This window comes from Cuculus canorus, chromosome Z (genome assembly GCF_017976375.1).
Source record: "Cuculus canorus isolate bCucCan1 chromosome Z, bCucCan1.pri, whole genome shotgun sequence".
NCBI classification, from domain to species: domain Eukaryota; kingdom Metazoa; phylum Chordata; class Aves; order Cuculiformes; family Cuculidae; genus Cuculus; species Cuculus canorus.
In genome coordinates, this window is record NC_071441.1 from 54,762,934 (window position 1) to 54,898,609 (window position 135,676).

General features: G+C 39.1%; 1 long non-coding RNA gene across 7 annotated transcripts; it reads right to left on the reverse strand.

Moving 5' to 3' along the window:
• Positions 1-22,319: 22,319 nt before the first annotated feature.
• LOC128850557 (uncharacterized) lies at positions 22,320-102,506 on the reverse strand. Of its 7 annotated transcripts, none has more exons than XR_008447999.1 (7): positions 102,372-102,506; positions 41,404-41,463; positions 32,660-32,794; positions 31,383-31,516; positions 30,712-30,840; positions 30,033-30,303; positions 22,320-25,768 (listed from the first exon to the last, which is right to left on the reverse strand). It is a non-coding gene; the product is annotated as an uncharacterized LOC128850557 (long non-coding RNA). The 7 variants fall into 7 exon arrangements; XR_008447997.1 differs by having other exon boundaries at positions 32,660-32,797; XR_008447998.1 differs by lacking the exon at positions 102,372-102,506 and adding an exon at positions 80,323-80,395 and having other exon boundaries at positions 32,660-32,797.
• Between the last annotated feature and the right edge of the window lie 33,170 nt (positions 102,507-135,676).

Consider the following 135,676-nt stretch of genomic DNA (forward strand, 5'->3'; position numbering starts at 1 on the left):
GAAGGAGAAGCATGGGATAAGGAATTGCCATAAAACAAGACTGGCACTGGTGCGTTTCAATGGATCTCTGCCACAAATTTGTCTGATTTTCTTCTTGTTTCTTTCAACTTCTTTTTGCATAGCCACGATTTTTGTCCTTTCTCATATTCTTTTTCACTCTCAGTGAAAGTGGATTCTGAACTCAGAAATGTTGGCATATAGGACATGCACACATTCACTTGATTTATGCATTAGGATAGTAACAGAACTAATAAAGTTTCCTTCATGCTAACACTAGCACAGAAATCAGACTTAGGTCAACCCATGATTGATTTCTATCATTCTCAATATTACTGTTCAAGACTACTACTCGTTTGTTGTGATTTTTGCAGGATCATATTTCTCTAACCAGGAAGTCTTGCTGAAAGAGGAAAGCTCTGACCAAACTGCTTTGTCCTGTTGATATCTCCATCAAACACTTGCCCATTCGCTTCTCTCTGGTCTCACATAGCAAACAGCAGACATTGCTTCCCGTTCAGCTTATGCTCAGCAGACAGCCAGATCTTAACCAGACCCGTGCAAAAGCCTCAGTGTGCAAAAATTAGGAGAACAAGACGATGCTGAACCTGAATCATCTTGCACCACTTTGGTGTGTGTGCTGACAGGCAGTAGCTGAGAGGGAAGCTGCAGTTATTGCTGTGTTAACAGGTCTCTCTGTAAATCCATCGTATTAGAGGAGTCCTTATGTGACACATGGGAATTAAGATAGGTGGAAAACAGGAAATACACATTAACAATAAAACTGGGTTTTAATCAAAAACACACCTGGTGAAAGAATGGAATTATTTCAGTTTGAAGAACTGCATCCAACCCCAAGCCAGGCTTATCCGAATGAGCTACAGTAAACTTTAAAGATCAGGTCAAGAAATTATCTCACTATGTGAAGAAATAAAGAGTGAACTATGGCAAATTAGAATCAAATTCTTATTTTTCCAAATAAAGATTGCAACCTAAGTCTTTTATGCACAAAAGGAAAAACACAACTATGTTAGTAGTAGTAATACACTTCTTTTGTACAAGGCATTTAAAAAGTTTCATAGTCAAGAATGGATTTGGGGAATTAAATATTAGCTCTGAAATGTAATGACAACTATTTGTTGAGCTGATTTCACAGCTGTCATTAGCAAGATAATTCAACTAAAACATGATTTATACAAATAATCATAATGGAGCCATATTAAAAAATGCCATACTCAAATAGGCATCTTCATGAACTGCAGTTAAACACAGCTCCAGGACCACACATATCTCTGTTAACATAAAAATATGTCCTCCACAAACCTGAGGCTCTTTCTATACCTTCTGAGCCATTTGCAGATATTCTTATGGTGCATAGCTCAGCACTCTGCTGAGCAGGTATGCTACCCTGCTCTCAGAAATTTACCACCAAATGTCCAGAGTAGCTTTTTCCATCATAGCCTTTCAACACATTTCTCTTCTCTCTTCTGACTGCTGACTTCATCTTTCTTGAGGAGACCACACAGACCTATCCAATCAGGCTATTTTTAAAAGCTCAAGCAGACAGGGAATATTTTTCCACAAAAGAGACTCGGTTCTTTCCACACATTTGTTCTAAAAATTTTGGGGCAGGTTAACAACTGACAGACATGCCTTGCTATAAAAAGTTTATTCTCATACTCAATACTATAATATGACAAAAAAAAAAAAAGTAAAAGCAAAGAGGAAGGAAGAGACAGACACAGATAAAGGAACAAGAGTGATGCTTTAAAGTAAAATGAGTTTATTCAGGCAGGAGAAGGTACTGGAAGGTTAATCCACACAGGACTTCTCTGACCATAAGTTTCCTAAAGTAGCTGCTATGGAAAGAGTATTTTTCCCAATACTTGAGATAATCACTAATTAAAAATAAACTATTGTTATGTTTCAGTAAGGCTGTTTTAACAACTATTATGTTAATGAATCACACCAAAGGCATCAGACTTTACATCACTTAGTCAGCAAAAAGATGTCTTATTGTTTTCATCATCTCTTTATCAGTCAGCGTCTTGAGCTAGTTGGTGTTCTTCAAAGCATTGGTAAATACAATGGATATAGATCTTCTTCTGTCACACCATATATTCAAACACACAGAGAGATTAGGCTAGTCTTCAGGAAAAAACATTAAAAATGTTGTTCTGTCAAAAAATGAAAAACATGCACACACATTGGCATATTTCTTGTCCTGAGCCATTTGCGCACAGACACCTTTGAATCCGTAAACTTATCTGAGTGGCTTTGCTTGAGACTCCAATGGTAAAGCACTGGAGAAACTAAAGCTGAAACTTTAAAGGTACAAACTAGCTGTTGCTCTGACTATTCCTACTGTGCACTAAAATTCCTGAAGATTTATTTTTTAGGCTCATTCCAGTGAATTCCTGAGAAATGCAGAGACACTGCTGACATGGCATGTCCTACTTTTAAAGGACAAGTCAGGCCTGCATTTAACTTCAGACACTAAGCTGCATTAGGTAGTCATTAAGCAACTGGTTTAAGAGCTGATAGTTGTTCCAATGTCCACAGTAACAGTTATAGGTTCAAAAAAAATTCATCTCCCAAAAGACTGAGCATTCAATGACTTCTCTCTGATTATTAATGGCCATTTCTGCAAATTATTATCTTTGAAATATGTGTTTGTCTTCTGAATTACTAACTCCCACCCATAAGGGCTGGTATGTTCTAGCGGTCGTTATGCAAGGTCAGCTAGATTACTTCTGTGCTTAAAGTGAACTAAACTCTTACATCTTGCACTGATAACCTATACTAAGATGTTGTTTCATATTGAAACTTGTGCACAATATAGAGTGCAAACACTGATATTGGTTAAGATTAATGATTTTAATCATTAATTTTTTTTTTTTTTAATTCCCCATTGGGGCAATGTGTAACTGAAGATAACACTAATAGAGAACATTATCGTGAAAACTACAGATAAATTATCCAAGCAGTTATCCATGCAGCATAACTAGTAAAAATAGTTCTGTGTGGTTCTTTAATATTTAAAAATCCTTCTAACTCGTGTTTTACTGTCCACATTATCCTCAGAGACTTTTTGAATCTTGGACAGTCTAATTATCTCTTCTGAATCTGAAAACAGAAGAGATTAATTCTTTTAAGGAAAAAGAATCAACCTATTTGGTAGAATTAGTTTATAAGCATTTTGTATCTACATTTGGTATTTCCTCATGTTTCTTCATAGCTTTAATGTGCTCAAAGTAAGTGGGATTGGAAGAGCTGCAAGGAGAGGTGGCAGCGGTATATTTTTTGTTCTGAATTTACTTTTACTGCTAAAATCTAGTGGTAGGAGGGGATGTACGTTACTGGGAGTTCCATCTTTCACACGGTACGTAAATCTGTGGTATTAACCACATATGGTTATCAAATAACTCAAGTAATTTTCCACAAAAACTGCATTATTAAACTGTCCTGGACCTATTATTCTCAGGCAAAATAAATAAAAGTGCTTTATGTTCAACTTCTCAACTACTTCTAATAGAGACTACCTGAGTAATTTATATCCCAGTCCCCAGCACACACCCTGAGCTTATGGCAGCACTGTGAGATATTCTTCGAGCTAAGCATAATGTCCAAACCCATGCCTACTCATAGTCCATTACAGCTATGGCATACCTGGGCTTTAACATTTTCCACTGTGATTTCAGGGTCTTTTTTTCATGTTTTAAGAGACCCAAGGGTTCTTATGTGCCCCATCAACCACAGCTCAGCTGAGATGTGGGACCTCACTCAATCACAGAAAGTGAAGCAGGTTTCTGTGTGAGACTGGACATAAAATCTCTTCTTTGTTGTACACCAAGAAGAGTGGCACATTTGGCAGAACTTGATAACCTCCAGAGAGAAGGGCTGCTGGGCCTTGCTACGTAGACACTGAAATCTCCTTCCTACTTAATAATAGTTTGGAATTCTCTATATGTAGGATGTTGGGTTTGAAGTCTTTTACGAACATAGTTAGAGGACAATGAAGAAGGACAATAGAAGTAAACTTTGAAAACAAGTGGAAAGTCTGCATGGGGCCACCTAAAACCTTAGGTACATGAAAAAGTGTTCATGCAATGCACATGATTCCCTCTGCAGTGATGATGTCCATGGCGGACAGCATCTGCATCTGCTACATATTTGCTCTCAGTTTGTAATTTTTTCTCATGCAAGTGCAGAAGGGGAGATGGCTCTTTCCTTGGGGATCTTCTGAGAACAGGTGGTAGAAACAGGCTTCTCCAAGCAACAACAGCAGGCAAGCAAGCAAGTGACAGCAAGGAGGAGAGGGAAGAGACCTGCAGAGCCTTGATGAGGTGGACGGGATGCCCAGGGGGCCAAAGGCAAGCTACAGCGCTTACTACTGCCAAGAAAGTCAAGGAGCTGGCTCAGAGCCATGGTTTACCAGAAGACTGAGAGGGTGATGGCAGCCTTGTTTACAAAGCTTTTTACTTCTGCACAGTCTTCCCTAGATGCTCAGAGTTTGCAATGTTTTAAAATATTATTTTGCTTTCTTTTTTTTTTCTTTTTAAATTCAAATAAACCCTGCCTTTCTTAAAAGCCTTTTTTAGGGAACTTAGAACAAACAAATGCTCCAAGCAGATCCTTTTCAAGCTGCAGATACAATTGTCATACGACTGAATGCAAGAAACGCAGAGTTCAACAGCCAATTCAAAGTGCATTCTAATTAGCAAAAGCAATTTTTATTTTTTCTCAATAAAACTGTAGCTTAAATAAATTAAAAGCAGAAATCTGTCCATCAAGTATTATAAATAAGGTGTGCATGTATCTTTAAACTCAGAACATGAATATGGTAGCTAGAATACCGAGGGAAAACAATGGCAACATGAATCCAGCCTTTTCCTTTCACAGTCCCTCACTGATCAATCCTTTCTTATATCATTTCACTCTTTTGTCATCCCTTTGTTATGTTAATAGCTATATCCTTCAGCTGCATCTCATTTCTGAAAATCTCCTTCAACTGAAAACTCTGTAGATCTTTTCCTATTTGAAGAGTTTATCTCTACCAGGGAAAGAAATCAAAACATGGTACATTTGGCTGGTTTAAAATAAAAATTGTGTCCTCCTGCACATTTCCATCTTGTCCTTTGTATAAAGCTTCATTTCAGTTGTTCTGGGCTGCAATGTTCAAATAGCTATGAGCATGCTCTTATCACACTAAAGAGTCAACAAAACAAATATTTCCACCAGGAAATGGATACTAAAACATTAAGGTTTCTCGGACATTTTCAATGATGAGTTGACCCAGGCTATGTTCACTGTTTGTTCTGTGGAATCTAAGCAACACACACATAGATGTCTCCCAAGATATGAAATGGTCCTTCAGGTGTGCTTTGCACAATTCTCAGATCAGCCGCAGGCAGTACGTTCACATCTCTGAATGATGCCCTTCAGGAATGCTATGATTTATATCTAAGTTCTGAAAAAAAAAAAAATTGAAGAGAAGGTGCTGCTTGTTCTAGAGCATGTAATGCTTTCACAGAAGAAGATTAGCAATGGTCACTGCTACTATACCTGAGTTTTGGGAAAATGAAAGAACTCCTGAGGTGTATTAGTAAACTAAAACAAGTTCCAGGCTTCTGTTTCCTCACATGCCACATCACCACTTATGCTGGTAGAGTATAGACATGTTCAAACATCTTTCACCTGGATTTTTATAGGCGTTCTTGGAATTAGCTGTACACCATGCACTAACGGTCAGCAGGGCAATAAATACACACGTTACTACTGTTTTCATCAGAAGCTGACCCACAGTGAGTGTTATTCCCTACAAAGCTAAAAATCTACCTTTCATGTTATGATTATGCATAAAGGAAAACTACTGTTTACATTTTTTTAAAAAATAAATGGTGCAAAGCACAACAGGAAGTAGCACTATTATGTGAAAAAGCACAGGGCATGAGGGATTCTTTAGCTCTGTATCAGTTTGTACATTTTCACTGGTGATTGTAAAATGAGACAGGTGCCGACCTTTCTCAGGTGAGGGCCCTAATGTCTGGCTTACATGTCATCCCTTCCCTTTTTTCTTTCAACTGTAAACCAGTGTCACCAATCTGCTCCAGCCCCACTCTCCAGGTCCACATTCTAAACACTTGCCTTTGTGTTTCCTGGTCTCTGCCCAAAGAATGCAAAACGCAGGAAGTTCTGCCAAGGATTCACCTTCAGTATCATTCATAAATTATATCAATGCAGAATTAATATTCAGATGTTTATATTGATTTACTTTCAGGAGGTAGAGATTGTTTCCTCATCCATCCATTCTTACCTTCTATTTGGGTGAAGAAAGAAGGCCTCAATGTTACATTGTCTTGGGGCTCTTGGCACAGCATACGCTAATTGCGTAGCACATAGTGCTGCCAATAAGTTGGCTCATGAAAACATGAGTTTTCAGAAGGTCCAGTTGTTTTACCCCAAGATATAAATCAAGACAACAATAATAATGAAAGCACAACAGAAAACACTTAAACCAAATTTTAGTCCCTACGCTGATAGTGTGAAAGGGGACATGCTCCTAAATAGGGTGTTAATTAGAGAGCAAGAGAGATAACAGATTGGCTAAGGGCAGAATCACAGTCAGGAAAAAAATAAACAGATGCTATAGGTTGTAATACAGCAAAATTGCCCCATGGTCTACCTGATTCTGTCAACGAGGGACATGGAATGGCAAAGCAAACTGCCAGAAACACTCAAAAGTATTTTGCAGCCCTTTGAAGGTCCACGTTTAATAGCTTCCCATCCATATAGGCTGAATGTCAGAAAAGAGAAGATAAGTATAAGCATGTTTGATCTGACTCACAAGATGACCCACTCTGAAGAGAGCCTTTATGCTATGACTATGCACAGAGGTCATGCTGCTATTTAAGAAGACATAAAAACCTAATACCAAGGAAGAGTTGCGGATGCCCTGGAGAAAATACGATGCAAAAATATATGTTCAGCATGGGACAGACCTCTCAACTTCATTTAGACCATTTACTACTCATGTACTTGAAGGATATTATTGGGAGCAAAGGCAGCAGCAATTAGTTTTTCCCAATCAGCTGTGCCTTACACACAACCTGTACTAATGCATTGGCACACAAATACGGCTCCACCAGGTTTTTGTTTGCTTCCAAGAAAAAACAATGAGGAGCAATAAAGCAAATGGAAGACAAGACATCATTGCTGAAGTCACAGAATCTGTTAGAATGTGCGACAGCCTTGTAGTCATTGACAAATTGTTGAAGATGAATGTTTACATAGACCTATGCACTCTAACTGCATTAATTCCAGTACCTCTAACTAAGAAAATATTATCTGGATAGGAAAATGGCAAAATGTTTTCAATATCTCATGCCAGAGGTAAATATTGCACAGCAAATATAAGCATTCCATAAGAAAGGCAGATATATCAAGACACTTTGGCAACCAGCTGGCAGACCAGGTTGAATAAGGATGTATTTTAGAACTAAAATCACAATAGGATCATACCAGTACCACTAGAGGAGACCTAAGACTTGTGACAGTTCATGGTGTCCTGTGACTGAGATGGGGCCATGGTGTAACTGACCTTGCATGGACCAAAACCTCACCCTAATCTATCTGAGGGAAAGAGGGGTGCAAGTAGGAAATGAAATAAAAACAAATCGGTGTCACAAAACATTGACAATGTAAGGACAATCCAGCGTTGGCGTTCTGAGGATGCTCACTCAGCTTTAGATATTGCTTACAGCTTTAGAAAACCAGAATAATAATGAATACAAGAAAAATTAAACTGACAAATGCTAGCAGCTATTGAGAAAAGTGCTCTCCTGACTCTTAGGAAAGGAGAAAGAAGGCTTTCTCTAGCTCTGAGATCTTTCCTTAATTTCTGCTTCCTCCCATAGAGCAGGAATCTACTACATTTTTTTTTGAGAGTTGCTTCACCTCATTGAAACAGGAAGTCTTCAGTGATGTCCTATGGCACATATGGGTACGTCCTTGTCTTCACACATACAGCACACAATGAGCACCTAAAGTAAAAGGAGGTGGTGAATAGAAAAACTAGAATGCAGAGCAAATTATTTTTAAGCAAAAGTTTTCATTTATCCCAGAGAGATTGGCAGTTGTCTTATTCTTGGTAAAGGGAGCAAAAACCCTGCTAAGACAAAGTCCAAGACCAATTCAAATGATGAGGCTTAAGTCCCAAAGCAGAAAACTCAAACAAAATGATTAACTAGAAAAATATAAATGAATAGAGGTTTGATTTTATTTTTTTCCACTGGAAAAACGGTCCAATAATGTCTCCTAATGAAAAACTGATGGGTTTCCTCCTATTTATTTATTGTGGTTTCTTGAGATTCTAGGGTATTTTGATTGTAGACGAATCTTCATTTCAGAGGATAAAATATATATCAAGGCTGTAATCAAAACACACCTACAGTCAGTCTGTACTCTAGTTTTTTATGAAGAGCGTGCATATGCAGAACAGGAAAATGGTGTTCCCAAAGAACCATTACAGAGAACCACCAGACCCGCCACAGAGCAAACTGCCAACTTTAAATTTATTCTTACAGTGATGTGAACTGCTGAGACACAGCTGATTCCCTTATTTTTGACAAATGCATGTTTTTGCAATGATGCAGTAGGAAGGCTTTCCTAAGGAGTCTTCAGGGCAGGATGGGTCTACTTTGAGAACTAGTCCAGTGGTGAGTTGTGGTCCCTGCTCTCTCTTCTCTGTCTGATGCTCTTGGCCTTATGCTTGGCATTGTTAGAGTGCTTTGCACATGGGAGGCAGGTTTGGACCTATGCCACCCACCCCAGACCACATGTTACACATCAACAAGAATGGCATATGTGGCGCAGTCAGAGTCACACCAGTACTCCTGCTTTAGCAACAGCAGTAAATCATCTTGCCAAAAAACCCTAGCTCAAAGCAAGTGTCAATCCCTGCCACTGTTATGATTTCAATTTTTCTGATGAAATGAGGGGATTTTTCCTCTGAGACATATGATTGAAACAAAGCAACACAAAGCAGGGAAATGCAGTATTAATTGTGTCACAACCACTGGAAAAAAAAGTAGAAAAATTTTGAGAGCAGTGTGGTTTCAGAGTACTTTGCCTTGGTCAGTGACTTCAACTGTGCTGCCACACAGCTAGTCCGACTTCTTGGACATGGTCTCTGCTCAATCCAGGGGAGATTGCTCACAAGTAAGTCATTTAAGGTTGTCTTACTGAGCAAACACATCCTAGAACAAGGTGTTATATTGTTTAAACATCTCAGGCAAGACAGCAGAGTAAATTTTGTGCCCTGTGACAGCCAGAGCTGGCAATGTAGCAACTGGTAATGAATTTGCTTCTTCCTACCTCTTAACTATGTCTCAGGGGACCTGAGTTGGCACACACCACCCTTGAAACTAAATGCCTATGAAGGCTTGGCTGTCCTCACACTGAAGGATATGAGATATGTCAAGACTGGCATGTCAGTCTTGTCACACAAAATCTAATTACTCTAAGAGCATGATACCCATTCCTCAAGCGAGATAAAAGATAGCCTCTGGGTAAGCTTCAGGAAAAAAAAATTACATTTAAGTGAAAACATAAAGCAAAAGAGAGTGAATATACCAAATGCTAGTCCAAGCCTGCAACCTGCAAGAGTTTCCTTTACAAAGTTTCAGTAACAAAGTTTCCTCCCCACCTCGGTTCTTCAGAAGGCAGAGAAGGTGCTTTGCATCTCGCAGCTAACCTGTTGCTGTTGAGCTGTCCCAGAGCACAGCTCTGCTGACTGATACCTGTTCATCAATTCAAGACAGGCATAACTCAGAAGGGGAAGAGATCTCCCCACACTGACTCAGCAATGGAAGCAGAGGCACCATGAGACAATCCAGTCTTTAAGTACTCCACTGTGACTGCCAGCTCTGGCAAAGTGTTTTATTATATGGATCGCTCTTCATTAAAAACTGGACTGGAACCAAACAGATACAGATGGAAATGCCTTTTTCCCCTCGTGGACTTGTTCCAAACCCAAGCTCTAGGTCCCAATATATGTCTTCTTACCAGCAGATTCCCAAAGAAGAATGGCTTACAACAGTTTTATAAAACCCAGCTGTTTCGAAAACTCAGATAACTCATTCTACCCTCAAATTGAGGGATAACAGCCTAAACAACATATTTTTCTTTCACTAGTGGCAATGCAGGATATTCAGGAATACATCGTATAGTTTACAAGTGAACTTTTAAACCCAGTTCTCCGTTTTGTCACACAAGCTAAACACTTCTATTACACTACATCACCTGATATCGAGTTATCATAAAGAAAATTGGCATAGAACAGTAGATAAACAGATTCTTTTTCATATGAAAGGTCTTACATGAAGCAACAGTAAATCTTTACTCTCTGAATGTTGAAGCTGTTTTATCAGCCATAGCAAACAGGGAAAACGCCAGCAGCAAACAGAAGCCAGGAGCAAAGTTTTAATTTTATTTTTCATTTTTCATTTTTATTTTGGAGAACTTACCTACCACTTTGTCAGTCTCAAACACAGTTTAGAATTCCTACTTCCTGCAGGATAATATTGAAGGCAACAAATAAAAAAAAAAAAAAAAAAAAAAAAGAGAACCTTATGCACATTTCATAAGGGAACTTAACAGTTAATTAAGGTTTTTCTGTGTCACAAGAAATCAGGATTGAGACTAACACACCAGCAAGTAATGCTCAGATTGAAGAAAGACAGCAAGAAAATTACGGCAATCACTGGAACAGTCAGACATGAAGCTGAAAGGATCATTAAACACATTTCTCCAGAGAAAGGTGCAAATACTTTACAAGCACCAGGGTTTCAAGATAATTAGAGTGTCTTTTTTGAGGAAAATCTCAGTGCAATATTTAATTCACAATGCAAGTACACTCCAGCATGCTTCCCTGACTCCTCATGCAGGAACTCGAGAGCACCAACCATTACCCAGCTGTGTCTGTTCACTTGTGTGCTGTGAAAAGGTTTAATGAGCCACAAAGTGTATTTTGCTCTCTTCATGGATCACAGAAGAAAAAGTCCTGGGGGTAAGATGGTTTGTGTTGTTTTCGCTGCTGTGAATTGGGCCCTCAGGGGAACATTTTCACAGCAATGCATGTGGACTTGGTTGCTGGATTCACATTGATGCTGGTGGGACTCACAGCTGAAGCCCCACAAAGTGCTTGAAAATGTGTCCCTTGATGTTTGTGAAGCGTTGTCGTCCTTTCGAATAAAATTGTGTGAACCTGTCTGATAGTAGTGCTCCTTCTTAGTAAGGACTGCAGTACTTGTGGAGATTTGCAAGTAAGAATTCACAGGAATGGATGGAAATTCATAAAGCATCTCAGCTGTGTAAGTCCATCTTGTGTTTTACATGAATTTAAACTTCTCAGACAGTGCTAAGATCCTAGAGTGGTTGGAAACATGTAAGGTTTAAAACCAATCACATTTGAGGGAATACTGAGGAGGACTGAGAAGGAAGAAGAGAGAATGATGTTAATATTTGGGTTGGGTTTGTGTTTTTTTTTTAATTTGCCTATTTATGAAAGTAATATGCATAGAAATATCCACGTGGGACACACACAGTATGGAAATACCTGCTTAAGCCTGTAGTAAAATTACTTATTAGTACAGCACTATTGTCTGTTAGAGTTATAAGGATTTGTGTTCACACTCATTGAAGTAATATAATTCAATATGAAAGCTAGAAGGGATCATTGTTGGAACAGCAAAGGCAAGGTCTTTTTAAAGGAAAAAGAGGGAACCTGAAAGGGAAATGTCTTAGGCCAATCACAAGGTAGTGATCAGAGGAGGCGGATTCCAGTTCCCTACCGCCTTGGAGAAAAAGGGGCAGAAGGTAACATGGTGGAGGAGGGAGGCAGAGGGACTGGAAAACTCATCAAGGTCTCGGTTCAGCTGCACAAACTATACGCGGGATGTCAAGGGGGTTTCTATCAGTGCTCCACTTCCTATATTGCTGTCTTTCTGTTTTAGCTTACTTTGACTTCCCACATAACACAAGCCACAAAAGAGGAGTCAGGAGCTGAAGCCATAATTTCCTGTTGAGACAACCTCAGAGCACGTGTGTAAGTCATTCAGGCTGAGCTTAAGCATGTGGAGTGAGGGATAACCCACTTCTTTCTTAGGCAGAAAGGCAAGCTTAGTTTCAGGAGGCATTTCTCTAACTACAGCTCTCAGCTAGTGAATCCTGGTGCACTGGGCTCTGCTGCATTAAATTCACCTCACCAGGATACTGCCAATAATGGTACAATAACATGTTACCTCACAGAGACACAGGAGCAATTCTTCATAGCACTATGTCACTTTAGAACATCAGAAGTGCCTTTAAAGGGGTGCATGACTAAATTCTGCCAATTTAAATGGACATTTGTACTGGAAAATTTAGTGCAGTGTAAATAAGAGCTGAATCTAAATTTATGTAGTAATTTGAAAATCTAATTTATTGCAGTCTGGTTTATAACTGGAGAGATATTTCAATCTGTAAATTACCTTAACTTTGCAAAGAAATGTGTCATTATGCAAGTTTTTTACTGTGTTAAATATTGTTGCCATCTCAGATTTACAAAAAAAAGCTGTCTGGTTCATATTTTGTCAAACAGTTGCTATTGTAATCTTTCTCAATTTGTGGCTACACAAACAGTGGCGTATGTGGAGCAGCTACAGTTATCTATTTCAACTGAGGATCTGCCCTTGTAACATCATTTCAGTAGAAGCAAAAATTACATCTACTTAACTGAAAGGACTCTATTTTATATACACAAAGCTGGATAAGTACTGCATAGAGGAGAGGAGAGGAGAGGAGAGGAGAGGAGAGGAGAGGAGAGGAGAGGAGAGGAGAGGAGAGGAGAGGAGAGGAGAGGAGAGGAGAGGAGAGGAGAGGAGAGGAGAGGAGAGGAGAGGAGAGGAGAGGAGAGGAGAGGAGAGGAGAGGAGAGGAGAGGAGAGGAGAGGAGAGGAGAGGAGAGGAGAGGAGAGGAGAGGAGAGGAGAGGAGAGGAGAGGAGAGGAGAGGAGAGGAGAGGAGAGGAGAGGAGAGGAGAGGAGAGGAGAGGAGAGGAGAGGAGAGGAGAGGAGAGGAGAGGAGAGGAGAGGAGAGGAGAGGAGAGGAGAGGAGAGGAGAGGAGAGGAGAGGAGAGGAGAGGAGAGGAGAGGAGAGGAGAGGAGAGGAGAGGAGAATCGGGTAGCTCCTTAAATGAAAATGTCCTAATTATGGAAATCTGATTCCCACAAACATTTTTACATTTTAAAATGAGATTTTAAAGACATCATTGTTTGTTCACTTGGAGTTTTGATTGGTTTTTTTCAATTTGTTCTTTGAAAACAGATACCCAGTCTCTTAACTTCTTTATAAGCATAGCAAATATAGTGGAACTGGAGATGTACTTCTAAGCCTCAGGCATAGCTCACAGGGAATTTTCAAATTATTTCTCTGATAGATGCTTCATTCATACGGTGTAAATTAATCTCTGTCCTTCAAAGTCAGTATTTTTTTTATTTGACAGTGGCTATAGTAATTGTTTAGACAGTCACTGAATTAAATCTGTCACTGTGACTATTGTTACAAACCTAATGCTCAGAACAGCAGAGCCAAAGGCTGGCTACAGGTCAGAAACCTTTAGAGTACACTTGAGATTAATGATTAGAGTACCTGGGGTCAGCAGCAGAGTTGCAGAAAACTCATACAATATTTACATTTTGCTATGGTGTCAGCAAAAACTATACCAAACTGAGGAATGCCAAAAAAGTCTTTGCTTCGCATTTGCTTGCATCCAGACTGAAAGCTGTACTTGGGATGAAACTCAAGCAGAATAACTTATAGAAAGACTTGATAAGTGAAACTATTTAGTGTGGGTTTTATGACATAACTTTGGAATATATCCCTGCGTGCAATTACCCCTCCTCCCCGCACCCCCTGGAAAAATATGCAGAGACTGTTATTTGTGAAGGGTTTGTTTGTTTGTTTAAATCAGTAGGTGAAAATGCAGAATTTAATTAAGGTTGTTTTTTCAAAAATACAATGCAAAACCAATTGTTTTTCAAAAAGCCAGGCTAAGAGGATGCAATGGGGCAGGAAGTACTAGTTCTGCTGCAGGCAAGATCATGTCAACTGGGTGGGTAAACACCCCTCCCGTGCAAGTGAGAAAAGCTGTACCAGCAACACATTTCCAAAATTCAAGGATATTTCCCCTGTGAAGATAACATAAATTTTCCTCCCCTCTGAAGAGCAACCTGGATGAGGATCATGATCCAGAGGAGGACCAGGAGGCAACATGTCTTCATGTCCTTCCCAGAACAATATAGTCTTATCTTCTTGAGACTCCCTTCACACGCCCCAGTCTAGGTCCAAATGGAGATTGCAGCTACAAGCAGTGTGGTGTGGCATGTGCTTTGTAAATAGAGCATTTATTTGTGGTTGTATCCACCTACCAGTGTGGACAAAACAGTTTCATCAAGTTGGCACTTCCTGTTTTTTCCTCTAGTTCTTCCAAAACTTTGCAAGATTTTACAGAATGACTAAAGCACTTGGAAACTTTGTGGGAGTCTTTTGGAAGACGTATAAGAACACTATTATTTTTGGGCTGGCACAATAGTCCTGGAGTTTGTTCTTCTCCATCCAAAGTGAGCAAATTATTTTCGCATCCCAAAAACTTATTTACTTTTCCAGCCCAGTCTGAGAACTCTGTAGATGAGACTTCTTCAGTCATTACAGCTGCTGTAGAAATCTCACACTCAATACTTTCAGCCAAAAAGGACAGAGGTTGGTTCTCCCAATTTAGATAATATATCAACTGTTGTGTAATAATTACTGAAGTTAGAGAGGCAAGAAAGACAACCTTCAGAAACTCGATGTCCATATTTAAGACAAGATTTTTGCCTTTGTTTTTAACTGGTTGTGACTTTTATGCAGTCAGTTGCTGCTCTGTCTCCTGGTTTGGGATGCATTCACGCTTTCTCACAACTCTTCAGGATACTCAGGGATGATAAGCAGAATGAAATTCAGATACTCATTTACAGAAAATGTGGCTGAAGTAGCCTATTGAATCAAAAGACATGAGTGCTTTTACCATAGTCTCATCTCACATGTAAAAAGAGATAGCAAAACACACACCTCCAATTAAAATACAATCGACTTATGGGAATTATTGCCTTATGCTAGTAGGGTTTTATTCACTATTACTTTTTCATAAAACTTATCCATATTTGTTGATCAACATTTTCAAAAATACTTAATGCTGATGAATAAATTATGAATTTTCTCATTGTCAGTTGTTCACTCAGCTCTAGGATGGTGATGAAGGTTCTTTCTGGCCTTTAATACCTGCCAGTCTGCTCTCTGTTCAGTCCAGATTTGTCAGAAAGACTGAGAATTTCAAAAAGCCTGGCTCTGCTCTGCATGTCTAATGAAAGCCATAAAGAGGCATGACCTACCCTGCGATGGGTTTGATTAAACCTTCCTCATCTCCTGTCAAAAATGGCTGTTCAAAGATGGGTGTCTAGGTTCTTCTAAGACTCTGACTTCACATTATCCCAGTATTACTGCTACAAAGGAGCCTCACTGAGCCAGCAACAGTTTGTGATTATATGGTTAATTCCTCCTTTTAAAAATAGCAAAAAGAAGTCTAGAAGGAGAAGGTATGTAGAAGGCCACAGTAAAAAAAAAAAGGGTAATTTGTGAAGATTTTCTGATTGAATGCCTTAGACAAATTCTAGAATGCAAAAATGTAAAGAAGGAGGGAGAGAGAGAAGAAGGTCTATACAGACTTTGAGTGTATGCTTGAGGTGTATGGCTGTCATTAAACTACTTCTTGTAATTTTGTCATGCAACAGAGTGGGTACCTTCAGGAAAACTAAAGCTCTGGAAATAAATATGAAGACATAAGAAGGGTTGCTCTGAATTTACCACTGGTCTTGAAGAAAAATCTCCCACTTAGACTGCAGGCAAACACTCTAGATCCTGCCCTGGAAGCAGATATCCACCCCAAAATGCCCCACAAACTCAGCATGGCTGTCCCATTTTTAAATTTGCTGACATGCAGTCTGATGCTACAACTGCAGGCTCCTGATTTGTTTTGGCCTATGTCAACTCATTTCGCTTAATCGTTAGAAATAGCCAGGTTACCAAGATGTATTTACATTACTTACCCCATCTGACCAGTGTTTTCTAATATGATTTCAGGAACAATCTTCCCATTGGCAGTTCCAGATGTGATGAATCATTTCATCTCAAAGCTGTGTTGGACAGGAGATGATGGCACATGGGTGCACAAGGGTGAGTAACATCTGCCTGCATAACTGTTTTCTCTGCTGATTTCCAGTCATATCTCTTCTTCTTAATAATAACATGAAGGTGAATATGCACTGCCACATTCCTTTCCTGTCCCACACTCCCCCACAGGTGCTCTTGAAACTATTTTAGGATAGAGAAATGAATCTTCTTGTCTTTCTTTCTCTCTTTCAAACTAGACAGCAACATTTCCTATGAGTCTCTATGCAACAAACAACTAAGGTGGGTAGCCCCTGGAAGATGAGCAGTTATGCCAACAAAAATTAATACCATCTGGTTTTGAGTAACTCAGATGGAAGAAATAGAAGAATTTTTTCATTATTTTTCAACATTTTTCATTATTTTTTTTCCAGCTCAGATAAAAATCCGGAATAGTCAAAAGTGGAAATAAATATAGGCACAAAAAAATTCAACAGGTGGAAATAAATGTGTTACTTCCTGATTAGTGATACTGAAATTTGTGCTGAATATGCACTGTAATAAAATGCTAAAACTTGTCCTAAAATTTCACAATAGAACACTTTCGACAGACTTCCCTGAACCTTTTTCCATGAATAATAATTAAGAAAAATAAATTGCTTTTTCTTGAAAAATGTACGGAGAAAGAGAACTAGTGACAAAATTATAATCTCAGAAGATTCCTCCAGATATCTCACTGGAAATGTTAGATTCTGGGTTGGATTCTTTTCTTTTCTAATTAACCAGAACCCTCATGCCTATCTGTATATTTTCAGTAACTGACACATAAAACATCCAAAAAAACAGACCTTGAATCTGCATCCTGCTCACCTCTCGTATTTCCACACATGGTTTATCCTGAGCACTGATGATGCTGTGCATAGATCGGAAGAAAAATTGGACATGGTGCAGCAATAGAAATCTCCAGTGCTCAGTCTTTAGCTGTGTCTCTACTTTGTTCTAATAAACCCATTGTCATTCAGCTCAAAGGAGTTAGGCATGCAGCTTTCCAACGCATTGAGTGTGGTTTTATCTACACAACTCCCATTTGTTTCAAACGTGATGGGAAAAAATAATCTTAGCAGACTTTGTGGGGAAATGCATCAGGACCCACCAAAAAGCTTAATCAGGAATAGTAAAGAAGAGATGAGGAAGGACTTTTCCTTATCATAGGAGGCTTTTTTTTTCCGTTGGTAATTGTTTCAAATCCACGAAGAAAGCAAGCTGAAACATGGCTAGATCCCATTGGATTCACTAACATCATCAGGAGCTCCTCAACTGATGCATATCAAATGCCTACATTGATACAGGTGTATCTGTCAGGAAATACAGATGGTTGCACATTAATACCTATTAGACAGCAGTGGCTTCAGTTCCCTTCTGGTCTGAGATAGAAGTTCTCGAGGACTTACGTGGGTCATTTAAAACAATACATCAAATTTTAAGATAATCTTCATCTGAAACCCAAAACTTTGTTGTTTTCTTCAGTGCGGACAGCTCTGGAGAGCCTGTGCACTGAGATAGGTCTTTCTCATTTCCTGTGTCCCCTCACCGGAGAAAAAACAACATACTACTTCTGAGTAACTTTTTGGATTGCACAATTCAGTCGTCCAGCTGGAGTGGAAGGGCTCGTATTCAGTCTTCAGGAGACTCCAGTGATGGTCCTGCTCCAGCAATTAGGCTGTCCAGGAGTGACAGCATCCTGCATCTTCACGTCTGAAACTGGGCTGCTGCACTAGCAAGGAACTCAGCGTTCCTGGGGCAAGAAAGGATGCAAAACCAAGTCCTCTGTCAGTCACCACCTCGGTAGAGGAGTCTGCTTTTTGAACTTCCATCCCTAGAGCAAGTCTATCCAGCAGGGTGACATTGAAATGCACAGTCCCTCTTGGGACTTGAAACTTACAATTTCACACTAGACGCCAGAGTCCTTAGGCCTGCATGCAAACCCTTTTTTGAAGATAAATCTTGACCTCCCTGGGGGCTTGAGTACTGGTTTCATTGCCTTCGTGCAAAAATGTTCACCTCATATCCTTTTTTGCGCTTTTCAACGATATATGTAAGGAAAAAGAAAATCTCAGTTGGATTCACTCAGTCATTTCTTGGCATTTTTGTTCTATCAATTTAAATTGTCTTGAACAATGCCTCCTGTGAATGATTATTTTCAGCCTGTCCTACCCATTAGGAAGCTTTTTCTTGATACACGTTCCAAAACATCCATTTCTTAATTCCATCCCACTATTTCTTCATATCCCCTTACATAAGCAACTTTCTGTTCCCTATCTGCCTCTCAAGTCCATGTGCACAATTACCAGTTCCATGCAGCATAGCACATATTCAATTAGGTTCTTTTTCTTTCTTCTGAAGAAATCTTTTGGCCCACAGATTGCTTCTGGTAGTTTTACTGGGAAAAAGGAATATGGAAATGGCCTAAAGTTACTAGACCTCAGCTCTGACAAACCTAAGGTTCTACATCAGTAACTTCAAACAGGTTCAAGCTGAAAATAAGAATGTCAGGAGTCCGTAATCACATTAAAAACCCTCACTGATTTACTTGGAAATTATTTGCAAATCTGTTTAATTCAGTGACTGCTTTATTCAAGTAAGTAGCATTTTCTGAGGGTTGCATCATTACTGACCTGCCAAATTTCTAGCATAAGTACAGCTACCCATGCAGAAAAATAGGTTTTCCCACCTCTGCTACATTTCTTGCTATAGTTGGTACAGACTGTACCAAAAAAAAATTTCACTTCATAAACCATCCCTTAAGTAGGGACTTTTCACCAGCTGATCTGTCCATACAGCTTTCAAACGTGGATGAAACTGTCCCTTAAATACTTTTTATATATGTCTCAGCCTCTCACTCACCTATGACCCAACTTTGACAGAAGATATCACTAAAACTTCTCAGAATGACACTGTAATTTGAGAGCCTGGTGGGTGTGAAAATAAAATATAAATGGAATATATTTGCAAACCAAATGCTAAGACTGATTAATTATGATCTGAACACACATTGTCAAATAGATGATCCCCAGTGTTTTACAAACCTAATTTCTAAAGCTGAACCCTTTTACCCAGCACTACCTTTTTAAAATTAACTGTTTTATGAAAAACCCAATACATATATGGATAAAAAAAACTCCAGAAAAATTCTCATACACTTTCTTTCACCTTAAGATAAATTATATACATAAAAAATCCACTTTTCATCTGTTATTGTATGGAACCAGAGATAAAGATTCTACATTTCTTTAGCACATTCGTTTATCACAAATGTTTTCATAAACATTAAGCAAGATTATTCTTCATTTCTCGAAAACATTTAACCTGAACCTTAGAAACCAGTGAGCTTTTTTTGGTGTTTTTTTTTTCAGAAATAATGAATGCATTTCAAACTGTCGGTTTTACCTTGCTTCATTTAAAGATTTACTACAAGACAATTTCACATTGTTTTTTTTCTCTTCTCTGGTCAGGCCAAATTTATACTGACATCACCTGGAGCAGATCACCAGTAGGCTTAAGACATGATGTCCTAATACTTGTAAATATTTTCAACCATGTCAGACAAGCAACTGTTAAAGCAAGTGGAAAACACCCGTTGCAATACCCATCACTAAGGTCTTTTCAGTCTAACACTCAGCCAGGGGGGAAAAAAAGACCTAATACCATGCCCTTTTGATTTAGTAGAGTGAGAGAGCTCAATATACTTCATCTTCAAAACATCATCTGTCTCCCTCCAGCTTTCCTTGCCTTTGAAAACCCTTTATCTGCCAACTCCCTGTTCAGCTAAGTTAACAGGACACTTCAGGAATTTAAGTAAAGCTGATGTCATGCTTTTTGCAGTGGCCATTTCTCTTCTGGTTGGAAGTGCCTTAAGGATAGCTCTGGATGCTGGATGCACCCTGCTTGGACATATTTATCACAGAAAGAACAGTTGTACTTGAAGCTGAACACTGTAGAAGACATACATTCAGATACTCCTCCCACCCTCCTTGTTTTACTCTCATCTGTAAATCAATCAAGAAATAAAAAAGATTCCTCCCATCCTTCACTATCAGTACTGTAGATAATACCACTTTGGTAAAAATCTGCATGGATAATAATCAATCAAAGGGAACAGTTTAATGGTAGTAAGAAAACTCACTGTGACAAAAGACTCCCTTGCACCCTGGCTCCTGGTGAGAAAATTGTCAGGACAAGCACTTCTCAAGCTAATTTCTGACAAATATAAAATAAGCAGCCTCCTTTTATCCAGTTATCACAGCTACCTCCCCTCACTTTTAAGAGGGAGCATGCAATTAAAACCTTAAGTATTGCACAGAATGTGACATCCATTTACCATTCTAGTTTCACACAAATGGAGATTTCTCTTATTTCATACAAGCAGGATGGTATTACAAAAGACTCACATTTGGGAAAGAGGAAGGCCTGGGAACTTTCTAGGCGAAGTTATAAAAAATCTACAGGAACAGAAATGTCTCATTTTATTTGTAAAATGGAAGATGTAGGGCACAGCCTGGTTGTGAGAAGAGGCAAAGCTGCTAGAGCAGAGCTCAAAGATACCAACGAATACCTCCCCTAAGCCAGGAGAATTTCCACACACACACTGTTAGAAGAGTTGTGCTCAGCTGGAAAGAAGAATAAGAAGAGAGGAAACACCACACTAAGTGCAACCAAATGTCCACTCAGGCCCTTGTCCTCCCTCCACTGCTACTCACAGAAAATACTTGTGGCAAAAATGAGAGATGCAGCACAGCAGCAAGGCACTTATCTGTGTCATTTATAAACTTCTGTTATACCTCCACTATCTTTTCCAAGCTGAAAAGAACAGTTCCAGCAAGCATAAATCATTTTACACTTCTTCTGAATCTTTCTCCTAGACGTCCTTTGAAATGGAGTGCCAGCAGAATTTAAACTACAGAGTGCAAGGAGGCCATATCTGCTTGTACTCTACCTAATCTGATTGTTCCACAGTAATACTTGCCATCCTTATTGCTGTGTTAGCTCAGCTCACTGTACTGAAATCATATTTTTAATGAACTATTCACTGTCTTCCCAAATTCCATTTCCTGTGCAGCAGAAGGCAAAGGCAGCCTATACATTTGTATGTTTACTGAAAGGTAAACATACAGTCAGAGGTCATTTTCTTCAGTAGGCATTAGCCTCTAATAAAGAGAGGGATTCTGTTAACGAGGAAGGAGGAATTGAAGGGCTAATTCCTGATGTTAATTGAGTAAAAATCTGGAATATCTTCACTGCAAACCAATAGAGAGATAATCAGGTGTTCATACCTGCTCAACCTCCATTGCCTGCCCCAATGTGTTTACATTCAAGAACACAGATCCTGAGAAGAGATCATCGGCTTGATGAAATCCTCTAGCGAAATGTGGCTGGTAGCTCCCTGAGTTGCCAGTGCTGGTGCTTTCAGGACATTGCAAATTAAATGGATGCTTTAGCAGCTAGGCCACATTAGTGATGTCTAGCACTTTGTTAGCTGCTCCAAACAGGTCTTGGGTTGTGCAGTAATTCCTCCGACACCAGAACATCAGACAAATGAATAAGAATTCATACATGTGTATACACGTCTCCTGTGAAGAGACCATTAAGCTAATATGAATAGTCAAGAATACTGGAAAGTGCATTTACCATTTCCTAACTTTGTTAATAACTTTTAAAGCAAGCAGTCTGTCCTTATGCCTCTACATAAACTCATCAGAAATTTACCCTTATTTTCCATAGCAACACTCATTATTGCTGTTAATTTCATGTTTCTCTGAATAGGACATTCAGAAATGATATCTTCAGTTTTCTTCTGCTTCCACAATTTTCACTTTTTTGACAAATTCAGTAAGGAGAAATGTGATTAACTACTATTGAACAGACCTGAGAGAAAGGAAATAACATTATCATTTTAATGTCATTTGCAAACTTCACATTCTTCCTACTGTTTTTTTTTCTTCATCTCCTCCCCTTGTGGAAGAGCCTTGGGCAAATCAAAGGGGATAGGGCTCATCCATCCGGCAACATATTACCTTCTACTTCAATGTCTAAAAACAGTGGATCTATTAAACATATGACAGAATATATTTTCTACATATGCAGTTAATGTGCTTATACTGTACCGAAAAAATACTACCTTATTCCTGCACCTTACACCTACCTAAGCTATCACTGATTCAAAACTTAATTTTGAAACAGATGAGCATGACTATATATAATATAATCTTCATGTGATTTAATATTGGGAAAAAAACTCTATTTTACAGCCAATTATGAAAGATTTTTGGAGTGAAATGTTACAATTTAGGTCCTTGTCAGTAACTACGTGATCTTGTGTCACAGGGTAGCATTCTTCAATAGACTTTATTGAGGAAGAACTAAGGAATTAAGTCTGTATTTGTTGGACTTCTGCAAGATTGCATTAAATCTAGATACATGGAAAAGATACATTTGTTTAATAAGAAAAAAAGATGAGGCAAGTGCATCACTTGAAAGTATACTCACATACAGAAATCTGTAACACCTAGGAAGGTGTGTAATTGTATCTCACAGCAGTTTTACCAGGGGATAAAGACTAGGCTCAATAAATGTGAAATCATGGTTGCTGCATGTCTGGGTGAGACAGTGGGAACTGGGTGGTGTTAACACACAAATAACAAAACTCAGAAAAAAGAAGTATGATGGATCCCAGAGCAAATGACTGAAAGCATCCTCTAAGATGATCATTAGCAAATAAGAGATGTTCCAAAGAAATGTTGTTGAGTAAAGTCCTGAAACTGTGTCATCCATCGTGAATGTAATCATGATATGGAGCTAAGATGTCATGTAAGGATAGCTGTCTCACGCGGCTCCTGGGGAAAAGGGTGTTCATGTGTTTTCATTGAACGATCTCAAAACTATAGAGGGAAATCAATGGGGTCTGTGGGAAGGACCTTCCTGCCTGTTGTAGTCAGAAGGCTCACCATGAATAAATTAGATCTTGTTAATACTTTTTCTCAGAATGATACTTGCAGAGGGGAGCACATAGCTGATGGGAAAACAAATGATTAGAGATTACTAAGTACGTCTTCACTGAGATAGAAGATTGTTATAAATATGTTTCTTGTAGCTATTGTAGTTACTGCACTGATCCCAGGAAGTGGTGGTTGGACAAAAGCATGCCTAGTAACGGACGGTAAAGCACTCGTTTAAGCACTCAAAGTGAAAGCAAATCCACCATCACTTGGTAAGGTATTTTGGTGGTCACTGGTGGACTAGGTCGTTTTATTTCTTTTGACAGGCAAAGAAATTCTCATTCTCTGTTTTAGGACTCTACGCAGTAGAAGTTTACATAGCAAAATATTTATAGTTGCATACAGAATTCAGTTTTTGAGACATTACATAAAACTTCACATCTCAGAGCGCCAGTCATTGGAGTTAACAAGGGATTATGATGCATGATGAAATTTTCATTACCAGTATGAACAACCATGGAGTCATCATGGGATCTGATATTGCTCTTGTGTGCTGGGCTCCTTTGCAGACATATACCTCCTACAAAACAAAAGTTTTCCTTCCTGTTGTACAGTAAAGCAGATTTAGGGACTTAAATTATATGATGTGTAGTAGGCTGTGGTGTCCAGCTCTTGAAAGCAATGCACATCTGTACCAGAACATTCCTCAATCACCACAGCAGCGTTGGCAGATGCAGATTAAACTTGCAGCAAAATGCTGTGACATTTCTAAATGTAAATGTTTTTAAAACATTTATTTCTTGAGAATATTTCCCTCCTAATTACCCCTTTGGGATGAAGGAGTCTATTCACTTCTGCGTTCTTGTTCTGCCATGAGATAATATTTGCCCTATTAAAAAAAATCAGATTCTCCCATATCAGTGATTTTTCATGAGTGTTTGGATCAGGGATTTCTGTATCTACTCATGAATCATCTGGTCCTGCTGACACCAGAGAGGAGTTACTAAACTGGAAGAGCAATAGCAATAGCTCACTCATAAATATCTACTTTCCTATAAACGTAGCCAACAACAATGGTGCATCCCGCTTCTTGCCCATTCAGCAGGTAGGCTACCTCTTCTGAAGGCTGATTGCCCAGCAGAGCTGTTGTCTGCCATGGTAAGAATTTTCTCTTTCACTGGTGGAACAAGGTCACTTCCACTGCACCCTTGTTCAAGGCCCTCATGAATGGTAATCTTGTGTTCAAATATATTTGCGCCTCTGTGCACTCAGGGCAAGAATCAGCCACTTGCTGCTATCTCTAGCCTGAGTCCTAAAATTAAATCCTATCATGGCAAAAATTTTATTTTACAGCTACATGATTTAACACTGCAAATGCCTTGGATATTGCTGTTTCCAATTTAATGTAAGAATTTCTTCCAGCTTTCATTTATTTATTTTTAACAAAGACAATAGCCCTCTTTGCATCTCCTGCTGTCAGCATGTAGTTCCATCCTGTCCCAAACTAACCTGCTTTCTCCTGTACCATGCTCTTTAAAAATTGTACACAGATGTCCCTGTGTACATACTTCTATTTTTTTTTTATTTTAAAAGGCTTTTTTGCCTCTTAAGGGGCAAAGGCTTTGAAAACAAAATAAACTGAATGAAGTTTTAGAACATTATTAAAAAAATATAACAAACAAACAATCAAGCAATGCTGCAAGGCTTGCTGCAGATGGCTGGGAGCAGCACCTCATTTTTCATTATAGAGGGTGGCTGGTAACTTTATTTTTCTTGGCCCTGAGAAAGATCAAGCATTCCTTAAGCCGTGTAAATATCCAGCTATGTCTCACTTAGTGCAAGATGAGCATATACATTAGTGGCTTTTCATCGGACGCATGCTAGCTGCCTTAAGACTAAGGTTTCGGGGGAGGGAGGGGGAGAAGGGGTAAAAAAGTTCATGGGAATGTATCCAATCCCATCCCTTCCCAAAGTGGTTCATGTAAAATTTTGTTAACAAGGTATTTGTGCTGTCTTCAGAGCAAAACATCAGGGATCATTATAAATGTAGAAACTGCTGTTTCATCTAATACCTCGTCACCAACTGTGGCTGTATGATGAACTTCAAAGACAGACGTGGCTGACCCAGGCCACCCACAGAGAAAGTTTATCCCTAACTCTTACTAGTTAAGGATGCATATGGGATCTAAAGCACTGGGAATTTTTCCTTGGAGTCCACAAGCCTATTCACCTTGCTCCTGAGAGTTGTCTTGTCAGAGGCACAGAAACTACAAGCAGATAGAGCACTCAGGAAGTGAGCTTAAATCATTGTTTCAGAAAACAGTTGCAAATAAGGCATTGAAAACACATGCTGCACTGACAAACCATAGAGCTGTCATTGTTAAATGATATCACAGCTGGTGAAGAGGAATTCTTCTCTGGTGGGCAGAAATACTCCTCCTGACTAATTCTGTGGATACATTCCTCCTCACTGTTGTTCATTGTCTTGACTTGAGCTGTCTTTCCAGTTTGTGGTGCAAGCTTCAGATTTCTGTTCCTTGTAAAAAACACAGAAAACAAATTAAGAAAATAAAAAATTACCAACACCAGATTTTTCCACAATACTTTGTAAAAAGATCTTTTTGAAAGGGATTGAAAACATGTTGACTTGCAATTTCAAGTTAATATCTATTCTTCTGGAAAAGAAGTGTCTGAATCTCCTAGGCATCTCTGCAAATCTCACCTTCTCACTAAATGTAATTGTAAAAATCAAATCTGACTGCTTGGCACTTCTTACTTCTTAGTATTCCAAGAAAAATATTATCTGAATAAAAGGACAGGAATCAGAAAGCACTTCAGAACATCTGGTTGAATATTAACATCCATATTTTGCAAAGCAAGGAAATTTCAATGTTCTTGACCAGTTTCAGGATACAGGGAAAATATAACTTTTTCTTACATTTTTTCTAAGCATTTGATAATTTAGTCCAACAAAGTAGTTATTTGTTTGGCATAGATTCCCTTTGTAATCTTTTGGCTTTGTGTTCAGCAAAACTTAAGATACAGACAGCTTTTAGTGTAAATAACAGTATAAGGGTCCTGGAGGGACCATTCTTGCCTTTCAAGCAACATTTTTTTAGAATGAGGATAAAACATGCTCAAGTGTAAAACACAGATCTTTAGGTTTTATTATTCTTTTAAAGAAGACTCTGAAAATATTATAACTTGAGAAAAGACACCTCTTTCATTTAACTCATGAGCTCTTTTTATTTTCTGAACTTAGTCAATTTGAAAAATAAAACAAAACCCAAAGTTTTTTTTAAAAAGGACAAAATGTTTTGACAGTTCAAAAAATCCTTTATTATATTTCAATATTTCAAAATTCATTCCTTCTTTCAGCTAAAAGTATTCACCTAAATTGCCTACAAATGCATTTTGTGGCCTACAAATCCAGTCATTGAAAACCAACTCTTGGCACATGTATAATTACGTGATTATTTTCCCATAGTAGAAAGACCATATATTCCCTGATACACCTCTAATCTAAATCTGTTGATTAATAAATACCATTCACATTATTTGATCTAGAACCTTCTTGCAGCAGTTTAGGAGAAGTGCAAAGAGGTAAAACATAGCCTTTCCACTTTTTGTTTTTATTCCATCTACCTACCGGCAGCTGAATGCCTACTTTCATCTTGGATGGTACAAGGAATCATAGAATGGTTTGGATTGGAAGGGACCATAAAGATAATGCAGTTCAAACCCTCCTGCCTTGGGAAGACACAGCTTCCAGTGGACCAGGTTGCTCAAAGCCTTATCCAAGCTGGCTCCAGGTTTGGGGCATCCACAACATCTCTGGGCAACATGTGCCAGTGCCTCAGCATCCTTAAGGTGAAAAATTTCTTCCTTGTATCTAATGTAAATCTACCATCTTTCAGTTTAAAGCCATTATCTCTTGTCCTATCACTACACGCCTTTGTAAAAATCCCCTCTTCCCTTTCTTGTAGGCCTCCTGTAGGTACTGGAATGCTGCTTCAAGGTGTCCCTAAAGCCTTCCCTCCTCCAGTCTGAAAAATCCCAACTGCCACAGCCTTTTTTCATAGGAGACATGTTTCAGCCCTCTGTGTCTTCGTGGCCCTCGTCTGGACCTGCTCCAACAGTTCCTTATCCTTATGCTAGGGATCCCAGAGCTGACTGCAGTTGCACACATTTTCCTGAAGGTGCATGATTGCCAAAGCCAGGGAGACAGGTTCACCTGAACAAAAATTGTGTACACAAACCCAATGTTGGCAGCGGTCAGTAAAAGCAGATAAGGCACAGGTCCAATCACGGACCCACCGTTACCCGCATGGAATGAATCTTAGCTCATGCCTCAGCTCAGTCATACATTGTGCAGACCAGCTCTCCCTTGGCTATCGCCTGGGCGTGGTTTGTAGGTGGCATGCACTGAGGGTATTTCTCAATGCCAGGTGGACAAGTTCATTCCCCTGGCAGGGCAGGGAGGAGGATGTAGGTCTGTGGACTCAAACACAACTTTCCATTTGGTCATGAGGAGAGGCAATGGATATTTTAGTTACTGTGGGTGCACCCACCATGCCAAGTCCTTTCCTCAAAAATAATTAATAGTCTTTGTTTCTGTAACTACCGTATGAATCTAGGAGTAACTAATTCCCACAAGTAGCTGCAGTGAGTTTTTAACACCATGACCTGGTTTTTACCATTACAGCCTTTTTCAGTAAGGACCTACATTTAAACTGAGAAGTCCCAACTCAGGTAGTACAAACTGTTGTTTTCCTTTAATTCAGGAGAAATAAAAAAATCCCACAATGCAACAGACAGGAAGGGAAAATAATATATATCTCCTGCTTTAGGATCTTAAGGATCACAATTGTATTGGACTGAGGGTTTTGCAGTCTTGCATCAGAAGTTTCATTACTAATCATTATATTTCAGGTTGCCTTGCCCTGGATTCAGACTCCTGGGTCCTACGTCTTGCAAGAAAAGATGGCATAAATAAGACAAGCCATAGTCCACAAACATTTGTTATTAACATCTTCTTTGTCCTTTCCCTATGGTAACTACACACGTGTGCAAGGAGCCATACTGACAGAGTTGTAAATAAGCTGAGTGGGAAGCTGACAGGAGGATAATTTCACACAAGGGACGTAGAAAAGGACACAGATCATAACCAGGAGCAGGAAGCAAAGGGGGAGGACCCATGACTGAAATAGCAACACCAACAACAGGAGGCGTTTAACAGCCCTGACAACATAACATCAATAGTGATAAAATAAATATTCATACTGCATCTCTGTTTCCATTTCCATACTATATAACTCTTCTTGCTTAGTATTTGAAAGCTGAAGTGTTTTGTTAGTAATCAGTAGAATGAGGAGAACTAAAGTAAACCTGTTTGGCAAGAAAACTCACTTGAAAAAAAAAAAAAAAAGTGAAAACAAAGCAACTTCCCAAGCAGAGAGAGAAAGAGACAGAGAGAATAATTGAAGTCAACTGAGAAGTCTCCAAGGGGGAAAGAAAAAAAGGGAAGACTTAATTATGCACTAGTTTCTTTCCTAGCATGTTTCTTGACTTGGCACAGCTGGAAAATCGAAAGCTTACTGCCAAAATATCTAATTTGCCTCACATGGTCCTAGTCCTCACAAAGTTTTGTGCATGTGTTTTTTTCTCTCACTTTGTGTGATTACACACTAAGATAAAATAATGAACTCACAAGATAAATACTGGTACTGGTAGCTGTCTGGATTTTCAGCCTAGCAGGCAAGGTATCTGCAAGGAACCACAGGGGACTTTTTGAACATAAGCTGGACCTCTCAGCCAACTGTAAGCAGCAATTTTTGAAACTGTCTCTTGGTTGAGGACACTCCTGTCAGTTCCCAGGTCCACTTACTGTATTGCAGTGACAAACTGTTCTGAGAACAGGCTTCTACTGAAGGAGGTGCAATAGAGTTAAAAACAGTTTTGTTTCATGAACTAGTAAGATTCTCTTTGTGACCTGCAAATAATGAGCTTTCTATATTGTCAGTTCTATGATAGGACTGTAAAAGGATAGTTTAGGATAGAAACAGGTCGATTCACCCATGAAAATACTGACCACATTAATTCAATATTTAAATAGAAATTATATATTTAAATCAGGAATGGACAACAGCTTTGAAAGAAGCTGGAAAACTATATGTGATAAAGCTGACAGATTTCTAGTCACTGCGACTAGGACAATATTTGCTGCCCAACTAGTTTGCACATGTTTAATGAGATTTTTCTCAGATTCAGTTCCATTTTACATATAACTTTCTGTGACTTCACTTCCTTTTTTTCCTAAATTCTGTTTAGTTCTGACGAAGAATATTTTAGGCTGTTACAGTTAAAATAAAAATGTCCTCATACATATATATTTAGACTTGTAAAGACAGTCATCTGTCATTCTGCCGCTATGACATAAATAAAAATACAGTTTCCAGCTAGTAAAAACTAACATAGCCCTTATCATATCAACACAGATCTTAACATGATGGAACACTTCAGGGATTTGCAAACCAGCCCTTGGCCCCACATAAATAGTTCTGGCACTTTGTCAGATTTCCTATCGAAGAGTCATGGCACTGCCCTTGCATATGACCAAAGGTTTTGTGGTTTGCAGACCAGTCTGAATATGGTTACCCTACTGTATCTTTAAAAGACTCCCTCCACAGTAACAGATAGATAGTTTTTATACGTAAGAGTCATGACAGTTTAGCGTTCAGCCAGTAAAGGGTTCCTTTCCTTGGGGAATGAGGATTTTGGTGGCATGCCAAAGTACTTACCATGCAAGTGTGTTGTGCTTAACTTGGCCGCTTAGTCTGCTATCTATTTTCCAAGCTGGTTCTCTACATGAGGTGATAGCCTCCGCCTTGTTGTGGTTTCTTATGCCAGCTAGAAGAGCTGTGGAACACAGCTCCAACATTCACAAAGTGATTTGGTGCAAAAATGCTGAAAGAAAGGACTGAACTTTATCTTGAGAGGACTGCTCATAGATAATGATCCTGGGAACATGTAGGACACAACAACTGGGGCCATGGCACCGTAGACAGGTATCTTTAAGACAAAGGAAAGCATGTTAGAAGCCCTGCAGGCAGTGCAGGCTGGCAAGAATACATCAAACATTGTTCTGGGCACAAGTACAAATCATGCTTATGAGAATTAGGAAGATTGTTCAGTGCTACCAAAATGCTCTTTGAGGCACAACACACAGGCTTCTCCCTCCCTCTACTAATGTTTTAAGAGTCTTTTCTTTTTACTGGCTTGCTGAATGGTATCTGCACCATTGACAAACATTTTAAAACACAGGAAAGGCTAGTCAAAGTTCTTTTTCCAACAATTACTAATGCCTTTGGTAATCATATTTGGTTTTGAAGTTCTTTAGAGAAGACTTTCCCACCATTATTTGTGACTTTTCTTTATCCTCTATCATGTGATTGTTTTATTGCAGGAACATGGGATTACCGTATTATGCATAGCACCTCCCACCAACACTTGGCTTAAGATGGTTATTTTGTTCATATTTTCCTTTTATGTTTCTCAGTCTTCTCTGGCTTTTTTCCCTTCAGCTCTGGGAACAATGATGGAACTAAACTGTGGAGAAGCGTAATGAAATATGAAATTTGGTGACAGAATAAAATGTGATAAAAAACAGTTTTAAGATTTTCAATAATCCATTCTTTTAGAAGTTCACAGTCCCACAGGAGTGGTACAACATAGATTGGTCAAAATATATCAGTCAAAAGAGCATCAGGATTGCTTTTGGTACCCTGTAAATGGTAGTAGATTAGAGCTTTACCTGTTTACATTTTGCAGCACAATGATCAAACACTATAAAAAGCTGAGTTTATCAGCTCCTCATAGCCTCAAAAAGACATTCATGAGAATGTTTTTGCACATGGGCACATAAGACACAATAAAAACACTTTTACCTGGTAGGAGTGATCTTTTTAGGCTATAAATGAGACAACCTCTGTAGAGCAGAGTAGTATCATTTCTTAAAATATTTAACACAGACAGATAATTGAGATATCCAAAAGCTTGGCCCCTTTTTTCCCCTAACTTGAATGGTAATATTACCTCTTCACACAACATTACTGCAGATTTAATTCATCTCAGCCAGCAAAAGAACTTACCAGAATAACAGAGGGGCAGGCTACATTAGCAACATGATTTACTTGTTTCTTATGTCTTGACAACTTCATTCAGATTGTATGTCATCCCATACCAATCATTGCAGTAAAGTCAGTTTGCTTCTCCTGAAATGTATCTGGTAAGGAGAAGCAAGAGGTGCTTTGAAGGGTAAAGAGACAAATATTCCATTTTTTTGTTGAAGCCTTGAATCATTTTTCCTCCTCTTTCAGAAGCCCTGTCCCCCAACAGAAGGAAGAATGTGAAGGTGATACAAGACATACCCATCTGTGACTTCTCTCACTCCATGGAATTAGCCAGGTTTAAAATATAAGACAAGTTTAAAAACTTACAGTTTGAGAACACCACAGAGACTATGAACTTGGAAGTGTCTAATGATGAAGGTACTTCCAAAATAGGAGCTAAAAGATGCAAGGAGTTCTAGTCTGAGTCTATTTCAAATAAAACAAGAAACAAAACCCACAACCAAACAAACAATAAACTCCAAGAAGAATAGTTCTTCAACACTAAATGAAGTCTGCGTCTATCTGTCTAACTGTGTGCTTCAGATACCAAGCAGTGACATATAACAGTCTTTGACTTTGCCTAAAAGCATAATGGAGAGACAATAATGAAATTGGCATTTTGCAGATTTCAGTTAGAAATCGAGGGGCCTACGAAGAGTTCCAGAAAATAGACAAAGGGACTTGGGCTGTTGCATGGACCACATCCTTGGGTTTTGTTTGTTTGTGTTTGAGTCCTATTGATAGGAACCTCTTGGATCATTCACCCTGTGTATGGGTGGCTGGAGAGGTTTCCTGACTCATTTGCCAAAACACAAGAGTGGTGAAGTCTACAGTTTCTAGAGAACGATCATCTCTTACTGTGTATGAAACCTGACTCTTGGCTCCATCAAAGTGAATGGGATTTCTGCCACTGGCTCTGATGGGCTAGGACTTAGCCCTAATTATTTTCATAGTTCCCAGCACACTGGTGTTCCGCAGGTAAGTCCTTCAGACAGTAATTCAATGAAAAGTAGTGTATTTTACCAGAAGTGCCTGCAGTCTTGTGTTCAAAACTTAAGTGCTTAAAATAAAAACTTGAATCACTTGAATCACAAAAATAGCAAAACATGAAACAACTTAAATAGGATTTCTTCTGAGAACCTTCTGGTAAAGAGTTTCTTTGTATATCATTCTGACAATTAGAGTTATTTCCAAGCACACTCCTAGGATGCTCCAAAAATAACTAAGAGATTTAAAAGATTGTACAGTTTACTTACCATAATGATGTTAATTGTGTATTTTTCTACTCAGGGATGTCCATGCATTAAGGAGCTGACCCTAGAAATACTAGCACACAGGGCAGGACTTTGTATTCGCTGTTTTCTCAGGCAAAAGAAAATGCATTTCCATTCCTTCTGTAACAAAACAATATGCAAAAAAAGGTGTTATTTCCAGTAAAACTTACATTATGAAACATGATTGTATATTAAAAATTACACGCATGATTCCTCAAAATTTTTGCAGGCTTTTTGGTTAAAAATTATGTCAACAAAATGTTAAACTTTCCTTTCAGGACAACATTATTAATGCAGCTTTACTTGATGTTTTTTAAATGGTTGTTGACAATGAAAATAATATTTTTAAAGAAAGATCATTTTTGATGAAACAATACAAGCAGGTCTGTTCAGCACTCTAAGATATTTTTATCATCATTAACTTCTTTTTAACAGTGAAAGTGAGTCTCAAAACAATTAGGACTGAATTATCTTCAAGTTAATTGCATTTCTGATCCTCTATGATGTCATCTTGGAACTGTCTTAGGCTTTGTTATATTCTTAGACAGAAAGTGTGCGACTTGCCTTGCCTAGTCTATGCTTGAAACTCAATATTCACCAAGTTATGGATAACAAAGGTTCCATTTAATTGCAGTTCTTGTTAGTTAAAACACTCTTTTCCTAGTTTTTCAGGTGGCACTACAGCGTTTGTCCCTCCTGGAATGCAGCAGTATCCCCAGGTAGGAATCGGGGATGGTGACTTCAGGGCAGGCTTCAATTTATTAAACTAAAGGCTTTATCAAGAGGTCCTCCCTCCTGGCTGACAAGGCCTGACTCACTAAGAATGAGGATAAACAGCAAAAATCTATCATAAAACCACCAAACTTACTTTCTTCATCAGCAATCACTCATCTTATGTGTGACGTCTCTGTTGGGACTAGACCTTACTGTGGAGTTCCCTTTTCTGTGCAGTTTGCTGAGGGGGAGTAATTATGTTTATTTTAACATCAACACCATCACTTTCCAGACTAGCTCCTGAATCAATCAGTGTTTCAGCAGTCCGGGGAATATGAAAAGTCAGCTGCTCTACTTTATAAATACAGAAAACATTTTAAATATTTATTCAAGATTATATTCTACTTACACAACATGCTTCAAATTGTTCAGTAACATAGCTCATACTTGTTTCTGAGAACAAGGATCAAACCTACAATTCAATAGCAAGAATATTATCTGGTTTTCCTGTATTGAAATGTACACAGAACAGAGCATATCTAACAGTGATGGACTATGATATAAATGCCATATAAATATGTTTTTTAAGGAAAGGGATTAAAAGGCCACCAGTTTGACTTCAAGAGTAATTTTTACTTCAAAATATGATTTCTATCCCGTTAATAGAGAATTCAGGCTCTAGATAGCACAATAAAGTGCTATGTGCATAGTTCACACGTAACAGGTATATTATTCTAAATTTCCTGGATGAGACATGTTTCTTCATCCAAAATGTTTGTATTCAGATGGAAAAAAAAAAGAAATTTATTAAATCTGACATAACTGAAGTCCACAAAATCTATTCCCCACTGCTCTATTCACACATTCATTCCCATATTACAATGTTTCGCCCTCCTCTGGAGAGGGGGAGAATATTCACTCGAAGTTCTAAACATGTGAAAAGTGTATACTAGTGAAATTTTTATGTACATTTAATTGGAGAACAGTTGAAAAACTAATCTGAATGTACAATATTTGGAACTTCGAATGCAGTGGGTTAACCACAAATAACATGTAATTCATACTGCGCGAAACCTGTCAAATACACTCTAAAATGCTTTGTTGAAATTTGGCTTTTAAAAGTAATATTACCTTTAAACTTGAATGTAGGGTTCTGCTAAGGATTTTCAGAATAACCAGACAGACAACGTAATGTAACATAACATAACGTAGCATTAACCAGATTCTCCAGTTTGGGTCCTTCTTATTTGAAGAGACAGCCTATAACTATGTGGGAGTATGCACTGGGTTTGAGAAAGGCTAAAATTCCAAGTAAGAGGATAAAATTCAACTGACGATAAAAATGACACTGCTGTTTTTTTCCTTCAGCCTTTCAACTGTAGGTTTTCCCATTGCTAGGACCCTCAAATGTCTAAACTAAGTACTCCTTAAGTCCTATTCAGTGCTATGGAAGCCCTCAAATGTGAACTCGAGAACCCTGCTCATAAATCCGGCCCATTCTTTTGCAGTGGTATACAATGACAGTGACAGCGGCACCCCTGTTGACTGAAACAAAGAAGTGCATACCATTCTGTACACAAAGGAAATCATAAAGATTAGCTGTGTTTGTACAAAATTTCAAGATGCTATCACAAGCCCACTATAAAATACAGGAGGCTGGCTTACAAAAAACTTCTCTTTCTGGTACTCCATGGAGCTATGTAAAATAGAAAACAAATGTATTCTGATCATGTTTGATTCTTTAATTCAAACTTTAGCTGTGTGACTGAGTAGGTCTGGGCAGATGCAACTCATGAGTGAATGAGTGATCCTGCTCTTGCACCTTTGAAGTTAAACTCAAAAGCAGTGGCAATCTGTCCATTTTCTCCAACAGACTTCCTTAAGTGATCTTTTCTCATCTACTTTTGTAGCCTAACTTTTACAACCAGCACTTTGTGGACCAGGCACAGCAGGTCACTGCTGATGATAGGTAAATTTTACAGGAAAAGTGGAACTTTTTGACAGAGTCTCGATCTCTCCTTAATCAAGGAAAGATACTTCCCTGCGCTCTATCTCCTAGAACGCACACCTCAGCTTAGCCACGATCTCAGGATGTCATATTATAGAGCCATGTGATGGCATACAGAGAGGCGACACCAGAGCAATTCACCTCCTCGAAAATCTCTTTCAGTTCCCATGACACGAGGTCAGACGAAGGCAGAAAGCTTCAGAAAACACCCATTAGGGTGTTCATTCAGACAGGGCACAATCCTAAGGTGTTAAGGGAGTTTTTATTTGGCTAGTACTCAGTCAAATTTCTGTTTATCCTGAGAACTCAGGATTTTTTGTACCCTGAAAGAAAAATCTTAAGAACTAAAATAGGAACAGAGACTGATAATTACTTTCACCTCATTCATTCCGTCACTAGTGTGTCAGAAAAAACAATGCAGACCAATGCACTTCTCAAAATATGTCTCCTTCATGCAAGTTTGTTAATTTTATTATTCATCCAGGTAAATTATTGCAGTTTTAGATTAGAAAGGTGAAAGGAGAAATGATAGCCCAGTTAGGCTGAGCCACAGTGGGAAATTCTGTGAAGAACTCTGTAAGAAATCAGGGAATATATCTTGAAACTAATAATTATTTTACTGCAGAGCACTTCTGTTCCGACCAAGGATCAGACAGTTTCAACAATCTATGTTGTACTAGGGATAAACCTAGCCTCAAAAATCCTGTAAGAAATGTGCAAATGAAAGACAATTTTAAACTGGACAAGATGGTAAGAAACACACTGTAAAAAACGCTCTATCTTGACTGATGAATGGTCAAAGTTATCTAAGATGTCTCCTTCACAGCTACTTTAAGTTGTTTTTACAGTACATTTAAAACGTACCATTAATACATTTAAAGTTTCATTGGCAGCTTGTGTTGGATGATAATATGGATAGGGACTGAAGATAAAATGTAAGCAAGAGACCAAAAAATACATATACCCACTAAAACCGAAACTCTGTGCCTCTTGTGGGAGTTGCTGCAGGGCTAATTTATTTACACCAGTATTTTATTTCAAACAATAGTTCACACTAGTCATCTCAGAACGTTCCCATAACTGAATGCCGTGGCAGGGAAAGTAGAGACATCACAACATCAGGAGCAACATGAGGCTGAGTCAGTGCAATCTGGGTTCTGAACCATCACCCATCTCATTCTGCCTGAATGCACGGATGAGCCAGAAGAAAATGCAATTCTGCAAATAGGAAAGCTTGCAGAACTGGGCCATTAATATCACAAAAGTCAGTTAATTGCTGCATAGGCCAACAAAGAGGCAAGATGGTAATTCAGCCAGCCACTGGAGCAGGGCCAAGGTGCAGGGAGGATGCAGAGTGCTGCCTCCTCTGAAGAAGCTGAGATGCACAGCTGTCAGCATCAGGTCTGTTGGAAAGGGGAAAGCGGATACCTCACAGGAACTGTGGGGTCAGCACTTCAGGGCTGAACCTAACCATGATTGATTTTTGCTTTCTTGCAGAACCGTTGTTGCTTGTGCTCAGAAATAAAACCTCCCAATAAGAGCAGAAAAAAATTCCTTGTGAGGCAGCCTAATTACTGTTAAAGGCTTTAGGTGTGTTGTGAGACTGTCTTTCTAGTTTGAAGTTGTATTTCTGAGTAGAATTGTGGACTTAAATTTCTTTTATTTCTCAGTTAGGGGGGAACTCTAGTCTAGCCTGCCCTCTAGTGCTGTCTGGAGCCAAGGATCTGGCTCCTAATGTGAACACAAAAAGAAATCTTGGCATGCCATTGGGTATGTGGCACTATAACCAGAATGTTTTGAATGTTGTACAAGCAGTAGTCTGTCATATATGCCCTAATAAATGCTTTGTAATGTCAATTTACTATTGAAAGGGAAGAAAAATACCAAGTTTTTTTCTATCTGGAATCATTGAAACATTGCATATAAATATAACAAGGTCACGATTTAAGAGGAACAGGGGTCTCCTTTTTCACTAAGATATAGTTTTGAAAGCCAACTCCCTGCATATATCCCATATGTGGCCCCACTGGTTTGACAGAAACAGAAATACATAATTTTTCCCCTGCTCTTATGTCAAGGATGACAAAATATTTGTGCACATCTAACCCAAAAATGATAGCACAAAAATCTTTATATAATTCAGCTGGAATACACATCAGTGAAAGGGGGATCTTGATTAACAATAACTTGAGGTTTCAGTGCTAAGACTGTGGGTGTTCGTAGCAGCATATAGATCTGGTACTATGGCAATGAGAAGAGTGACAACGAAACCAGCTAACTGGATGAGGAAATTTTTAAAACCTGGGGGTACGAATGCACACATTAATACACTAATCTGTCAAATTTTCAAAGGGCAGCTGGGATGAAAAATGCTTTTCCCAAAAAGAAGTCCTTTACTTCTGTTTTGTAAAAGCATTTTCACTGAGTTATAAATATTTTTCTTTTTCTATTTCCTTATCAGTATTTATAGAAATTATTTGAATGAAAAGATTAGTTTTGATTTTTGATTGTAGGTCTTTTAGTATAATGAAAACGTACTTGAAACCAACAAATGAACGCTGATCAATTCAGCTGTAGTTTTACTAGTGGTTTATTATATTTATATAATTCTTAATACAAAGTCATATGTATACATATATAGGTATCAAATGCTTCTGAAAATATAAACTGGACCCGCTTTAAATAATTTGAACTAAAATCAGCTTCAAAGTCTGTCCTTTTAAGAAGTTTTTTGGACCATCTGAAGAAAGACAGACAGTTTTCAGTTTCTGCAAGGGAAACAAACTAGCACACACAGTCACTCATTCAGGGGACGCTGCCTATCCTGGTTCTTCTGCTCATATTTCAAGATCCAGAATAATTACTTTGCCTTTTTACTAGCCAGACTAGTGAAATTCACACAAAAATCCTCTGTTTAACCTCATTTTCATACAAGAAATGAAAATACCTTAAAATACGTAGAACTGATCATCCTCAGTCTGTGCGCTGTGTTTGGCAGATGGTGGTCCATGGGTAGGACCTGAGCCAGGGACTGTCGGGATCCCAGGCACAGATCCTTTCCCAGCAGGGTCCATTACAACTCACGACCACCCACAGCTTCCCAGTACTGTCCACTTTTGAGGGTCTCAGCCTGTTCCCACACTTCATAATGCAAGTCAGCTCGTACACCCCCTAAAATGCCTTTCAGGCAAGCAAAGTTGTGTTAGAATTTCTTCTGCTAACTCATTTTGACCGAAAGGTGCTTAGGAGTGTTCACAAAAACAAATGTCAGGAGGAGGAGATGAGAGCAGCTCCTGCAGAGGAGCAGCACAGCCTTCGGTCAACACAACTGCAAGAGGAGAAGAAGGCATGCCCACAGCAGGGAATGGGGCCAACAGCTCCAGGACCTCAATGTCTTTCTTCTAACGTGGGGCCCAAAACTGAACACAGTATTTGAGGTGTGGCCTCACTAGTGCTGAGCACAGGGGCAGAATCATGTCCCAGGTCCTGCTGGCCACGCCATTTCTAATACAAGCCAAGATGCTGTTGGCCTTCTTGGCCACCTGGGCACACTGCTGGCTGATATTCAGTTGGCTGTTGACTGATACCCCAAGGTCCTTCTCTGCCAGACAACTTCCCAGTCACTTTTCCCCAAGACTGTAAAGCTGAACCGGGTTTTTGTGTCCCAAGTGCAGGGCTCTACACTCGGCCTTGTTAAACGTCCCATTGGCCTCAGCCCATCAATCCATCCTGTTCAGATCCCTTTGGAGAGCCTCCCTACCCTCCAGCAGATCGACACTTCCTCCCAGTTTAGTGTCATCTGCAAACTTACTTAGGGTACATTAGGTACCTTCTTCCAGGTCATTTATAAAGGTATTGAACAGGACTGGATCCGGCACTGAGGCCCTGGGAGACATCACTTGTGACTGGCCTCCAGCTGGAATTAACTCCATTTACTACCACTCTTCAGGTCTGGCCATCCAGCCAGTTTTTAACCCAGCAGAGGGTGTGCCTCTCCAGGCCAGTGGTAGGCAGTTTCTCAACTAGGAAACTGAGAGATACTGTGTCAGAGGCTTTACTAAAGTCCAGGCACACTGTATCCACAGCCTTTCCCTCATCCATCAAGTGGGTAACCTTGTCATAGAAGGCGATCAGGTTAGTTTGGCAGGACCTGCCTGTCATGAACCCCTTTTGACTGGGCCTGATCACCCATTTATCTTGTATGTGCTGGGTGATAGCACTCGAGATCATCTGTTGCATGACCTTCCCCCACACTGAAGTCAGACTGACAGGCCTGGAGTTTACTGGATCCTCTCTCTGACCCTTCTTGTAAATGGGTGTAACCTCTGCCAGTCTCCAGTCCAATGGCTCTTCTCTAGGCAGCCAGAACTGCTGGTAGATGATGGGAACAGGTTTGACAAGCATCTCCAGGGGAGATGGCCAGGGGAATGCCCTTCTTCTGCCATGACAAGTGGAGAGAATAATACCAGAAGGTGGAAGCTCTGTCTAACCCTGTGTTTAACAGTTTTCTTGTGGAGATGGATCTGTCATATTTTTTAGTAAGGACAGTAAGCCAGATAAACAAGCCTTCAGTAGATAAGATATAGGTTTTCTGAGTATTTAAGTTGTTGCAGCTTTTCCACAGGAAACATTAATTTTCCCCAGTCACTTGTCTGCTTACAGTGGCCAAGCTACAGTGTTTGAGACATAGCATGTACTAGGCGTAATATGTAGTTTGGCGTTCCCATTGTGTCTGAGCAGCAAAACAATAAGGTTTTTCATCCTTCCTGTAAAACATCTCCTTGAGTGTAAGCAAAAGTCAGAGCTCAGTCCCTCTGGAGGAAGGATTATACATATGTGGAAAATATATGGAACAGCTCCTCTCCCCTTCCATATACACACATGGCCAATGGCTTGTGCCATTGATCCTCCTGGAGAAGTACAAAAGTCCCTGCTAGTCACTAACATGGCTGTGCAAAATACTACAGAGAGCTGGCAAACCTGAAAATGGCCAAATCCATCATCTGCAAATTTCCTCCTCCCAGAACTAACACTGACAGCACACCAACTTTTACTATTTCTTTCCCTAAGGCATTTCTGCAGCCTATGGGATTTTTTTTCCCCATATAAACTACTACCCACTCTCTTTTAAAAGCAATATACATGTATCATTGAGTGCTTCTGAACTCTGGGTATCTGAAGGAGGGAAGAAGAAAATACCAATTAGTTGAAAAAACAATCGCCTAGTGATGTAAGTTGATTCCAGCTATCACTTTTCACTAATTCTGACAAAAATAACTTAAAAATAATAATTTCCTCAGTACTAACCCCAGGAATTTAAAAATCATAACTTCGGAACTCAGAACACTGGCTAAAGCTCCATGAGACTTTTAAAAATACCGGGTTTTTTTTGTCATAGCTGTGGACATACAGACTTTCACTGTTTTTTCTGCAGCTAAGTGGTCCAGGAATGTACCCTTGCTTTAACATAAGCCTACATTCTGACCACAGCATATAATTTAGGGGCCAAGTCTTTAATCATCAAACTGATAATAATTTTGAAAACATTAACAAAACTGTCTTTTTCTGCCTTTCTGTATTTCACACATCCCACAGAGACCATTAAAGCTGCTGACTTGAGAGGTACTTGGGAAAATTCTCAGAGCATATTGCTAACTGGTTCTCTATTCCAGCAAGTTTCTGTAAGGCACATCTCTGTGATTCTTTGTCGCTATCCTTTTACTCCTCCTTTCCAGAAGACATTTTCAAAGCAGACTTTTCTACTTCTCTATTTGTTTTCTTGAATCTTAGATCATTATTTGCATTCTCCTGCTTTCCTTGGGCAATAGGCAGATCTGAAGCCAGATTTTAAATAATGGAGCATAACATCAAGATCAAATTTCCATGTCTATGTGGCATGTTGTATTGAAAAAAAATAGGGCTAATAGGAGTCTTATAATTTAAGTAATGAAAATCAGCCAAAAGACAGAAGAATTAGGGGAGGAAATGGGTCTATCAGTGTTACCTTGAAATTTAATCTTGAATGTTGGCTGCCCTTCTGTCACAGTAATATAATCAGATAAGGCTGTGAAAATAGAGATAGCAATTAGCATTTTTAACTTGGAATACATGAACAAGTAATTCAATAATAGAAATATATTCAGGCTTGTATCTATTTGTGCAGAATATGACAGGAGATTAACTATGTCGTAGGTTTCTTTGTTGTAACTGAGAGGTATTCATAATAATGGAAAGACTGTGCTATTTTATCTGACAGAAAATGTTCATCTGATTTCTCCTGTGCCTAGGTAACAGCAGTATTTTATGTATAAAGATCACCTCTTTGACCCTGAAGTAAAACAGATACATGGTATCATTTGCTCACTTATTCAAAAGCAGACATGCTCATAGGGGTAGTTCAGCAGAGCCGAGTACAAAATTCCTTTACACATTGAATAAATCTCCATCAATGTCACAGCAATTATTTTTACGTGCTTTGGCAAAAAAAAAAAGAGGAGCTTTGCAGTGAGAACATTATAAAATTTATATGTATAGGAGTATATAAGTATTTTATATTTCTATATTACATATAGAAATATATCTATATAAAAATAATATTTTCTGCATTAAAACTCCTCCCTTGCAGCTCAGACACCTCTGTACCTGAATAGCATTCACATAAATTCAACTGCCATCTCTTGTAGATATTCTCTGCTCTGATTTGTCTCCTTTGCCGAATTGGACAAATCTAAAATATTTTGTCTCATCTCAAGATACTTCTTTGATACCTCCTTGTAGAATGCCACTTACCAGTTTCAACATAGCAAGAAAACTGTATCTGCCTATTCAGCGCACCTCAGCTGTTCAGTGCCCTGTCATCCTGGCCTACCTTTCAGGCTCTTGGCTTGAATCTTCAAGTTAGACATCCTTTTGCATCCTCTGTTGCTGAGGTGCTTGTTATGCCTGGAAAAGCATTCCTTTATTTACCTAAACCTTTTTCTTCTCAGTTGTGGGTATTGCAACGCAATGTTCTCCGAGAATGTAAGACTTCTGCATTCTTGCTTCCCCATCAGTGTATGCCGACCTGTGGGAAACTTTCCAGCACCCCACTGCCTTCACATCCTTTACAAGATGCTGCCTTCCTTCTCTTCCACTTGTGATCCTTTGTCACAGAATTCATTGTTCTAAGCCAATGTCAGGCACTGACTTTCTTCTCCTTCTGTGGCTGTATGGCTCCTAGCACAATGGACTTGGGTCTTTGGTCAAACCTTCCCAGCATCATGGTGGCACCAACTAGAAATTGCAATGGCAACAAACCCATAAGAGGATGGCTTTCAAATTTCTCATCTGCCAGAACAACTGATGTGGGAAGATCCCTAAAGACATGCAGAGTTTCAACTGGCATGGACTGGCACCTGCTGGCACAGCCATATGGCTGCCAGTCCCTTAGAGGTGCTTCCTGACCCCACACCACCCTAGGACATGGGAAGCCAAACTCAAGGGAGAAGCCAACATGAAAGCTGCAGTGATGGTGCAGAATAAGCGATGCTGGAAGAACATGCAGGGCTGGACTCCTTTCCCGTTTGTGGTTTGATTACATGTAGTATCTTTACACGACACTAAAATCCTTTAAAGCCTTTGCTGAGGCTCTATTTAACATCCACATTTAATTAACTCAACTGTGCACTGAGACAGAATAGAAAAGGAGACCTTTCCAGCTGTCAGTGAGAAATAGACTGACTTCTCTATTTGTGAAGCAGTTGTTCTCATCTTGTCCTCAAACCCTCTTCCTGAATTTAAACATTAAAAGAAAACATTTCTTAAAGCAATTCAAATGGAGTTTTCCTGTTTTTTCAGCAAACACAGCTTCAAAGTCACAATTTATCATTGACGAGCCCTATATCAGGTTTGGCTTTGCTCCACTGTGCTTGCCTGACAAGCAGTCAAAGAGCTGGGGGAAGGAAGGGGATTGATTTTTATTTTAATTTTTGAAGTTCATGCTTAATTTTGGGTAAACCTTTGGCTCAGCAGAAAGCATGGGAATAGAAAGCATACATCAAAACATCTGAAGAACTATACCTCTTCTTCTGCTTAATTCTTCTCTACCCTTAAAATTACTTACAGCATTTGTGTCTTAAAGAGAAGCATCGCATATGTGGAAGTGAAACCCACAGATAAATCATTGCAATATTATGATGTGCTAAAATCAAGCTTCAAACCTAGAAAGTCCAGGTATGATAACCATGGCCTTACTGTCAGGGTCTTAAAAGTGCAGCATAACCTCGTTAACAAGATTCTTTGCTCCGCAGTTCTTGGCAGAAGCCACACCTCATTTATCTATCCAGTTCCTGGCAGATCAAATAGATGTTAGAAATAAGAGATGATGCAGAATAACAGAGAGTGGACACAAAGCTGACAGATCTCTGAGGAGGCAAGCTGGCAGGCAAAAAAATGCAATGCACAATAAAGCAGTTCAAGCAAAACCTGCCCTGGCGTCTCTGAGCATCTTGCCCATCATACATCTCAGGAGTCTGAGTATCCTTGGAAAAGATGAAGTTTGAAGGTCCAGCTGTAGTGATGCCACACAGGTTACTGCACTCCATCAGTCCCCTGTCACCACCTGCCTTTACACATGAACAATGCCACTCTGCCAAAGCCTGCTTTGAACATTCTTTGAACATTGTAACACTCCAAGCAAGCACATATTTGGTCACGAGTATCACTTATTTGAGCTGTTCAGCCCATGGACTTCTCTTTATGCCACTAAAGTATATGTCAGATGCAATGTCCTGTATGCTAGCTCCCACATTCTGTACTGGCAGTCCCTGTGAGCGGCTCCCTCTGAGTAGGATTGGTGCAGAACCATAGAGCTGATCAAGAAGGTTGCATGGAAATAAATTATTCTCATGAAAGGAAGAACAGCGATAACTATGATGACAGATCTATCAGGGAAGAAATACTTGTTTTCTTAGAGTATTTTTCCCCTGAATGGAGGTCATTTGCTTCAACTTCACATATCTACATTCACACCACCTCTCTCTTAAGCAATTAAAGCACTTTAAAGAAGAATGACAAAGTGAAAAGAAAACACACAGCATACAGCCCTATGGTTTCAAGGCAGCTACCTGCTAAAATCAAAATTTAAGTCAAAACATCAAGGGCAGCTGTTTAGCCACTGTAAGTAAATGCTGGCATAAGTAGCTAGTATAGGTAGACTTACACTGACCGTGTCATCTCAGGAGCTGAGTAAGCAAAGACAGCAAGTGGGATGCAACTGATTCACAAGAATGAGACATTTGTGAATACAAGAAGAAAGTTTGCTGTGTCCTTACCTCCACCTGGAGATAAGGAACTCTCTTCCAAAAGGCATCAGTCTACTTCAAAACACATTCTTGCTCTCAAAAGCAAAACTCAAGAAGTAATTCCCTGAAAGCTTCAGGAGCTTGCAAAAGAAAGTTCTTTGAATGTATTCACAAATCCTTCTTGTAACAAAAGAAATAGAAAGTTGGTCAATCCAAAACACAGAGAGCAGTTTCTCATAACCCTTTTTTAAACAGTAACACAGCTGAAATACATAAGTAGATTAACAGCTGTGCATTGCTTTCCAGTAGGGAGCAGTTATGTGAAGGTGACATTAAAACCAGTGAAGGTTCAGCATTGCATTCAAATTTCCAGAAGTGATCGCTAGAAGACAGGAAACAATAATGTTTTAAGAGATCTATGAAAGAATCATTGTTCTAGTGTTTCTCCACATTAAATCATGCATTTCTCAGGGCATTTGTAGACTCCAAACTATCCCAAACTTCTAAGAATTTCAGCCCGCAGTCAGTATGGTAAAATTTCAGTTCCCCAAGAGGCCATGTCACAGGGTACTTTTTGTTAAAACAAATATACTATTACATACTTTTCCTTCACAAAACAAAAGCAATTGTTGTTCCAAAAAGATCCACAACATTTGTCTCAGGCACTAAAAGGTACATGACAGTAGCTCAGTTGTAATAGCCCTTCACTATAGTGAAACTTGCACCCACACAGTTAATAGAGTTCAGGGTTTTTTTCAGCCTGTGTCTGTCAATGGGTCACAGTCAATGTTGCTTGAAAACTTGTGCAAAACTTAGCGTATGAAAGTGTTATTTTTACAGAGGAAGCTGAGTGCTGAAAAACTAGCCTGCTTAAAATAATGAAATGGAAATACAAGTAGTCATTTAAAGGTCAAGCTTTTCAATGTATTAATGTGCCGTACAGTGGACCAGTGTAAAAAGTTTCATTATTTATTTATCTCAATGTTCAGAGGCAAGAAAAAGAATCATCTCTTCTCAGCTCCAGGGACTCAGCACTCAAATTACGAGAATAAAATAAAGCACAAGTAGTTGAATACTCTCGAAGGTCATCACAATTTCCGCCTCCATGCTTTAAATACAGATGGCAAAAATCCTATGCAGACGTAACACCTTTCTGTCTGCTCCCCTTAAAACACCTTCTGGCTTACAGACCCTATTTAGACCCTTCGCCAGTCTATTAAAAGTGCTACGTGATCTTAGTTGCACTAAAACCAGTAAGAGTGTTACTCTACTTCACACTTAGAGTGAAAAAAACCTCATTTCCTATGGAGGGATTTTCAAAGGTGCCCAAGGGCTGGATCTACAAAGTGATTTTAAGATCATAAGTCAAATTTCCCAACACAGCTCACGTCCACAAAGGGACTGAATTCACAGAGTGTTTAAACTCAGCTTTGCAGAGCTCTCTTCCACAGAATCCATAGATTTGGATCTGATGCTCTCAGGTAACACAGGAGGAGAGTTGTCAAAGTGGGAATAGGTCTCAGCAAAGTCAACATGTTGAAAAGAGCCTCCAGAGTAGGAAAATACTGGGGACAGAACAGTTTAAGCTCTGACACCTTCAGGACATAGGACCAGGCCTGCATAGGAATGTGACCAGAATGGCTAACCACTGCCGTAGTTGTGAGTCCAAAAACCAAGTTCAACTCCTATGGACACAACAGTGCTGAGTAGGCAGGGACTTCTCCAATGCTATACCATTTCTGACAGTGCTTTTCCATCCTGCTCACTCTTGAGGCTTAGTCCAACAAACATGTTGTGAGAAAGATGGAAACCTGCAGTCTGTTCTGCTGACGATTCCACTGCATGTAGATAAACTTTTTTGGTCCAGACAAAACCCAAAATTTAAACGTCCTTTTTACTTTTTATATTCTAGGTCTAGCTCGTGACCATCACACACAATGAGTGAAAACTTGAGAATTAACTTGAGAAGAGTTCAAAGATTATACTTCTGCAATGCTAGGATGGAAATTTGGAAGGATGGTGAAAGTATCCATATTATTCTCTTTGTGCCTTGACCACCTGCAGCTGTTGACAAATGAGCAACAGAGACCAGTATCACGTGGCTAGGCCTGAGTTGTTTTCTCTCACTGACCTTAAAGGCTACATGGACAATTCCCCCACTATAAAAATGGAAGGGAAAAACACGTCAATATTTTAATCTTTGTTTTTCATTAGAGATGACAACAGCAGAATTCTATGCTCTTTCAAATGTAAAATACTCTTCAGAGGTAGTGTCACTACCTCCGAAATAAGATTTGAAATAAGATTTCAAACTTAAAAATGATGCAGCCCTCCCAGTGCAGATTACGTTTATTAATGCCTCCAAATTCATCAGTTTCATAGTCAGCTGATAATCTTTCCAAACCTTATCAACTAGTTTAAAAACACCCATTATAAAAATAACCATACTGTGCAGAAAGAAAATATTTCTTTCATCAGACTGATGAAAAGAAAATAAAAGATTAAAATATACATAGTATAATAACAATAACAGTTACAATAACAGTTACAATAACAATTATTTAGCACAATTCAACAATCCAGTGTAAATGACCTGAAACACTAGTCTCAACATCCATCAAGAATTATCTGTTTTTAAGAGACTCATCATTCCTTAAAGGAGTTAATTCTCCCACAGAGGAACAATTTTAAACAATTTTAAAACCCAGATTCCATTTGCCTAGGTTCATCCTAAGAATCTATCAGATTTTTATTGAAGGTTCTCAAGGTTAAAATGCAGTCATGACAGGATGAGATTCCTTGACACAGGAGGAACCTCAAGTATCACCAGATGCTGTGGTTCACCTCAGATCCATATCACCCTGCATCCCACTGTCCCCAGGGAACAGAAGAGAAAGGGATTTAACTCGTTAACTTAGGTCATAAGATGAATTACAACATTAAAGTAACTTTTTTTCTCTTCCATAACTCTGGAGGATATGTAAAGCGATTACATATTACAGAATTCCATGCCACACTCATGAAAAGTTAGATAAAGTATCCTGAAGTGTTCCAGGATAATTAACTCTACATGTAGATAGTGATAAAGATTTTTGACAGGTTGAATAACCCTCTTCATATAATTTCCTTTATACATTTTCTGAAGCGGGGAGTGTAAGGCAAGAGGCAAAGCTCTAGTAGAAGCCCTTGGTTAAGGTCAGACTAAATTGTGTAAAGACCTGTAGAAGGGAGCTAAAATAAATGGGAGAAGGGAGGCAACAAGGACCCTAAAGGCAGGAGGAGAACCCTCAGGGCTCGGCAGACCTTGATTAGCCTGGGCGTGTTTGGCACTTTGGGCAGGCATAGGATAGATGTTTTTTTGAAACATGAACAATATTTCAGTGCCGAGTTCTGACAAAGCAGTGCCAGCTGAAAATTCACAACAGGCAATCAAAAAGGGTCAAGTCTGATATGAAACAGCATTGTGGAGACGCAGAGATTTTAGTCAGAATTACTACATTTCATGTTTTAATCCACAGACACTGTAAAAAACAAGAGATTGAATTTTATACAAATTTGCTGAGTAAGTTCTATTTCAAGGCCTTTTCAAGAGCCACTGAGCGGTATCTAATGGAACTGTTATTACTCTTATGTGGCTTAAAACCATGAAGAGTGGAACAGTTTGGAAGTGTGAGAGCTTCCCAGATAGGCTTCTTTTCCCTTAGGGGATGACTAATCAGCATTCACATGACACCAGATTTAAAGGGTCATGAATCAAGGTGCACTATTACAATTGCACTGAATACTCGGCCATTTTCACCCAAAAGGTAGCTCATGTTCTTTCCCTATTTTCCCAGACCTGCCATTGAATGGAATTGTGTCTCAAGCAATAGTGTTGCTATGAGGCATGCTCACTACGTAGCAAACATAATTCCTCTGTCTGATCATCTGAAGGTTTTTTTATCTGTCTGCCAGGAAGATGTCAGTCCTGCAGAGGATAAAACCTGTGCATTAATTTCATTTATGCTTTGCCCGTTGCAATACAAGGAAATTAACGGGTGGATGAAGTGCTTAGGGACATGGTTTAAGGGAGTGTTACGAATGGTTGGACTTGATCCAGTGGATCCTTTCCAGCCTGGTGATTCTATGATTCTATGAAGCAGCAATCGAGTGTTCGTTGGTGGACGGGGAATTCAGCTCATGTAGCATCTTGCAGTTATCAAAAGTCTAATAGGTTGAACCCTGACCCGTCTTCTGACTGGGAAACTCCAGAACTGTCAGACACACGAAGCTTTCCTGCACAGGTGTAAAGTTTAAAAAAATTTTCTAAAAAGTCACTTCAGATAGTAATCACAGCAACTATACAAAATTAATTCAAAGAAAGAAAATTCACATAGAGTAATCCTTGTTGTTCCACCTTGTGTATCAGTCAACAATAAATACGAGACAAAGACACAACAAGCAAGAAGGTTGCATGCAATTACTGGAGTGCACATCAAGTTCTAAAAATACCCCCTAGTTCACCTTTAATGTATCGAATTCCTAACTGGCCTTAGTTTGATTCTCAGCTGCAGATTTCTTTGACCCCTCAGTCACTTTGTCTCAGGCACCTTGTTTCCATTTGATGATTATGGAATTAATTTGGCCTGTTTGCTAGGACTCTTACCTACTGTCTGGAACTCAAATGGATTGAGAAAAATTCAACCACTATACACAGCCTTGAACTCAAAGCCTGTTTTCATAGGACACAAAACAGAAGAACTAACAAAAATGTATGTAAAATGGAGAAAATAAAGTGAAGTGACAATTGCACATCTGCACAAGAAAGGAAAGGTTTTAAGGCACCCAAAGCTCTGCCCATTATTTGTTTATGGCGTGCATGTCATCATAATATGATCCCAAATGAAGAGATTTATTGATTTCTATGAAAGGCTGTGGTTCAGCTTCAAAGTTTTTTTCTACCACAGCGACTTCAGAACCACTTTGAAGTCCAGCTCTTTCCATTTAAATTGTGTTCCTTTGACAGGTTGACTAGTTCAACCTTGCCAAAGACTCATCATGTTTGGTCCTTTTAATTTGAGAAGCAGGGATAGCAGGAGATTTTGGTCCTTATTTAGGATATTCAAACCTGTTGTGCTTGGATTTGTTTCCTATTTACCTTTCACGGTTGTCTTCAGACACTGAACCGCAAAGTCTATGGACCACAGAAAACCAGTGTTCTAAGTAGCAGTCATGAAGCATGAATACACTACCTGACATTTAGAGGAATTTCTGCTTTGCTGTCCCAGCAATAAGGGATGCTCAATACACTAAATGTAGACTGATTCCGAGATCTATGAAGTAATTTGTCCCAGCTTTTGCTAGAGAAAAATAAAAGAGCAAGCAATATGTCGTAGACAATGGAGAAATGCAAATAAGTGTTTGAAGTGTTTTCAGTGTACAAGCAGCTCTTCAGGAGCATGGGAAAAGAGATACAGTGGCAGACTTTGGAAGTGTTTTGATGTAATTGTTGTTTGGACAAGTGCTTTGCTGTAAGAAAGTGGCACTGAAGAAAAGTTAACACTAAAGCAAGACAAAACTTGTATTTACAATAGCTAAGGTCAGGTAAAGTGTTTCTATCTCATTGAGCATGCCTGATCATCATCAACAGACAGAGTGGTATCGAGCTCTGCTGTTCCCTGCTGCAACAAGGACTTAATGCATACGTATCCTATTGTCTGCCTCATGTTTTGTCTTTAAATAAATTTAAAAAAAACCAAACTGCAACTGGATTGAAACTACTGCATTTCACAGGGCTTCTTAAGAAAGTTCTGGTGGATTATGGCTTCCTTACTATTTTGACACAAAATCATACTTCAGAGCAGCTTCTTTAACAAGTAGTCTAAAGTTTGCTCAAAAAGTAATAAATGTTTTGATTAAACCAGTCTGAGCTTAAAAGCAGTATAAACTACAGAAATATATGTAGTTTCAGATCTCCTATAAACATTTCTAAAGGATTTTTAATTAAGCTCTCTTTGTTTCTTCTTACTTACATGAAAAACAGGTTATTTCATATTCTAGAAAGAAAACTCTAAAAAAATAGCCATTTGGGGTACTCACAGCCACTCTTCCAAACCTTAGTATTACAAATGCGTGTTTGTGTTCACATGTATACACATGATTTACATGCCTATAGCAAGGATATGCATAAGTAAAAGTGTAAATTATGTGTATGTGCTGTGACTTTCCTCTTCGTGAAAGTGGTAATGCATTTCACAGCTGATAGGGTTTTTTTGGCCCTGAGACAAAGAATAACATGAAAATTATTACTTCCCCACCGCTACCTTCTGCAAAAAATGGAATTTTATTTCAGTGCTTCATACATAAGGGTCTTGGATAGTTCTGCTGTGATAGTGTGTGAGCAGAGTTTACTTGGTTGTATGTTATTCCTGTTTGATATTTACATGCTGCGGTACTGTGGGAGAAGTTAATCACACAGCATTTATCAGAGATAAGCTAATCCAAAAAAGTCAATGGTTTAGCAGGCACAGAGTTTCAGAGGACAGCAGTAAATTATAACTCGATTTGATTAAGAGGTAATTAGCTAAACCTGTTTACCTTAACCTTTGCTGCAACTTTTGTTTTCACTAGAAGAAGAGTGTCATTAGATTGTGTCTGGGATAAAAGTTATGGAGCATACACCACTTTTCACTGTCCAATTTTCATCTGTTATTCGAGGAAGAGGTAAAAAGGTCAGGATCAAATTGCTATTGTACAAGTCTCCTGAGATGAGAACAGAATGGTTCCTTGACAGAGACAAAATAAGCCACGGAGAACAGTAGTTTATTTTTCAGTAGGATGGAGAGGGATTCGAAAGAACACATGTCTACAGCCCTAGACAGATTTTTGCAATAATTCAGCTGTCTCAGTAGATTTGAGAGTTATTTGAACTCATTGAGCATTTCACAGAAACAGGGAAGAGTAATACCAGTTTCCTGCAGACTGCAAAACAGTGCAGTTCAGAAAAGAACTTGGTGAATATTTTTTCAACTGTACTTATTTTCATAAATTATTTTTAAAATTATTCATTCGAGGGAATTAAAAGAACCTTAGCAATCCTACTCTTATATTGCTTTATAGTCATTTAATTGACCAATTTAGATAACTTAGGTACAATAAGAATTCAGATCAGTGTATTGATAACATTCAGCCAAATTGTATGTACATTTGAGAACAATGTAGATTTCTGTTTCTTGCTTGAGTAAAATTCAGCTTCATAATAAAAGATGGACAATTAGTTGCCCAAGTAAACATGATTGCTGCAGGACAAGAGCTAAGTTTATTTTATGGTTTTATGGCTAAATGCTCATAGATTTCATTCCCTAGTTTTGATTACTAGAACAGTTTGAAAACAGTACCTACTTAGACACACGTTTACATAGCTTGAAATACAGGGATGGCAATTTCAGACGGCTCATTGCTCATGCCTGCATCCCCAGCTACAATTTTCTCCCATGAGTTCCCATTACATCATAGAAAAAACAAAGAAGCTTTCAAACAAGCCCACAAGGTCTTACTTCAGTCAAGCTGTTTCTGGGTGAGGAGAGAGTTTCAAAGCTTTAAAGTGGTAGCCAACCACCAATTCTTGTTTTTTTGCTTACACCAACAGGCCTTAACTTCAAAGATTCACAGCCTGTACTGTAAGAAAGGCGATTTCGCACACAGTTCAGACATCTACAGCAGTAAATAGATGTATCAGTTATACACATGCCCTTGTAGGCTCAATAATACAGCTGATAATTTAACTACTTTTTTCCACATAAGAACAAAGTTTATTGCTTGTATTGGTTTTAGCCAGTTTGACTAAGAAGAAATACTTGGACAATGTAGCCTGATTCATACTTATAGGAAGATTACACATTTTGTCAGATGAAAAGTGATATGAGAATACTTTCTCCCAGCTGGTGTCCTGAAATCTTGTTGTTACTGAAAAGAAGAACTAGTTGAAATATGGTAGGTTATCGCAAAACAAGGGTTTGACTCACTGCTCCAAAAGTTACCCATGTTGCTCAGTGTTTATGTGGGCTGTAGAAAGCACTCCAGAGCTCACTTCTGACACTTAATACAGTTACTCATTACCCCATTGCACTGAATGAGCAAAGGTTTATATCCCTTGGCGATATAGACAGACTAGTTTATGTCTCCACTGGGTAAACCTCTAAGTGGCTAAAGCTGATCTTCTGGGTAGGTGTAGGAATGTCAATATTTCAGGCCATGGGAAGAGGTTTGTAGGCTAAAAATGGCCTTTGAAGTCTGGAGTGGTCAAGCATTACAACAGGCTGCCAAGAGAAGTAGTGAAGCCTCCTTCCCTGGAGCTGTTCAAAAAGCCTGTAGACGTGGCACTTCAGGACATGGTTCAGTAACCATGGTGGTGTTGGTCTGGCAGTTGGACTTGGTGAACTTCAAGGCCTTTTCCAGTTATAATGATTCTATGATTCTGTCATTAATGGAATGCTGATAAATTTCTTTGGAACAGGTTAATTAGTGCTCTGTGTTTTTCAGTCTGCAGGGCGTTTGTCATATCATTAAGTCAGATTTTCTCTTCAACATAGCTTTTAGATAGACAGAATGAAAACCACTTCCTTTCCACTAGTGATTACATCTTTAATGATTTTCAGTGGGTGGAATTGTTTATAACTTAAAAATTCAAAATATCTTATTCTGAGCTTTCAAAAAGAACTAGAATTTTGCATGACTCTCACAGGAGTCAGGTAAATTGCTAATAGTTCACAAGCATTCTGTTCTCCTAAGGAAATGACATAAAAGGCTTTTATTGTGAGTGCAGTTGCTGAGATACTGTGATTATAGCGATTCCTGCCAAATAATACAGGTTTATTGTTTCCTTTGTGAAAGCTTTTAGAGGGAGTGATCATTTTTTCATGCTTGAGTTGGAAAGCACCCGTCTCAAAAGTGGTTTTGCTTAGGGAGAGGATATCTGGCCACTACAGTTGCACAAATAAAAACAATGAAATAGTTATCATTATATTGAAACTGACTAATAAAAATACACAGTGACCGTCTCTTTGGTGTTTCATTTTGTTGACCAGACACAAATAAATAGAAGAGATAGGTGCAAAAATAATACTACTCCCTTCCAATGCAAGAGATTAAACAAAATTCTAGGTCCAGAACTTTCCTTTATCATGAAGAAAAGCAATTAGTTATGACATCATTTGTGTTTGGTTAAAATTCTCTTTTTATAAAGGCTTTCTCAAATCCTGGCTCCTCCAGTAGAACGGGATAGAAAAGTGTCTTAGTATGACAATGTCAATGAACTCCAGTAAAGATGGTCAAAATTTGACACCTCTCTCCCATAAATGAATGTTTAGAAGCAGGAGGGTAGATATTCTTAGATAGAAAAAAAGTTTAGTTGTTTTTTAAAATAAAATTTAATCATTTATGTTAAGAATTTACAATTAGTTTGTTCACATTATGATTTTTATTGGTGGCTCCTGAGTTTTAGGCTATGTGAACAAAAAAGAAGCTTAGCGTTAGGGGCGAAAAGTCCTGTCAGTTTCTATAGGATAATTGTAACAAAATTCCTGTAGTAACAACAGAAGATAGAAATAGAATAGTAGATTCAAGCCTGACAGTGTTTCTTCTCTTCATCCCCTACCCAGGCAACTGAGGATTCAGAGCACAAAAAAATTCCTATTGATTCAGCAAAGTATTATGAGATGACATGTCTTTGCTGATGATGGATAAGGTTTGATTGAAGGCAGGAAGATATTTCATGCTTGTGTCTAGTTTTTAAGTATGTCCAGCTTCCATTTTTCATTTAAGATTGTTAATTATTCCTCACATTGGGTGTGTAAACTGCATTTGCTCCTCTTCAGGTTCTTTGAATGTATGTTTTTACAGACTGAAGCTGAAATTTTTCAGATTTTCCTTTACATCAGAAATTTTTAGCTGGGTTTCAAAATCCTTGGATACATCTATTAAAGCTTTTTTCTTTGTAACTCAGTCTTAGATCCTTTAAATAAGACTAGTCAAGGCTGAGTCTGTGCCACTGTCTTTTATTACCAGTCCATGGGTATGTCTGGTTGCAGATTTGGTTTTAATTTACATTTTCACTGCTGTTTTCAACTCAGTATTAGGAATTCATGAGCCTTATATCTTCTCTCATGTCTCCAGTTTGTATATATTGCATGTTAATGACAAGACTCAGTTTATAATTGCCACTGAATTATGATTGGGAGCAGCATGATAAGTGGTTGGTACTGTTTATGGGACACTTTTAGAAAACTTCTTATTATAGAATTATAGAATAATAGTATCATTTACACTGGAAAAGGCCTTTAAGATCATCAGGTCCTGCCACTAACCTAGCAGTAAGCTTACCATTAAATCACACCCCTAAGCACCACATCTACATGTCTCTTAAATACTTCTAGGGATGGAGACTCAAACCCTTCCCTGGGCAGGTTGTTTCAATGCTTGACAAATGTTTAAGTGAAGGAATGTTTCCTAATATCCAATATAAACATTCCCTGGTACAGCTTGAGGCCATTTCCTCTTTCCCTACTGTGTGTTACCTGGGAGAAGAGGCCACCACCCACTATGACTCCTTTCAGGGAAACATAGAGAGTGACCTCTGTAGGGAGACAGGTCTCCCGTCAATCTTCTTTCCTCCATGATGAACAGCCCCAGTTCCCTCATAACCATTGTGCTCCAGACTCTTCATCAGTCTCATAGCCCTTCTCTTGATATGTTCCAGCAGCTCAATGTCTTTCTTGTGATGAGGGACACAAATTGAACCCAGGATTCAAGGTGCGACCTCACTAGTACCAAGTACGGGGAACTATCACTCCCTTACTCCTGCTAGCCACACCACTGTTGATACAAGCCAGGATGCCACTGGCCTTCTTGGTCACCTGGGCACATTGCTGTCTCTTATTCAGCCAACTGTTGACTGACACACCTGAATCCTTTTACAACAGGCAGCTTTCTGGTCACTCTTTCCCAGGCCTGTAGTGTTGCATGGGGTTGTTGTGACCAGCACTCTGCCTTGTTCTAAACCTCATACAGCTGGCCTCAGCGCACCAATCCAGCCTGTCCAGTTCTCTTTGTAGAGCCTTCCTTCTCTCAAGCAGATCAAATTCATGTCCAACTTGACGTCGTCTGCCAACTCACTGGGGGAGCGCTCCATCCCCTTGTCCAGATCATTGATAAAGATATTAAATAAGACTGGCCACAAAACTGGGCCCTGGGGGAACACCACTTGTGACCAGTTCCCAATTGAATTTAACTCCATTCACCACAACTCTTTGGGCCTGGCCATCTATCCAGCTTTTTATCTGGCTAAAAGTATGCTCATCCAGGCAATGGGCAGCCAGTTTCTCCATGAAAATGCTGTGGGGAAACAATGACAAATGCTTTACTAAAGTCTAGGTACACAACATACATTATCAAGATACATCACCTAATACATTATTTCTCTCAATATTTCTCAACCAGTGATTTCCAAATTTTAAAGAACTTTAAGCTCTTAAAAATAAACACACTGGGCAATCAACCGTCAGAATAAGATGATTTAGTTTTAAAGCATTTGTATTAGGTCTGAGTAAAAGGGTCGTGATATTTTACACACAAAACTTCAGGCACGTAAATGTTCAGCAAAGTGTCATGTTAATCTGGCAAGGCAAAACCTGTCTTCTTCAGATGTCCATCATGCAAGGACCCTTAAATAAAGGAAAATCACTGCTTTCATTTCAGAAAAATAAAAAAAGGTGGCATTGAGCAAAGAAAAGTCATACTGTGTTGTAGATTTCCACACAGGCACACCTGAAGTTCTCACATGTCGTGATTATGGCAGTCAAGGTAGATTATCAGCTACACTTTTTGTTCAGTTTGACAGATTTAGTGTACTCCCTACTCGAAGTCCTGGTGACCTGCTACTACAACTGATTTTTAGTGGTGACTCCAGGGGTGCGATGATGTTGGTCCTGAGACACTGTAGGAGCATGTCCATTGAATATGGGCAAAGACTTTAAACTCTTTTTGAGTCTGTGACAGCTCTACCCTCAAAGAACTGTTGCAGTGAGTCACACAAACATTACAGGAGAACAAGATGAGTTGCAAGTGGAATTACTTCCCGAAACAATAACTGCTTCAGACATTATTAAGTTTATCAAGAGAAATTCCGATTACCCTTGTGGTTTTCTGCCTTCACGCTCAGTCTGACACTACTGTCCATTTCCTATTTGCTATGGCATTTTCATGCTAAGCTGCAGGCCTCCACGTATTTTGTTTCTCAGGGCAAGCATCATCCTGCCCAATTCAAGCCACTGGAAATTCACAGGCTTATCACACAGCCTCCTCTCCCTCTATGGTAACAGCAAAGTGACATCCACTTCTCACAACTGATTCATTTGTCCTAAGCCAGGGCTCTAGGATGAATGATAAATCACTTCCTAGAAGTCCCTGTTTCTCTTCTCAGAGTGTTAAAGGAACTTAGAGGAGCATGGAGGCAAGACAATGTCTCAGCTCCTGCAGCCTGGCTACCTAACCTCCCCTTGCATGCTAGCAAGGCCATATGGAAAACATAAGGAGAAGGAAGGAACCAATGCATGTGCCTGACAACTCAGGAAGGAGTATTTTCTCTCATGACCCTTCTTATCCCCAGAAATGGCCTTGCAAGTGCAGTAGGGATGAAGTTACCTGTCCTGGGTTCCAGCTGCACACAAGGAAAGAGCACGTTGAATTTTTATGGTAAGATCCTATTTAAACACCCTCTCTTAGCAAGTCCTGGTTATCCCCTTCATATCCTTCTCTGACTGCCATTGCCCACCATGTAGCATGTGTTAGCTGCTAACTGGCCTCACCTCACAGCTGGGGAATTTATGCCAGCAGACTGGGTACAGCCAGTCCTGGCCAATGCCCATTATTCCTTCCTGCTGCCCAAATGTGCATGATCACTTACTCCATTTTACAGCGGTTTGCTCTTGAGACTCACTATATTCTGCAGCAGCTCACTATGCAGAATTCAGAAAATCACTCAGCAAGCAGAAAAGGATGTTTAAAAACTTCTCATTTGCCATCAAAGGGTGAGTTATTAATTCAATTAATCCAAAGACTTGTCAGAGTTCAGACTAGTTTTAGACTTGGTTTGAAGACACTTTGTCCACTGTGCTTACTGGACTACTTTGAATATGTTTTGCAATATTTCCCACTATCTTTCCTAGATGAAGAATACAGAAAGAGTAATAATTTTAAAAGATATTTTTAATTATTTTGACACATAGTGATTGGACGCAGGCTACAACATTTCTCATATAAGACACATTTTGTGAAAATGCAGTGAAGTTCAGACTAGGTATTTACATCCCTGAATTTCAGGGGTGTTATTCAGACCTCTTCTCTGATTTTAGTTAAATTACCATTAAAATTTCATGGAGTAGGTTGGGAGCCACTCTTTAAAGAGCTGTTTTGATCTGTGTTTCCAAGATATTCTCTATCTTTGCCTGGCCTCATGCTGAGGTAAAACCAATGAATTGCTAAATACCAATATTTGTGGGCTTTCAAGATTCTTTGCTTTTTATCCCAAACCTAACAGGAGGGAAAGCTAAGCAATGAGTTTGCAAGATTTTTGTTTTTCTTTTGATACTAAAAAAATGTAAAGACTAATAAGTAATCAATCAGCTAATGTTTCTGCAAACCAGATCTGAATGAGTCATGCAGAAAAATTGCTCCTAATGACAAAATTAGGTAGCTGAGTTCCACATCACTCAGGCCCCCTAACCCAAATTTATTTTCCTCCAGCCCATTTTCTACCATGTGCCTCCACATTCTCTTGATTCACCAAAGTCTTTACTGAAGCTCTATGAGAACACCCTTTTCTACGGGAAAAATTTATGTATGTAGGAATCGCCATCACAGGTCTCATGTCTCCCTCACCCTGTCCTAACATAATGAGAAGAAAGAAAAACAATCATTCACAGTTCATTGTTGCCCACAGTCATTCTTGCTCTTCATTAAACCCCCAGTGGTCAGCAAACAGCTGGATGTAAGTGAGAACAGCTATGCGGAGCTTTGACTTCCACCCAAGACTGAGTTTGTCCCTGCCTTGCCAAAGGGAAAACGTAGGCGTGGTTTAAAACACAAATCATCTGATCTCAAGAATTGGCCAAAGGCTCTATTAGAGTTGCCCGAGGGGAGCAAAGAGTCTAACCCAGGGTGATTGCACGCTCCTTTGCTCCAAAGCTCCTCCAGTATAGCTGGAGCAAGAGCAAAGAGCAGTTGTCACAGTGCCAGTTAGCAGTGACCTCCTTGCAGTAATGTACACAGCCTTCTTGCTGCATGGAAAGACAGTTCCTTACTTGCTTGCAGGGCCTGTTAAATTTATCCATTCTCATGAAGTTTTTCTGCTTTTTACAGAAATGAGCTTCCAGACAGTAGAACAAAGAGCATTTAAAATCTTCCCTACACTGCTAGTTGGCTCTGCTAGCAATGTCACTTGATCATGCACTGACTCTAAAGTTTGGGCCACAGTCAGTTTTCTTGTGGTATTTGCTAACAATGATTTAGTGACACCATGTGGCACCATGGGAGCCTGGCATCAGGAAAAGGGTACACGGAGAACCTACTGGCCCATTGAATCTCTGTACACACCCACTGCATAGGAAAAGGCACATATGTAAAAATAATTTCATGATCATAAAATACATGTAAATCCAGCAGGTTTCTACAGTGCCATCCTTTGGCTTTTGTTCCCACCTCCTCTCTCTCACAACAGCTCCCTGCTATTTGTTCTGAGAAGGTTCATAAGTTCATCTTTGACAACATCACACCCACTTAAAAAAATCCTGTTCCCCATTGCCTGTCACAGCTTTCTTACCTTCCTAACTGCATGTCTCAATGCAGATTCAGCTAACAACTTTAACTCTGGAAAAATGAGCTTTTCCTCTCCAACCTTCCCATCAGCTCAATTTCTGCTATCATCATGAGTGACTCCTTCACCTTCCCATCAAATGCTCAAGCCCATAACCTGAGCACAATTACCAGTCTACATTCTGCAGGTCACGTTTCAGAACATTTGAAGATTTAATCCTTCCTGCCTAGGTCTTATTTAAGAATGATTCATCTTGATAAATATAGTATTAGGCAAGCACTTATTAGGTAGAGGGGTAGTATTAGGCAAGCATTGATTCTAGAAGGCAGATGGGCTCAAGCTAGCTGCAGCCTGAAAAAAAGTGTAACGGCTTTAAAGGGGTGCTGTGCCGAAGATAACATGGCCTCCTGAGAAACCCATATTCACTCCTGCCCAGACCCCTGTTACAGCATTTCTTCAGCTGCTGACACCAGTTGCGTTGCTGTAACTCACAGTGCTCAACTCCACTCAAAATATCGCTTCTGGTGATCCTGTTGTGGTCCTCCAGCTGGAGTGCTGTCCTTTACATTCTCCTCCTCCTCTTCACCAGGCACAAACACCTTTTCACAATTATCATGCTGCTGCCTTCTCACACAGAACACAGGAAGGAGTTGTTGAAATTATGTCAGTCCCACTGTGCTCAGAATATATGGGAACAACTTTGAAATTATGAAAATAATCATCAGTTTTATAGCTGCCCTCTCACTGCTTTGGCCCTCTCATCCATGGAGAATTCAGGCTCATTCAGTAAGGTGCACCAGACAGAAGAGTTTACAGCAAATTGCTCCTTCCACGGTTTGCTACGTAAAACTAGCTGTTGATTTTTCTAATATAATTAACCACGGCACAAAAGTGTGCACATAATGCACAAGCAGCTATTGTGGCCGACTAAAAACTTGTTAAAATGCAGTTCCTGAATCTTCTTATGTTAAACAGTTCACTAGACTATCTCAGTAACCAGCGTGGAAATTAAAAGCAGAGGAGTGAGAAGTGCCAGTAGCCCCTTCATTTTCCCTTTGAAGCTTTAATTGCTTTATTTCCTTATGAAGAGCTCCCACAACACTCAAAACTTTGAAGAGCAGACTTTCCTTTCTTACTGCTGTCTTCCTTCCTTTTCTAGCAAGCATGCGTATACATTCGACTAAGCAAGAGGCTATAGCTGGATCCGTGTTGTAGTATCAAACTACAGTGAGTTTGCAGCTTGGCTGCAAGTTCAAGCTGGAAGCAGATGACTTATTTCACTAGTTTCTCATGACATCTTGGCAATTATGTCCCAGATCTCCCTCCATCCTCTCTGAGGAGAGCAGCTCTTATTTAACTGCCTCATAATGTATACTCAGAATGACTACTTGCCTAATTGTCCCTAGACAGAGGGTTGGATGAAAGCCTGTGAGAAAGCATAATGGCTGTAACACTGAATAAACCTCTCCCCATCTCCCCGCCCCCCCAAAGCACAACAAAGCAAAATCTTATAACTCTTTGTTACTCTCTAATCCCATCTAAACAAAAAAACTTATTAAGATACTCAAGTACCAACTTAAGAATAAAATTTTGCTGTATGTTGAATAAGAGCTTGAGGAAGATTTCTTTAATGCAACAGATTAAACAGGAAGGGATAGATTTTCAAGGCACGGTGTGATGCTTGAGCCATGCTACTGTGATCTGTGGGATGACATTGTCATTGAAATGTTTTGATAAGGAAGCTAAAGAGTAAAAACCCTAAGTGAGATGCAGCAACAGCGGTATTTTATCAATACCCTGCAGCCATTTAGCCACTAGCGTGGCCACAAAGTGCAAGTAAAAAATGTAACTGTGGAAATTACACTGTAAATGAAAACCTTGTGAACGCTAAAAGTTACATTCAATTATTCAGTATTCGGAAAGATACATAATTATTCACAAGTGCAATTGACATTACTGGTTCTAAACATTACCCTCGTTCAGATATTGAAGACTGTCTTCTTCCTCCAATCATTGGGTGCATTAGGGTTGTAACATCATTTATTTCTGGATGTCTTCATTTGTTCAAACTGGTAATATCATTTCCGTCCTTTCTGTCCTACAAAGTGCCCTTCTGGAGTGACTTCTCTCTCTACCTTTAACACAGGATCTTCTATCTAGTGTAGTCAAAACACAGACCCAAGTCCGTCCCTGCTTCCTACTGCGTCATTTTTGCAGCTGTGAGCAGAAACTTGAGATAGGACTCCCAATTCAGAATTAAGGGCAAGGCTAAAGACCATGATTAAAGGTTAACTAATCTTTTTAGCTAATTAGGAGAAACAAAAATTCACATTTTTGCCTCAGTTCTCTGAATACTTCTTTCCTAACAGAACAGTTAGATTTTTCACTTGCTTTCTTGCTTCTTACTTTCTGGGGGGAGGCGGGTTACATTAAATGTCAACAAAACTGCTCTTTAAGATAGAACAAATTCAGGTTTTTTTCTTTTTTCTTGAAATAATTCAAATATATCCAGGCCAAAACAGCCCGCACACACACACACAAAAGTTCCTGCATCTTCTCAGCCCATCTGCAGAGATGAAAGTCAACCATTCTTACAGTTCTTCCCAGCAAAATCTAAACTGAATTGTAGTTCCACCTCACAGCCATGTCATACTGAGGCTTCGGGACATGACACAGAACTATAAGATTGTCCTAGATCCCTCCAAATTACTAGCTGGATTATGTAGCTCAGCACAGCAGACACAGAATCATAGAAATGGACAGAGTTTGATTGTACTGTTCCAAGTCTAAGACTACAGACAAGCACAGACAACAAGAAAACCAGACTCAGCCCAAAGCTTGATATGTGGTTCAGATTCTGATTTTGACTGTTTACACACTTGTGGAATCTGCTGAAGACATGACACAACATGGCCAAGTTGCCACAGGGCAACAGTTTCGGGTGTTGCTACAGTGCAGAAATCTCTCTTAAACTGAATTCATCACAAAGGTTTCATAATACTCTATGTTCTTACAGTTTTGTTGTTCTTCTTCTGTTTAACCTGCATGAAAATCCTACACATTCCCATATCATAAAATTGAAATAAATCTGCTAAAAGGTAAGGTTTTTCTAATATGTTCTTGGTAATTTTTCAAGGAATAAACTCCATGAACAATATTTAACAAGAAAACAAAACTACTTGGCCAAACACTCTTTTAAAAATGTAGTTAAACTCATAAATTAAAAGATTTGTTGCTAATTCAGATGGCTGAAATATTATCCTGGCTGCAGTCTGTTATGAGATATTACGTATGTTGTCCTGGGAGTCAAACAGATTTAAAGAACAAAGTGTGTAACTTCAGTTACTTCAAAATGCAGTTCATGTAGAGTACACATGTAATATGCACTTACTGTGAAGTTAAATGCTAGAAATGAGCTGCTGCTGTGGCTTGGAGAAGTGTGAGGCGTTTCTGCCCCAAAAAAGATTTTTGCCTGGCATCTCTGTTGTAGTTGTTTCTACATGTGCTGGGAGCTCACAAGAGAACCCCAACCATTCCCTCAATGAGTAATTCAAAACAATTTGTGAATACCTAAATTTTACTTCCTAAATATTAACATCCTGCTGTCAGCATTTGGTGGCAACTCCACAATGTCGGTTTGTCGCTATGCTACATTTAACCCAGTATCATATCACTGTTTCATCAAAAAATTGCTATTGAAAGGGGTTTTTCCTTTAAAGAAAATAACATAACATAAACATGGGAGATTCCCTTCCAGATCAAATCAGTCTAAACACTTTTACTTTTGTCTCTGGAACAATATAGTTTAGAGCTTTTTCTGAAAAGTCAATTCCCTATAGGAATTTCCTAGAGTAAAAAATATTTTGTGTTGTAAAGCACTAGAACAATGTGGCGTGAGGAAACCTCAGATTCCTATATCGAGAGTTTGTCAATGAAGATGTTGCAAGCAATCACCACAGGGAAAAAAATAAAATTAATATTTGGAAGTAGTGATGAAATCTTGGCTCTGATGAAATGAGTGGGAAGTTTTACTTGGTGTGCCAGAATGCTACCTTAGGTCACCATAAAGACACATTAAATTTTAATGTTCCTTTCTTGAACAGCAATTATGGTTTCAGGGTTTATTTCACTGAAATCTAGTATGATTATTTCAATTATTTAAGAAAAAAAAAAAAGGTGGGGAGATTTTTTTTCTAAGTGAGCTGTCAATTTTTTACAAAACAAAGAAAACTGACTTTTTAGTCTTTTAACAGGTAGGAGCAATTGCAGAGTTATGTACATGGGGAAAATAATGTTGAATGCTAAGCTGCTACAACAATGCTGACCTTGTAAATTCGGAAACAAAGTTGTCTTGTGGGACAAAGGGGAGATTTTTTGAAAGGTGCCACCTTTTGATCTCCATCAGAGCTAAGCTTCTTGGTCTTCTATGGCACTATGCATGGGTTATAATAGAGGGGGGGGGGTGGAGAAGTTTGTTGTTTTTTCAATTATTTGCCTGGAAGCAGATTATTTAGATAATATAAATTATCTGAACTCTGATTTAGACTTTAATGCAGATTTATGCATTCTGAAGTTATCTGAAGAACTTAGACAATTACATTAAATTGTTTTAATTGAAGAGACAGCTTAGACATGCTGGGCATTTTCTGTCTGTCTCTTTCCTAAAGCACATAGGTTCTGCCAGATTTCTCCTCCAATCAAGAGCTCCTTCTCCGTTCTATTTGACATGTGCTGCTGAAACTGATTGGCTGTTTGGGATGCAGCTGAGGAGTTCTGCATTCAGACTCTCAAATAAATTAAGAGAATTCCACCACCACTAATTAAGGTGCACCTCCAATAGAAAAACAGCAAGGCAATCCAAGAGTTGAGGGCCTTCTGTAATATATAATGAAGTAAAATAAATGCAACTGGATCCTGAAGCAGATTCAGCTCTCTGAAGAAAGTGAAGCCAGAGACGTTACAGTTGCAGTTGTTCTGGCACTGTTTCTCTGCTTAACTAAACTATTTACAGTGCACAGAAGTAAGCCGCAGGCGTTACAGATCCCGCAAGATCTTTTTAAAAGTAAAATTACAAAGCAAACGCAAACAATTTGTTTCACAACACATGTGCTCCAACACAGCTTAATGTGGACTATTCTACAACTTTTTTTCATATTCCACTCTAAAACAATCAGTTTGGAAACTCTTGCAGTCTGTCCCTTTTATCTGACCCATTCAACTGCAATTTTTTGCCAGTAATCCATACACTGTCAAAAGCAAATGCCTTGCAGAGATGTATCCAGCCTTTCCATGGGTCACTGTGATCAAACAGGCTTTCAATGAGCAATCACCATACTGCAAAAACCACACACTTATTCCCTTTCAGACATGATGGGTTTTCATCATTACACAGCTTTGAATTAAGTCTATTTAAAATAATGCTACCTGTCTTCACGCTACATAGAAATTTAATATTTCATTTGGAAAGTACCCTGTCCTCTTCTGTCTTTGAAGATGCTTATGATGTTGCATATACCGCAGTTTTCTGATAGACCCAGTATTGATGGCATAAAACAAAGAAACAAATACTTTGAGCAAAATTATTATCCTAATTTTTCCTTGAAATATATATATTTAATGTTTCAATAGATAATATTTCACAGTAAACACCAGACAGGGTCCAGGAATAACTGTGAGTGAAGTAGACGTTATGTTCTGCAAATGGACTATATTTGGCAGTAAAGAGTTTTCAAAGAACATCTTTGAAGAAGGAACACAGAAATGGCAGAAAGAATCAGAGAAAAGAAAAAGCAGTTATAGATAGAAGCAAAATTATTTCAATTTGTTGAGATCAATCACCAGAGCAATCACCATCTCCCTGTTCTTACAATAAAAATTATCAACGGACACCACGTGAGATCATTCAGCAAAGGGTGCTTAGGTGCATCTTTCCTCAGCTCCACCCAGTTGCAGCTACTGGCTTCCACTACAGCCCATCCAAACTATGGACACAGATCAGACCAACCACTGCCACTCTTTTCTACATATCAATAAGTGCTGCAAGTTTTGAATTAAAATTTTAATATTTTCTCTGTCTACATCCTTACTCCCGAAGCTAAAAATAATTTCTCTGTATAAGAACAACTTTTACAACATGTTTAATTGGTCACATAGCCAATTGTGTCTCCCTATATGCTACATGAATAATATAAGCACTTAAGGTTAGATAGATTGTTAAGAACACAGCTGAACCCAAGTCTTCTTAATCGTAATTTTCCAAGACAAATATTATATTTCATTGCACAGTAGAATGAATATGATAATGAAAGTATCTGTCTTCTGAGTTAGAATTAAAGATAATAAGTATTGAAGCTCTGCATTTACCACAGCCAAGTGAATAATTTATAATGAGTGCTCTAGAGGAAAAGGAATTTGAGTAATAATATTGTTAGCTTAATCAATTTGACCTCATTTTGTGTATATGACTTCAAAATGGTCAGATTAAAAGATCTGTAAGTGAGTAATAAATTATAATTAGTTTTTCTCTTTTTTCTGTTAATATTGAACTATAGATTTTTTTGCAAACATTCTGTTTGACCCTAGAAAATCAGTACCAATGCCTAAGCTTAATTTATTTTACTGGACATGCATATTTCATGATACTACATATGTTTACTAGTGAAAGATTATTTAGAACTATATTTGAGCAATTTGGCCCTAGAAAAATCTTCTTTCTACATTCAAATTTTACTTTATATGAACAATTTCATGAACTCATTTTACATTCACAGGTTTGGCAAGATTACTAGCCAATGTATTTATTCAGCATAAAAGTTGAGCAAATCAGTGCAATATATTTTCAAGTAAAATTCATTTTCCAGTAAAGCAAACATAACAGAGAAAATGCTGCAGTATTCACACAGGCGACATTGAGTTGTCACCAAAACTGCAGAGTTGCACTAAGTCTTGTTCAAGTGACCTCCCATTGGGAAATGCATCTTTCCATACTAATGAAGTTCAACACAAAGTGTCACATAGGCATTTGCATGCTAATGGAACTTCATACATGAGACTGTTTATTCAGCATGCAAGAAATACTGAAAAGCAGGTGTTAACAGAAACCTTTAGCCAGAATAAGACAGGGTTAATTAGGACATGTGGAATGGGATCTGAGTAACAAGAGACATTAAAATTAACCTTGTTTACCCAGCTGTAGCAGGACAAGAGAGAGGTGGGGAAAATCCCTTCTTCGACCCACACAAAGGCCTTTTCTGCTACAGGATTCAAGGGCAATATTTTCCCACTGGCACAACTCCACTGGTGGCTGGGCATTTCCATGGATAAGGCAGTATGTATCCATTGCTCCTTTCGTCCTTTGTCTTAACTCCTCCCAAAAACTAAGCAAGCAGCAAAATGCCAGTGTTGGATAGAATTGCTTCTGATAAGGTGAAATACCTCTATCTATAAAAGCAGCAGCAAAATATTTCTGGCAAAATAATATGATGTTCAAGCCAAATCTATCAATATCTGCCTTGATCTGCACATTTTACAGATGTTTAGTGTTAAAGCACTTGAGTAGTCCTCACAGACGACTGCAGTTAGGAGTTTTCACCCCACATGCATGGGGCTTCCAGGTGACTGGAGAAAAGGCAGTAGGAAGGCTATTATGATTAAGCTAGTGCCAAAGTGAGAGGAAAAGGAAAAATAAAATGAAGAATGTCTGAGTCTTGTAGCAGAGAATACCACAGTTCTCAGATGTTGCTGCCTTCTTTTCTTGCAAATTGATAATTGATTACCATAATCAAAGCAAGAACAGAGCAGTTAGCTTTTTATGTAGTACTTCATACTTGCGCTCCAGATATGGAAAAGTTTTTTTCAAGATTTAGAGGTTGTTTCTTTTGATACTCTACCAGATGGTATAACAAAGGCTATAGCTCCTCCCAATAAATTTTTCATTTCCAATTTTCAACCTTCACACCCATGATAACACTATAACTACCATATTTCAAAGCAGACTTTGAAAATGCAGTCTAATTTTCTGTTTCTAATAGAATATGGATGCTTTGCTTATGACTGTGCAGGAAAGCCCCCCTTCTTAAAAATTAGGTTTTATTTTCTATTGCTTTTTGATTGTTGAGTGCCAGTAAATGCATAGTTTATTCAGTGTAAGCAGAACTGCATTTGGCTGATGGATATAAAACCTCTGCTTGCTCAGAGGCAGTGTATCTGTCATCTTCAAGAAAAGAAAAAGAGAGAAGTGACAGTCAATACATAGGATGAGACTATCAAGAGAGCTGCTGTCTTCATCGAGCACAATGCCACTAAACATAAAACCAGCAGAAAAAAAAAAAAAATTGAACAGAAACATCAAATAAACACAAGCATCTCTCTTCTTAACATAGAAGAAATTGCTGCACTGTTCCACTTCAAAAACTGAAAACTCTGCAGTGCAACAACAAAATCCTGTTAGGAATGAAGTACAGCAATGAACATTGCTCCTGTCAGTGTGCTGCTCAATGAGAGGCTGCAAGTTGCTGTGCTGTGATGCAAGGACAGACTGCAGTGTCATCCATCCGTAAGACTGCTATTGTCACTATACAGATTATTTTCTGGGCTCAGGTCTATTGAAACTTAGCTGTGCTGGACCAACTGGAAGCACATTTACACTGGAGAAACCTATGTGGCAATGAATTAGTACCATGTAATTATGATTATTACAAAAGTGAAGAGAATCAGTGGCTTAAATACAGAAAAGAAAGCCTCTCCATCACTGAATATTGGCTGAACACTATTTCTTCTACTTATTTTATCCCATTTCTGTGTCTTTCATTATATCCATCATGAAACATGGGCGAAGTCCCACGTACACACTGCTGCTTATGCAAAACAGACTGAAAGCTCTCTTCAGCACAGCACTACCTACCAGCCTCTATTTACATGGCGATTACTTCAGAGGAACCAGAAGCCCCACACTTTTTAGAAAACCTTCTGTTCTTCTAAGAAGAAAAGGCATCTGTCATATGCTTCTCGTGGCGGTGTTGGGTGCCTCATCTTATTACCAGCAGGAGAACAAAGGAGGCATTTTGCCCCAAGAATGAAGCAACAATAAACTGCTCCCATTTCTTCCCCTGTGAGGAGGCACATTTCTTTTTGATCTAACAAGCATAATACAAACATGAGTGAACCTTGTTCAAAACTTTCACAACCATAAGGCATGTGACTACTTGAACATCAAGAATTATGGCAATATTTGCAGGGAGCACTTAACTTTAGGGCTACGGTGATTTACTGGCAGCACTGACAGTTGCCTGGATTGCATCCTATGGCAGAGGCCAGTTGCTTTCATGATAGATGTAGGTCATTGAGGGAGGTGGAATAGGTCCTGTCATTTATCCTTCATCAGGTTTTCATTTGTCTGTGAGTTAGGGTTGTAGTAGCAGTGGGAAAAGAGTCTCATCTGAATGTTTATTTTTCTAGCCTGAAGGGTTCTGTTCATAAAACGTGCATGTGTTTGATACCTGAAAAAAAAGACATCAGTGTGAAGGCTTTGTGATTCAACTCACTGACCTGTACTGCCAGTCAAATTTCAAAAGTGAAATTTAGAGCTTGAAAGTTGTTTTTTTTTAAAATAAAAAAAAAGCAAACAAAGAAAACAAACCACAGAAATACAAAGGAAGTAAAATCAAATCCTAGATAGAGCACTACAGGTCTTTGAAATATCACACGGACAAGTCTTTGAATTCAGTGTGCCCATCATATTTGCGTATGCTATCCCACAGTCTACTTCTCCCAACCAACTGCTGAGTCTGTGTTCTTTGTTCAGCAGTGCAAAACCAGCGAGAAATCCTACAAAGAAAGGATCCTGATTACACCTCCACAAAAAATGTCAACAATACTCCTCAGGATTTGTAAGTTTGGGTCCTTCATTTGCACACTTCTGGTGAATGGATTAATTTATTTGTTCCTCTGCCTCCCACTTGCACACAAATAGCTACTAGGGTTCTCACGCTCAAACATCTTGAATGTAAGATCGTGCCCAAAGCCCACACCTCTTAATTTCTAAAATGCCATTCCCACCAGTGCTGCCTAAGTAAATTATATCATCTAAGGAGCAATTCTGAAAACAGATAACCTCAAAATCTGTAAACTATTAACTCATTCTGTTCAGTTATCTTGTTCAGCCAATATCAAATCCCAGAAATGCATAAAGCAAGTATGAAGATGGTACTTATAGCTCTATAGGCTCTAAACCAGTATGGGAAAAACAAATAAAGTTAGGAATCATGAAAACTGCACAAAATCATTAGAGGTTCCAGCACTGCAGCCCAGGACTTGGAAACAAGCAGTATATGCAAAATGAATATACATTTATTAGTGTGCTTGTGCATTTACTTTTGTGTGATTAACTTCCTGTAGCTGGAGCCAGTGGAGAGGTTCTTTTATCTCCTGGTAGTGGCAAGCTAATGTTTTTGCTAAGATAAACCCTCAGTCCAGGAGCTACAGCTGCAATAACCAAGTGGAATGCTTCTGGCGGTACATTCATCTGGAGAATAAACATTAAAATATCAGCCAGCATCTTGTATTTACCCATGTTGCTTTGTTCCTTATTGGACAGTTCCCTGTTTGACGGAATTTCAGGATAACAAAAACTCAATAAAATCAGCCCCTTTTTCACACATCTCTAATAGCAACCCAGTCTTCCTCACAGCCCAGGTATTTCACGCGATATTAATGATTCAAACTGAGGCTGAGTAGAGGAGATGGTGATCTCCCATTAGCATCATGTGATACAAAAGGTGGTTAAACTACCCCACTCTTTGCACAGCAGTACCCAAAATTCCCTGTGCTTTCTGCAGTGTGATGGGTGTTTTCCTCAAAACATCTAGCTGGCTGCTGTTATTTCTATTGTTTTAGTGAATAATGCTCCCCAAATAACTTATCAGAGCGCCTGAAGAGCAAGCAGGTCTCCTCCTGCTTACATGGAGGCAAAGGTTTCTCTGCTGAAAACAACTGATCTTCAGCTGTGCCAGTGGAGATATCATAGAATTAGAGAATCATAGAATCATTGAGGTTGGAAATGACTTCTAAGATCAGCAAGTTCAACCATCAGCCCAATACGACCCTGCCTACTAAAGCATGTCCTGAAGAGTCATGTCTACATGTTTTTTTAACACCTCCTGGGATGGTGAATCCACAACTCCCGTGGGCACCTTGTTCCAATAATTGACCACTCTTTCAGCAAAGAAGTTTTTTCTAATATTCAACCCAGACCTTCCCTGGAACAACTTGAGGCCATTTGCTCTCATCTTATCACTTGTTACTTGGAAGAAGAGACAAGCACCCACCTCACTTAAACCTCCTTAAAGGTAGCTGTAGAGATCAATAATGTCTCCCCTTAGCCTCCTCTTTCCCAGGCTAAACAACCTCAGTTTCCTCAGCTGCTCCTCACAGCCCTTGTGTTACAGACTCTTCACCAGCCTCACCGCCCTCCTCTGGATGCATTCCAGCAGCTCAATGTCTTTTTTGTAGTGAGGGACATAAAACTGAACACAGGGTTTATGATGCGGCCTCACTTGGGCCAAATACAGGGGTATGATCACTTCCCTGGTCCTGCTGGCCATACCCTCGCTGATACAACCCATGTTGCTGTTGGCTTTCTTGGCTACCTGAGCACACTACTGGCTCATGTTCATTTCTTCTTGAGTCCCAGCAAAGGCTCCCTCTTCAGGTGAATTGTCTCCCCTGTTAATCTTGCAGCTCATGGAGACGGCCAGCTCCTGCGCCTTTAAGACTTCATTCTTGAAGAATGTTCAGCCTTTGTGGACCTCATAGGCCTTCAGGACTACTTCCCAAATGACTCTCTAAACCAGTGACCTGAACAGGCCAAAGTCTGCCTTTTTAAAGCCCATGGCAGTGGTTTTGCTGCCCCTACTCCTCACCTCACCAAGAATTGAGAAGTCTATCACTTCGTGCTTGCTGAGCCCAAGACAGACCCCAGCCACCACTCTCCCAGTCTTTCTCTGTTTGTAAACAGCTGGTCAAGTGAGGCACCTCCTCTGGTATCACCTACTTACACCCTAACACAGGGGTTTCTTTTTGCTGTATTAGGCAACCAGGGACATATGGAAAAAAACAACAATAACAATTGGATGTGTAGCAGGAATCCTTTAGGTACTGAAGGGCCTGCTAAGGCCTGAACCTGCTCTTATTTGAATTTTATCAAATAAACAAAATGGGAAAAAAGACACATAAACATATGCTTCTAATTTTCTCATAACTAGTAAATGGAAAATACTGTTCTGTCATTAACCATTTTCATACTTATTCTGCACTATTTAAGGTTAGAAGTAGGTCATGTTTCTCTGGCAACTGTTGTGGAAACAAAAATTCATTGTGCCATAGGTTTATGCACATTAAAATCCATAGCACTAAAAAGAAACCCAAACAACAACTTAAATATAAATTTAGATATTAACTTCAGATTCAGGATTGAGTCATTCATATGAGTCATCTGTAATCTTCAAAGCAAGAGAAAGACAAATAGAGTCCCTCTAAGCAGGTTAAATTTCCTAGCTTCCTTGTTACACAAGGAACTGAGTTACAAGACTCTCTTGTATTTAAAGCTTCACCATCATATGCAAGGCTCTAATTTTTTTGTTTGTTAGAAAAAGAAATTAACTTGTAGCAGTGTACTCACAAATCTGTTCCCCTTTATTTTAGAGAAATTAGAACTTTGGTTAGGGACTCTGTTTTCTTTCAGCTTGTTGCTTTATGGTTATATTTCTTTATCAAAGCAAATGAAAAACACATGCTATAATGCAAAATCACTGTGATTTACTCAACATTTCTAACATTTTATGCCTTTTAACTGGTGTCCCAATTTCCAGGAGATGTGAAACACCCACACCTTTCAGTTGGTTCCCCAGCTACTTCCATTGTCTGCTCACCTGCTCACAATGTCCTACTATCCATATCTCCACTTTTAAAACAGTCAGTGCTGGATGATAAGAGTTAAGCCTGATGGAACCCTAAGGTCTGGACTCCAATGGATACTCCAAAGTATCAATGACAACAGAGCAGGAAGAATCTGACTATAATTAAATCTAGTTTTTAAGGATATTTCCTGTTTCATTTTTACAAACATTAAATCATATGGAATTTGTGAAATTATGTTTAAAAATTGTTTGTGTATTTTTGAGAACTTAGTACTCAGCAACAGATCCATACAAGCCTTGATGCTTCCTTACACAAATCCCTTACTTTTAATATGCCGTGCTAAGGAATTTTGGAGGCTATCGTAGTTGATAGTTTCAAGAAGCTTTATGATTTAATATCTGTAATTTGGGTTAGTTTAATCCTAATGCAATGGTATCAGCAGTTATTATACCATCTTTCATTTTTGTACACTTGGGCTTAGGAAGCCTCTTCTTGTTTTTGTCTTTCAGAGGAAGGAAAACCTCTGTTTCATTTTTTTTCCTGAGAAAGAGCTACAATCTGCTAAGGGGGAAGTTTAACATGTCCTTCGGATTTTCACATAGACCCAGGAAAGGCATAAGCTTTTGTGGATGAAACAACAGCCTAATTTTTAATAACTGCCTAATTTTTTATTCTCCATTCCACTATCAAGAAAAAGGGAAGAGAGAACATGACCTAAGAGTGAATTTTGGCTTTGATCCAGTCTTCCTGGGGATCTTTTCCTTTTCTTTTGAAAGTCTCCTTTGAGACAAGGAGATCTATTATGTATCATTTACTAAACAGTAAATTCAGTAGTGATGTCACTGAGGAAAAATCCAAACAGCAACTAGCTGCTAGGTTCCCGAAGCTACCCACTTTGCTATGCCAGAAAGCAAGATGTCCATGTGTGGTTGCTTTGTATTGAATGTTCCATACATTTCTTATTTCCTAAAGTAGGTGATCATCAGTTTTCAATGGCTTGTTTTGACCTCATTCAATGGAAAATGAGGTGCTATTTCTGGCATACTTACGAACCTACTGTTTAGTCCTAAAAGTTTTGCAAGAAAAGGGATAATAAATAGTTATTCACTTCCACTGAATGGCTTTGTAAATTATGTGCTGAGGGCAGTAACAGCTGCTTCTCGTTATCAAAAAGGCCTCCTACCATGCGTGCTGCTAGCACACCGATGTAAGGTCAAGCTGAGTAGCAGGTTTTTTTCCCCAACATTGTTTAAAAGCTTTTAAATAAAACCATATTAGAAATACAGTCACCCCTAGTACCTGGTTTTCAAAAGTAAAGTTGGAAGAGCTGTAAGGTTTTTTTAAATCTTCTGATTTAGAAGGCTTTTTGTTTTCTGTGTTAAAACACTGGGCTGCCTTTACACTTGTAAACTCTGGAGATTTTTCTGAGCAGTTCTTGAAGCTTTTATTCATCTCTTGTTAGGCCTTTTTTCACTCTGCTCCACATTTTCTTCACAAAAGCAGCATCATAACACAGGCTGATAATCGTTGTGAAAACTTACATATTGCTATTTTTCCTGCAACACAAAGAGTAGGGTTTGCCCATTCCCACCCAGGCAGTGTACACTGAGCTCTCAGGTCTGGTCCAGGTCAGCAGAGTCTGGGTTCAGAAAGCGGGATGTGGGTGTCCTCAGAAAGCAGAGATGACCCAAAATCAGTACAGATGGGAATAGAGGAGCACAACAGCTTCCTTCTGAAATTATCTTGATGCCAGCACGTCTCTTTCTTTGGATGGTTTGAGGAGGGATTAACATCTGCATGAGCTTGCCCTCAACTCTGGCTGCTCTTTAAGAGTCCACCATGATTCATTGGTAATACCGTGCAACCAGTGACACTAAGAACCACACTGCTGACAGAGGGCTCATCCTGAAAGATGTGAAATCACCTCTATACTGAGGGTGGTTCCACCCCCTTTAATTTGAAAAGAATACATGATGACTCAGCAATCCCTCTCACTACGTATAGCAGAAAGGCAAAGCTCTCTGTACCCACAGGAAAGAGAAAATCTGAAACCACAACTCAGCTGTGGTTTCTGACTATGAAAGGTCTTCTAGAGGCTGGTAAAGTGCCTGTAAGCACTTAGAGATTCTTAACAAAACTGCCGATTACTTCTATTAATAATGCATAATATACTTCTTCCTAGGTCAAAATGCATTTAGTATAGATATGGTACACAAAGGTAACTGGGTATTCTCCCATTTGTTTCTAGTTGGATTTCAAGTGGGAGTAAGGAATAACAACTTGTATTGATAAAGCAGCAAACAAAAAGATATAATCACTACCTGATCTCACAATTATGTTGCATTTCTGAGGAAGAAATAACCAGCTATCATCACAAAACTTCTTCACTCCTTATTTTATTGTGTTTCCATTTCCAGACCGCTGAGTCTTCTGCCCTGCACCAAATCTACATAATTAGTCATATAAAGTTGTAAAAAGTAAATGAGTTTTCTGACATACATACATCACTATTTCCTTTTAGGTCAACAGATCTCATATATTTTCAAAACTGGCTTAGTGTTTACTCCTGGAATTGGCTTCTGCTGGAAGAGATGGCTATGCTAAAGAGACATGGATGGATTTTCCTCTGCCCATAGAGGCATTTAGGGAAAATCACTTTCACCTCTGGAGATCTCTGTTCCCAGCAATTCAATACATCTTGTTTTCAGTCTTAAGCAGCTAAGTACTTTTGGTAAATACATTCTCTGGTTAAAAAGTAGTAATAATACTATGAGCCACTGTCACACAGGGTAAAGAAATTTAACCAAGTTGCTGATCATGCTACAGCAACTAGTACAAAGTTTCAATCCCAGCTGCCTGGCGTCTTTCATGTGCTGAATTGTCACAACATCTTGATGCAACAGAAATGGGAAACCAGAGAAGACTAGTACTATGTTATGGGGTTCTCTAGTCACTTGCACCTCCAATATCTTACATAGGACTTTCAGCAGTTACCATCACGTGTTTTGTTTGCATCCAAATTGTTCTAAATATAACCCTAAATGGTTTAGTTAACTCTACTGTGACAAGGTAGGAAGATTACCAAAAAGGGATGGATACCAAATAAAGGAAATAAATAAAGTAATATGTTACATTAAAACAAAATAAACTTAGAAAAAAAATTTAAACCTGCCACGTTAGGGAAGAGTAGTCAGAAAGTGAAAGTTCAAAGACAATGTAGACAATAAAAAGTAGAATTCACTTTGACCATTCATGCTTTTTTAACACTATGAAATATTTTTTAACGAGTGCTGAAAAAAGACTGTTAACTTCCACACTGATAGACAAACCTTGTTTGTGATAACCCTCACACTAATGAAAAAAATGTGTGGTGTTTTTAATTGCAAAAATGAGATGGACTTTAAAGTTTTCTGGAATTGGTTTTGTGGTCATCACTGTAAATCCTTGTCATTCGTCTCTGCCATCAACTTTAACATGAAAAAGTACCACAGACGGAAAGATCATAGAATCACAGAATCATAGAATCATAGAGTCATAGAATCACCAGGTTGGAAAGAACCCACTGGATCATCGAGTCCAACCATTTCTAACACTCCCTAAACCATGCCCCTAAGTACTTCATCCACTCATTCCTTAAACGCCTCCAGGGAAGGTGACTCGACCACCTCCCTGGGCAGCCTGTTCCAGTGCCCAATGACTCTTTCTGTGAAAATTTTTTTCTGATATCCAACCTGAACCTCCCCTGGTGGAGCTTGAGGCCATTCCCCCTTGTCCTGTCCCCTTTCACTTGGGAGAAGAGGCCAGCTCCCTCCTCTCCACAACCTCCTTTCAGGTAGTTGTAGAGAGTAATAAGGTCTCCCCTCAGCCTCCTCTTCTCCAGGCTAAACAACCCCAGCTCTCTCAGCCGCTCCTCATAAGACTTGTTCTCCAGCCCCCTCACCAGCTTCATTGCTCTTCTCTGGACACACTAAAGAGCCTCAACATCCTTCTTGTGGTGAGGGGCCCAGAACTGAACACAGTATCCAAGATGCGGTCTCACCAGTGCCGAGTATTGAGGGAGAATAACCTCTCCGGACCTGCACCTCTCTGCACCAAAGTCTTCATCCTTCAGAGCAGAATGTAGCAAAAACCAGTGTCTAGTAGGACTCTGAACTGGTTTCATTATATTCTTTGGCGTCTTCTCAGCTTTTGACACTATTCATCTGTCTGTGCCACTTGCTTCCTCCCTCTGCCTCATCAGTAAGCATGGTCATGTGGTGTACATGACTTCAGAGCAGAAACTTGGACCCCTGTCAGCAGCAGAGGCCTAGGAAAATACAAATATTGTGCTAGAATGTAATAAGCATACACAACATAACTTGTGAAATCATAGCACAGTTAACAGGATTTTTACCTAAACAAAATATTTGAAAGGCTGATATAGGAGATATTTAAATGAGATTATAAATATGGCTGATAAAGATAAATATATTTGCATCGTATAAACAGATGCACTACAACAGTTGACTTACTCCCCCATACTCAAGGCATGAGGACCTGTTATGTACAGCAGTTTGTTTTGTAGTAGCCACAACTTTGCAACAGCCACACCAATGGCCTTCAAATGGTTCTACTGTCTTTCTCTTAGGAACTAGATGTCTTCCTTCATACCATGATTTAGCATTTTTCTCCATTTCACAAAGGCATGTTGAAAAATTCATCGCCCAGTATTTCTGACGGCAAAGGCTTGTGATGAATAAAATGCACTGACCCTTCTGAATTCCTCCTGTGTAATTTATATCCAAGCTACTGTGTTATCAAAGCACTGTAAAGGCTTCTTCACACTAAAGAAAACCAAAAAGTGGTTATGTTTCATTGTTACTGATTTTAACACTTTTCAGCTGGACAGTAGGCCTAATGTTTCTGTCTCTTAGAACTGCAAATGAAAACTCTCATTTCTTTTAACGTCGTATCTTTTCTGTATCAACTATTTTTGGCTGGAGCATCATTATCTCTGAGAGATGAAAATCAATAACTTTTGTATTTGACAAATGCTTCAGTTAAATGATCCATGTCTTAAAAGAGGAGTTCTGGAAAGCTACGAAGAGAAAACACCAAAAGAAAATTCTCCTTAAAACAAATATGCACACTTTACTATATCTGGTGGAATTCTGTAATAAAAAGCAACCATCTCATGCATTTACCTTATGATGCAATGCACTTCCTCACCCCTGCCTATCCTTGTATCTGACCCGAATATCACAGATCAGTATATAATTTTCTGGAATCGTGAAAAACCACTAAGAAAGAAAATAAAGAAGCATAAAAATGCATGGAAATCCAAGCCACAAACCACAGTACATCTCTCAGTAAGTAGAAAGCATGAGAAAATAATTTTTAAAAGTTTAAAAAGTGGGGGAAAGTTTGCAACCTTGCTAAGAATGTTCATGGTCTAAATCTTATTTTCTTTTTCCCCTGAGAAACTTCACAAATAGGAAGGATTCTTCCAAAATTGGTAAGTACAGGCTGGAAAAATCCAAGGCACTATGACAAACCAAAATACCATAAATATATCACTAATCTATGTAGTTTCAAAAAGTAAATTAGAAAGAGACTACTAACTAATAATTCTTGCATTCCACCAAGCAAAATATGTTTTCCTCTAAATATCCCTACAGCACTCTTAATTCTCAGACATACCACAAGCTTCAGTTCATGCAGAGTAAACTGCATGGCTTTATTTCGGTCTTATGAAACTTATTACACTCACATTCAATAGACTCTTACCAGTCACAGAGAGCCTCTAAATTTCTATTAGTTTATTATAGGCAAATTAAATATTGAATACGTATAGATTTATCCAAAACATACAAATATTTTGAGATTTTAAATTTTACAGAACTATTAGACTTTTGTGCAAATACTTGTAATTAAGTCTAATTTTTAGAAGGAGCAGTTCTAGAATCAAGAACCTTTTTGACAAATATGGGGAGCTGGTATAGTAATTGTAGTGGTTTTTACTGTTGTATTAACACAGTTTTTATTCATAGACAAGATGAACATGAATTACACATTTTCTTGAAGATCTGCTGATTCTTTTAATCTGGAAATTACTTTCTTTGAGCATGATGTAGCTCTACTCTGTACTTTTCTTCACTTTCACAAAAAAAAAGTCATAAGAAAATATTCTTTGATTTTTACCTAATAATTTCACATTATTTATTCAACAATTCAATTAACAGTCTTTAGAGGATGTAAATAGGATTCATAATTCAAATACGATGCTGATATATCTTGCCAAATTGAATACCTGTGGGATTTCTACAGCAGGAAAATATAGATAAATCAAGAAAAGCATCAAGAATTCAACAGACAACAGGCAGAGAGTATAAGGTAAAACCGTGGGAAATGGCATGTCTGCCTCTCTCTCATCACCTCTGATGTGTTCTCCTCAAAAAAACAATTATCAAAAAAACCAAAAAAAAAAAAAAAACAGAACTGAGGGATGTTCAGGATCCACCTTTAGATTTTAATCCCATAAGGAGAAGCAAATTCTTTTCCACTGATATTCACTAGTTATTTGATAGTCCAGTTACAGGGGATCCTGCAATTCAGCAAGGTGCAAGTCACAAAACAGTGCACAAAACAATACTCCAGGAAGCTGCCAGAGGGTCCTTGAGTTGGGTAACCTTGACTTTTTGCCTGCTGCTGGTTGTATAACAAATTTGTTTCCCATGAACAAACACGAAAAGTAGTGTCAGAGGTGGGTGGGTTTAGATTTTGGCTGGGTGACCCCACAGAGTACTGAAAACAATTATTTTCCCATGAGCTACCAATTCAAAATCCCATTGCTGTTTTCCATAGCTCAGAATCACTTGCAGGTAAGCATTTATTTTTGGCAAAAGCTGTGTTGTAACAGTAGCTCTTCTGGCCTGGCATTCAATACACATAGTTGACCATTTCAAAGGGAGTTAAGCAGTTTGCTTCAAAAAGGAAACCGCATGGATGCTGAGCAGAGACGGATAGGTCTGTGGGAGGAAAATTAGAAAGCACTGCTTCTCCAAAGTGCATTCCATGGCCAAAATAAACATATTTTAAATTCCAAAAACTATAATGTAGAAGTAGTTAGTGGGCCACTAAGCTCAATTCTTGGTAAAGCATTCCCAAATCTGAATGTAGAGTATGGAACCAATTCCATAGAAAGAAAATATAACCTTTCCCTGTTGCACAACTTCCCAGCTGACTTTTAAGCCTAGCTAGCATAGGTGATACCCAACGCCATCCGCTATCCCTGTTAACAAAGAGGTCAAGAAGCAGTTCTGGATAGATTCGACAATTGAGAAAGGGTTGATTAAGGAAAGCAGCCCTTCAGATTAAATCTCCATAGATGTACATCATTCTCAAAGGAGACACTGGTCTTGGCTAACTTGCGCTGCACTGGCCCTCTTCCCACCTTAAGACGTAGATTTGTAGTACAATATGCACAACACTTTGGATGCACTCTTTCCATGTAAGAAAGGTAGCAAAACTCCTCTTAAATCCTGTTTTAGAGACAGGGAGGTTGAAGCTAGGCACAGTTCTTGTCCCATTTATCTGCACCTGAAGAAGGTACTCCAGGAATATAGAGATGCTGACGGTGGCATGTCTCCTCAGAGGAAAAGGAGGGCTTAGAAGAGGAAAAAAATACACTCTCCCAATATTCAACACTGAGCACCCACAACCACAAGGTAAGTACATTTATTTATCCTTAAGATTGCCTGCCACATATGTCTGTAATAGATGCAACACTTCCAGCAGAATATGGAAATATCACTTGCACACCAAATGATGAGTCAACAGCTGAGGAAATAAAAAGATCAAATGCTTTCAGCGTGAGTATACCACATTCAAACCATCTTACCATTGTCTGTTTTTTCTAGCAGCCATACAGCTAAATCTCCAGTTTCTTAAGCTTTTCTGATCATCCCTGAATTCCACATGACTCATGGTAATCATTAACAGCCAGAATGGATGAATGTGGCAAAGTCCAGAGCTTGTAATCCTCTTAGACAATTGTTTGGGTTTTCAAACTAGTATGTGTCTATAAAATTTCATTCCTTTAATTTAAACCATTTTTCTCTCTCAAGAGCACTTCAATTTAAAACCAGAGGTTTTTTGTAAGAAAAATCCTGTTTATGTGAATAATATAGATAATAATGTATGTATTCCTTCACAATGGCTAAACTACCATAAAAGTGAATGCTACATGTATCTAATTTAAGATGTGAATTTCTTTTCTATTTCTACCTGTTTATGGGAAAGGAGATAATCATCCAACCTACACATTTCACTTTTCCATCATCTTTCTAACGCATTTTTTATTTCTATATTGGATTCTCCATAAAGCTTTTATTTCTCTTATTTTAACTTAATCACTTACATGAAAAATATAAACTCAAGAACTTTTGTGTTCTAGTTGAACTTTAAAATTCCTTCTGTTTAGGCAGGTTATGAATTAGGTAAACTGAATACCCTTATTTCCATTAAAAAATTCCTGAGCAAACTACCTTTTAAAAAAAATAATAAAAAACCAACTTCAGACAGATGTTAAAATTCCCACTACAACAACTACAAGCACTCTTGATGCAGAAAACACCATGAATTCTTGCCACACACATATTATGGTTGGTAATTCTCAGTATCTGACAACCTGTGCTAGCAACGTGACCGTTTGTTTAGCAAACATGCTACACACATTCGGATAAGACTTTTACAATGACTCAGTGGCTGCTTTAAATATAAAACATTTTCAATGTAACTGACACACACAAAACTATAAGCTGTATAAGGAATATATGTTTTTTTCCTCTTTAAAATCCTTGATAATAAAATTCTGGATTCACAACACAGGACTTCTGATACATTATGTATTACAAAGATTTTTTTCCCACTGTTAGAAAAGATTGAATTAAAATTGCTGAATGCAGTGGAAGACAGCTCCTTCCATGCCATCTGCAGAGAGGATGTACAGTGGCACCTATTCACACAGAGCCAAAGCCAGATTCTGAGCCTCCATAAACTGAATGAAAACCTGAAAACCAAGATTGTGAAAGAACCGATATCTAGGCAACACTCTGTGGAAACCAAAAGACTAAGTGATTGCAGCTTGCTGAACGAGATCTCAGTCCCAGAGTTCATCTCCTTGGTTACATTTTCAACCACATCATCTATTTACCTTTCCTTTCATCACAAATGCACATGAACAAACTTTCTGCAGATCACAGTTTCACTTAAAAAATCTAACATGACATGCAGCAAGAAGAATTAGTTCTGTTATGATATGTAAAGGAATGACAGGAAATTCTTTGTCTGTGCAGTAGCTCTGAGCATCTTCCCTCATTCTCCCTCCAGACAGCAAAACACCATGAATCTAGTTGAAGCCCCACCATCCACACTTTTCAGACTAATCAAAAGGCTGCTGTGGAGGTCCACGAGGCAACTTTGCTCTCTGAGGAGAGGTTCCTTGATTGAATAGCAATAATTTTGAAAAGACAGACAAAATAGTATGTTTCAGAATAATATATAGCCCTTGTACATTGAAAAAAAGATGGGGTTTGTAAAAATGTACATTTGTAAGACTGAATTCTGAACTGAAATCAACAGTACATTTCACCATGCATCTGTGAATCCAGTTCTCCTGACTTGTTCAACACAGATACAAAATTAATTTGGTGTAATATTTTCATAAAGAGGCACCTTATATTTTCAGAAGTAGCTTAAACAAAGCATACATCTGTAAACAGAATATCTGTATCTGCAGTGTGCAACCGTGTTTCTTCACAGATTGTGAAATGTAAGTTTCAAAAGGACATAGGTCAAGTTCATCAGTATCTGCTGAGGTCTTTCTTTGAATGACTGATTTCAATGGAACAGTTGTATCTAGAGAAGAGGATGTGAACTCGTTACTGGGTCAAAAAAAACTAATTCACTAATTTGTATGTGTTTTACACAACCAGCTGGAAACATTACAGTTTTGGCTGTTAGTAACTTCTCTCCTGCCTTCAATAAGATAAACAGTTTCACCATTCCTTATTCCGATATTGTAGTTCTCCTCTTACAAACTGAACTATATATTAAAAGGGAATCCAATCTTAGCATCAAGATTTGTATTATGTGTGTGGCTCTCCGTTAGGCACAATGAACCTTAACTCTGTCCTGTAACAAGAGACTACAGAATGGTTTGTACTGTTGTACAAGCACTTGTGAACTGCGTGTGTTTTAAAACAAGACTAAATTATCAGGATCTTAGCATAGAGTAACACTTTTCTTACTCAAATCTCTCACACACAGAGCAATCTGTTGAAAAGGTAACAGGAGGCTTTGTTTCAAGGATCCTTGCAGCAGCATCATTAGCCCTGAACCTCATCTTGTGCCGAATTCCTGGAAACTCACCTGCAAATGGTCTTACATTATCACTATACCATATGCATAATCCATCATCATTGAGTTTTCTTAAACTACATTCAAAGTAACCCTAAATACCTTAACTACATACAAATTACTGTTCTATGGGACCATTTTTGCACTACCTGGAACAGGTTCTACTAACACCCTACGAATACCTTATCTAGCAACAAGATGTTCAGCTTTGCAGCAGGAACTGCTTGGGGAGTCTTTATAGTGGATTATCCCCCTGGGATGCTAATAGACACATTTAGGTACACAAATCAGCCTGGACACAGCAGTAGCTGTCAGAGGACATTTGGTATCATCTGGCATCCAAAGAACCAATTAGCCATATACTGAACCTGGAAGATGGCCAGAAGCACAGCCAGGCACTTTGGGTCAGGTTAGTCCATGGTTTCAAAATGTCCAGAAACTCAGCTATGCAGATGATTAGTTGAGTCCTGGATCACACAGAGTGTTAACACCCCAAGTACATCAGATTTGCTTGCAGGAACAGTTCTAATACCCAACTACAACACCACTAGGACAAATTTAATTATGAAATTCAAGTTTCATATCTCTTGCCATAGTACAAGTTTGTGATACTAGATGAGATTAAATGTTATTAAAAGATCTCTTTTCATTTAACAGGAAAAGGCATTTTTCCCTTTAATTTCTCTCAAGGTCAAGGTTTCCTTAAACTTGTCTACACAGAAGATCATAAGCTTGCACTAAAAGATAATTTCAGTCCTCTTCATGTCTATTTTGCCCAAATTGTAGATCTTGGATCAGGAGATGACTACAATACATCTAACCTCCTTTTGGCCTTTATCTCACTTCACATTAGATTTTAGTCATATTCTCCTATTTCAATATTCATATAGTTGTTCTTCTAGTTTGGTTTACATATTTGCATATTTACTTTGCCTGGTGAAAAATATAAGGATACCCAGAAAAGGACACTGAGATTTTGGAGCCCCAAATTCCTCTCCCGGACTTCTGTGGATTCATTGTGTTCTCTTGGTCGTATCCATAGTGAAATGGAAATAGTGACAATAATGGAGAGAAGTGGTAGCTTACTTACGGTTAAGTGCAGTCCTTGTGAGAAAACTTTTTGTAGAATCTTTAAAGCTTTGGCATTATATGCAACCACCCAGTGTTAGATAAACACACTGCACTAAGAAGTCATTGGTTTAAAAAATACTGTGATACGTGTAAACACTAGCAGTTTGATTGCTTATAGTGACTATTCTACAAAAGCAATAATTTTTTATAACAAATATATACCTACATTAGCAGTTTACAGCAGGTGGAGAAAAGCCTGCATAAATTGAACTTACAAATTGATTTAAGCTAAATAAAAATGAATAATAGCCTAAATTATTAGAATAGACCACTTACACTTGGAAATTATTTTTACTGCAGACATTCTACAATGAAACATGAATGAAGCTTTAACAGTACTTTGCATGATCAAGACACAAATCTCGAAAAGATACTGCAGAAATCCTGATGGTGGGGATTAAGCCGTCTCTTCCAAGACCATTGTTTTGCTCTGTTTTTGCTCTGTTTCAGTTTGATCTCTGAAAAAAAAACTGCAGAAGGTGCACTTACAGAAAGACCTGGCAATGTCACAAAAAAAAAAAAAAAAAGGTTTTTTCAGGATGCAGTCTCATTGCTTCATTTTATGTCTGAATACATCCTCAGGGTTCATAATGAACAATATGCCTGAAATCAAATTATGGCAGCACACCTGGAAAGTCTACAAAATCAAAGATCTCAGGCAATGAAGGGTCACCTTCAAGTATTGCAAACTTATCCTACATTGGACAGTTGGGGGAAGAAAAAGGTAACATCCCAAAGAGCTGAAGACAGAGGCAGAGTAACTGCAGAAAAGTGGACTCAATATCAAGTAGCATTGCTAAATTCTTTTCTAGTTTAATAAAATAATGAAGTGAGTCTAATAAGCTGAGTATTTCCATTTAATTTATTCTGGGACTATATCACGTAACAGGAAAGGAAATCAAAAATATTTGTCTGCCTAACACAAGCACAAAACACATTTAATGGCTTCCTTTCCTCTGAAATGTATTTGATGCAGTAATACTGGAGACAAGAAAATACATTTTTTTTTTTTGGGGTGGGGGAATCAAAGCTTTGTGAACCAAGACAGAGCATCTTCACAGGAAAAGCAGGAAGAGAGGCATAACAGAAAATTTGGTTTTAATGTTACACATCTGCTATCAAAAAAATATATCAGAAAGGTATGTAAGTTTCACTCATGGCTACAGGTCTGATTAGTCTTACTATTATAGTGGTCAATGAAATAATATCTTTCCTAAATTTTAAGCAATGCCTCTGAAAAAGAACTCACATCCTCTGGAAAACTCCCAGAAACTCAACATACAATATTTGAAACATTTTTAAGCTAAGTGTTGGGAGATGTTTCGAAAAAATTCATTTCAAATCTGCAAAGTGAAAAAATACATTTTTCTTCTGGTCACTACTGTGGTTTGAGAATATAGTCTCTAAAAATTTAAGAAGTATTTGGTCTTGGAGTGGAAAGGGGATGAACCATCATCCAAAGCAACCTCAGCTGCAGAAACAAGAGTAAAAGACCATCTGTGCAAGGCAGGTACAACACAGAAAGTAGCCTAAAACCAAAGCAAAATCACAGTTACAGAGCACACATTTGACATGCTGCAAATGGCATCATTTGTGTCATTTACAGGTATTATAAACGAACACTTGTACGTTTATATGTCCACCTGCTTATTCTCATACACCAACACAAATATAAGGGTCAGAGTGAAGGAAATGAAGTTTAGCTCTACAAGACCTAGAAATGGCATCAGAAAAACAGCCAAAAAGGTATCTTTATGTCACCACATCAGAAATATTTCTTCAGAAAATCCACTGATTCACATTCTACCCCTCTCTTCACAACATTTTGCTGCCGAAGCCTAAGAAGGAGACATCAAGAAATTTGAGCTTACTGAGAACTTCAAAGAGCAAGAAAAGAGTAACTTAATTTTTGCTCTCAGAAAAACATCAAAAGAGAAAAAATCACTAGGCTTGGAATAAGGATAATTGATTCAAAAAATTCAGAGTGGAAATAAAAATGTAAGAGACTGACAAAACTACCAGCTGAAAAAAAATATGAAACGGCAGAAACTGCATATCAAGAGCTAAGTCTTTGAACTCTATTACCTTTTCCTGCATTTAAACACGTTTATTTTAATGACGTTCTTACAAAATATTAAATATTTTACAAAATCCATTGTTTTGTTAAGGCCTCTAGTGGTCTTTTTACTACTCTTATGTACTACATCAGTCCTATTATTTTCAGAAACCCCGCTACTATGCTGATATTTGGGACATGCCAACTGGACATCCAAAAATAATAAACCATCTCACCCTAGAGTGTGTAATCAAATTACTATACAACTTTCAATGCTAAGATGTTGGTCAGCTGAAGAGTATCAGATTACACAAGAACCATAGGATAAAGGACAGTCTGGAAGGCTTAGAAAATACACCCAAGAATTCTTAAACAGAAGAAACCACCTTCCTCTTTAGAGCACTTTATTCCTTTGAGAGTCATTACTTTAAACAGTTTAATTACACTTGCGAATAGCTTTCAGAAATAACTAGCTGTAGCTAACAATTATTCACACTGAATGTTAGACCTGGGTCTTTTATAGCAACTTTCATCTTTTTTCTTGTTGTACATAACAAAATATCTCATGAAAAGCAATATGTTCATAGGAAATGAAGTGTGATAAATGTGTCTTTCTAAGCTATTACATAAACATTCATCATTCTTGTTCTAATCGCATGAACAAGAGCAGTTGTCAGTATGTGTTGCTATTGCAGACCTTAAAATATCTGATTATTATTATGACCGACTAATTGCATGAATCTTGCTGCAATAGAGTGCATCAGAGGAAGGTCCAAGCCACATCCAGAAACTGCAGAAAATACTTCACCCAAGATGACTGTTTTTCCCCTTAGTTTTTGCCCCAGAAAGTGAAATAACCCATAAGTGACAATCAGCTTGGAAACTCCTACAAAATCCTCAGACTTTTATGCCATCTCCCTCGCTTACGCAGTTCCCTCCAAAAGCTCTGGTGAGTGAAGTGGCAGAGAGCTACCTCAGCCGCTGACCTGATCCATCTGTTCTGCAGCGGCTGCATAAACCACCTCTGGGCCCCTCATCGTTCACTGCCAGACAGCAACACCAAGATAAACTTTCTTTGCAAAAAGCACTACATATTTTGGAGTTTCCTGTGCTATCCTTCAAAGCTGGATTCAAGCCCTGGCACTTAAATTTAGATTAACTGTCTCACTTTTTATTTATTTACTGTTTCCTGAGTTATTAATATAATAAGCCTTCTCCATTTAAAGTCACCCCCCCCCCAAATGATGAAAAAGCACAATAAAGACCTCTTAAAATGGCCCATTTTCTGTTTCTGTAACTGCACCTTCTCTGCACAACTGCCTCAGACTGCATAAAATGATTATGTGTATATGTATTAGAGAAGGTATATGCACATTGCTTTTCCTCTTTGCTAATTTTTCATTGGTACCCAAGATATAAACTACCATAAAATGAACACGTTAATGTTAAGCACCAGGAACAGGATCTCCCAGGTCCACCACACACTTAAATGACCAACTCCAAAGACTCTTTTCATCTCCAGATCTTTCTGAGCTGTCTGACTTGGACAGCATTAGCATGACCCTGACTTTTTCTCACTCCTACTGCAGCTTATGCCCAAAAATTTTGAAACATTCTGGAAACTTAATGATTTAACTCTTGCCACATCCCTGTGAAGTCATTATATCTTGTGCAGCTAGGCAAGGGGAAGGCTCACCTTCCTCTCTTCCAAAGCATTCCAGTTTTAATGGGTGCATGGAGCCAGAAAACATGACTCCCAGCTGGGCTGGATCACTGCAGTTTAAGGGATTCTGGCACACTCAATGTGTTTCTTCTCAAGAAATCAACTGCACACAACCAGCATTTATATGTACATTGCAACTGCAAATTATGTTACAGTCTCGTTAATCTGAGATAGATGATAAACTCTAGTGAAGGCTTACTTCTACCACCAAGAGGAATCCTCAGCCAATGACTAGCAATCATGATTTGGTCTTAAACTTGGACAAGAATGGTTTTCTCCAAATTTTTCATCTGTTGTTCTTTAACCGGTCTTTTTCCCCTGCAGTCCCTCAGCCAGCAGCAATTTCATTCCTCAAGCTGTTCCCTTTCCCTGCTACAAGAACTAGACAACTCCCAACAATTAAAGGCAATCAGAGCCTCCCTGCTCTGTGAAATATTTCCCTGCTCAGTGAAAAGAGTTGTGATCAGTATTAAAGATTACAGTCATGCTCCAGTGCTGGAATATCTGGGCTTGTCACGTACGATTTTACTTCTGAATGAGTCCCAGAGCAAGGCTGAAGACAGGGAGAGGCACCCATTCTAGGTATCACTCTGCAGGGAGGCACTAAGTATTCAGAGACAAAGAGCGCTGTGATGCATTTTGCCCCCCGGGTACAACAGGAATAATTATAGCCTTCTGTAAAGAAAGCTGTCCAGGGGTATCACTGCAGGACCAATAGCACAATTATACTAGATTTAGATATCAGACTCTGTCTTTTCAAACCATATTTATTTGCAGCAAAGTGTTAAAATTTTGCAAGTCCTGATTCTTTTCTTATGTGGCCAGTTTCACACCATTTTAGTTCAAATAGTACCAGTGTAATTATTCCACACCACCTAAACTGATGACAAGAAAGCAGATCACTCTGACTTCATAAGAATGCAAAGCACAGCCCAAACCTTTGTACCAGCTATTTTTACAATGGTTGTGTGAGATTCACATGTGAACTAGTATGACAATATAGACAGCCAGAAACTCTTATTAGAATGATATACCAATCTTTAAAGATCTTTGCCATGCTTACAGACCACTAGAGAGAATCATAGAATCATAAAATTACTAGGTTGGAAAGGACCCACTGGATCATCGAGTCCAACCATTCCTAACATTCCCTAAACCATGCTCCTCAGCACCTCATCCACCTGTTCTTTAAACACCTCCAGGGAAGGTGACTCAACCACCTCCCTGGGCAGCCTCTGCCAGTGCCAAATGACCCCTTCTGTGAAAAATATTTTTCCTGCTATCCAGCCTGAACCTCCCCTGGCAGAGCTTGAGGCCATTCCCTCTTGTCCTGGCCCCTGTCACTTGGGAGAAGAGGCCAGCTCCCTCCTCTACACAGCCTCTTTTCAGGCAGTTGTAGAGAGTAATAAGGTCTCCCCTCAGCCTCCTCTTCTCCAGGCTAAACAACCCCAGCTCTCTCAGATGCTCCTCATAAGATTCATAAGAAGAAACACATCTTTCTGCCTAAGTTCTTATATAAGTCAATTAAGATAACATTATTGCAAAACTAAGTTGGCGGTGCAGCGGAACCTAAATCCATCCCAGTTTGATGCCAGTGCTAGAAATAGATGCCCAGAGCCTGGAGAAGGAGAAAGATCAGCAGGAGAACACCTGAAGAGAAAAACAAAGGATCTCCAGCCAATAAGACAGTCTTGTTGGGGGCCCAACTCAAGTGCCTCTATGCAAACACGTGTAGCACAGGAGATAAACAAGAGGAGTCAGAGACATGTACATGCCCTCAGGCCTATGGTGTCATCATCATGGAGACATGATGGGATGGATCCTCTGATTTGAGTGTTCAGATGGAGGGATACAGACTGTTTAAGAAGGACCAGCAGGACAGACAGGAGGGGGTGTTGACCTCTGTGTCAATGACAAGCTGGAACACGTGGAGCTCCATCTGGGGATGAAAGAGGGTCCAACTGAGAGCCTATAGGTCAGGATTAAAGGAAGGCCAAGGACAGGTGACGTTACAGTGGAGGTCACGGTACCAGGCAGAGTTAGTGGATGAGTGTTCACAGGCCCTGGTCTTCACTGGGGACAGCGATACAATACAGCACGATTCAAGCAATCCGTGAGGCTCCTGTAATGTTAGTTACAACTGCCTTCTCTGAGTAATAGAAGAACCAACAGTGAGAGGTGCTATGCTGGATCTTGTTCTCACCAACAAGGAAGGGCTGTTGGGGAATATGAAGCTCAAGGGAAGCCTTAGCTGCAGTGACTGTGAAATGGTGGAATTCAAGATCCTTAGGGCATCAAGGAAAGCACACAGCAAGCTCCCTACCATAGACTTTGACCCCTTCAGGCATCTGCTTGGTAGGCTACCATGGGATAAAGCCCTGGAGGGCAATGGGAGTCAAGCAAGCTTATTAATATTCAAGCATCGTCTCCTCCAAGCTCAGCAACGAGGCATCCCAACATAGAGGAAGTCAGGCAAAACCACCAGAAGGTCTACATGTTTGAACAACGAACTCTTGGACAAACTTAAAGATAAAAAAGGAAGCCTACAGAGGTTGAAGCAAGGGCCAGTAACCTGGGAAGAATACAGAGATGTTGTCCAAGCAGCCAGGAATCAGGTTAGGAAAGCTAAAGCCCAGGTAGAATTAAATCTGACCAAGGACAAAAAGAACTATAAGAAAAGCTTCTATAGGTATGTCAGTGATAAAAGGGAGATTAAGGAGAATGTAGACCATCTCCAGAACAAAACAGGAAACCTGTTGCCCTGGAGAAGGCTGAGGTGCTCAATTACTTGATAAATTTATCTCTCCCAAGTTTTAATTTATTTTTTGTTAAGTAGTGCTCCTGGCTGATGAAGTTTTCAGTCTAAATGTGTCTACAGATTTGACTGATTCCTGGTCAGCAGATCTTTCTCACTCTCTGTAGCACATTTCTGCTTTTCATTCTCACAACAGATAGCTCATTACAGAACTGGGATTGCAAATGTGAGGGGGATTATACTGCAAAGTCCACACATGTCAGTCCTGTAACTGATGCAAAAACTACACAAACTTGTTAGTTTTGAATTTGAATCAGGTAATTCTGATTCACTTGTTATTCCTCTGAATCTTAGTAAAGAGATAAAAAACATAAGCTGCAGATGTGTAAACTGATGGCAGAACTTCTAATACATGCTTTAAATATTTTAATATAGTTTATTATTTTTCACTCATTTTCACAATCAGCATTGATTAGATAATTATGATCAAGAGATACATTTTCTGAGAAGAACACAATTTTAATATAGTTTCAGTACAAAATAGAGTAGCAGACTGCATTCAGATTTAAAATAAATATTACATGAAACATTGTAAACAGTGAAATGCATTTTCAGGTAAATGCAAGGCTAATGATGCTGCAGGCATCTGACAAAAAGATCCTTGATTTTTATACCTTGTATGCTGCATGTGCAAATTCTCTGTATAAAATCTGTCAGTCTGCAGAAAGCATCTTCTCACAGGTGTGTTGGGCAACAGTCTTGCCCATCCCAAAAGAGAGAATAAACTTGAAGGATTTAATTATTTATTTTTTTTAAATATGCTGGTTGGAAGTAGGGCAAAACCTTGTTATTAAGCAGCCAAGGCAACAAACTTTCCTCTGGACTAATAGGATATCAGCAGGAGAAGAAGAAAAGTGTTATACAAGCACCAGGAGAGGGAGAGCAGCCCTCCTCTCAACTACTTAAGAGGCAACAGCTCAGAAACCATTGTCTCTGCCCCATCTAAATGTCTGCCTTTCCCAAAAGCTTTCCCAAACCATTGCCAGTGGGTGTGTCAGGTCAGCAAGTTCAAGGTAAGGTCCCGGTTAAGCCCAGATTGTCGAACTTTCTTTTCTATGCAGTCAAGCCATTTCTTTGATAACCTCCAGACCTCTCAGGCTTATCTCAGCAGAAAACTGGCAACAATTTACATTTCATATCTTCCACCAAGATCTTGCCTTCATTATTTCTTGCTTAGCCCAGTATAAACCAGGAGTAAAGATCCTGGAACAGAATTATACAATAGTGTTAAATCAGTAGAAAAGAGGAAGCAGGGATGGTTATTAAATAATAAATAGATATTCTCTGGTTTTCTTAAGAATCTTACAGTTGCTGGCAGAGGGAGAGAAATCTTAGGCAAAAACTATGTAACTTGTTTTACTGTGCATGAAACATTACCAGTTTTCTGTTTTTTTCTTTTGAGTACAATTGCAGAAGTATTACCATAGTACATTATTTGTGTTACCATATTATTTTCTAGCTTCAGGCAATGAATTTTTTCTACCCCTCAATGCAGAAAACAAAACTACTGCCTGGAGTTTGCAGCAAAATGTGATCTGGTCGTTTGTTCCCACTAGCAACCATGAGTGCTGCTGTACTGACTGTAGGTGTCTCCTGTAAAATGATGACTCTCATCCCAGAAGGACCTTCTTTAAAGACTCTGTCCATTTGAGCAGAGTGAGTCCCATTCCACTCAGGCTTTCCTGACCTCATTCCATGATACAGTTCTCAAACACGCATTAGGTCTCGCCCACACTCATGAAGGGAAAAGTACTGGTACTGTTACATTCAAACACAAATGAAGGTATTCAGGGTCAGGTGATGTTGAGACTTTTCACAGGAACCTACATCCAGATATGAGTGAGGTCCAGAAACTCACTAGCCTGCCCTTGACTTTTTGAACGACCCTAAAAACCTTTCAATGATGAAACTGGATTTATGACACACCTCACCTGGATCACTGTATGCAGAGCTGGTGACCTCCCATGAGCATTGCACTGTCCCAGATGACCAATCCCCATAGTGCCCAGTCAAGATAGATTTGTCTTCAGAATTGTTTTTCTAGAAGTGGTCCAGAAATTAATTTGCAAAACTAATAGTGCTGGGACAAGATATGAGGATATGAAAATGAAATTATTCAGACTTTTACAACCCTCAGGCTTTCAGGAAGAAGTTTAAGCTGTTAACATGTTTTTGGCCCATGACTCACTGACAGCCAGTCAGGTCCTGCGGTCTCTGTTTCCACAAAATCTGTTTCTTTTCATTTCAGTCTCCATTTCTTTTTGCCACATTGGAAGATTGTCTATTTAGAGGTAAATATCTCAGCCCAAGCAGTTTCCTAAACTGGGACTTGTACTTTGATGTACATTTTGATAGTGAAAACTGAACCTTGGGATATCCTATCCCACCATCTGATTCCAGAGACTGACTTGCAAAGTAATTAGAGTAACTTATTCAATGTCATTAAATACCCCTGTGTTAAGCAGGAAGACTCTTTTTAAGTCACCTCTGCAATTCTTTTGCAGCTCGGCATAAAACCCACACATTCTTTGTATTTTACAGTATTTTTCTCATTCCCTTCCCCAAGAATATTTAAGTGCTGTGCAGACATGAATGAATGAATCTTCACAAACCTGTCTGAAATATAAATAAAAGGATGTTTTTGTTAAAGTAGCACATCCCATTTTAATTCAAAATCTTCTTTTCCCATCCATGAAAACAAAGGTAAAGAAAAATGGCAGTTTTATACTGGAGAGAGAACTTGTTCAGGGAAAAGGAATATCTTTGTTTATGATGTGTTGTTGAATTTTGCACTTCTAGTTGAACTTTTTCCTGAGCACACTGCCAAAACTATATAGTCTCCTCTCTAACACAGTGTAGATGAACATTATGACATGGAAAGGAAAGTGTAGAAAGTGGTACTCATCACTGAAAAGATCATATTAGAAATAAATTGATCTCACTAAAATGAAATCTAATGAAATCTAAGTTCTCCTATTATCAGGGAGTTTTTTGTTGTCATTTATTTTCATGTTGTCATTTTGTTTTCATTTATTACTGAATCCATTTACTTCATTAGGATGGAATAACTCTGTGATTATCTACCACAATCACTTTTATAATCTGAAAAAATGTGTTATTTGCCTCATAGATGTTTTCATTACCAACGATTACTGTGGTGATTTAAATCACTCATATCAACTAGAAGCCCAGTTGTGACTTTTAGAGTTCATTGGGATCCCTTAAAAAGAAAGGAAAGGGCAAGCAACTAAAAGTCCTGGATATAGATATAGAGGTGGACAAATGACTGGGTTTTCTTTAAGTGAAACAGAAATTTGCATTTTAAAGTCATCTTAATGGTTTTAATTTAAGTAGGTATGATGTGTTTTGTTTTCCAGGATATTCAACTGTTCTTTTTATTTCTGATTCTAAACACAAATCTGGGCAATAAAAATGCCCATTCCAGAAGTAAACAATAAGAAGTTTTCTTTCAAAACAAGGGCAGAAGAAAGCCTGTTGTCACCTTGGAAAAGGTGAAAACTATTATTTTCATAGAACTGTTCAGTTGCAAAACTCTTTTGAGACCACCAAGTCCAAACATACCTGTCTATTGCTAAACCATATCCCTGAGCACCTCATCTACTTGTCTTTTAAATACCTCCAGGGATGGCAACTCAACCACCTCTCTGGTCAGATTGTTCCAGTGCCCGAAAACATTTTTGATGAAGAAACTTTCCCCTGATGTCTAATCTGAGTATCGGTGGTGAAACTTGAGGACATTTCCACTTGTCTTACTGCCTGTCACATGGAAGAAGAAACCAACACTTGAGATGCTTCAACCTCCTTTCATGTGTTTGTAATAAGGTCTCCCCTTGGCCTCTTTTTCTTCAGTCTAAATAACACCAGTTCCCTCTGCTTCTCAAAAGGCTTGTTCTCCAGATCCTTCACCAGCTCTGTTGTCCTTCTCAGGTCACACTTCAGCACCTCGATGTCCTTATACTGAGTGACCCAAAACTGAACACAGGATTCAAGGTACAGTCTTACCAATGCCAAATACAGGGTCACAATCACTTCCCTGGTCCTGCTGGCCACACTGTTTCTGAAACAAATCAAGATGCCATTGGCCTCCTTGGCCACCTGGGCACACTGCTGACTCATATTCAAGCCAGCTGTAAATGAGCAGCTCCAGATCCTTCTCTTCCAGGCAGTTTTCTAGCCACTCTTCCAAAGCCTATAGCACTGCATGGGGTTGTGTCCCAAGTTCAGGATTCGTCATTTGGCCTTGTTGAACTTCATACCTTTGGTTGCAGCCCATAAATCCAGCCTGTTCAGATCCCTTTATAGAGCCTTCCTACACTGTAACAGAACACTTCCTCCCAATTTAGAGTAATCCAGGAGTTTACTGACGATACACTCAATCCCTTCACCCAGATCATTGATAAAGATATTGAATAGAACTGGAGCCAGCACTGACTGAGCCTTGGGAAACCCATTTGTGACCAGCCTCCAACTGGATTTAGCTCCATTTACCACCACTCCCTGAATTTAGCCATCCAGCCAGTTTTTAACCCAGTCGAGGGTATACATGTCCAGGCCAGTGGTATCCAGTTTCTCAAGAAGGATGCAGTGAGAAATGGTGTCAAAGGCTTTACTAAAGTCCAGGTATATGACATACACAGCCTTTCCCTCATCCACTAAACTGGTGACATTGTCATAGAAGGACATCAGGTTAGTCCAGCAGGACATGCCTTTCACGAACGTGCGTTGACTGGGTCTGATCACCTGCTTCTCTTGTCTGTGCTGTATGATAGCACTCAAGGTGAGCTGCTCCATGACCTTCCCCAGCACTGAGGTCAGACTGATAGACCCGTAGTTTCCTGGATCCTCCCTCCAAACTTCTTGTAAATGGATGTAACTTTTGCAAACATCCAGTGAATTAGAACTTCAACGGTCAGCCAGAACTGCTAGTAGGTGATGGAAAGGGGTTTGGTGAGCAATTCCGCCAGCTCCCTTAATACCCTTGGATGGGTCCAGTCCAGGCTCATAGACTTGTGAATGTCTAATTGGCTGAGCAAGTCTCTAACCATCTCCTCTTGGATGACTGGAGTTTTGTTCTGTTCTCCTTCCCTGTCTTCAGGCTCAGGAGGCGTGAGTACACAGAGAACACAGAGAACATCTTACCTTACTGTTAAAGACTGAGGCAACGAAGGCATTAAGTACCTCAGCCTTATTCTCAATCTTTGTCACTATTGTTCCTCTTGCACCCAGTAAAGGATAGAGATTCTCTTTGGCCCTCTTTTTGTTGTTGATATATTTGTAGAAAGATTTTTTATTATCTTTCACAGAATTGGCCAATTTCAGTTCTAGTTGGGCTTTAGCACTTCTGATTTTCTCTCTGTGTGATCTCTCACTTCAGCCTTGTAGTCCTCCTGAGTTTCCTGCCCCTTCTTCCAAAGCTCATAGACTTTCCTCTTTTTCTCTGAGACCCAGCAAAAGCTCTTTGCTTAGCCAAGCCTGTTTTCTTCCCCATGGGGTTATTTTTGGCACGGAGGCATTGCCTGCTCTTGCACTGCCAGGATTTCCTTCTTGAATAATGTCCAGTCTTCTTGAGGTTCTTTGCCCTCTACGACTGCCTCTCAAGGAGCATTCTCAACCAGCCTTCTGAACAGTCCAAACTCTGCCCTCCAGAATTCCAATATGGCTGTTCTGCTGATCCCTTTCCTTATTTATCCAAGAACTGAGACTTGAATCATCTCGCGATCGCTGTGCCCCAGGTGTCCTCCAACTGTTACATCTCCCACAAGGCCTTCTCTGTTCACAAACAACAGGTTCGATAGGGCAACTTCTGTAGTCATCTCACTCACCAATTTTGTCAGGAAGTTGTCTTCCATCCACTCCAGGAACGTTGTAGACTGTTTCCTTTCTGCTGTATTATACTTCCACCATACATCTGGTAAACTGAATTTCCCCACAAGAACAAGAGCTAGGGGTTGTGAGACTTCTCCCAGTTGCTTGTAGAATAACTTGTCAGCCTCTTCCTCCTGCCTGGGCAGCCTCCCACCACGATATCTGCCTTACTGGGTGTTCCAATGATTTTCGCCTGTAGACACTCAACCTTATCATCACCATCATTTGGCTCAAGGCAATCAAACCCCTCTCTAACATAGAGGACTACCTCATGACCTCTTCTTCCTCTCCTATCCCACCTGCAGACTTTACAGCCAACCATGGCAGCACTCTAGTTATGCGAGTCATCCCATCACATTTCTCTGTTGGCAATTAGATCACAGTTTTCTTGTGTACAATGAATTCTAGAGCCTCCTATTTGTTGCCCATGCTGCATGCATTGATGTAGATGAACTTCAGCTGGGCTATCGATCCTGCAATGCTCCTAAGAGGAATAGACTTAATTCCTAAGTGACTACTCACTGTAATTTCTAACCCATCAATAATCTTTGCTTCTTTTCTGCCACTTGGAGTGCTATCCTCCACTTCCTCTGAGGTGGCAAACAAAAGGGCCTTGTTAGCACACCACCCCTCAGACACTGGAGTGCCATTCCCAGGCTTTTTTCTATCAAGCCTGGTTTTGTCCCTCTCCCCTTTTATACCTAGTTCAAAGCTCTATGGATGAAGTGCTCCTTATCAGGTTCAGAGCCAGGTATTTATTTCCTGGCTCTTCCTACACCTTCCCTCATCATTCCCTGTCATAGGAATGACAGATGAGAACACTACCTGTGCACTCCATCCCTTCACCATTCGCCCTAAGACTCTGAAGACCTTTTAATTGCCTTCAGGTTTCTTGTTGTGTTTTCAGTACTGCAAACTAGGAAAATCAATAGAGGATAATAATCCATGGGCCTGAATAGAGTGAGAAGTTTTCTTTCCACATCTCTAACTAAGGCCCCAGATAGACAGCTGACTTCCCTATGCGATGGGTCCATTCTGCGTATTGGGCCTTCTGTTCGCTTCAGAAGAGAGTCTACTATGTCAATGACCCATTTTTTCTTCTTTATAGAAGCCATTTTGATGGATGACTTAGGGTATCTTAACCTAGTGAATGTTTCTAAGCTGTGAAACCCATCATCCACATTGAGGATTGGTTCCACTTGCAGAGCTTTGTATCTATTTGCAAGGCAAGCGGGGAGGCTCAGGCTAACACAGGGAGACACACCTGTAGCACAAGGCAGGAACCTGCTGCTATTCCCCTCCATCTCCCACATTTCTCTCTTCAGATGAAAGAGGAGATGAGGAGTCCTCTGTTGCATGAGGCATGCCTGCCTGTTGGGTCTGAGGCAGGGAGCATAGGGTGTTGTTCCAGTGGTCAGGATCCCTCTCATACTCCCTGATGGTCTTCAGCCTGCTCACCTCCTCCCCGAGTTCCATCACCAAGTGGAGGAGTTCCTGCACCCAAGCATGACTCTCACAGGTGAATTCCCCACTGGTATCTATCCCTGTGCAAGAGGGGGACATGCCCTGCAGCCTGGCATCTGGGTGGCAGCATGCACCCACTGGATATGACATTTTGAAAATGTCGTACTAATTTCTTCAAGATTTTAAAAAGTTTTCCCACGTTCTTTTGAGTTAAAGTTATTTACCTTTTTGCTTCTATAGAATATTCCACCTTTTCTTTTCTTTCATTAAAGGAGAAAAAGCACTCCCACCTGACATCTCAGCAATGCTGAAGGCTGGTTTAAAAAAGAATGCACCTGATTTTACTGTCATTGTACTCAACAGATATATGGGTTGCCTCAGGGTAAACCCAAAGAAAGTAAATAATTTGATATTTGTATTTTCACCACCTATGTCAAGTCAAAGACTCCAGTCCCTTTAAATACCTTAACAGAATATATTTCCATCATTGGAAGAATAAATAACATTCAGTGTTGCATTTACATCTTAGTTGATACTGTCCTAATTCAAGTCTACATATTGAATAAATCAAAGAAAATATTTATATTCATATCAATTAGATTTTAGTGACTATTTCACAGGTTCCAAGTGCTGTTTATTCTTGTGCCTCACTGCAGCTCCTAAGTTTTTAACAAACTTAGAGCACTGGCTTTCAAATTACACATTGAATTTCAAAGTAACTTGTTGATTTTGGACAGCAAGGTGCCAGAGTGTTCTGGAAAGTGAAAGAATTTATGTTCTGAAATATAGGTGACAAACATTAGTCACAACTTTATATTTTGGACACTGCACATCCTATTCCAAACAGCAATTTTTGCACTTCTGAACAGTAAAAATCTATGTAAAACTCACGATAAAGAACACAGCAATGCATTATCCAATGTAATTTGTTTTAAAGTGTGACTTCAGATTGATCATAAGAAATACCTTTAAACAACATAGAATCACAGATTCATGGAATGGGTTGGGTTGGAAAGGGCTTTAAAGATCATGCAGTTCCAATACCCTGGCCACGGGCAGGGATACTTCCCACCAGAGCAGGCTGCTCAAAGCCCCATCCAACCTGGCCTTGAACACCTCCAGGGATGGGGTATCCACAACTTCCCTGGGCAACCTGTGCCAGTATTTCACCACCCTCATCATAGAAATTTCTTCCTAATATCTAATGTAAATCTTCCCCCTTCCAATTTAAAGCCATTCCCCTTGTCCTACCACTACATGCCTTTGTAAAATTTTCCTTCCCAGGTTTCTAGTAGGACTCCTTCAGGTACTAGAAGGCCACTATAAGGTCTCCCCAGGGCCATTCATCAATAAAAACTACCCCTGCAATTAAAAATATTCAGAAGGGATGAGAAGAAGAAATCATCCTCATTTACCTAAGAAGGGGTATTTTCTGTTTAATAATAAAATGATGTATAGATCCAGACACTAGGCATAAACTGCCCTTTTACTGTTAGCAGTGAAGAGGGAATTATTCTTCTGCACAAGTTATTACAAAATGCCAGTTTGTTCGAGGAGAGGGGAGGGGTGCTTTAACGTCTTTGTAGGCACAAAGCATGGTTAACCTTCCTTTCAAGCATATGCTATCCATCATTTTCTAAGCTGCCTTTTTAAGAAAGTACTTTACAGAACATATGTTCTATTTCATGTTTGGTTTTAAGGGCATGAGTTTTGGATTATTAGAACTGCTTATCTAAACTGGGGCCAGAGACAAGAAACTGAGTCACAAGTACCTTTGAACAAAAGCTGAGAGAGCAAATACAGTGTTCTTCACTAACCTCCATTTCCAAATGCAATAATCTAGTCTTAAGTAAACATGCTTCCTACCAAAGAAGAAAGAAGCATTTACAGGAAAATGAAAAAACATTAGCTTTCCGACAGAGAAACAATATTTGACACACTACAAAGTGGACCACAAATGCAATGTAGATTTAACAATTGCTCAGTGTTGTGAATTACTTAGGTTATCAAGTAATGGAAGCTCTATAAAGTGTTATTAGACATACCAGTGCAATGTAAAGCTCATTGTGATAATGGAAATTATTCAACAAAGAATAAATGCATATTTTCTTGTGCTCCAGGCGTTTTTTAAAGATACTTCTGCATTGTAGTTGTTAAATAATAAAGGGGTTGCAAAGTGTAAAAAAATAACTACAAAAAATACATACAATTATACGACTTGAAATTATCTAATACTGCACTGTAGCTAAGAGAAAAAATAAAGTCCAAGTAAATTGCAAAGGGTCGTACAATGCTGTCAGGGAAGGAAGAGCTGTTTGGGGTATTAGCTCATTACAAAAAAGATCTTGTGGATAGAAGTGGTGGAGAATGAAAACTGATGAAGAATTCAGTCTAAAATAAAATCCAAAGTGTTCTATATTTCTACAGGGAAATGGAATTGCCCCAGTACCTCACAGTCTTCTGCAATTCAGCACACAGAGCATCAGCCTGTCTTCTCTTTTCTGTTTTCCCTCACCCACTGTTCCAGATCCTGCCCAGCTCTTAATCATTCCCCAGATCTTAAACCACAGGATTTGAAAAAAAATATCCCTGTTCTGTTAGTACTTCTCTTCAATCTTTACCTTTTTAATAGGTCATTATTCTTCCCAAGGTGATGAAAATGGAATCCAAGTCAAGTAATTTTCACCTATCTTTGTTCCAGGGGTATTCTTTACCTCCAGTTTTCCTCACATCATCTGCATCTATAAACTTACTTTCTGTCATCTCCAGGACATTAGCAAAAGCCTCTGCATCTTCACTAAAACATTTCCTGAAGCTTCACAGGTGTACAGCTTTGCTTACAATGACTCCAATGTGGTCTGCCCAAAGTTTCAAAGGCAGATTTAATAAAAATTATATTATTGCCTGAACTGTTTCTTTTGTCTCAAGGAAAATTATTCCTGTTTTCAACCTGCTTGAAAACTGACAAGACATTGCTTTCAATGTCTTGTGTATAATGAAGACTGCTCAGCAGTGAACAGCTAATCTGGGCCAGGTCCTCTATTTGACTTGTAAATGCCTCTGGCAGTCTTCCAAGCTCAATGCAATTACTACAGACTTACAACACTCTACAATGAGACGTACAGTTGGACTAGTAAATCCTGTAACACATAAATGCTGAAAAATCTCAAAATTGTCACCATTTAAGCAAGATATGCTAACTTCAGGGCTTCTAGCTGTGCTGAGAGAAATGTGGAGCTCTATATATAACATCTACTGATTTAGGGGTTTGTGTATTAACTTTTTTTAATGTCAGGGACTTAGAAGAGAAACAGAAGAAAATGTTGTGGTACTCTGTGCAACAGAAAAAGTAATTTTTTTGTGCTCTCTGGCTATGGTCTATATCACATCAAAATTCTTCCACAGGGTCATATCAAATGTGTTTCTTGTGTGATGTCTTGCTGCTTAGAAGGAAAGACTGTCTTCAGAGTTTTACCTCGACTTCAAAATACTCTAGTGGGGACAGTGTGTTCCTATCCACGGCAAAATTTGACCCTCACAATTTGCACTATTTCTCTCTACATTTTGGAGACAGCATTGATGCTGTCAATACAAGTGGAGGGGGAAAAAAACATTCAAGAACAGTGCCAAGCTTTGCCAGAAAATTTAGCAAATTATAGTAAGCAACAGCTTGGGCTGTGTATGTGTAAGAAACTTTCCTACAGCAGTGTTTCACAGCATGATAAGTAAATGCAAAGATAGTACTCTTACTTCATCCTGGGAGCTTGGTTGTGAAATCTGGCAGAAATTAATGTCCTCAGAAAGGTCAAATAATCCTTTGACTCTGTACATTGTTATCTCATGTGTGAAACACAGAGAACTAGATTACCTTTGCAGTAATCACCTTTAAAGGGTAATTCTAGTATCTTACTCAAATGTAACAACTCAGCTAGAGCAGGTGAGATGTAAAGCATTATAACGGCTTTCATTGTAATGATTCACTCAATCTGTGCTCATTTTCATCATGGAGATAAATGTGTATGTTCAACATTCTTTTTTTAGCTACTCACTCTAGGAAGGAGTAAAAACATTTTTTTGCAGCTGAAGGCTAAAGTCTTCATCAGTGCTGTTCCTGTTGGGAAACAGCAGGAAAAAGAAAAGAAAAGAAAGTATCTGATGTTACTGCTGTCATTTTTTGCAAGCACACTTCTTGAAAACAACAGGCACAACTCATTCATCAGCCATTTCAAGAGTTGGCAAATTATATATTTATCATGCTCCTCAAAATGCTGCTCTTACAGCCTTCTGCTTGGAAAACAGAAAACTTTCTGCTTGGAAAACTTCTTGTTGTAAATCTGGGCTCATTAGGGATGATTTTTCCAGCAGAAAGCAAAAGCACAGAGGAAAGAAGGCAAACATGGGCTCGGAAGAAAGAGAACAAAGGCAGGCTGTCGAGGCCACATGGTCACTACCCACCTGTTTTTTAGGATGCAGACCCTTATGTATTCTTCCTGAGCTGAGGATGATGAAGTTCCAGCAGTATCATGCTAGAACACAGAATCCCAAGATTTGGTGGAAATAGCAGCAATAGTGGCGAAATTTACGTCTTCCCCAAAAAGGAGCCTTTGGCTACTGCTGCAGCACAGATGTCCACCACATGGACACACATCGAGCCATGAAACTTCTCCTCAGAGCCAATGAACGGGCCTTACCCAATCTTGTTTACTGGGAAAGGCACAGCTGTCTTCTTTTTCGTAATAGTTAGGAACATATTATGGTTGATTCAATTGTGTTTCATCTCACACTCTTCTTGTAGTAAAAACAATCTTAATATAATGCTTCAACAATGTCAGTTCATAATTTTGTCAAGATTTTATACTTTTTTCTTGTAATTTTTACAAACAATTTGTTTGCAGTAGTTCTTGTCAATGTTTTGTTACTCTTGACAACAGCTCAAAAACTGGTCTTTGAAATTTTCTAGCATTTTCCTTCCCTTTAGCTCAGAGAAGACCAGGTTCTGTGAAGGTGTTGTGTAAAGTAGAGGGACTATTTGGCAAAACCAGTAAAAATAAGAGTTTGCAACAAACTGGCAGCAACAGAAGGGACTTTTTTCAGTAAACATTTTTGATATATTCATAAATTATCAAGCCAAAAAGAAGGGGAAAATTGCAGTCAGAGTTATAACGCCCAGGAGAAAACAGTTTGCTTGTTATTTACATGACAAGAAGGATGTGGGTGAAGCTTTGTTGCAAACCCTCTAAAGTTCTTCGCTTTTCTCCCTCAGAGCAGACATTACTTTTACATGTTGTCATAATCGGCATTCACATACCAACAATCTGATAGTATGTAGTTCTTTCAAGCAGTGACTGCTACACTGCTACATTTGTTGATACTTCCCCATTGTGAAGAATTTGCTCTTTTTAGCAAAAAAAACAAACCAAACCAAACAAACAAACAAACAAAACAAAACAAACAAAACCAGATGAACAAACAAACTCAGCAAACTTGATGTCAAAGCCTGTTATACTAACCTATCAGCTTGTATGCTCAGTAGATTATACAGTACGCCAGATACAGAGTATTGCTACACGTAGATATCAAAGCCTCAGGCTATATTTTAATCAGAACCAAAAACTGCAACACCAATTGCATAGAAGGACAGAAAAACCACAATTTTCAAGCTAAAATAGCTCATTCTTCTCATTGGTGTCTTGTGCTTTAGGCTCATAAACCAACGGTGATGTCAGTGACTAAATTATCAAGTAAGAGAAAACTTTAAAACTCAGCAAGAGACTCTTAGGAAAGAGATATAATTGCTAAACTAAAACCTCCACTCCCACTCTTTCAGCCACAAGACAAGCAGGATGCTTCAACTCACTAGTCAAAAAGCTTCCAGCAGAGAAGCACTCAAAAAGAAAAATCACCATACAGTAACATTAGCTTCTGATATCTATTTCCATCTCCACTCAAAGATCTTATTTCTCTATGAAGGAGTTGGAACAATAATTTTAATTAGTTGTCCTTCGGCCACAACAGAATAACATTTTTCTAACATTAAAAAAAAGCCACGACCCTTCTAAAATTACCTCTTGTCCAGCAAGAAATAATCGGAGCCTACTGAACCGCAGCAAATAAGTGACCAGAGTGGGTGTTAAAATGGGAGAAGCAATGCTACTCCTAAAATATGAGTATGTACAGTCCAGAGGTGAGAGAGTCTGTCCTTTTGGGGGAGAAATCATCAATTGCATTCAGTTACAATCCCATTTTATGTCATTTCTGTATGAAGCTTTCCTCTCGAGTAATTTAAACTGTCTGGCTCTAAGGAGATGAAATGCATGCCAGAAGGTTAAGTCTTCAAAAAAAGAAAAAACCCAACTCCTCTGATAAAAGCAGAGGCCAAAAAAAAAAAAAAATTGGCAAATCTGTGAAGAATAGGCCAAATTCATCTATGGTGTAACAATAGTCTACTTCACTAGCAGAACCACAGGAAAGAATACGAATCATTACTTTAAACATGAGTAAAACGTGTTCTCGTTTCACTGAATTACTATTGATCCCACAGCACTTGAGATATTGAGTGGGGGTTGAAGAGGGAAGTCCAACACTCTTGATTTCATGATAATATACAACACTTTGACTAAAGATGAATGCAATCATGTTTTATGTTTGAAAGATGGCATCTTGGCTTGTATCAGAAATGGGGTCACCAGCAGGTCCAGGGAGGTTATTCTCCCTCTGTACTCGGCACTGGTGAGACCGCACCACGAATACTGTGTTCAGTTCTGGACCCCTCACCACAAGAAGGATGTTGAGGCTCTGGAGCGTGTCCAGAGAAGAGCAATGAAGCTGGTGAGGGGGCTGGAGAACAAGTCTTACGAGGAGCAGCTGAGAGAGCTGGGGTTGTTTAACCTGGAGAAGAGGAGGCTGAGGGGAGACCTTCTTACTCTCTACAACTACCTGAAAGGAGGTTGTGGAGAGGAGGGAGCTGGCCTCTTCTCCCAAGTGACAGGGGACAGGACAAGAGGGAATGGCCTGAAGCTCCGTCAGGGGAGGTTCAGGTTGGATATCAGAAAAAAATTCTTCACAGAAAGAGTCATCGGGCACTGGAACAGGCTGCCCAGGGAGGTGGTCGAGTCGCCTTTCCTGGAGGTGTTTAAGGAACAGGTGGATGAAGTGCTGAGGGACATGGTTTAGGGAGTGTTAGGAATGGTTGGACTCGATGATCCAATGGGTCATTTCCAACCTTGTGATTCTGTGTGATTCTGTGATGTATTTAGTAATGAAGACTGGAACTGGAATGCAATGTCACACCACATTTGAGAAAACCGCCGATCTGGACCCAGACTGAAAATTCACAGCAGCTCACTTCCCTGGAAGAAATTGTTCCATTTCTACACAGTCCTCTCCCTAGCTCAGGCACAGAGATACTCTAGAGGCAAACCAAAGCCATAGCTGCAAATGCAAGGTAATTGCAAACATGGCAAGGCATGTTCTTATTCACAGAGAAGCTGGACTTAAAAAGTCAGAAACAATGATGCTTCCAGGAATGAACCTCAGTGCATTGTAATACTGCTATAAAAATGGTTTAAAAAAAAAGGTAAGCCACAAGTATAGAGCAGCATTTTATCTAATCGTCTGCTAATGCCTTTGCAGCTCCAATAGGGTTAATCAGACATACATAAAACTGTTTCCTGACACTCTTGGAAAGCTTCTCTGGTGATGATTCCAACAATACAAAAGGTTTCAATTTTGCAGGGTTTATATTGGCCTAAAGAGTACTGAATTTTGTTTTATCACACCCTGTGGGACATATTCACACAAAGTCTTTTTTAAGATGGCTTAAAGCAAATCTAGCAAAGCAGTCTGTCTCTCACCTACAAACTCCGAAACAAAGATTAATAAAGAATTAAGCAATGAAGTAGAAAGAAAAACTTAGAATAAGAAAGTTTTGTAAAAACAGCACAAGTATTTACTTTATTTTGCACGTGCTTTACAGGGAATTTTCTGATCAGGATTAGACAGCTAGGAGCGTTGTTAATTCCAAGGAATACTGTACTAAAGCAAGCAAACAGCCCTGGGAAAATGCAACCAGGGAACTGTTACCAAGGTCCAGTATCAAAATCATGACATACAATAGATAAAGAGTGTGGGAGACAGGAAACTTTGGTCATTGGGAAGATGCAATGAGCCTAAGCCTCCCTAAGCCCAGCCCCAGCTTTGAAGTGAGCTCCACATCCCAGTGGCTAACCCGTTTGTAGTGGTTTAGCACCAGCTTTGGTCTCTATGTATAACCAGGACGAGGCAAGCAGGTGTCCACTGCACTTGAGCAAAACAAGCAAGAGGTCCATAGGATGAGCACAAGGCTGCATGTTCAGCTAATCCAGCACCTTGTCCCTTGTCACTTACATTGCCTGAACAGGAAAAATAGCTCTCCTGTACTCGGGGATAAACGGAACCACAAAAGGCGTAATATTGGGGAAGATGGCCACTTCTGAAGATTACCACAACCACTGTCACAATGTAGAGCGCCTTTAGAGCAGCTTTAACGTACTTGTAGATCATCACTTTTGCACTTACCTTATGGTGGATTTATATCTCTAAATCAAAAAATGAAGAACTGATATTCAAGGTCTCACTGCCACCCTAGAGCCCAAAGTTATATGTGTCATGTGCAATAAACTTAGATACTCCTAGAAAAAAATTTTTAAATTACTGCTTCTTTAATTATGCTTCTACTTTTAGATTAACCCCTATGAAATTAATCAACAATACTGTTGGGAAGAAGGTGAACGATTATCACAACTCCAGTTTTTTTACATGCAGAGGTAAACCCAAATGTATAAGAGCCCTACAGGGAAATACTGCATGTAGGGTTTTTGAACTATAGGCAAGTCCCAAATATAACTTTCCAGAAATCTGTTTAAAGCATCTTCTTCTGCATACAGTTGAGTCATTAGAGGTTGATTTCTCGTAGCGAACTGCTTAATTGAGCAGCTACTCCAAGACATTAATTAGATTAAGTCATTTACAGGGTAAATCTTATTCCTCATTACCTAGTAAGTCATAAAAAGATTACAGAGTACTATCCTCATGTTGCTCTATGAAAGGATTTACTTGTATTACCTGCACGACAAATGTTGTTAAAGCAGGTGAATTGTGGGGTGCTATGCAGATAATAGATTGATTTTTTCACCTGTGCCACTACTCCCCTAAGGCCAACATATTATATGCAAGACAAAAGAGTGAAGACCTTTGTACATGCCTGGCTGCCGTAACGTCCATTCCCTGAGCTGCAGGTATTCTCAATAAGTTGTGAGGAAGGCTGTCTAAGCAATGCCAGCATGGGATGCCCATGCTAATCATGGGATAATAGGAGGTCATTTCTTCATCTTTACTCCTGAGCTCATCCCAATCTCAGCGCCACCACTGGGTACTTCACAATAGAGAATCTGAAGCATATGCTGTAGTGTTTTGTAAATATACTCCCGATGGACATTTAGACCTTACAATGCTCTAGTTCTGCAACTCATCAACTTACTAGGCCAAGATGAGGACTAGAAGAACTTGCACTGACTGCGTAGTAGACTACAGATAGAGCTGTGATCTGTACAATATCCTTTAAGAATCAGATTTATTACTTATAAAAGGGCATGATCTTTGTATTACTTCCTTAATTCTTACTGCTCTTTCTGACAAAAAGTAAAACTCCTCTTCCATTAATCAGGACAATGCCATTGCTTTGCTCATAAATATTTCTTCAAGGCTGCTCTAAGCACTTCATCACTGAAATATTTCCATTCTTTGAATTGCAGTATAAAGCATGCTGGACTAGCTCTCTGCTTTCCAGATCACTCTCTGAAACTACAGGATCATGCTGCACAGGTGCAATGGGTGACAATCAAGCTCAAGAATTTGAATCCATCTCTCAAAAAAAGTTTGAGCCACTGCTGACAACCAAGTGGAAAGAAATCAATGATGGAAATTGTGCAGCTGTGGACAGAGTGGTCTAAACAGAAATGAAAGCTGTCTTTACCTTTCAGTTTTAGCAAACTGCTGGAGTTGCTGATCTTCAACCTTGTATAGGTGTCCATATTCAACTCTTTGAAGAATTGTAAAGGCATTTTCCCAAGAAGTAATAGGTGAAATGAAGCCCTCTGCCTTTCCAAAGTCTTTAGAAAGAGATATGTAAAAGTGGCCTTTTAAACTTCACATGTCACATCAGAAGCACAGACCAGCACCAGGCTTTCTGAAATGTAAATTATTCTACAAGCAGAGAGAGTCTTTCAGGAACGCATCCCATCTATAGCTTCACCCTGTTTCAGCTGCTGGTAAGACATTGCGGGATTATATTTATTTATTTATTTATTTACTTACTTACTTGTTTATCACTCCTTCAAGGTTATACTCATGGCTCTCTTGTGCCTCAGGAACATGCAGAAGTTATGGAAAAGATTCATATTCCCAGATTCCTAAGACTGAAATGTCTAAGAATGGTTTTTGGTGTTTTGTTTTCTTAAGATCGTATTAGAACTCCACAGCCACCCTTTGGGCTCAAATAACATTTTTTGCACATTGAATGAGGGACTCTGCCTGCTAGGCATGGATTCCATCATCAAAACAGTTTAGAATACATGAGGCTGTTTGCCCTTGTCCTCAATGAAGCGACAGTCAGAGGAAATAAGTCCCTCTGCTCTTACGGAATAAGAATTGCTGCTATACAGAAAGATGACAAGCATAAGAGGTTTAAAAAGACTTTTGTTAAATAAGTATCGTGATATTGGACATTATGAAAAACTTCTTCACTGAAAGGGTTATCAAGCATTGGAACAGGCTGCCCAGGGATGTGCTTGAGTCCCCATCCCTGGAGGTGTTTAAAAGACAGGTAGATGAAGTGCTTAGGGATATGATTTAGTAGTAGATGGGTACGGTTGGACTTGGTGTTCTCAAAGGTCTTTCCAGCCTCGGGGTTCTATGACTCTATAATTCAATACTACAGGGCTGCATTTGATTTCTTTCAATGTACAAAAATGTTAATAAAGTTCTGTGTGAACCACTATCAGACTGTAAATATTATTACAATGATCTTCACACCTGATGTTTTTTCAAGAAGACACTTCATCTTCATCCTTTATGAGAAACATGAAAAATATGAAAAATATAGCTCTCTAAGAAATGAAAAAAGAAAAGGAAAAAAAAAACCTTAAGATATTATTCTCAAAGAAAATATTTTTTGCTGAAGTAATATTACTGTTTTGGAAAATATTTGCTTTTAAAAAATTATTCTGTGCAAATGTCTCCCTGTGTAAACCAGGAATTTTCTAGAACCCCTGGATATTGCTAAGTAGCTCATAATTGCTACAAATATGTTTCAAGTATTAGACTAGATTCTGTGAAAAAAGATGTTAGTCTTTCAGTCATAAGGATTAGTTGAGTGCTCACAGAAACAGTGATAGGGGAATATTATGGGTGTTCTTGCTTTTTATCATGAAGGAATGGAAGTATTTGTGATGTCTTTCTTCAGTTAATCAAGAGACAGGTAACGCGGGGAAAAAACTCGAATACAGCAAAGACAGAGCGCAAGAGGTGAAGTAAACAAAGAAAGAAAATGTAATCCTGCTACTGCTGTGGTGTTTTTCAAATGAACCTGGGGACCTCGTTTCCACCTTAACTCATGGTTCCTGGCCCTGCACTGGGAACTCAGCACAGTGCTCTGTTTTCCTCACCTGGCATGCAGAACAAGAAGACTCAGGAAGGTCCCAGAGCTACGTGCTGTTTCCACAACCCTTCAGGTCTACCTCACACGTACCAAAGCAGGGAGCTGGGCTCACTTCTCTCATTGACTCTGGACTTGATGTAATCTAGCTGAGACGACAACTTACAAGCATTCTCCATGCAAATTTTCTTGCACCAGTGAGAGGAAACTTGAAACTATATCCAAAGCAACAAAAAAAATAAGTAAAATAAAAATATAAAAATATAAAAAATATATAAAATATATATAAATAAATAAATAAAATATTTGTATATAAAGTCAATTTAGTGTATACCGTCAAGCTTAAAAGCTAGGGTAAAAATACATCTCAAAACTGGAGTCCCATTATATTTATAGTGTGAACTGAACACATTGCAGAGCTCAGAATTATCTCTACTGGAACTCCATTAAAAGGCAAGAGATCAAATATCAGGAAAATATACTGTCTAGTTAAGTCAAGTCAAGATTTAGATAATGTTACCAAAACCAAATCTACTACTCACTTCTTGCACAGAAAGGGAAAAGTAATCATATGTTACACAAACTACTTTTATCAATATTGTCCTCAACACTTAGTTAAGCTCTCTCAGGCAGAATGTGTTCTTTTGTTATATGCCTGTTCAGGAAAAGCCGGAAGTAATGAAAATAGTAGAGGTCTACAAAACATGACCTGCAAGGAAAGAATGAAAAAAACCATGAAGTTGTTCTGTCTAGAGGAGACCAGCGGAAGACACAGTAATAGTCTTCAAATACAAAGCAGAGAAACAAGTAGAGGAAGATAATCAGATTTTCTCTATTCCCAGTGGATGTGACAAGAAGTCATGGTTTTGAAGTAAAGCAAAGAATGTTCAGCAGGATAAAGCCCTAGACTTGTAGCAATTCTTCCTTCACTTGGAGGGGGAGACAGAAAAACCTCTAGAGCTACGTCCACATTAAAACAGCATTTGGGAATATTGGAACTTTATCATTGGTGCTGTCAAACCATGAAACCAAGATACCTGGCATGTCTCTGTCCCAGCCAAGATGTTCACAAACCGCCCTAGGAAGCAGCGCTCATGAGATGGCTTTTCCCATGGGCCATTCCCATGTACACCCCCGAGCAGCTGCTTGATTGGAGACTTTTCCATTGAACTTATTTTCAGGCACTGGCAAAAATCTTGAGCATAATCAGTGCAGGTTTGCTGACATTGTAACCCTATGCTCTTTGTTTCAATAAATACTTTGGATAGCAGGCAGGATCTGCTAAAGATCTCATAGTAATGTAGCAGTTTTGTTTTACAAAGTGGTTTCCTCTTGTACTAAGTAAGAAGAATGGATCACAAGTGTACCCATTGTATGCAGAAAATGATCACACAGTGGATACAGGTAAGAAAAAACAAGGGCTGAACTTAGTGAAATATATATCCCATACAATGTTGCTACATTCCAGCATTGCCCATGTGTGAATTCTGCCCTTCTTTAGTTGTGTGCGGTACTGACTGCTCTTTAGAAAATAAGTGGGTGAAGATAGCCAATAGGTCTATTCAGAAGGACTGTAGCAAGTATGAATCGCTTTTTTGCATTATTTATCTAAACCTCTGAGTAAATGTACTCTGCAGAACTCATCTGACTGCTTTTGTGGATTGAAATTTTGCAAGCTGATTTTTCCTTATCCCTAATGTTCTCCTTCCCCGGTCATCTGAGTTGATCACTGGTTTTGCAGCATAACAGCCTCAAATGATGAAGAATAGCCACAAGAGACACATCTTCACAGCTCTCTGCAGATTCTGTCCCTCCCAGCAGTGTGCAGGTGCACCAAGGGAAAGTATCAGCAGCTTACCTTCAAGCCAGGCAAAGGGCTGCCAGCCAAAAAGAAAACAAAACTCTTCCTTCCCTTGAAGCCTCTGGCTTTCTGGAGCACACTTGCATTCTGTCAAACATAGACTATGTGACTCCCAAACAAAAGCAGATGAAGCCAATAAGTACAAAACAGTTATTGCTTGCTGGTAGATGTAAAAAATGTTATTTGCTGCTGTTTATTCTGCTTACTTTATCATTTTTTAATCATTTTTATTTTATTAGCAAATGTACAAAATGAACATCTGCTTGGAGGGGCATTTGCTTTGAAATGCATCTTTAAGTACCATTTCTTGTCCAGGATTTATGCTAAAGCTGCCCTACTCCAAAAGTTGTTTTTATCAGGGAGATATATAACCCTAAATCACACGGCCTTTCCTGATGCACTTATTACAAGAAGACATAATAATGTATAGCTGACCAGACAAAGAAATAAAAATTTTTCTCATCTAATAACATTAGTATTTTAGATGGTTTTATCTTCCGTATTCAGAGAGGAAAAGTAGAATTTCACAATAAAAAAAAAAAGCTGAAAAAAAATGTGTTTTCTAGGTAAGTAGAAACATATGTATTGTTCTCTTTTAACTTCAGCCATATTTCCCCCCATGTGATACTTTTAAACAAAATGACCTAAAAAGCCAGGTTCAAGTATCAAAACAGAATGTCTCATCAATTTTAAATTTTCTCCCCCCCAAAAAACATTTCATGCAGTGGAATTCATCTAAGCTGAACTACTCCCAACAGAAAATCTTGGTTTCCATATGTCAATGAAGTTTCCTAAATCTACTGCTGCTTCACCGCAGGAGTAGACAACACTCCACCCCAGTCACCAACACAGACTAATGAACAGGTCAGGCTCTACCCCCTCCTAATCCTGTTGCAGCATTTTTGAAACATCTGTGCAGACAGGAAGCAAGACGAGTGAACGCAGCTGTCAGGAGAAGTTGTGTTTCCCTCTCCTTGCTCACACCATATTCATCCCAAATCTCAAAACTGCCTGTCGGATCCATAAGACACTTTCTTCCTTGCTTGTGTTGCCCCTCTCTGGAGCAGAGACGCTGACTAAGATGTGGCCACCAGGATTAGAATGACTGTTGAGTGATTAAAAATAACTAAATAGAGGAAAGTGTACATTTTACACTCATACAGACTCTAATAAAGTGTTAATTTCAGGAAATACTGAGCAACTTGAATGGATAAGGATTATTGATCATACTCTACAAAGGACAGGGATTGATAGTACATGTGCAAAGATTTTATTTCTTTATTTTACTTACATATTCATTGAACATGGTGGACCTTTCATCTTTCCCATAGGAAAAGTTAAAACCTGTGGTCTGCAGAGAAACGTTACAATTAGAGTTGGACAGAGATTCTCCAACCTACTTTTTTTTCCCCGTTAGAAAAATATCAATTCCATTAAATCAGCCCATTCCCACAGTACATTTTGATTTTGTCAAACAGTTGGAAGGAAGCCAGCTGGCTGGTTCCCTGACTGTTTGCCTGCTTGCCCAGCAGCCCACCCTCAGGCTGCCAGAGAGCCAGGACTCAAAAAACACAAGACACAGTCTTCACAACTTCTCCACTCTGCTCACAAAGACACGAAGGCTCAAGAGATTTGCAGCCGAACTTGCAATCCTTTCTGCACCACACTTACACTTCCGGGGATGGGGCTGAGTAGTCTTGTGCTGACTGAAGGTTCAACATCAATTTTGGTTTGAAAACATATGGAAGGACAAGTTCTGTCCTTGGGATATTTTAAAGGTTTCTTCCAACACAGAGCTAATTTATTACTGCTATTTTTTATAATTTCCCACAGAGCAAACAGTTCAAATGCTATCTGACACTGCATCATATCAAGTCTTTACCACATATGGTCATCACTGATTTTGTATTGGGGAAAACAAATACATTGGATTTATAAGAAGCAGATGAAAACACATTTGCCAAGGCCTTCAAGTGACCTGTAAAAGACAGAATATGGCTAGGGGAAAATACACAAGGACCTGTAAAGTCAAAGTCTAACTGAGGAGGGGTCCTTGTTAATACACACTAAGTTGACAAAGACTACACAACCTGCTGAGGACAGCTTCAGGATCTTCAAAGAGAGATCCCACAACTCCTGAGCAAAAGTTGGAATGAAATCTGAGCAAGTGGAAACATTTTATCAGAGGGTCTAGAGCCACTCAGAGGTAACAAATAGCAGAAACACATGTATGTTTTCCCTGTATTCCAGCTGTAGTAGTTATTGGGTAGTAAATGATGGTGTAATTAATAAAAAGCAAACAGGATTCACTACTGGAAAGTAGTTGTCATGTCAGCTAAGGCAGACTTTAAGTTATATACATGCTCTTAAAGGAGAACAGGAGTCAGGGCTACTACATGACCTAAAGAGCATCAGGTAAGCCTTTTGCCCCTACCGTCCAGACTCAGGGATGTTTATTATCATTAATATTCTTTCACCATAAAAAATAAAAAAGAGAGAGAAATCTTCATCATAGAAAAGACTGGTCATTCATGGCCACGAAAACTGCACAAGCAACACTTCTGGGAAGTTCAGTATGTTACTAAGGGATATTCCCAGCCTACAAAATCTTCAGCAAGCCATCTCAGCTGCAAAAATCAGTATTATTGAATAAGGTGGCTAAAGGCTAAAGCCAAGGTAACAAAGTGCAACTCTGACTCAGTAACTACTAGAGATATAATCAAACCTGGTTGCACTGAATAAACCATTGACAGACTTAGAGAACAAATTGCCTTAAATCTGAGGCCACAAGAAAGGCAGAGTTCAGAAATTACTGTGTTGAAAAGGAAGCCTGTGAATTAATCATGTAAGCATACTAAAACACTAATAGTTTTGAACACTGAAGGTGAAAGAACATTTGTTCTCCAAAGGTCAGTCTTCTAACTCAGGGAGGAATTTTAAAGAACACATGTTGGAAATTTTGCCTCAGTATTTGTGTTATTTCACCCCTGGGCATCGTTTGCAGTGTAAAGCAATTAGTCTGGTAGCCAATGAGCATCTTGGTGTTGAAACCCTCCAGGAAAAGTCAGCATTGCTTAAAGTAACAATACCTTACTTCTGGACCCAGATTCTCATGAATAAGTATGCACTCTTTATTTAAAAAAAAAAAAAAAAAAAAAAATTAAAAAAAAAATTCCAGGCTAGAAACTGAACAAGTCATACTGCTATAAAAACTAGAGATCCACTGCTAGCAGAAGAAAGGCAACTGTAACTGTGAACCTCAAAGCCATGACCTTTGGAAAGAGGGAAAAGTTAATGACACTATTGTTTTAACGGGTTGAGATCAGTGTGAGTGCATGTCTGGAAAAGAAGCCACTGACCAACTTTTCTGAAACAAACGCCCCGTGTGAACAGAGGATCCTATGCTTAGCTATGATTTTACAAGGATTTCTGTAAAGGAAATATAACTGGAGCAGCTATAACAAAGGACGTGGTGAAATAATGAAAGAGAATGTCTGATTGCCATCCAACTACATTTTACTGTTTCCTTAACTGTCAATTTAAAAGAAAAGTTAATTTAAAATAGTCTTTTTCTCATTTAACTTTATATAATGGAGGTAATAGTAATCTCCTTGGAATTTGGTGCCTCTCCAATGTTTATCACACCATTTATCACCCAGATTTCCAGCTTGCAGAGATGTATAATATGAAGCACAACTGTTAAATCACATTACTCCGCTGGCAAGAAATACTATCTATCGTACGTGAAAGGAGTTCAGTAGCTGATTTATTCAAATGGTTATATTAGTTACTTAATAAGATGAAAAGGCAAAAAAGGCTTTAACTATTATACACTGTATGAATGTTTCTAGAGTGAATGCATAATAGACCCATGCTGAAAGTTATTTTTATGACCAATACGCTGTACTATTGTGGAGCATGCTTTTTTTTCCAAATATATGCCACATATACTTGGTTTTCTGACTCTACAGTAAAATGAAGCATCCTTTAGCCATCATTAATGCATGGTTTCTGATTCCCCTTTTGCAGAAGCAGATTTTTTAAGAAAAATTCTCTTGAGAATCCACTAAAATAATATACACTGAGAGCATGGCTTGTCCATGCTGAGTTTTGCACAGTCCCTGCTTCAGGAAGATCCCTTGAAGATTTCCCTGAAGAAGTTGGACGTACATGCTGTATGCATATCAATATACATGGATCACTTACATATGTGAACATAAGAAATAATGCGACTATCAGAAATCTTCTACTGCACTCATTACATAAGGTAGTTATAACTTAGTTCTATACAACAACTCATCTGTGTAAAAGAACATAATCTTCCCCTATTCCCTGTCAGGAAAGATCAGTAAGTGCAAGCACATCTTAGATATTGTGTGGGACTAGCACACTACTAGAAGATGAAATAAAAATCTTCTTCTTCATCTTACAGGCATCTGCCAGCTGCCCTGAAGGTTCGTCTGATAATTAGTTAGGGACTCTAATGATTACAGACCACATACTTGGACAGAATTAGGGCAGGATTTGCAACACTAAACAATAAAATAAGACTCAAAATCTGAGTTATTTAAACTCAAATACACATAACACATAATCACAAAACACATAATCCAAATGAGAAGAAAGAACAAAACAGTGACCTAATCATCCATTGACGGCATGGAAGTAGGTGAGGCAGAAACAAGCACTTGAAGAAGTTCACCAATCCTTTCTTCCACCACAGAAATGTTCTACATTGGTTCCACAAATCCATCCAGCCTTCACATGTCCTTACTTTCAGACTCACCATCTGCCTGCCTGCCATACGTGGTGTATGAAAGCAAGGTAAGGTCTACACAGGAAGACATCAAAAACTAGGAAATATAAAACTGAGATTTAAAGTGTGTGGCAGAGAAGAGGGTTTGCCTCAGTGCTGGACCAACTCAGCAGGGACATCAGGGAGGTTCAGCGGAGACTGACAGGGAAATCAGCAGGACCTGGGGCTCCATGGGGACTAAGAGCTTATTGCAATGTACAGCACACATCACACAACCAAGGAAAAAAAAACAAAAAAAAAGATTAGTTTAGCTTCTAGCCTAATGGTCTAGAAAAAAAGATGCAACAGCATAGCTACATGTGAAGCAAGACCTTGGCCCAAGCATGGCTGAACTTGTGCAAATGACAGGCTGGGATGAACATTTAACAGGCTTCTTCAAAGGCTGAATTCTATTTGTGGGCTTGTTTTCAAAGCCACCTTCCACCACCAAATTAAGATCTTTAGAGCTAATAGGTTGCTTTGTGTGCTTGAGTTCCGATTGTTTCAAGGCATTCACAAAGTGAAGTGATTTACTGATATCAAGCCTTCAGCCAGAGACTATCCTCCCTAAGCTGAGGAGTATCTACTTTTCCACTCCCTCACAATATGACATGGAAGAAGAATTGAAAGGACTACCCAAATATCTACATGGTAGACAGAGACAAAAGTTAAGAGAGAGTCCCTTTTAAGAATGACAGGAAAAAAGGTAGTGTATTGTTATCATTTGTAACCATAAAACGGTCAAAATGTTGGAAAATAGGCCATATCTGCAATTCCTCTCACCATACCCATTAGCTACTAAACCTTCCAACATTTCTCAGCACAACCACAATTCCCATTTTACTATATCAAAGGGTATAGTGGAGATTACAAAAACTTAGGAACCACGTGGTATGCTTTACTTAACAGCTGATGCATTTGAACTCTGAATCTACCATTTTTACTGTTGTAGTTATCAAGTAGTCACCTCCAGAACAAAACACTTCATGGTAACTACAATGAGCAGCTAAGGGGGAAGAATTATACCATCAGGAAATGAGGAATAATCACTATGGAGGCAGAAGAACCAGAACTTAATATGGGATTGTAAACCTGCTAAAAAAGGACTCTTCGCACAACTATTTGACGCTAGGGTTTTCTGTGCCAGAAGGAGCAGAAGAGGATAACTACATGAATTTGAAGCAAAGAAAATGTAGTTGAAGTATTAGGTACATTTTTCTTACAATGTTGCTAGGGTAAAAAGCATGGATAGAGGAACTGTGCAAGCCTCATTACAGCACTTGAGGGGATCAGTGCAAGGTGGTGCCTCTGCACAGAGGAATAGACTAAGAGGTATCTTCAGTTCTCTTCTACTCATGGGTTTTTCTGATAAAAGAGCACTAAAGACAAGAAGTTTTGGTTTACATTGGTGGGATTTGTGCCATGAAACTTGCGTCATCCAGTTCAGCTGTTCCCTTCCTGCTGGGATTCATCAGCTCCTGAGAAATCACAGGATGCAGCACACCCCCAGTTTGCTAATTCTGCTCTGTTCTCAGGTATGTTCCTTTACTCTTCACTATGAACTAAAGGCTTGAAATGAGCTTTCTGAGAGTTACAAAAGCAGTAGGCAACTCCAAGTCTACAAGCACCTAGTTTTTTTGATTGGATTTTTCAAGGAAGGGAGGTGGCATGAGGTTAGAAGGGAAGTTGTTCCCTAAAGGTATTCAGTGACAAATACGACACTTGAAGTTATTCTGAATTGTTCTTGCAATTGTCATTTTGATATTTAATGTCTAAAGGGGAAAAAAAAGGGAGAAAAAAAACCAGAATAATGATTGCACAACACTCCTTCTATGCTGTTATACATATTATCTCAGATTTCTTTTAGAAAATTTGTATAAGTGTACAAATATAAACTAGAAATCTCAGATGTATTTTTCATTAAATTAAAATCAAGGTTGCAAGAGATAATGAGGAAAAAGAAAAGCAGAGTAGTGGGAAATTGTGTAAATGACAGTTCAGGAGTAGAAATATGAACAATGAGAACAATATAGTTTTATAAAATGAAGTGCAAAAAATCATGGCAAGAGTTGAGCCTGTAAGTCCCCTTCTCAATCCTATGAGTTGTTAACCTTGGCAATGAGCAACTAACATGCTGCAAATTGGATCCCAACCAAGTAAAATAGTAAGCAGGGTTTCAATCAAACCCTACATGCTAATAATGATGAACAAAATATTGAGAGAGATATACAAACATAATCTATCATCATGTAAGCTATTTTTTTTTTATTTATTTTCAGGCAAATTTAATACTTATGAATGTTTCCAGATTTATGACTGCAGACTGAAGTCTTCTGGCTTTCCTGTAGAGACAGGAAAAGCATCTAGCATTTAGCTAATCGACATGTTATATCCACCTAGGCAGCTGGAAAACCCAGTACAGTGAGCTGGCCCAAAGGCCAAGAATTCAAAATCCTTGTGTTCACTGAAATCATTTTGCTCTTTCCGCATTCCCAGCTCAGGAACAGTTCAAAGAACTTGAGGTTCATTATTGGAAAACAAAGTCTGTAGTTTACAATATCTCAAAGCTGAAACAGATACCATAGTTTGTCAAAAAAAAAAAAAAAACAACTTTGTGTTTCAATATATTAACATGAAGAACAAAAAGCATCATACAGCACTGAGATTTTACCTGATAATTAATGACTGGAGGAAGGAAAAAAGCTGAAATCACATATGTTCACAAGACGATAGTGTCTTCAGAATTAACATTCATTGATCTGTAAAATTCAATGGAAGTTTTGGTTCAACCATGAAATGAGAACGATTATTGATCAACGATACTGCCATTTAAAGTACATCTTCAATGACTGTTCAGATCAGGAAGAAGACATATGGAAGTTGTGAAAGAAAAAACAAGTCTGGCCAAAAAAGTGATTAAGAAAACAGAAGCACCATAACGTTTCTTTCTGGCAAAAGAAATGCACAATTGCCACCCTTTAGCAGATGGCATGCTGCTACAAGCCGTGGTCCTTCATCAAAACAAAAGGGACAGAGGAGACAGAAATGGAAAGGGAGTGTTAATGACTTGCGTTAAGAAAACTGAACTGTGTATCAACATAAATATGAATAATGCTTTTTAGTGAGAGGAAACATGATAGAGGCCCAGAGAAAATACTGACTGTAGGATAAGAAACAAAATCCACAGAATCACTGTAGATAAAACACTTTCAGTTAAAGTAAATTGCCTTTGCCTACAACAGCTCCTTATAGATAGGGTAATGATAAACTTAACTAGATACCGAAGGCTAAAGATTGATGAAGTCATTTGGAAAGGTCACAAACAAGGACAAGAGGATACTCCAAATATTAAAACATATGAATGATTCAAGACACATTCTCAAACTATTAAAAGACAGAAGATGATATCTCATGAAATTACAGTGCACCTGACAAGAATCTGAAGAAGTCGGTTTGCACAGTGTGGTGGAATTACAGAACACATTTATTGACCTCATTTTTAAGACATTCAGTCATTTTGGATATCCATCCATTCAGCAGGAAATCATTTACAAGCTGCAAACATTGCTGGCCAGAAATATTTCCCTGGTACACAACACCGTGGAACTCCTCAGCTAGACTTTGGTTTTGAACCATGGATGATGCTGCCAAAGAGATAAACATGGTTCCACAGCCACAATTCTCTATGTTATAGCAAATCCTGCTTCCTTGCTACATACTTACCTTTGTTTGACTCCACTGTAAAAAAAAAGTGCGTGTAAACTCATCATTCACTCAGCTGTAGAGCCTGAAAATTGCAGCAATAGACCATTATTACAATAATTATGAAGAGCATCTTGGAAATTATATACCTTTCAATACAGACCCTCTCCCTCTGTGCTTCAAAGAATGCACAACTGCTGAACATAGAAAGGTAAATCATCCTAAGGTACAAACGACAGCTAGTTCTTTGAAAGCAGACACAGCTAATTTCAGCACACTGGTAATCTTTGTGATTTCACATTACAGCTTTTATTTAAAGCACACTATAAAATAGACACCCAAAGAATTACGAAAGAAATTATTCCTTTTGTAGCTTTAGAATTTAAAAAATTTTACACTGATTCAGTAACACGTTTCCTCCACTGTATTTCAGAGAAGAGAAACCAAACTAACCTCATTATGGATAAAATAGCTACTTCTGGCGCCGGTGACTGGAAGAAGGGCCCATTTGTAAAAAAGATAGAAAAGACAGGATAGGAGATGATGTGATTGAGAGCAGCCCTGCAGAGAAGGGGTTGGGGTGCTGGTTAATGAGAAGCTCAACATGAGCCAGCATTGTGCGCTCACAGCCCAGAAGGCCAACCGCGTCCTGGGCTGCATCAAAAGCAGCATGGCCAGCAGGGAGAGGGAGGGGATTCTGCCCCTCTATTCTTCTCTTGTGAGACCGCATTTGGAATACTGTGTCCAGTGAGGATTCTGGAGTAAGGATAAGAAGGATATGGAGCTGTTGGAATGGGTCCAGAGGAGGGGTACAAAGATGACTGGAGGGCTGGAGCACCTTCCATATGAGGACAGGCTGAGAGAGTTGAGGTTGTTCAGCCTGGAGAAGAGAAGGCTCTGAGGAGACCTTATAGAGCCCTTCAAGTACCTGAAAGGGCAACAAGAAAGCTGGGGAGGGACTTTTTAGAAAGGCTTGTAGAGATAAGACTAGAGAGAATGGTTATAAATCGGAAAAGGGAAGATTTAGATCAGACATTAGGAAGAAATTCTTCACAATGAGAGTGGTGAGGCACCGGCACAGGTTGCCCAGGGAAGTTGTGGCTGCCCCATCCCTGGAGGTGTTCAAGGCCAGGTTGGATGGGGCTTTGGGAGACCTGATCTAGTGTGAGGTGTCCCTGCTCATGGCAGGGGGGGTTAGAACTAGATGATCTTTAAGGTCCCTTCCAACATAAACCATTCTATGATTCTTCTAAGATTCTGAGATTCTTTGACCCAGTCTCCCTAACTAGCAGTGTCTATAGCACATGCTTTTGGAAGGCTGAAGAGAATCCTCCTTCCATTAGTGAATTTGTCCTGCCCTCAGAAGCTAATTCGCTGGGAACATCTAAAGCTAGAAACCACATCCACTGCACAAAAGATGGTATTTTCACAGGATTTTGGTATTTTTTAAAGGTCAGTTACATTTTTTTTTTAGACTCTGCACCCCTCAGCATTGAGTACCATAGTTCATGGGCACAGTGACACCTTCTCCATCTGAGATGTCCACCAAGCTGTTCACAGAAAAATGAGGAGCGATTTCTCCTTCCCCCTGCTTTTCCTCCACTAAATCAATTATTTCATGGGCCTCTCACATTTCTCACTTCAAACACTGAGCTAAAATGTCCTCTTCAGATGGCGGCAGGATTATGATACCACTGCCTGCCTACACTGGGCTGCTTCTAGAAACGTGGTCAAGAACCTCAAGGTTCATTATGTACATATTTTAATTGCTACAGTAATTTGAACTTTCTTTCAAAGAGGGGAAAACTCTTTGACCACTTAATGATAATTGCAAAATTATTTGCTTGCTGCACAGTCATCTAGAGTACTGTTAGAAAAGGCAGCGGCTTCTGAAGAAGTCAGCATCATGCCTAAATAAAACTCTCCCAGAGAGGGCAAGAAAATGGGGAGCCTAAGACCAAGTAAAGAATCACTAGAGAGCAAACTAAGTGGTTGTGCGTAGCCTTGAGAGGGAGACAATCTCCAGAACTGAAGAACAAAGCTAAAGATTTGGATCTCTGAGAAAAGCAATTATCTATTCCTACTTGGTTAGGGAGTTGGGATTTGGAGATAAACCTGACTTCTGGCTTTCTTGGCTCTCTTAGCTGATCATTTAATCCAAAAGGCATAAATATACTTGTGCCTTACATCAGAAAAAGCAATATTCGAGTATAACTTTTTCTGGGTTTTGTTTTCAATAAGTAAGGCCAGTTTTGAGCAGTGTTATTGACATCTTCATAAAGAGCAGGTAGGAAGTCTATGTCCTTGCCTAGAAGCCTGGCAAGCAAAACTAAACCCTTTTCAAAAATATCAGTATAAAGTCAACTTCCCCATTCCCCAAATCTGAATCTAAGAGAAATTTATTGAGTGAGAAAGGAAGGCAGAAGAATATACCGCAACAGCCAACAACAAATAAATTAGCAACGTTATGCAAGAGCCCCATGCCCCAGAGCATATTCATAATAGTCCTAGCCCTCATCCTCCTCCTGCCTCTGTGGATACTAATGAGATAATGCCTTCTAGCACTTGTTCAGTTCTCAGTTTCAAAGTTTCTCCAGATAGCTTTATTCTGCATGTTACTGCCAAGTTGCCATCACATTACACCATCATCAGACAGAGGATGGTAACAGGCAGAATTCCAGAGGGGTCCCTTGCCTATGGAGGGACATTTCTGGCAGGATCCATTCCCCTCTCAACTCAGGCATCCAAATTTGGCTCGATCAGGGTGACCACTCAACTTAAAAGCATAGGTGCAATATTCCTGCACCTTGAAATAGTCCTGTGTTTTAACTTCTTTAATTCAAGGTGTTGCAAAGCTAAAATCAAACCTACAGATCCCAGATAAAAATGCCCCTTCCCACTCCATGAGGTTATTCTTTCCTCTTACTCCACTGCAAGAAATATTGAGTCCCCTTTTCTCTTCAGCTTCAGGTTGCTGGATTTACATAAAAAAAAATAATGACAACAAATATTATACCAGATATAGATTTTTGAATATTTTTAATCTGTATTGGGCAGAAACTGAAATTTTTCAAGATATTCATGAAAAGTAAAATATATTTTCCCTGGAAAAGCACATGGAAAGCCTGGGAGTGCTTTGCTACCCTTTTCATGCTGCCCTTTTCTTCTCCATCCCTGCCTAAGGGCTTGGACATGTAGAGATATCTATGGCACTCTGCATTCATACAGCCTGCAGCAGAAGAGGACAGCCCTCCTGGGGCTAAAAGCCTGATTGGAAATAAAGAACACCGTGCAGGGATAGGAGCCATGCATCTACTCTCCTCCTTCAATAACTTCCTAATGCCCCATGAGCACAGTTCTCTCTTCCCACAACCCATCTTCACGGCTCTAGACCAGTAGCCTTCCATCCCAAGGTGAGGAGCTCCCATACCTATCCATCTCCACAGCATCCTTAAGAGCTCACAAAGTTGCTGCTGCCCCACACCCAGGGTGTACCAACACACAGCAGAGCAACGGCATAGCCCCAGCCTGCGGGCAACTGCAGATATCCTGACAGCTTGGCCCCATAACCCCTCCACATTATGAGACTATATATGCACTAGCTGTTAGTATCACATATGCACTGTGGTATTTGATGCCATGCAATGAAAACTACCTGGCCTTGGGTGGCAGATCAAAATGATGGTGAGATATTTGCTTCATTCTCTGCCATTCTGTTCTCTCAGAGGAGTGGCAGGGCTCTGGAGAGCAACGCTGCAGGCCAGACAGGTGCAGAACAAGCTGCCTTCCAACGGTTTGCAAGCTCTGCAGCCTGGTGGACCACTCTAAGCTGTCTCCAGCATTGCTGTCAGACTCATGGGAAACAGAACACATACCCACACATTCTTCGGTGTCACACTGTCCCTTTCTGTTCTGCACCCATATTCCACTTCTCAGCATCATAGGTGTTGACAAATACCTTCCTGTGTGTAAAACACACAGCAGCTACACTGTCGTGAGGAGCAACCTTGCAAGGAAACTCATGCCCTGATCTCAGCAGGCATTTCTCAGTCTGCAAGAATGCATTCATCTGCATGTTCTCACTCCTTCATTTGCATGCTCTCTCTCCATGGGTGTGAAATTGTGCCTGCATCAGTGCACAGCCTTACTGAATAACCTGCAGAAAGCTAATTGTGGTTAAAGTCAAAGAGGTGGCAAGTCTTGAAGGGGGCTTTTGTTTCTCTTTGTTCTGCCAGCTTTGTGTTGCACTGCAGGGGCATGTCTCAGTACGGTATCTGGCCTTTTGGACCAATCCATCTGCTCTGCAGATTCAGGTTTAATTGAAGAACCTCCTGGACAATGGCTGACTGACAGTGACAGAGCTCCTGTTTGCATAGACATGTCCGCACAGGTACTCCACCAGTGACTGGACAACAGATTTCAGAGCCAAGTTCTTTGCTGTGCTTTACCTTGATGCACTTGCACCTTTAACAGTCTCGTTCTCTTCTTCAACTTCTCTCTTTGCATCATAGGTTTAATCTCATTGTCTTGTTCTTTGGCAGCTTCTGCAATTTCTTTAAAAATTATTCTACATGACATGCAGTGAGAAGTTTCAGTGCTGTTTCGGATACAAGCTTAAGATGCAGAAATATCACCTTATTTGAACTCCATTCTCTGCTTAATTTCATAAAATTTTATTTGTTGTTCCATAAAATTTGTATCTTTGGTTAAGCAAAGATGAAATCTCTTGATGGTGCTACAAATCACTGCTTTCCTGTTCAGTTTTCTCCAGTATAGCTTCTCTCTATTTTTATCATATCTGTTAACAGAACATGTGCTTTATTTCCTTACTACATTTTCCTACTAATAAACGTAACTTTTTTCCAGATAACTGGTGGTTCCTTTCTTTGTCTTTTGTAAATATTTAACCTTAAATCCACAAGAGACTGTTCTCTTTCAGCAACATTTCCTGAAGTTCAGCAATTTTCACCATTCACGTTGTATATTCTAAAATTATGTTTTCATTTTGTTTCTTTTTTTCTTTTCTTTACCATTTTTCCCACTGTTATATAAAAGGAATCCTCATTATTTTTACATTTTCTGGCATTTAAAAGAAAAAAAAATGAATTAAGGACATATTCACGGGCAATAAAAGTTTCTGGGTTTTTCCTCCCAAAACAAAATTTTATTGAATGTGACTTGCGGAACTAAAAAGATCAGCAGATTAGACAGTAGTTCAAGGTTCAAAACAGGAGGCTTATAAATTTCTCCCCCTGACATCCACATGTATCTATTACTCAACTTTTCTTGTGAAAAAAACAGGCCAAGGGAAAGAGCAATGGGGCAAGGTAATTATGTCAACTATTCTTTCCAAGCAGTTTTACAATGAATTTGTCTTCTGTTGTTCTTGTGACTCATTTTTGGGCCATTTGAACCAAAAAGGTGCTGACCCACACCAAGAGAATCAGCAGTCAGAAACAATAATAAATATGTTACAATTTAGGCAATTACTTGGGAAAGCATGTTTTTATTTAGAAGCAAAATTTTGCCCACTTATAATCTCCTTTAACAAAAATAAAAGCAAACAAACAGGAAGTGTGTGACAAGTGTCCAAGTGACAGAAAGCAGACAAAATTAATTAGGTACACAAACATTGCTGAACTCATTGTTTTCTAAAATACCAAGCCAGGATGACAACAGCAAGCCATGTGCATCACTTAAAAACAATTATTACTGAAATATTCCTAAGACACTATTTCCTAGACCAAGTAAGTACCTTGATGCCTTTAGCAGGGAGTTATGATATTACTAGAAAGTATAGGTAACAAAAATATTTGAAAAGACAGTGATAAATCTTCAGGGGCTCCTGAGTTCAGGGAGGACTACGTGTACCACAGCACTGCAAGTCAAACAGAAGATAAGTATGGATATGGCTAGTAATATCCAGCACAGAATATTATGGTATTTACTCCCTCTTTTTGCATTAACCATCCAGCCACTCATGACAGTTGAAGTAGTTGAGGCAAGGAGTGTCTCAGAAGTGAGGTTTCCTGACCATCAGTACAGCCCTATCACCAGTCTATCTGAATGGCTGCCCTGAGATAATACTGATTAAAACATTTGCTGATATTAAAACATAAAGGGGAGAGCAGTAAAGGTGGAAAAAATGGCAAAACCCATTCTGGCTTATGATAGGTATCAGAAGAGAACAAGAATTTTTCTGTAACCAGCAGGATTTGGCACAACACTGCTAAATTATATCTCATCCAGTTATTGGGAAAGTTTTGAAAAAGTCTTCTAGAGTGACAGCCTATTAGCAATAATTCCCATCTAAGTTATACTGACCAAGGTTTTAACTATCCATTTCCAATTTACTCACCAGCATTCTGCATGGAGGGTTATCATCTCTATTTATCAATTATTTGGGATTGTGAGTGTCACCCTGCTTAGGATTTAATTTTTCACATGTCACTGCCAAATCAGGGAATTCTGTGTTGGTTTTATTGCTGCTTAGGGGTCAGTGCTTGGGAAATAAGGGAAACAATGAGAATCAGAATAGCGGCATAAAATGCAATGTTTCAGGGAACAAAGTGCCTGCAAATTCAAGTTATAACACTCTACTATACTTTTACAAACCTTTTCCTGACTTGGATCACTCATGCACACTGCAAGCCTATCAGTCCATCACAGAACACCCTCCATTATAAATAACTTCCTACTTCAAAGACTAACAAATTACTTTGATTCACTTTTAAAGTCAGTGTTTTCAATTCTCCAGCATTTTTGCCTGATGGGAAATCATTAGATAGCTAAGAACACCTTGTCTGCATTTACAACTGTTACTTCTGCAAGGAAGCATTAGCCTCCTTGCCTTCTAAGATACAAGTATCAGTAGCATCCACATCAAACAACCTCACAATAAACCAGCAGTAAAAATTGTGCCCATGCTTCTATTTTTCCAGGAAGAACTCAAATTCAGAATCGTTCTTCCTTTATTCTCATCCATCATACAGTTCATCTAACCAATGAAAAATCATGGCGAGGAGTCCTTTGTAATCAACAGAATAAAAGTGTCAAAAAGGCAAAGTAACTGACTATTAATCACATCTCTTTGATAACCCTGACCCTACTAAACTATAACATCTGTCCTGTGCTTTTTGTGGCTGAGAGCCAGAGCTAGGATCAGGAAACAACTATTTCACTGGTCAGATGTTAACATAGCAGAGCCTGTTGACTTTATAATAGCCCTATGAGCTCAGAGAATTTAATGGAACTGTCTTTTATTTGGCTTGGTCTCATTTATTAATATTACCAGAGTGAGTAACTCATACGATCAGACATGCACTTAACAGAGCCATGTCTAGACAGAACCAGAAGTGCCTACCGTCTTTTCTATAATGAAGCAAAATCTGAAGCTTAGGGCTAGTAAAGCTGGAACAGTTGCTTGAATTCAGACTAAAAACATTCCCATCATCTACTGTCAAGGTAGACACATGAAACAGCAATTATTGAACAGCAGCAGGCAAGGGCTTTTGACTGTGGACGTGATGGTAAAAACTGGTGGCACTTATGCCAACTTAATGATTAGGCAGAGAGAGAAGTGATAATCAGAGAAGTGATAACATCAGGAAAAAAAAAACCACGTTAATTATTTCAGCACCTGAAAACTGAATTGGTTTGTAACTAGTAAATTCACCCAAGGTGGCAAAGTCACCTACCACAGAGAAAAGATTTGGTCATCAGGGAGATTGATTATACAAACAACACCCAAAACCTTCTAAAAATTATTTCTTTGTTGTTAAAAGGATACAACTTTAAAATTCTAATCCTGGCACATGATTTGAACTACTGATGATCAAATGTCATCATGGACAAAAGCAGCCTGTTGCCACAGACATATGCTATGCTCTTATGCTCAATACCAATAGCAGATTTAAACAGCAACTTACATGAAGCTGGCCTCACCCTTCCAGTCTTTGTGCTCCTGAATTCCTCCACAAGAACTATGCCAGAGAATTAGAATTCTCTGTGATTCTTTTTGCACTTGCATTAAATTACATTTCTGATCACATTTTCATTGACTTGGTAATTCTGCTGTCCATAACCTTCATGTGTTCAACTTGTAGCTCTTCCTTCTCCTATGTAGAACCAGTACTTATAGCACTCTTGGTATTACTGGCGTTTTGCTTTGCATGAACTATGCTTTGAGCAAACAACAAAGATAAGATGGTAGAAGCTGTAATAGGCTTAATTAAATTGATCAACAAAGGCAAAAGTAAGTGAACAAAGATGGGAAAGAAGCTGAATCAAAGTCAAAATTGATATCTCCTGTAGTATTCACCTCATGCCATTTAAGCTGAATAGAAGATAGTGTGCCTGCTAAACTGGACTGTCTTTTTAATCAATGGAAAAAGGTAGGCTGTTGCCCCAAAGGTAACTCGTCCTACCAGTCTTCCAGAAGGTGAATTGCCTCTGTCTCCATTGGCAATCAAGTAATCTAGATAAGTAGGCGACATTCTTACCTTGCTTGTAAGATGGCTAAACTTCAGACTTAAACACGCATGCTTAAACAGAATAAACCTGCTCTGTGTGAACCTTGGCTTTAACACAAGCTTAAGTGGACAGAAAGCAAGTCATCTTCTCAAATGTAAACAGATTCACTTTATGTATGTTGAGCATTTTCACTCATTTTTCATGGGATTTAGTTGTTCATGCCTGAACATAATGTGCCTTTTAGAGTAAATTGGAGATTTGAGAAAACAAACATGTCTTGCACACACTTGAAACACTGCCAGCTCTTTCATCCTTGCTGCCTAATACGTGCTGCTTAAATTTCCCTGAGTATAGTTTCTTTTGTTTGTCAGAAGTATTTGTCTGATTTTCTTGCCTTTTTTTTCCATTCACTAAACTTTAGTAAATCATTTAAATAATACAGACATAACCCTGAAATAGGTACTATTTGGAACAGAGACAGAAGTACACACCTGGGAATCTTGTGTTGTCAATATAAATACAGTCACTCAGGTACAGCTGACCATACTTCCATATGGTGTTAATTCCCAGATCACAATTACTCTCCTGAATCACAGTTATCCACTTTTAAATACGCAAAACATTTAAGCATGTGATTAATTCAAAGCATTTGTGGCTGGTGAATGTTAAGCATTCTCCTGGGCCTTTGTTGGATGACAAGGTTATTTATTCAAGTGAGAAAAAAACCCTAGCTGTTCAGCAGCCTATTTCTTTGTGGTCTGATTCTTCCCTCTAAGTACAGGGGGAAAAAAAGCACAAAAACCCACACACAATGGCAACAAATAGGCTGCATGCAATATTTGGGTCTACATTTCAACACAGAATGCTCTCAAAATCCAGCAAAGTGAATGGCAAACCAGACAACACACATAATGCAGAAGAAAAAAAATCAGTTACCAAATAATTCATTCCACACCTCAAAAGGTATTTGACTATCTCATTTTGTATTACAGTACTTCTTTTCTGTAGAAACTTACAAACTGATATGTTTTCATGACCTTTTCCAGTTATTGAAGGCCCTAAAGGATCCAAAAGAAATCAGACTTTGCAAGGGATTATTATTTTTATTTAAAACAGTAGAGCTAAGAGCTTTCTTCCTTCCTGCTTCAGCTATATTCAGCTCAATGTACAGTACCCATCATGGGACATCTGAATGAAGAACAGCACAGAAAGAAAATGCGTATCAGAAGAGTATTTAGATTAAATCTGAAGTATGCAAGACCACAGTTCATGCAATCTGTCAGCATCCAGTGTGACAACACTCAGGCACAATACTCAGGTGTGGACCTCAGTCGTCATCACTCCCACAGCTCACCAACCTGTCATCAAAAGCTGTCTGGCATCAGAGTGGAAATAAAAAGGCAACTGAATTCTTTTCTTTTCTTTTCTTTTCTTTTCTTTTCTTTTCTTTTCTTTTCTTTTCTTTTCTTTTCTTTTCTTTTCTTTTCTTTTCTTTTCTTTTCTTTTCTCTCCTCTCCTCTCCTCTCCTCTCCTCTCCTCTCCTCTCCTCTCCTCTCCTCTCCTCTCCTCTCCTCTCCTCTCCTCTCCTCTCCTCTCCTCTCCTCTCCTCTCCTCTCCTCTCCCTCTCCTCTCCTCTCCTCTCCTCTCCTCTCCTCTCCTCTCCTCTCCTCTCCTCTCCTCTCCTCTCCTCTCCTCTCCTCTCCTCTCCTCTCCTCTCCTCTCCTCTCCTCTCCTCTCCTCTCCTCTCCTCTCCTCTCCTCTCCTCTCCTCTCCTCTCCTCTCCTCTCCTCTCCTCTCCTCTCCTCTCCTCTCCTCTCCTCTCCTCTCCTCTCCTCTCCTCTCCTCTCCTCTCCTCTCCTCTCCTCTCCTCTCCTCTCCTCTCCTCTCCTCTCCTCTCCTCTCCTCTCCTCTCCTCTCCTCTCCTCTCCTCTCCTCTCCTCTCCTCTCCTTTCCTTTCCTTTCCTTTCCTTTCCTTTCCTTTCCTTTCCTTTCCTTTCCTTTCCTTTCCTTTCCTTTCCTTTCCTTTCCTTTCCTTTCCTTTCCTTTCCTTTCCTTTCCTTTCCTTTCCTTTCCTTTCCTTTCCTTTCCTTTCCTTACATAATTATAATTATCCTGGTGCACATCACTGTAATTCATCATAGGCTTTTGCTCTCCCCTAGCATGCAGCATTCTTGAGGGAACCTCAGCAGAACTCAACAGAATTCCTCATGAACCTAGACTGAGAGAGAGGGATCTGCTGTGGAATAACACCCACAAAAAATCTCTAGCCACACTAAAGCATCCCATTTTGAAACTATCAGAGTGCAGTTAAGTGAAAGAAAATCAGCTAAGAAAAATTAATTGCTTTAAACAAGCCAAGATATATTTTCCATCACTGACCTGTACAGAAAAACTTCAGCGTGTTTGTCTGACTCACGATAGAAGGAAATATTGGAACACTGAAAACTATTATGAGGTAAAACACCTATCCCCTGGCTACTTGTAGTAGGATAGTGATTTTAGGACAGTAGAGAAAGTGGTAGAGCTGGGAAGAACATAAATGCCTGTTTCACAAAGAACATAAAAGGGCAGGAGGGCTCTTGTGAAATCGTAATGCATAGCCTGTGCAATTTGTCTTTGCATAGACCATGTTTCAATGAGAAAAGATATTTAATCAAAATTGTCTTTATAATCAACCTGATAATTTTCCTTTTTCTTCTTCCCATGCCATCACTTTGAGTAAGCATATATAAGTGCATATGAACTAGGGTCAGGAATACCATGTTTCCATCCTGTACTTTGAACTAACACCTCCTGAACAACTTGAGTATGAAAGGAAGATGATTTTGCACAAAATCCTGCAAGGCTGAGTCACCCCTAGACTGGCTTAGAGACACCCCATGCCTTACCACTGGTGTGTCACACTGAGCTGGACCATGGGCAGTTGCAGGCACTGCTCGTGGGGTCTGCAGACGTTTTCCATTGCTATTGGAAAAGCTGAGGAATAGGAACACCAGGAGCTTGTGGCCCACTCCCACAGTATTTTTGTTCAGCTTGGTTCCATTAATTTCAGAGGCCGTGCTCTGATTTGTAGCAGTGTAAGCAAAGAGGCAGTTCCTGGGCCAGTCGATCAGAAGAGAAGTATGTTTCAGTGGTACACCAAGTCCTTGAAGTATTGCAAGTGAGGCGTTTCCTTACGAAGAAACCTGCTTGTAATCAATCTGCCCTAAAGTAGATAGTTCTTCCTTTTTAAAAGACTCCTTTAGTAATAAACTTCTGGCACTTGAAGTGGCTTTCCTCAATATAAGGCTTTGTATGTCTGATGGATGCTTTCAATACATATTTTAAATGCTAATGGACAAACAAAATGAATAGAAATGCTTTAAACTCTGCAGCTCCTAATTCACATCCATTTCCCCAAAGTCAACCCTCTTGACAGCTGCCTCAGCTGGCAACAAAACATATATAAATACTGACACGGTTGAGTTTGGGGTATCTTTGTTAATATTTATATAGCCTGCCACCGGGTGTTTCAGCAGCACAGCTGTTTCCAGCCGATAACTCTCTGCCTCAAATCACAATGGTACAGTTTTATTTCATAGGAGAATATGTATAATCATACACATGATATGACTGTCCTGTCTGGTTTATTAGTCTGCAAATCTCCAAGGACCATTTTGACATTCCAAATACATTGTGCGTTCAAGAAATTCTTCAGAGACTACTGGATTTCAGAGCTTACATATTATTTTTTAATAAAATTTCCAATACTCTTATTACTGGGTTGCAATAGTCATAATGCCTGACCACTAGGCAGTGACAAGTGAGTGTCAGGGTACATAGGCATGCAAATAGACAGGTAAATTAATAGGTAAATAGAGGTACATACATACTCATAGAGATATACAAGAAAAAGGCATTTCAACAAAGTATAATTTATGAGTGATCAGAAGCATCTCACAGTAAATAGACTTAGAAAACAGATTTGTTTTTCTTCCTTGCTCCCTCATAGAACTCAAGACCTGTTGAAAAACTGTTCATCACCAGTGAGGTCAAGTTCTGCTCTTTTACATTGGTGCATTTGCAGAAGTTGGCAAAAGGGCCATGGGTGTGAAAAATTGAAATGAAAACCTGGCTCCAGGTCCGAATTCGTTTCAGAGGTTTCCATCTTTATTATCAGCCAGATAGTTTTACCTGCTGCATCCAACACATACAAGATGGCATGAAAAGACCCGTTTGAATGGTTCTGGAGGGCAGAAACAAGCAAACCTGACATCCTACTGCAAGGCTGGTCCACAGCACACCATGACAAACCTTTTCTTCTATGCATAGTCCCACCAATTCCTCTTTGGATGCCAAAGGACAGGAACAAAATTTTCCACAAATGACCTCAGAATCTTTCTGGTTTCTTCTTATTTCTCAAAATGGGGGCAACTATTGATCTGTGGCCCCACTGAAATATCGATTTGATGTGGAGCTCTGCTGAAGACGTACTCTGGTGATAATTCATTTATGTAGGAGCAGTGAGCCTGGTGTGTTACTTACACATACTATCTTCTCAGACACTGACATTTCATTTCTTTACTCAATAAATCTTCATCTTCTGAGTCAAACTGAGGATTTTCTTCTAAATAACAGAACTGACAATGATATACTTCAACATAACTGGATTATAAAACTGTCAGCCCCAGCTCTATTCCCCAGTCTCTATCCCCAGCAATAGTGATTGGCTGAGGAAATTTCAGTCTGCAAATCACTCTGCTATTAAGTAGGGTTTTGCAAGTCTGCAAAGAGAAAGGGGAGGAAGGAAAAGAGAGTAAACCTCTGTGTGTTTCTAGTCCAAATCTATTTGTTCTCTTGTACAGGCAGCTGCCACTGCTAAGGACATCACTGCTTCACTATGGTCAAACTGGAGGCATGGACCAGGGTAATCAGAACTTGAAAATATTAATTATCTTCCGTGACATAAATCACATTTTTGTGTGTCTTGGAGGCCTGCACATTGAGTGAACACTGATATATCATTAGTCATCACTGGATAGGCTTTGACTTCATCACGTATCACCGCCTTGTCTAATGGGCAATCGGTTTTCACTGTCAAAGCCAACTGTACTACTGTTATATTTTCTTCTCTAAATTACAGATGAAAAAATATGTTATATAATAAAAAAGCATCCCTATAACTCACCCACAGTGAACCAGTCCTTGTGCTGTAATAAAACCACAGCTACCAACAGCTTATGGAACTCAACCCACACTTGAATAAGTCAGCTACACGTCTTAAAACATTAAGGGGGGACAGGAGATTGGGGCCTGAAGAGGGAAGTGGAGACATAAGGCAGGCCCATCATCTGTAGCCATATGTAAACTCATCCCAGTACAAATCAGTAAATGGGTATGCACAACAGATAGACTGCTCTATAAACACATCTGCTCAGTGAATATAATCTATTATTAGACTTCAAAACAAAGCAGGAAACAACATTCAAGCTGTTGAACTTTAAAATTATTATCAGATGAACTGGAATCTAATTAATATCTTTTTCCACTGAAGTAAAAATCCTACTGATTTCCTGAAGAGTACAAGGAAGCCAGAAGAACTTGGTAATGTATAAAGCTCTAGAAATTATCTGGCTATGAGGGATTAGACAAGCATCAAATCCTAAAAAGAAGATTTACAATCTGTTACACAAAACAAGGATGGGTGATTTGCTGAGTAAAAGTCTCTTATTAAATACAAAACATTAGATATCTATTTAAAAGCTCAAGAGAATTTATTGTCTTGTCAGAATCATCCAGCTTCTAATACTTTTTTTTACAGGAGTGACTTTTGACTTTTTCTGACTTTTAGTCTTAGATGCACCCAATGGCAGTGAGTCCACAGGCAGGTCATTCTACTGGAGAAAGTACTTCTCTGTGTGTGCGCGAAGTTAAAATCTGGCAGCTTCAAATGTAATGCCTTTCCTTCTCTGTGCTATGAGAATAAGAAAACAGTGTCTCTCATCTCTTCTGAACATCCTCCTCCATCCTGCTGGTTCTATTATGACCTTTTACTATATTCATTATTATTCATCTCCTAACACCAACTATCTCAACTTCTTCAGTCCCCCATCAGAGAGACATTTTTCTGAGTCTTCAAACATTCTTGTCACTTTCTCTTCAAGTACTTGTAATCCATAAAATGTAGTCACACCTGTTCCAGAGCTGTGAAGTAAGCTTATACTCTGAGTCTCCTTTTGCCTGAGTCCAAAATGCATGACCAAAAGGCAAAGCACCTCCAGACAGAAAAAAAAGTATTTCATCCACCTCTATTGTGTAACACTGTTTTAAAGTTCTTCAAACAATCATAGCACTATTGGCTGGAAGGGGCCTCTGGAGTCTCTAGACCAACTTCCTGCTCCAAGAGTGACTATCACCAGCAACAGAGCAGGTCAAAAGTGGCTTTGACCACTGACTTCTTGACAATCTCCATGGATGCAGATTTCACATCTTCTCTGGGTAACTTAATACCATGCTGCAATAACGTCCTAGAGAAGAAAGCCTTCCTGCAGCCCAGCCCAAGTTGCAGATATTGTGCCTACCCCAATGCCTTCTCTGTCAGGGCTGCACCGTCAGGGATATCCTCAGAAAACACTTTTAAATCAACACATGGACTTCTCAGATGTCTTAGGAGCCAGACCCCTCCTGCATGCTCCCCAGTTCCTCCCTTTACGTCAACTTCTGAGACTGCATCAGGTAGCTACCAGCAAAATGGGGACCTACAGATATCATGGGTCTCTGCAGGAATGATATTTTCATGCCAGCTCTCCCAGAGGGTTCTGGACATCCATTGCCAGCTGAGAGATGAGTGATTATCTCTTGGCTAGATCTGACACAAATCCAGCAACAGGTTGGGCAGCTGCCTTGATAACCCTTGTCTTTGCTGTGGACATTAGAAATGAGAGGACTTGGGCTCATAATTGCAGTGTCTCCAAATGTTACACCATTGCAATTTCCAATATCATTTTTTTCTCCACCAACAAGCAGCATAAGTTTCCAAGCTAAAAGATTCAGAGCAGCTACGAAAACAAAATACTGACAAGTAAAAACACTAAAATAGATGTATAACCACACAGAGGGATTTTCCCATGAAAACTGAAGTAGAAAAATAAATCTGGAAAAGGGTTTGGAAGAACACTAATGTGATTCTTTTTCTTCTCCCCCACCCTTTTTCCTGATGACAAAAAATTTTCCAGAGGATTCAACCATGTGAGGAGTCT